Below are 144,179 nucleotides of genomic sequence, written 5' to 3'. Positions count from 1 at the left end.
TACCAGGTACTTTTTGGATTTGATTTTCCACTCCAGATAGTGTTCCCTCAATGTAGACAGGGTTCATAGCTGAACATCAAAGCGACACTGTAAAACTGTCATGACATCATCTTTAATGCAACACAAATGCACAAACACAGTGTATTCTCTCACTGGATCCTTTCATCGGTAACCAAACAGAGGAACGTCTGTACTTCCTTAATTGACCATGGCGTGGTTTTGCAGGCAGACGTTTTTTTAATCTGGATTGTGTAAATAAAAGAAAAAAAATGCTGCAGCCATTGATGGTTGCTTGGCTATTTAAAAATGGTGGGTTTGTGCAGTATGTCCTGTGTTACACATGAGACGTTTCTAGTCAGGATTCTGTCTGACCAGTTTGTGGTCTTAACTCTACCGTCTAGTATCAGATCAGTTTGCCTGGAACTTCAACCAAGGACATACCAAACAAAGTACCAGATACTATCCCCAAACTTTTGCCAATGGAAAACCAAACCAAAAGGTTCCAAGCAAGTCATTTTAAATTGAGCCATGCTGTACCATGCAATAGATATGCAGCAATACACTAAGTCAACAAAAAATTTGCTACCACTGAAAAGGCAATGAAGATTGTGTTTCCTTTATTTTAAGGTTATTGCATTAAGATCTCTGTCCACACGCTAATGCATTAACAAAAGGAACAATGTTTAGATCTCTTATAACATATCTTTTTTTGTTTTCTAGTGTATAAAAGTAGTTTTTAGGAAATGGGGTTGAGTTAATGACATTTGTGCATTTGGCTATAAACAGAACATAAAGTTGATATCTTGTCTCGACTGCCATGCAACACCTGACCAGGCTTATACGTCAGTTTATTTTAAAGTGCAGTTTTCCGTACTAAATGGCAAGGCTAACATTTTTAGATTTGTGCACTATGGGGATGATTTTTCCAGGTTTGGTAAGACACTTGCTTACTCAATTGTGTAATGATTATTACCTACTGTTGTAACAGTCAGCAGCACCAAAACCAAAACAATGACAGTCATGAATCTGTAACAACTGCAATCCAAAAAATAAAAAAAATAGAAAAACCTCAAAATACTTTCAAGCAAGTTAGAAAGGCAATGACTCATGCAGCTGTTGTCCCCACTTGACCAGTGTTATTAGGTGAAGACATGGAGTGAGGACTGGTTCAAAATAACACCTCACATAGTACTGCCTCATTCAAATGGCACACTCGTGTCACACGTCTCCTCCCACATTTAAGAACGCAATGCTTACTACAAAGGGTGAAAATTACCAAATGAACAGGCAAAGCTCAGGTTGATATAAGATACCAGAGAAAATTACAATAATTTAGAGTTATATTATAAGCTAAAATGCTGGAGTCTACATAACGCTTCAAGTGCTCACGTGGACAAAAATTGTCCTATTCCAATAACATACATATATACACTGTACATTTATTTGAGATTTTAGCCACAGCATATACTGTATATAGCAGCTGGTTTACTGACTGATATTTTCAGTGTGAGACATATGCTTTACTATGTTGAAGGTGATGATGGCCTCTGCATGTGTGTGTCTCTGTGTGTGTGTGTGTGTGTGTGTGTGTGTGTACACTCTATGGGTGTGTCTGAACTATATATTATTTCTTAGTCTGATAGGACTTGAAAAGACAGTTAATAGTATGTCTTTAATAAATGTCTTTCGTTTGATTAATCCAAGCATGGTATGTTCTTTGCTGCCCTTTTTGTCTTATGTGAGAGTTAACTGAAAATGTTTGGATTTTGGACTTTTACTTCAACAAAATAAGTTATTGAAAAACTTGTGAAATGGGTGTTATGGGTGTTTTCCTCTTTTCAAAGTTAATAGACTAGGTGACTAGCTGATTAATCGAGAAAAATAATATACAGGTAAAGTGACAATAAAAATATTCATAAGTTGCAGTTGCAGCCCCACTTCTAGGCACATTCTCATGTTTGCCTTTTGTTTTTTACTTTATATCTTTATGAGGACATTATTGCATAAATCTCAGGTAATCTATGAATATATGTGTAGAAAACAAATCTTGCATTTTGCTTTATGTATTTGTCATTTAGTACGACTATTTTATTTGAATAATACACTTAGCATAAAGCTGCAAGTATTTGTTTCAAAGGAATACTTCACCCCCCGATCATTTGTGTCATAAGTTACTCCTGTTAAGTTGAGTTCAGGAAGAAAACTATTTTTGCAACATGCTTCCACAGAGAAGACTCCAAAAAAGAAAAAAAAAATACTTTATGAATTGCAGTCATTATGTTTAACGACAGCAAAACTGTCACACAACTTGTGCAGTATAATCCAAGTCTCATTTATCCAGTCATATGCTCGGCACTTTCCAAATACATGCACCTTTGCTAAAACCGTAATGCGTAGTGTGTGAAACTGTTGATGCTTAAGTGTTTTAAATAGTAAAGTTAAATACCACTGATACTGGATAAATGAGACTTGAATATAGTACACAAGCTATGTGAGTGTTTGTAAAGACATGTTTTGATGTTGTTTTGCTGTTGTTAGATATGGAATGCTATAACTTCAAATGTAGACACCTATAATAATCTGTTCATGCAAGAAGTTTTCTTTATGAATGAAACGTAACATGGGGGGATTTACTGATATACAAATGACCATTTGAGGTATGATGCATTCTTTTTAAATAACTACAGCTATGCATGTGGTGAGATAAGTTGGTCACAAAGTGGAGGAGTATCTGTTAATGTGCCAGAAATAAAAGTATATGATCCATCCCTTAACATTTTTCCTGTATTTTTAGTTTTTATAACTTTACATGCTTATTCTTGTGCCAATGCATACAATAAATGACGATCTCAAATGTTCTGCTGCCCAGCACAATTGTAACACACACACCTACAGGTCTTTGACAACTTCAACTTTTTACCATTTGAACATATAGTTTATGAGCTGCCTTCAAAGCAAATAGAAATTTATTATTTAATAAACTGAGTAAACTGGATTGGAAGTAAAATCAGAATGAATTCATCAATATGCCTGTGAAAAAATTCTATATTTTTATTATCAGATTATTTCCGTCTCTTTCCTCCTAATTCGCCTCTCTTCGCCGCTATCTTCCTCTCCACACACAGGGAAAGTTACAGAGGAAGTTCGCACAACTCCTGTGGCTTGGGTGGCTTTTTAAGTGTTCTTTATTCATGTGTTATTTGTTTATGTGGATTAATTATTAAAAATTTGGTGCATTTTACAAAGGTTCAAGTCTGCAGATAATGATTCCTCTCCATTCTCTCCCAATGGGTTGTGTTTGTAATTTTCTTGAATATAAAAGTTGCATAATTCATGTGTATCGGCGGGCCACATCTATTAATTATGTCAGTCTTTTAGGTGCTTGCGTCTTTACCACGTCTTCTTTTCCTTTTATTCTTCCTCCCTCTTTTCCTCTCTTCCTCTCTCTCTATCGTCTTTACTGAATCACAACAGCAGTAAAGACATCCTCTGCAGTTATTTCCCCCTCTGTTCCTCTCTCTTATTAGTCAGTTCATGAGGGTCAAATGGACTGTGTCCAACTTTCAACTAGAAAAAGATGAAAGGAAACAGCGGAGAAAAGGAAAAAAGTTTGCAGTGGTGCTGTGATGTAAATGCCCTTATTTAGTAATTTATAGAAGAGGGAATTGAGCGCAACTCTGTGGAGATTCATAAACTATTGATGTGTCTAATCTTTCAGATCCTGCCAACATGATGATCATGATCTGTGTTAGCGTGAGATGCTTCCCCCCTCCACCCTCCCTCCTGCTCCTTCCTCTCCTCTCTCCCTCCCCCACAACTCTTGTTTCTGTCACTTTCCCCCCTGTTCTCCCTTCGCCTTCACTTTCTCCCAAAATTTTCAACATTTTGTTGCACATCACTAAAAGTCCTGATCAGGTCTGTAATGATGCATCACTCTTGTCTGAGTTGATAATACTGGCAATATTTGTCTGGAGTTATTATGAAATATGCAATATATAATGCCATATAAACACATTTTGGCTCTTTTTTAAGCCTATAAGATCAGGGTGTTCCTTGCACCGTTTGTTCATTTTCCTATGAAATATCCTAAACTTCGTACGTATCTCACGTAGGGTTTCAGTGGTATACCATAAAACCATACACAATGGAAACTGATGGATATTGTACAGTTTTGTAAATTTGCTTGTGTAAGTTATTGAAATTGGACCGAGAATCTCCCCTGTGTGCACATCTCCTATCCTCCTCGACTGCCTGTCAGATTTTTTACGAGTAATTCCCTCAATAAGAAAAATGTTTCAAGTTTAAATTATAACAGATTGTTTGTTTAGCCAAAAAAACAATCTGTTTTTACTCCGTTAAGGGCCACTGTATCTGATTCTAATAATAATGACTGTGTCATACTGTATGCTGATATTGTAAAAAAAAAAAAACAAAAAAAAACACATATTTTCTGAGATGGTTATCGTACTGTGAAAGTCTCATACCGTTGCAGCCCTTCGGACTTTCACCCAGGAGTCATGAGTTTGGAACCGTGCGAACTTTGAATGAATTTTGAGTTATTTTAAAGTACATCCTCACTATGTTTCCTTTCCTAAACATATCCAAAGTAACTCTTTACTTGATTAAATTGAACCTCTATAGCTTTATGGTATTTAAGTAACTTTACATTAAGGACATAACATTATTGCTGGGGTGCTAATTTGTAGGATCTCTGTCATGTGTGCATCATACAAACCATGAGGATATGTTGCTAAGTAATTGATGATTAAACTTCAGGGGCTTTTTGCACCACATTTTATTTATCTCATGTTCCAGGAGTGCAGCAAGGAAAGCAAATAGAACTCATCACCTAACCATACGATTTTTATTCCCTGGGCTCTGCTGACCTCTCCTCTCACAGAAAGTCTGGGAAAATGTGACCAGTACAACGCCCAACAACTGTCCTTTCTCTGTGTACAAAAGAAACAAAAAAGAAAGGCCCCTCCTCTCTGCAAATGTGTAAAAGATAGTGGTACTGTATGTCAGTTTTCTTCTTAAAAGAGCTTTCTGACCTCTGACATTTAGTGCATCACCTGCGGCCTTATGTCACCCTAAATTCAGCTTAAACCTACTCCTCCAGTTCTTGCAATCACAATAATTGCTGTAAGGAACAAATGAATACAACAAAGTCAAATGTCCAATGTATAATATAAAGAAGACCGTCCAAATTTACTTTAAAATTACTCCTGGTGATAAAGTACTATAACTTTGCAGAACAAAAATTTGTAATAACTAAACTCATGCAGCTCAAATAACAACAACAACAACAGCAAACGTGTGTGTGTGTGTGTGTGTGTGTGTGTGTGTGTGTCTCAGTATGCTTCCCTCTTCACATAATAGTCTCTCTTTCCTCTGTCAGTTGAAATAATGTGTGGTATAATCAGACACAGCTAACAAAAGCAACAGCAGGAATAGGGATCGAAATCTATGCACATCTAAATAATACAACCATCAGTATATGCCAAATCTCCCAGGCTACAATCTCCCCCCTAAGGGTGCATGCCTGGAGCTGATTTGTATACAAAACAAATCTAATGTATGCTTTCAACACATATTTAACATATGCCACTCACTGATAAATTATTCAAGACCAGGGGCTTAAATTTTTAATCGTCAATGTTTCGTCTTCCCAATAAGTAATGAGGAAATGGGCAGACAATGGGTCCGAAGAGAGGAATGAAAATATTTTGTTGATGTTAATTAAATGTAATAGTGATGTCACTGTAATGTCATGTGCACAGAGCGGTGTGCAGAAGAGAGTCACTGTTTCTTCTGTTTCTATATCTAATGAATCTCGACATCTTTACTTATTTCAACTCCTTTTACGTTTCTCTCTCTCTCACTCTCTGAAGCTTTTCTCCGTGTCACAGAAAATCAACACAGCACTGTAAACATGCAGATACAGTAGAGCAAACGCAACAGCAACTAATTTATCTCCACGCACCCACACACAAGCTAATGCAAAATAACTCCTCCTATATAAACACACATGTGGGCTTCAGTCTGAGTCAGTAACCCTTATCTCCACATTGACTAACACATGAGCTCACCCAGAAGTTGAACCATGAAGGTTAGATGTGTTCAGGAGGTGATTTGTAACACACAGATGATTCATAATGCGCCCATGCAAACTGTTGTTCAATGCAATAAGCGTTCAGATGCATGGCAAAAAATAAACACAGGCAAGCGGACTTGGAAGCAATAGGACCCACAGATGTAAACACATATGTAAATTTCTATGTTCATGTACATATATCTGTGCACACACACACACTATAGAGACACACCTGCCCCCTCGCAGGCAGTCACAGCGAAAATGTTCTGTCAGTCCATCTTTCTTCCAGATGTTAACTGTGTGTTTCTGTAATGCCTTTGTCTTTGCCACAGGCATGTTTACTCACACACTCAATAAAATGCTCAGACACAAATGTGCACATAAATGTCGCAGGCGCACTCATGCAGTCCCTGTGTGTCTTTGCCCTCAGCATGTTTTCATGCTATCGACAGGAGTGAGGAAAAATTGTAAACATGCCTGACATGATGACTGTCAAAAGTGCAAGGACAATCACTGATGACGAGAATTTGTCAAACAATCAGATCTTTCCTGAATAATAAGAAAAATATCAGGCACATGAGGTGTGTCTGTCATTGTTGGACTCAAGAGAGAATCCTTTTTTTTAAAAAAAAAAAAACCCAATGCCCTCATGGTAAATAAAACAGATTAAACACCACCTTGGGTGGCACTTGCAGACCACTACTCAAGAGCAACAAACAAAAATACCACGTTTTTTGTGTGTGTGTTTCCACCAGTGTTTGTGGCACCAAAACCTGGGTGTGTTTTGGTTTTGTTTTGTTTTGCAACTCAAGAGAAGAGTCATAACTCAGTTGCATGGCTTTACACTCGGTTTCAGAAACACTGAGGCAAAATTATCGAATTCTAGAATGTGAGCAAACGTGTTGTAAAATACGATATTTATAAACTGCCATATTCAATCATTGGCCATAACTGTTTATCCTCTTAAAGGTTGCTGGGAGGCTGGAGCGTATCCCAGCTGTCGTTGGGCGGGAGGCGGGGTACACCCTGGACATGTTGCCAGAATATCGCAGGACACATAAAGACAGACAACCGCTAACAATAACAGTCACGCCTATGCAGGCAGTTTAGAGTCAGCAATTAACCTAACCTGCATGTCTTTGGAATGTGGAAGCAATCTGAAGAACCCGGATAAGATCGCGTAGAAGGGCCCCCTCCCACCCACGGTCCGCACCTCGCCCCAACCAGGGTTCACACCTGGGACCCTCTTGCTGTGAGACAACAATGCTAACCATTAAACTACCATGCTGCCCACTTCCATATTATTACATTATAATTATGCAAGGTAGCCATAACTAAGCCTACAGGTTCCACTGTAATTAACAAAGAAAATACCGTGTTTGTGGCTGTAGTAACAGCACAAAGCCGTAATTCTAATGTTATTTACCTAACGCCGGATCGCACATCAGTTTTATTCCTTTTTATTCCTTGTCCTGTATCCCACATGTTGAGACTGTAATGCATGTTTTGATTGTCTCTAGTTTTTAGTGGCTGTGAAGAAACCATCACGGGGCTGTTTTTGATGTCAATCAAATTGCACACACTTGGGTTAAGTGCAGGTTAACCTGTCATCATCTTTGCTATACCACACCCAACAGGGAAAGTCGCGAATCACCACAATGTCACAAGCAGATTTAGGTGGAAAATGATGGAAACTACCACAAACAAAAGAAATGCAGCTACAACAAAGACTGGGAAACTACTTATAACTGGGTAAAATGGATGGAAGAAGATTCTTACTGAAGGTTTTTTTTTCAAAATTTGTGTTAATTTCCAAATTCATACAAGGGGAATTAAAACATGAAGCAACTACATGTGACATGCTGCGTGCCGATCCTTGGATGCATTCTGATTTACACCCAAAGATGAAAGTCACAGCAGCAGCAATAACAAGTGTCTACCACACTGTGCAGCCCAAGAGGTAGACTAGAAATGTTTTAATGTTCCTTTAAGTCAAACATTATGTCAAAATAATGTTCAACTTTTTTCTACCTCTCAGCATTGGTAGCATCGCCCACATTGTCCCACACAAACATGCACTTTGTCCCACACATGGTTTGTTGTAAATCTTGCTGGCCTCTGCAAGGATAACTTTGTAATGAAAATAAAACTATGTAGAGATGAAACTGAAACTAACTAACCAGCACCTTGTTCGTTGGCCATGGGCCACTGTTTAACATAACACAACAGCACAGGAGCTATTGGTCAGATGGTGCCTGGGGATAATGGCATTGTCCAATGGTAAAAGCATCTAGTCATAGGTTTGACTCTGCATTTTTTCAGCTGCCTGTCCAGTTTACTCAAGTTGCTAACACCATCAAAGAACCAACATGTTGAGCGAGATCAAACACTTAACCACCCACACACAAGCAATTACAGCAATCAGCGAGACGGTCAACTTGTACAATATCTTTGCCGTACCGAAGTAAAGTTACTTTAAGGCAATTATTTCACAACTTATATCATAAACAACTCAGAGAAAATACAGAGGGCCGTACCTGAGCGATTGCAATGGTGGATACAGCATGTTAAGTTAGTTTTCTCTGACTCACCTATTTCTGCAACAGCTGTGTCTTGCCCTGTTTCTCCACTGAGTGTATTTCAGTCACTGTCTGGGTCTGGATATGGTGTCATCTGCGTCTGGACCTGGAGGACGGAGAGGGATGGCAGGTGATCAAGAGGGACATATATTTTGGTATTTTTTGTCTCAAGAAGGATGGCATCCCCAGTCACATACCAACTGGGTATGCCCAAAACATAAAACACACAGTCCCCTAACAGATGTTGAGTGATGGTACTGAATTATGCTTTTGTTTTGCTCACAAATAATCTTTGATGAAAAACCATCTTACTTGTGACACTTTGACCTGAAAACAGTCCAAAGCTTGCTTTTAGTCGAGAAACAACTTTACTTAGCTACAGCTGATATAAATGAGACACTTGCTGTCTTAATAATGTTTTTGACAAACAAAAAAGAAGAGATGAAACATTTAATGGTCTGATTTGATGGTGAATGCTTAACAAATCAGAGATATTCAGCATAAGATTCAAAACAGGACCAGCTACATGAGCCAAACCCCACTGCATCCCATTTTCTACAAACAACCAGTGTTAGTTACTTTAAAAAAAAAAATAACCACTGTATGGAAGAGCAGAAGACGACTGCTGGAAGCTCTGAAAGAAGATAATAATTTGACCTTGAGTTTAGATTTTTTGTCAAAGTATTTTTATTTGCATAAACCTAACTAAACCTTAACTGCAGAGATTGCAGATAGAAAAAAGGGGTCAAATAAAAAGACAGAAAGATAATACACGAGGAGAGAAGGGCAGCATAACAACTAATAATGACCTTTTCTCCACTATGACCTTTCCTCCCACCTTTGTTCTTACTAGCCTTACTCCCTCCATCCCTTCATGATTTTCTCTTTCACTAAATGCTTGTCAAACCTAACCTTGCTTTTCTGTCCCTCTCTGTCACTCTGTCTGTCTCTCTGCCTCCTCTCTCCGGGTAAGAATAAGGAGCAGCAGTGCTATTCAGACTGGTAATTACATTTCTGTCTTTTGTTGGAGCCCCGTGTTATTTTCCATTAATGGCTGGACATATTATATAAGAGAGTCTTTATGGAAGTGATAATGGTTGGGGACAGAGGAGATGGCAAGCTGGCAAGTGTGTCAGTGTTGCTCTTTTTCACAGAAGGGGCATGGTGGAGCTTTCATTAATCCTTTAAGAGTGCACACCTAACCCTTCTGACACTAAACACACATCTTCAGCAAGATACAAGAGAAAATGTGACACACACATACAGGACACAGATACACTCACATGAACATATATGATCACCCCCCCAACACATGCCCGGTTCACACACATCAGCCCCACTCACCATTCAGAAAAGCAGAGAAATAGGCCATGGTGATATGCTGATGCAGAGGTTATGCCCACTTTCATGATATAATTTATTCATCTGTTGTTTGCAAAATGCTGTATGAAATATGGATGGTCTGAGTTTGGCTTTAATGTTTCATACGACCATGACTGTGGGAGCAGGAAGGCTAGGAAACATGGCCTCCGCTACACACTCAGTTAAATCGAACAGGATGGATGGAAAGAGGAAGCAGGAGATGACAAGAGGGTAAGTCACATGTTTATTTTAGCAAGATGCACTTATATGTATATGTTTACTAGATATGTATCTTTTACATGTTTTTACTTAGTGTTTGTGTGTGGAGGCGAATGGATTGTTAGAGATGGGGAATTACTTGTTTAAAGTAAATTTTGTTAGACTGTATGATCTACCACGCCTTTTACAGGCTAAGTGTTGTAATCCTTCCTCCTCTTCATATAAGTTATGACGAAGGTACTATGTGGATTTGTTGGCTCCCTATAAGCATTGATTTACACAAATGTTTCCTAGGATAGCAAAGACACTACCTGCCCTATTCTCCCTCTGTTTGTCTAATAGGCCTACTCATTGCCTTCATTGTTTGGGTTCGTTAGGTTTATGCATGAGGAGTAGGATTGGTTAGGGTTAGGGCAGTGATACTCAGCTTACAGCCAGCAGGCCAAATCTGCCCCCCGATAGGGTGCTGAGTGGCACCCCCAATCATTTTCTCATTCACAATAAAAATGAAGTGATTCACACTGGAAATTGCATTCGTACTTTTAATATACATAGGGTGCCAGAGTGTTTAAAAAAGCATCAATACAGAGCTTGCTTATCAAAAAAAACAGTGCCAGTGGTGGATCCCTCACATCCACCAACAGAGATCCTCGCTAAGCCCCTAATGTCCTAAAATCAATCTAGAAACATCCTAAAAACCTAGAAACATGTATGGAGCAAATTGAGTATCCTTGGGTTAGGAATGTCAGGGTAAGCCAGTCAGAGAAAGCGTATGATACTGCAGGTCACACCTTTGCAATCCCAGTATATGCAAATTTGCCAATGGATACAACAAAAAAAATGATTTTACAGCACAAAGGATGTGCATTAACCATTGCTCAACCAAAACAGGAAGAACATAACGTTTTAGTTATCTGCAAGCTTTTTGCAGTTACTATGTGAGGTTTAATATCACCAATTCAATATCTGACCAAACGTCTACCCTCTGTTCTTGAGTAATGATAGTGTGTAATGGCCAAGTGTTTTTGCTGAACATTATTCGTAATATTAGCTGAACATCTTAGTAATTTCAACCTTTTGGCTATAAAATGTCACCACTTTATCCAATAGGATATTTGTGTGAAATTTTGCCATAATTAGTGGATTAATTCTTAAATTATGGGCAAAAACATGTGTCATTGGGTATTAGTTACCTTAACCTTTCACCACCAAAATCAGTTCATTCTAAAGTCCAAGAGGATGTTTGTGCCAATGTTGAAGAAATTCCCTCAAGGTGTTCTTGAGAAATTGCGTTCACAAGACAAGACAGACAGGTAGATGGACGGACATTTGTTATAGTAACTGCTCAGGCAACCCACATGCAACTGCCAGGACACGGATGCACACTCACTTTGGCTAACTGAGATTGGTGAAGCTTAATAGGTTTCATGGCTTCAGCTTTACTTCTGAATGCATTTTTGAAGTGTGCACCACAATGTAACTGCTCCACAAGGATAACGTTTTACAGTCAGTAGGGAAAGGAGGGAAGGGGGAAGAGCAACCAATAACTCAACGCATATATTTTATGTGAGTATTGTATCATGATAGACTCGAGAATAATCTTAACCCAGCTTTTAGATTAAAAATGTTCACGCTTTAGCAGTAAATAAAAAAACAACAACTGTAAATGTATTTAGTTGGTATGGACAGTCATGTTTTAGGAGCCAGTAGGTGCGGTAATATATCTACACAGTTGCATAATAGCAAAGAAATGTTAGGTTTGTTTAAACACTGGTCACCCATAAATTTTAGCATATTCCTTCTCATATCGTACAAGTTGTGAAACACCAGCATATTAAAATCCATTTGAAATGCTATTAAACATTTACGAGAAATCCTTGTGTCCACAGTGTCCAAGTAAAACAGCATGTTACTACCAGAATTTGACACATTTCCTGTTTAAACAGGATATCACATAACACATAAAATGACATGATGATAATGATATAATGATGACACCAGGAGGGTGGAGGAGATGGACAATCCTTTGATGGGATGAACATAAATCTGTGATCTGTGATCATATTTTGTATTTAAATAGCACTATTTAGGCATGATTACATCCCTTATTCCAGCAGCCTTATTTTATTCATGCCTACATTGGCATATCTGAATAACACCCACGACCTGAGCAGTTACAATAACAATTGTGTCAGTGTTTTTCGCAGTATATCTGCTACACGGTATGGATGAACAGCTTGGATGTATGGTTGGCTTGTAAATTGACCATCATTGATTGTCTGCAGCTGTGGTTTTCCCATGAGGCCAGAACATGAAGGGATCAATGTGCTTTGGTAAAAGGTAAACCATAAAGCTGCCGTTGTATCCTGTAATGTGGATTATACACAGACGAGTTCACATGCAGCAGCAGTTTGCTTCCTATGATGTATATCATTGGAAAAACAAGCATGGAGAGAGGGCGTAATGTATAGTAAAATGACAATAATGCACTCTGCCACAGACAACTTTTTCACTTTCCCTTTACAGTATAGAATACAAATAAACTATGATAAAAAGAGATTCTGCAATGTTGTCCGGGAAGGAAAAACGTATATAGCAACCAACCACACAGCCATCACTTCTACGGCTAGAGCAAAGCATGATGGGAGGTGACAGTGGTGCCTGGGGCAACATGGGTGAAAGAGAGGAGACAGAGATAGAAATGGGGATGGGAAGCGTAGGATGGGGTGAGCTGTACTTTTACATCAGTCTATATAACGATGCACACACAGAGAAATTATCCTACAGCAGCAAATGAGGTTAAAAGGACAGATGATCAGCCCGCTGGATCTTCCCTTCTGATGTTTTGAGTTAGAGATGAGGACAGAGGGGTGATAAACCTTTAATAATTTCATAGGCTGCATGTGGTTTTATAGGTTTTCAGGCAAAACAGTTCAGATATAACATATTAATAGGGGCTAATAGAAATTTTGGTCTTCAAAATTAGCCATCTAGCTGTTTTCCCCTGCTTCCAGTGTTTGTGCTAAGCTAAGCTAAGCGGCTGTTGCCTCCAACTGCATATTTAACCGATAATCTTTAACAGATAAAAGTGGTATCAATCTCCTCATTTAACTCTTGGCAATAAAGTAAAAAAGCTAATTTCTCAAAATGACAAAAAATACCTTTAAATTGTCAGCAAGCAGTTTATGTACATTTAAATTCTATATTTCTATTCTACATCATACTCCATATCATATGTATTCAATGCAATAGTGCTCAGTATCGCTTCAGAAATTGATGATACAGTAGGCTAACTATACCAGCACCCTAACGTGATACAGATATCAATAGATCCTTTGATGTGAAAGGAGCGGTGTGTAGATATACTTTCCAACATTTTGGTAGCATCTCGGCATATTAACCAGCCAACTCCATCAATACAACACACTCAACTACAGACTGTATGGGTTGTAGCTGCTGCTGCAGGAGTGTGAGCTCTGCAACAAGGACAGCTATGTGAGTCCACCAAGCTGCACACACACACTGACATGGCTAACTGTTAGCATTGAGCTGAGCCATTTCGGTGGCAGTGTGAGTTTGTTGGGAGTATTTAACGGCTCAGTGGATTTAGCAGATTCTGATTTTTAGGCCGTGCTAGGATAAAGAAAAATCAAATGCAAGTATTGTTTGGTTGGAGAAAATTCAATTTTACTTTTTACTGGGTTATTTCAGTCAATACCAGTACTTTTGTCCAATTGTGTTGTAATGGCATTTTTCCCCAATGTTTCCTTGTTTGAATCTGACGCAATGAGACTTACCTCACTATCAGCAACATTTACAATGCAAGAAATGGCTAAATTCATCGTTTTCTTTTAGTTCGCTTTTTGTTTGTCATTTGTGTTTTATGTCCTAACACTGATTATAAAAGCAGTGTTGTTTGTCAAACAGATCTTAATTTTCAGATTTTCGAGTGCACCACTAAATGCACCACTGAAAATGACTTTTTACGGGCAACTGCAGGATGTCACCCTGATGACACAGTAATGTAGCGTGATTGATTACAATTTTTAAGTTTTTGGAACCTGATTTATGCTGGTATCAACTGAGAACAGTAGGAGTGCAGCAGCAAAGTGAAATATGACAGCAACTAACAAATATTTTTTATTCATCGATTAATCTGTTCAATCAATCATGTAGTCTATAAAATATGAGATAGAGTGAAAAATGCCCATCACAAGTCTCAGAGCCCGAGGGGACGTTTTCAAATTGCTTGAAAAAAAATGTAGAAAATCCTCATTATGTGAAGCTAGAACAAGCAAATATTCGACATTTTTGCTAAATGTCTGAAACTGTTTATTTTTCATCGAGACAACAAAATGGCTTTATGTAAAATACTCAATTTGAACTTAAATAAATGAGACATACAAAACATGGTCATAGTGTGGAGCTGTACAAACAGCATATACTAGTCAAAGGTCACCAGCCTTGCAACCTTGTCTCTTCATACACACATTAATACTTAATAACAAACAAAAAAATGATCCCATCTGAAAGTCAAGTTGTTTGTTCTTGTATTGAGAGGATGAGTGTGATTGATTACATTGTGCTGAGAAGGATCTAACATGGTGTCCTTCAGCTCCTCCATCATTACATGTGTCTGCAAAGGTAATACGTCAGAGTTATCGTAACAACATATCATCCTCATAATGCACTGTAATGAGATTTCCAGCCACACGTCCATTGACTTCAGTCTGTCTGCACCCTCTCAAACAGAGACTGAAATTGGTTCTGGCACTAAGAGGTACTGAAAAGCAGAGAAAAGAAAGAAAGAAAAGAAGCCTGACTGTTCTAAAAAACATTTTTTCTGGTGTTTGTTAGAATCGATGCGATGATGGATCACTGTGTGTTAATATAACAACGTCTGCACAGGAAAAAAAATGTTTGTGTGTTTGCTAAACCATATTTAACATTTGTATATGCATGGAGGGTAAATGCACAGCCATCCATGCACGTGTGTATGACTGCACATGCATGCATGTGTTTGCACTTTGTGACAGAATGTGTGTAGTCGAATGACTTCTGCTTCTTTGAGAGATGTTAGTCTACGTGATCTTAAGATCTGTAATTAGTTAATTTAACAAATCATTATCAACATGATACTCATGATTGAAATCAGTTTGTATGTGATCTTGTCATACATGACCATTTTTTTATTGTGTGTGTGTGCGTGTGTACCTGCATACAGGTGTGTCTCCCTGTATTTGTCATGTTATGTCAGAGGAGCCAGCAGGTTTTCTCATTAGTGAAAAAAGAAAGCTCTTTCATGCCTTTAACCCACGAGAGTCTAAAGATAAAGGGAGAAAGACGGGATGACAGACATGGGCTGGGAGGTAGATTACAGAGAAAAAGACCATGATTGACTTATTGAGTGACTTAATATGTTTTTAAATTAGAGGAAACAAAACTGGAGTGAAAGCAGAGGGAAAAAAATAAGAAACAAAACTGGTAGGGTCGAGGCAGAGGGAGTTAGACAGGGCAGACAGCAGACATAACATTATTTATGGGCTGGGAGTAAGGTAACATGAAGCTACATCACAGATCGGATTTGTCTTCTAAAAGCCATGTGAAGACTCTGAAGCACTCATACACGCTAAGAACACACACACACTCATAGTAGCGTACTAACACACCTCTAATCCAATTCATCTATCAATATTTCAGCGTGGCAGAGCGGGGATGCTGCTGTTACCAGGCAGATTAAGAAACAATGATTTACAAATCATAATCATGATCAACAATTGACAAAACTGTTGGATGGATGGATAGATTGATAGATAAGCCTGTTCTCCCTCCAAAGTCATCAATTACTGCTGCTTTTGCAGTGCTTTCAGCTTTAGATGCTAATATTAAAAGCCAACTTTCACGCCTGTTTGACACGCCACTTGACATCGGCAGCTGAGAACATGGCCGAACAGAACCGTTCGCGGTGTTATTATACACTGCCAGACAGCTGGACAGCACCTGACTTGGCAGCGTGACACATGAACAGTCAGCATCAGATAAGAAAGAACCTGGCACATCCACATGATGCATCAGATTGAAACGCTGCCAGTAACAATGTAATATAAGGAACACAAAGGTCCCTACAGGGCAAGTGGGAGGGGCAGTGAATGGCTCCAACAAACCCTGGACTTTCATGAGGGAGTCTGGTGTTTTGCTTCCTGTCTGAATGTGATGTTATTTTCTACACCTTACCATTTGCCTAATCCTAATCTTCCGTGCCAGCATGTGCGTTTGTTGACATCCCAACATTGGTTACCATGTGCTTTTGTTGCCTAAACATCACCACGTGCAGCAGCATCCAACTATGTGCTTGTGTTGGAATCATGGTAACGGTATCCATACATACATGCATACATGCATACCTACATACATAGACAGACAGACTGACAGATAGATGTAGTCATGGTAACATGGTTTTATGTCTTACACAGAGAGCTTTGACAATTTAGTTAAACACTACGTACACTAAACGCAGGTCTTTAATAGTTTGCAATATTTAGTGGCTTGTGATTATTAGAGGCTCTGTATGCCACATCAAACTAATGTGCACCCACTGCATGTTCCCCTCCTGCACCCATCACCTCATTGGTCTGGCTGCAAAGGGCTGGCAGGCTGGGTGGAGGGACTGATTCAGTATCCAGGGAGAAAGAGGGGGGATCACATCTGGACCACAGACTGAGCGAGAGGAAGAGCAGGAGGAGGAGGATGGGTGGAACACAGTACACTCAGTTGAATGAATCACTGCCCCTAACACACATGCACGCACGCGTTCTGTAGCTGCTCTGTCTGCAAAGATGCAAGACACAAACACACACACACACACACACACACACACACACACACACACACACACACACACACACACACACACACACACACAGTCACCCCATCTACCCTTCCCCACAGCATGTTGCACCCTGCAGCACCCACTGCCATACAGCTGCTGACCCCCCTTTTACAACACTATAACACAGACGTAGTTACAGTGCATTCAGCTCACACGGAAGCCCATACAGCCACACACATGCTGTATCCAATTTAATCCCCATTTGATATTTTTTCCCATCTATCCAACTCAACAAAGGAAACTTTATTGAATCGCACATTAACACTCCTTTCATCAGCACTGAATTTGCATTTATGCATGCTTGAAAATTTCAGATCAATTTTAAGGAGCGCCCCGTGGTCATGTTTGGCCTGTTATAAATATCAACTCACTACTAATGGCATTTACACTGACATTTCCACCACTCTGTTTTCCTCCACAGATGGCGTTAATGTTTTTGGTAATGCCCAGCGTGCTTCGAAGTCTCCTTACAAGAACTTTGCCCCTCAGCTTTTTTTCCTATGCGTGTGTGTTTTCCACAGACACGGACACACACATAGACACAGCCAGGCAGTCAATGGAGCTCCAGTGTGGTGCGGTGATTGTGCTGGTCAATGTGCTCCGCTGTGTGACTGCATGCCCCCAAGACTGAGGCTGAGTCTAGACACGAGTCAGCCAAGCCGCCCTGCTGACCTATATCCTACAGTTACACTAAGTGAGAGGCATAGAGAAACAGAGAAAGAGAGAGAGAGGGGAAGAGCAAGGGAATAGAGAGCGGGATGTGGGTGTGTGGGGGGGAGACACGAAGAGAGGATGCAGAAAGTGAAAGGCTGCCATAAAGTAAGAGAGCAAATTGAGAGAAGGGGGGAAGAGATAGGAATGAGAGACAGAGAGCGAGCTAACATGCAGACAGGAAAGAGGGGGATGGAGAGGGGGAAAGAGGGAAAGTGAGGGAGCGATGCGGCTATGGATAATTCAGAATGAGTTAAAAGGGGGAAGGGATAGGAGAAGAGGAGAGATTGGAAGTGGCAGCCACTAAAGCAAAGAGAGAGCGATGGCTAAGTACAGTATGTAAAGCAAAAGAAACAGAGGAGAGAGAGAGAGAGAGCACGGAAAAAAACCCCAGGAGGAGGACGTCGACAGACACATTAAATTACCAGCATAATATCATTGAAAAGCATCAAAAGTTAAGGACACGGCCTTCCAACCCTCTTTAATATGATCGGCATGATTGTGAGATATTTCTAGCATTTTCATCATGTAAATAAGAATTTTGTTTGGAATTTGTGACTCAATTGTCAGCTCATTTCTGTAGCTGGTATGGACGGCAGTCATCAATTAACCATTTATGAATTTTTAAACTAAGCCTCGTGTGTGTGTAACCTGCAAATCTGTTGTTATAGCAGTCATTAAATTGCGCATAAGTAATAACAGTTGGCTGGTAATGAATATTTGGTAACCAGTTAGGAGTATAAGCTTTGAATCGTATTCAATATGTGACACAAACTGCACTCAGTTGTTGGTAAATTTCTGTGTAATGAAGAATTTATGGTTGGTTTCTTGCCTTGAATTTTTTTTTAGGAAACGCACAGTTAATATAGTAATACCATACTAACAAAACAACCGTTATTTTTTGCAACTTGCATTATCAAAAATGTACATCATTGCTGAAGTCAGTGAGGTTTACAACCAAATTTCTTAACTTTGGCCATCTCCAGTATCATTCTATATGATGAATACATGATCAGTGATATTGTAAATACACAATACTATTATTTTAGGCACAGCAGCCATCCTTTTGTTAAGGTTTGTACACATCCACACTCACTAAGGCTGCTCTGAGGTAACTTAGTGTTTACCATCTCAACCATAAACCTCAAAGGACAAATCATCATCTATGTCTTTCCAATTTTTTCTTTCTCTTTTCCCCATTACTCTTCCTCCCATGTATGGGAGAATGAATAGGCCCAGACAGAAGAGGACAAAGACTTAACATGTTTTTTTCTCTTTTCTTCTGCACATTGAGAGGATGAGCTGGACTGTACTAATAGTCTTTGTGTGTGTGAATGGGACAGAGGGCTTTTTGTGTGTGTGTTCCAGACAGCGGCGCATAAGGCAGGACTTAAGTAGATGTTCGCCAAAGCGTACATAATGCCAGAGAAATATCAACTAATCCCTACACTCTTCTACCCTATACCCCTCCCTCAACATCCATTCTTCTCCTCCTCCTACTCATCATCACCATCACCATCACCACCACCACCACCATTATCATCATCATCATCATCATCATCATCATCATCATCATCATCATCATCATTTTACAGTCCTGTTACAATTCACCATTACAGTAATATTTTTCATCACTTTCTACATCTGACAAAAGTTTAAAGGAAAGAAAGAGTCAAAATCAAAATTCAGATGTACATACAGATCTGGAATCACACACTGCACTCTCTCTCACACACACACTCCATGGGGGATTGTTGTTGTTTCTTAATCCTGGTGGATTAACAGACTAACAGACTCATTTTACCTCAACCCAAACAAAGAGAGATGTCAAATCATCCACCCAACGCTAAAGGTGATGATCGTATTAACATGATGAAGCTGTACGTGTTGTTTTGTGTGAGTGTTTTTGTGGGGGGTGCAGGATGTGGTGTGGTGGTGGGGAGCTATCTCGCACCGACTGCAAGACATTTAAAAAAAAAAGGGTTGAAATTCATAACACCTGTTGGGAGATGCATAATCTTGGTCAGACATAAATTCTCTCAGTCACACGAAAACACACAGCATTTACACATTGGAACACAACATTAGAGCATGCGCCAGCACTTTGATTGCATAGGATGTCATTAGCCAATGTGCTAACTCCAATATTCTCACAGAGCTGTGAGTGTAAACTGCTTAAAGACGTAATCTTATATGCTCTGTAGGAAACGCAGCGTTCTGTCAAACAGTGGTGCTGCAGAGTGTCCACTAATCCACATGCTAGACTCCAGATTAACGAGAGGGGATGGGGATGGGGATGTGGGCGAGGGAGGGGTTAAAAACATGCCGCCCAGACCCACCCCCAACCGCACACGATCATCACCACACATACACACACACGATCACTCCCCCTCCCTTCAGATTATAGTGCTTAGTGCTGCCCCTGTGCGACAGACAGTAAGAGGATCTCTGGGTGGCGTCCCCCAAGGCTCCGTTATTGGTCTTCCTGAAAAGCCCCCCCAGACTGGACACCTATAGACAGGGTGCTAGTCAGAGGTCAAGAGTTTAGGGTAGGAAGAGTATGAGATGAGGTGGTTATAAAAGATACATCTGTTTGTTTGGAAGAGAGGGATTACTGTAAATACGGCCAGTGATGCCTCAAGAGAATAAAGAAGAAGAAAAGCTTTTAGAAAAAATCGTGACATTCTAGGAGAGTGGAGATTAAAATTTGATTATGACCATTCATTTCACAAAACCACAGTCCAGGATGTGAGATAAAACAACATCTAATTATTCTTGAAAAGCTACGAATGCACACACACTCAAATCAGAGTTCAGTTTCAGTGGTCCTCTTCAATAAAGCCTAATATCAGAAAGTGTCTCTCCTCAGGCCGACCCGTCTTTCATGAACCATCAGTGAATATTAAATGAAGATGCTGATTTGCAAAGCTGTTGCCGTATCCTCCGTTGGTTTATATCATTAAGAACCACTTCTGAAAATCAACATAACTATCAAATAGCCCTGAACATGAAAGCCTTGCACAGTCCCAGTTTGCAATTTCCTCCCCATGTCAACGTCAACGTTTATTAAGCTCTCCCAAAGAAATCAACGACGACTAAATTATTTTGAGAGAGCCTCAGGCTACAGAGGCATATTCGATATGCCTACCAAAAAATATATCTATCTATATAAATATATATATAAATTAAGAGGAACAGGGAGAGAGGAAATAAGGGGAAAATGAGTGACTCAAAGTAAAACTAGATTTAATATCTTAATGGCTTTGTGTGTAAAAAAAAAAAAAAAAAAAGAAGAAGACGAAGATAATAGAGAAATCCAATTAAAATCTGATGATTGGCACTGTGAGGTAGAGACATGAAACTGTTTGTCTGAACCACTGGCCCTATATAAAGCTTTGATTAGATGATGCTAGTAATAGTACCAGCCAGACTAATAGGTTGTATATTTTTAACTTTGATATACCACAGGCTCTAAGCACTTAACACAGATGTACAACACTGAAGCATCAAAAGGAGCTCTTTCAAAGTACAAACAATGATTCATTACAGGAAGACAAGAGGATGAAATTTTGACTTGCATGAACACATAAAATCATACTGAGACATACTCAGAGAGCATGTGTGTGTGTATGTGTGTGGTGGGTAAGCGTTTCCCCTAATGCTTCTCAAGGTGACTTGGCCTTCCTCCTTCAGGGCTTTCCTTTCAATTCTTTTTGGGATTGAAATTATGATGAAGTAATTTTTCTACAGAAATTGCCTATGTCACTTGTGGTATCTCTCGGCAAATTTCTCAAGTGTATTTTCAATCTCTCCCTCTCTCTCTGTCCTCCTCTCTCCATCTCTCATCTCTCCCTCTTTGGCTTTCTTTCTCTTTCTCTTAGCTCTCTCTTGACATGTCAATGCGTCAATGTCACATTACGCAGAGGCAATATATGTGAAACAATTTGGGAAAATATGAGCAACCTCTTCATTTCACACCAGCATAACAGCCTGTCTTTGAGGTATACAACCATGCTCGTATATAAATATTTATACAAAAGACACGTGCATACACACAAATGCACTCAAAAAGTGTGCTCATACCCCCCAACACACACACACACACACACACACACACACACACACACGTAGAATCTCACAGCAAAAAATCACCTGCTTGTTTCAGGGGAAAATAAGAGGCAGTGTGGAACATGTCGTCAGATTGGAGAGGGAGATTCCTCAGAGACCTGTGGCCTAATTTCTTATTTTCAAGAGGAAACTTATCTAATTATATATAAGTTAACTTCCTAGTGGTCGATTCAAGGGCAGCACTGACTGGTATGAATGAACAGCCTTAAAAGAAACAAGGCTACCACATACTGCTCACCTCAGGCCAGTTGTTTTCTCTCTATGGTCTTTCAACACACAGTCGTATCTCTCCACTGGTGTGCTGTTCCCACACAACAGCACCGTCACAATGTTGTTTTGTTGTTGAGTTAGTGGCATCTCCCAATAATCACGAAAATTAGTCTTTTTTATATTGTTTTGTTGTAGCATTTCATCTAAACAAAGATGAGCAAATTTATATTCTCTGCCATGCATTCATTCAAACTCAATCCACTTAGTTTATCGTGTTCAGTTTAAAAAATAGTCTTGTATGATGCAGATTAATCCAGCAAGGTGCTTTAAACTCTAATCAGATCTACTCTATAGGGGGTAACTGTAGTGAAAGTATGAAGTGTCTGACACTGGAATACCATTTCGCTGCAGGCAGTCTGATGGAAAACAACTCACATATTTGCAGCATACTGTCTGGCAACATTATACTTACAAATATTAATGAATATGGCTGCATCACATTTCCCAAACATCACCTCAGAGAAGGCTTTGCAATGGAAAAGGCAAGTATTCAATGTTATAACAATGAAGCTTAATTGAACAAAAGGGCAAAATGTTGATAAAAACAGAAAGTAACGGGTTGAAAACAAGACTCAGCTTCTCAGTTCTGCTTCTCAAACATGTCTGCTGGTACAGAACTGCTCTCTGTTACCACAGCAGGGCTCTACAGTGGGAGCATTTCGCTGCAGATTTGCGTGACAGTGAGAATTTGTAAATGTGAAAAATTATATGGCCGTACTGGCAAGTGACTGAGGTTGGCAACATGCACTGGATTGCTAATTTTTGATGCTAATTACCATTAGCAAAGAGCAGTGTACAAGGCATTAAAAGTAGTACTTTTAATTCAGCGCCTTTAGTGTTTGGATCATGTCGCTCATGAAAAAAAAAAAGAGTACAGATTTAGTGGGAAAGATTTAGTAGTCAACAGCTGTTATTTCAAGAGATCCGATACATATTCAGCATTTAACATTTAGGTTAATAAGTATTGGATCAGACTGGGTATCGACAAGTACACAAGATTTCTGGACTCAGATCAGGATCTGGCCCCAAGAGAATCTTGACCAGTGCAGTGATTGTGTGTTGGAATCTGAGGACTGCCAGAACACTGCTACTTTGGCGCAGCCTGTGTAGACAGTATGTAAGCACCTGCACACATGCCATGTTTTTTGTGCCCTCAGATCCATTGTTGGCAATGTAAACACGTAAAAGGTGTGCTCAAAAGTGAGTGACACGAATGCAGGGCACCAGCATCCTCAGGAGTTCCCACGTGCCTATTTTTCGGGTTACGATAGCTGCACTCGAAGTTCAACTTCTGAACGTAGCAACGCGCACCAGATGTCAAGTGACGAGGAACAACCAATCACAGCAGATATCTTTCCTTTTTTCCGTAAACATCCGTCTACCATAAATATGGAGACGTTGATCGTTTTAATAATGAACCCACAGCTTTACGATCCATCCCTAGGATGATATTTTAGGCCTAATACAAAGTTAAAAAAACAACGCTGGGAGAGTCAGCTCTGAACCCTGGATTTCTATCCATCCTAGTGTAGCATGACATAATGCAAACATTTGCCAACTGAAACTAAAGGTTGGAGGATTTGAGTATGAACTATGAGCATTGCCTTAAAAGAAAAAATGAATAAACTATAAACTAAAATAATAAACTATTTAGGCCTCATGGTGGCACCAGTGGAGAGTTTAATGGACGAACAAAGTCATTCTGTCCTCTGGGCACCATGAATGTCTGTACCAAATTCCATGGCAACCCATCCAATAATTGTTGATATATTTCAGAATGGACCAAAGTGGTGGACTAACCGACAGATCGACGTTGCCATCCCTGCAGCCACGCCGCCAGCAAGGCTAAAAAAAGGGAGTGGGAGCAAAAGAAAAATTAAAATAGAAAACAAAGCATGCAAGCATGAAATAATGACTGACGTGAAGGACACACAACAGATTCACAAACAATCAGATAGAATAAAATTGACAACCTTCAAGGCAGGAAGACTTGCAGTCAGACAGGTAGACAGATGGAAGGGGATAGATGTAGCAGGCGGTCAGGCAGCCAATAGAAACAGACAGTGAAACATAAAGGCAGAAGGACCTAAGATCCCATCTCGGCGCAGAGTGCTGCTTTCTCCTTCTCCAAGATCAGCCCTTAGGCATGGCCCAGTCTGCTTCTCCTGCTCCCTTCCTCCCTCTTACACCATATGGACGGAGCAGCCTACTCTCATCAAACACAACCTCTATGTTCTTTTTTTTTCCCATCCTCGCTCAACAGACGACGTACATACTTGCTCATGTTTAAAGTCATTTCTCTGCTATCTCTGTGGCTTTGGGGGAACAGTGAATAGTTGGCAATGAGGGGTAATCCTTCTTAATGGAGTCCCCAGCCCTCAGATGGATTGAAGTCCATGCAGCACACAGATCACATAAGGACACATTTTTATTGCTTTGACAAAAAGGGATGAAACCTTTATTGTATACTGAAGAGCTAACTACCCACCCTCTTTCATGTCAACCCCCTCCCTGTCCGTCTTTCACTATCTCCTCTTCTCTTTATCTCTTTCTTCTGTCTGCCTGTCTTCAAGAGTGTTTCATCCTGACCAGTCTGGGATTTTATCACGCCTGCTTTGGTCATTACATCACAATTATGGAGCTGTTGGTACAGGAGGAATAAGAGATGAAAAAAAAGGGGAAGAGTGGAAAAAAGCGACAGATGAAATGTAGGTCAGTGGAGATGTGCTCGGGGCAGTTTCTCTCTCTGTTTCTCTCTCTCCCTGGGCCACAGCTAAAGAGGCTAAAAGAGACCGGGGGTGAAAGTGCCTCTCACCCACACCTGCCTCTCTCCTACCTCACACAGAAGCTCCGGCACTGTTATCTCTTAGAAAACCGCTCTAATGACAGACGCTGAACGCCAGACATGATGCTGATCATGTGTGACAGGAGTGGCTCTTTTCAGCACCGACAGGACAGACACTCAATTCTGCACATTCATGACATGATCAGCTTTTACATTTTCTTAATATTTCTTTGAGCGGGGCACCAGGGGTCACCAGGAGTTGGCCTCAGGTCAGAGGAGACCTGCTGGGGTTTCCTTTTTGGCTCAGTCAATCAAGATCTACCACTGTCATCACTGCTGTGGTTATAAATCTGCTAGTGAAGTGTAATGATTAGACAAGAGCACTGTAAACTAGTCTGAGAGCTCAGCTGTCCCTGTTTAACCTTAAAAACAAGTAATTAAAAATACTGTCTTACATTTTGGTGACATATTATACCATCTTCTACTGTAATGAACCATCACAAGGGCATGATTTTTATTGCACTAAGACTGTACAAGTGTGATTATAAATACACACTCGATGATTTCCATGGGATCATTACAGTAGTCCATAAAACACACTGAAGTTCATGCACCGAAACCAAAAAAATAGAAGATGGAAAAAAGGAGATGAAATTAGAACGGACCATATTTTTTGTATTAGTGTTTGTTAGCGAAGTTGTTTATTTGTGCTGGTTTCTAATTAGCTTATGTTCTTTTGTGTATGTTTGTAATAAATACAATAAACATGAAAGACAATAATGTTTGGGGGTTTTTTTTGTTGTTTTTTGAGGGAGTTGGGAGGGGGGGTGGGGAGGGGCTAAGGAAAGCTTGCCCAGGGCACAGAATGTGCCAGGTCCACCACCACCTACAAGTATGCCAAATTACACCATACCAAACTAGACACTCTGCCAATTTGTTTTTGTCAGAATATAATAAAAATACACATGTCAAATATTGAGTGACCATCATCCATCCTCATAGTTTTAAGTAACACGGGTAGAAATTTGTACCAAACATACTTGTACCTGTGACTTGTACATACATGTTACAGACTGCAGCCTACACTGGGTCAGCTATTGTACTGTGCAGTTATCTTGACAGTATTTCAGTGTTTCTCAGAGGGAGGAGAAGACCCCACCCTGAAAAGCCATCCTGACGACACCTGAGACAACTCGTGTCATATGAGCTGCTCTTCTTTCTGTGACATAAGATCTGCTAATCTCTCCATAAGATATATAGGACAAATGTTAAGATTTTTTTTTAGTATTGTCTTATATAGCTACCTTTATATAATATTCATGGTGTCATTTATGGCAACGATTCAAGTAGAACATCAGCATGAGATAATGTGATAAAGTCTCCTGCAATAATTGCTGGACATACGCACTTATACGCAAAATGTTATCAATTAAATAAACAAAAAAAGTAACTAAGTTTACATTAAACACAACTTAAATATGTGCTATTAATGATATTGTTTAAGTCTTGTTTTTAACTTCAGTATTTCAGAGAATGAAGTGCTCAATAGTCCCCTTAAACCTTCCCAATCATACTTCTATCTGCAATGCTGTCATAACAATGTTTGTATCAATATAAAATCTTGGTCTTTTTATCAGTATTTTTTAACATTTTTGTGCATTTGTTTTAAATCGTGGCATTTTAACCATGAGCAATCATCCTCTGCACACTAAAAAAAGTGATGTCACCACACAAAATGACAAGTATGTGACCGTTTTAAAGCTGGTATTTGAGACTTTTTATGCCTTTCACTGGAAATACATTTGCTAAAGAATGCTTGGTCAGTTTTGTCTTTTTGAAATGACATGCCACATGCTTCTATGAAATTGTTCAAACAAATCAAACTGGAATAACAAATAATCACTTCCTACAATGCAGAATGTAAGGTTTCAGTAGCCGCCTGGACCGGAAGACTTTTTTTCTGCGCATATATGAAAATATTCTAAATTGCTTGGAACTGACTAAACGTGGAGGGTGACATTAAAACTTTGCTGTGACTGTGTCTGTGTACTGTAGCGGCAGAGTGCGCTCAGGCAGTGTGTTTGTGTGTGTGTGTGGTGTGTGTGTGTGTGTGTGAGAGAGAGAGCTCCGGGCTGGAGACTGAGCAGGAGAGAGTGGGAGGAGCGGAAAGTGCTCCAGTCCAATCAGGGCCGCCGGGTAAAGCCTCTCCTATACGCTCTTCCCTCCCTCAGCCCGCAGAAAACAGTGAAACCCTCCCATAGAGGTGAGAGCGTAGATGTCATGAGAAAAGCGACCGCACGACCAGAGCGCAACGACCGACGCACCGACCGACCTCAGCCCGACACCGTGTGCTCCGGTCTGGGATGCTTTTAGCGCAGAGACGCCTCCACTCAGGGCCGCCAGTGGACGTCGACGCAGATCATCTACACTCTTTTCGTTGTTGTTGTTATTTTTAACCGAGGATCCTTTCTCCCCGCATCCCCCACCCCCCTTTTTAAGTGTTTATGTTTGTTTCTTCATGACTGCTGCTTTGGGAAGCGAGCCTCAGCACCAGCTCCAGCAACGCCAACACCATGCGAGGTAAGACCATCCCACTGCTCCAAACACCGTCGCACTTTCCCCAAAGCTTCATCACACATGCACACGCACACAAATTGCACGGCAGGTTTTATCCCACCTTTGGCCTTGAAAGTTTATTTTGGGAGTTTCAGCTACGATGCTGTTTTTGACACTTTTTCACAGCCGAGCGGAGAGCGTGTAGCTGGATGTCTGAGCGCCCGATGCGTAAAAGTTTATCTGGATCTCTGCGTGCGTGTGTTTTGAGTCTGAATGTGTGTTTGATGTGTGGGGAAAAATGGCCTACAGTTTTGTAAATTCACGCGCAAAGCCAATGGAGTCTGTGACTGCAAATTAAAAGTGGCGCATGATGTTTGATTAAAGCTTTAATCATTTCAGCTCCACTCCACACCAGCGGAAACAGCGGATAGGCAGACACCAGATCAGATCGGATGTTGTGCAGAAAAAAAACTTTATTTTGTTATGTGCAGGCAATAAACTTTATTAGATACTTTTCAGGCGCTCCACTAACCTATTTCCATAACGCTCAGCAACGCGCCGGGGATGTTGAAATTCAACGTCAATGCCGTCCTGTGCGCACACAAACTCACACACACACGCTCTCTCTCTCTCTCTCTCTCTCTCTCACACACACACACACACACACACACACACACACACACACACACACGTTAACACAGCTCTTTCCACTCTCACTAAGCCTTTCCTTGCAGTTCGGTTTAAATTCCCTTTAAATCAGGAAATTTTCGTTTCTCCTTAATCAGCATTTGCAGTTTATCGCTCCTTCTAAGTCCAACACGAACGCTTTAATATTTAACCTTATTATTATCGGCTGAGTGTGTTTGGATTTGTTTTTATTTACTGTCCTTAGCGTTGTGCAATTATCGCTGACGCAAAGTTGCAACACTCGTTCAACTAGATGATAGTGACTTTAATGTGTAAGTCAGTCGGCTATTTTTGAACTTGGTAGAGCGTCCTCGTGTTTGACATACAAACTATTTAATTAACAAGAATGTTCCGACATCAGTTTGGATCTGCTTGAAATTAAAACACAGACTAGGCCTACTCTAGTGATGTGGCACTGAACTATCGTCTTATATCAGATGTCAAGTTTTATAGGAATAATAAATGATTCTTATCATAATGACATGATGATTAATTATAATGATAAACAGGGGGTTATTCAGCCAACAATATTATTTATGGTTTAAACTTAATTTTAATCAAGTTTTTAGTTGAAGTAAATGTTCAAACATGTAGCTCCAACTATCTATCTATCTATTTCCTGGTGCCTTTTGTGTTTGGATGTCATATAAAGCTTTTTGCTTCTTCAGCTTAAGGCCACCAAACCTGGGGCAAGAAAAACCATGAGAAGGCCGAACACCCCCGCCTCCCTCTCTCCCCCTCTCTCCCCCTCTCTCTCATCCCATGGCAAACTCCTCTGTCATGCACCTTGTATTTTATCCACATTTTAATGGGCCTCGCGACCACTCTCGTGCATGGGAGGCTTTGGGGGGTATACCGAAAGCTCCTGCTTTCACTTTATAGCCGTGGTTGGCAGAAGAGGCCCCTGAAGCGTCTCTCTCACCCCTCTTTCTCCATGTCTCTCTCTCTCTTTCTCCTTCTCTCTCTCCATCTTCCTCTCTCCCTCTGCACGCCCCAAAGGGTTTTGTCAGATAGAATTAAATCAGTGTGGGCCGTGCGGCCCCCACTCTCAACCTGTGTGTGTGTGTGTGTGTGTGTGCGTGTGTGGAGTCTCGGCTGCCCTTACACAGAAATGTGCTCACAACCACAAGGTTATAAAAAATAGAGGCCCCTCATGAGCCGTGGTAATTATCATTTAACAATGGCCACAACTCCTGAAGCCCTGACCGAAGATGATGTCACCCCATCGCCTGACCAGGAAAAAGCCAGAAAAAAAAACAAAAAACAGATGGAATAACATCATCAGGGCCTTTTCTGTATCTCAGAAAATGGAGCATTGTGGGTTTTTTTCTAATATGGCTCAGTGTTGTGTAGGATGTTATAAACAGGATAATTATTTCTGTATTTTCAACGGCAACGTGTTCTCCTAAAACCCGACAAAGAAGTTGTGAAATGTCAACAGGAACAGTAGCATTATATTTCTGAGTGGCGAAAGGTTTCTGTTATGGTAAAGTTTTATTTTCTAAAAAACGGCCCTATATAATAAACAACCTTAAATGGACACAAATTACACGCAATAACACAGAGCAAAAATGATTTCATTGTTGCCGTTTGTTTTGCTTTGACTGGATAATAATTTGAATTATTGCAATTAAATGCTAGATGAGTCTGAAAAAAGGCCATATTTTGAGAGCCAATCAACATCCTCCAACCAAATGTTTCATTTAGTTATAATTAATATAAACACAGCTCCTCTACTGAGCTAATCAAATAAGCATTTGAACATTTACATAAACTTACGAAGCCACACAATGATAAATTGACATTGGAGATGTGTATTCTGCCTACTTTCCTAGTTTGCGCGTATTAGTCCCTAATAGCCTGTGCCTCTTCATGCTTTGTATTAAAGCTTCTAGATGAACCCAGGTCAGACGGGTCAAAGAGTTCAGTGATGGAGGGAGCAACAGGGGAGGAGGAGTTTACAGCGCCACTTGATCTCCTCTGTTAGCGATATGTGTCAATCACAATCTCCCATTCTCCCTCGCCATGGGAAAAGATAGAATGACAGAAACTGGAAGAGTGTTAGAGAGCGAGAAAACAGCAAGGTGATGACAAGAAGTGTCAAAAGAAGAAGACAGAAACCATTAAAAAATTTTGGCTGGCAACGGGGCAAACATTAGCGGTAATTCCTACTTCATTTATATTACCTTACATACAAACACAGAAAGCACTAAAAATACACACACACACACACACACACACACACAGAGCGGCAATACTACGCATGACAGCCTCATGCCAATAGAATTAGTCCCATCCTGCTTTGCTTTGGACGCTTGTGTGAGCATTGATTTGTCCAATTCTAAAGCATCCCGAGATCAATTTTTAGTTGAAGCCAACGGAAGCAGCATGTTTAGATAAATCTATGACACATAACTTGCATGGCAAAAAGTCTGCACCTCTTCATTTACTTTCAGTATGGTTTTGCGGTGTACAGTTTGTTCCAATTATTTGTAATTACACGTATGAAGTTGGTCAATGGATTTAACCCCCTTATTTAGCATTTATAGGCAAACATTAAATAGCTTGTTGATAACATGCTGTTATGTAGTTGTAAGCAAATGTAAGTGTTAATTCATGTGTGTCAATAAGTTTAACGCCTCCTTTGGGCACAGACAAGTGGAGGCTGGTTTGTAAAAATATACGACAATATAATAAATCACAGTTGTAATAAATTCCAAATCCGTTTTCATATGAGAAGTTGTAATTGTTGACAAATACTGTACATAAATAAACACTAACAAAGGTCCTTAAATCTGCTTAAAATGACATTATGGTTCATTGAAAGCTGTTTACTGAAAGTTAATAGAATGCTTAAAAATGCCATATAGGGAGATTACAGTAAAGTGTCCACAAGGTATTAATGAAAAAATAAGTATTGATGAGAGAAGCATATAAAATGTCACAGTTGGTCCCAAAAGATGATTAAAAAGCATTTTCAGGGACCCTGCAAGTGCCTGTATCACCAACAGTAGCACCAACAATGAACAACTACCCAAAAATGAAAACTGGCAGACTGTGCGCTGATTGCTGAGGGAGCCTATTTTGAAACCAGCAGCACCATCCTCAGTCACAAACAGCAGGTCAGCGCGCAGCTTTTGCACCAAATCACTGTCTTCCATTGTTGCCATGAAATCACTCATTGCGCACAAAAGTAGGCACCTGGCCTGAGTGAATCTCTGCTTTACAGTGTTATCAGGGGTCCCTGTGGTCTGTTGTTGAGCTCTGTGTTGTTGATTGTGTTGTTTATTGTGCGTTTGTGCTGACTAATGGCCCAGTGTTATGTAAGAAGAGAGGAGAGATTACCCCAAGCCCATGCAGGCCACACTGTTAATCCCTCAACACAGCCCTACTGACTGACTGAGGTACCGCCAGAGCGCTGTTGCAACACACAGACACACAAACACACACACAAGCTTACATTCAAGACTCACTTCCCACTGTCTGTGCACCTGTCTTCAGACACCCACAGTCTACTCCTCACCTAGCGTGTCTGCCTGACCTTTTTTTTTTCAAGCTGTCTACAGAAAACATCCCACCATGCTGTGTGTGTGTGTGTGTGTGTGTGTGTGTGTGTGTGGCCTGGATGGCACTTCTATGGTCCCACTGAGCCGCTATCATAGCTCATGTTTGTTTAGCATGTGCTCAGCGTGCGCTCCATGTTGGTTTTATCCCTCTGTGGCTGTCTGGGGGAGACTAGGCGAACAGTTTTTCTCCTCAGTCAATTCTCTCTCTCTCTCTCTGTCTTCTTTTTTTTTTTTTTTTTTTTTAATCTTTACACACACAAAGCGTGGGCTATACGGCACGCTTCGGGTTTGTGTCTCCACTTTATCTTAGCCAGGAGGGATTTCAGCCTGAACCACTCCTAAACTCTAAATCTGCCTTGAAGTCATAGAGTCCTCTGACAGCTCCTTCTGTTTTGTCAGTTTTACTCATCCATGAAGCCAGCATGTCTCAATGGAGGCACAATGATATTCAATATTCACATTTTCCTTCGATTTGCATTGAAGTAAGAAACTGGGGGAAGAGGGTGACTGCGCTTGTTAAGAGCAGAAACCGAGTAATGTATGAACAGAGAAACCATAGATATTATTGGATGGGTAGCTTTTATAAAAACAGATGTGCTCATACTGAAATCTCTTAAACAGGAATTGAGTTTTGCTGTCTCAGAAACGGTCTCATTTTGTGGAGAGATACAGAATGCAATGTTTGATAGTCCAAAGTCAGAGATCACCTGCACTTCTAAACTCTGGTTTCAGGACTCATAGTCATGTAGAATATCTACTACTGAATTAATGTAGAAAATGGCAGTTTGGCAACAAAATCAGATGTGGGAAATTTGTAATGGGACATTTCTTTTGTTTCTCCTCCATTTCAGTCCCTTTGTGAGTGAAACAATCTCATTTTCTGGACTTGAACTAAAATATTGTGAATTACTTGAGAATCAATGAGATCAAAAAAGTTTAAAAAAGAGAGCTAAAATGCAGGATATGAAGAGAAAGGAGAGAAGGGAGAATGCAAGCGAGTGAATGAGTGAGATAAGAAACAAGAGAGCAAGTAAGAGAGAGACTCAAGAGTTATATAATAGTGCAATCGTGCATGTGTGTGTGTGTGTGTGCTTAAGCGTGAGTGTATGTGCAAAAAGTAAGGGATAACAGGGTAGAGAGTGGATAAAACAGTAGCTTGTGTTTACTTGCATGCACATTGACACATAAACACACACACACACACACACAATGATACAGAATATCCTGTCCTCACATTACACTCGCGCACTGTAGCTGCCCTTAGCAATGAATAACGCCAACAACCGTAATAGTAGTATCCAAAGTCCACACTTGCAAACAACCTAGTAGACTTTAGCTAACACTCAAAGTAGATTAGTCCATATACAGCTAGTCTGTGTCAGTGTAACATTCCTACCCCTACTTTATGCATATGCATAGAGAATAAATGCCCCCTTTTTTTTTTTAACCAAAAACACTCTAAAACTGTTTGATTTATCAAACAAATGCAGTGTCACAAAGCTTAAAACAAGGCAGGTTTTGTGTCCTCACAGTTACAACACAGATGCAAAACAGACTATGTATATCCACATTAGCTTTATATAATCTAAGACTATTTTGCTAAATGCCAAAGTGTGTGAAGGTGTTCAGAGTTGGCAGGTGCATAGCACGCACTAGCAACAATAAGCCCATAATATGACTTAGCCTACTGCGGCATCTTTTCTTAATGACAAAGATTAGCCTGTTTTAGTGCCTGTAATCTCATTGAAGAGACTCTTATTAGGTCTATCTTCTCTCCACATCCCTCTCTCTCTCTCTCTCTCTTTCTCTCTCACTGTGTCTAAATCCTGAGTTACCTCTCTTAACCTGTCTCAGTGTGTGTGTGTGTGTGTGTGTGTGTGTGTGTGTGTGTTGTTAGCAGTGGCTGTCTCCTGTCATTCACAAAGAGAATGCAATTATGAAACCGAGACTTCTGCTGTTTCTCGCTCTCTTGACTCTGATTTAATGTTCAAAACACATTCTGTTAAATCATCCCACTACACAGAGAGAGACAGAGAGAGCAGGTGAAGAGCAGAGCAGGCTGGGCCGTGCTGAGCCGAGCTGTGTGATAGTCTTTGTGATCAATTTGCCTCTGTTAGAGATGCCCCTGGGGCCACTTTGGGGAGAACCTTGTTAGGCTGAGTTAAATTGTTGCCCGAGGCGAGCTATTAGCGGCCATCCCTGGGAGAGGACACACACACATAGATTCACACATGCATGCTCACACAGTCACTTAAACAGTCACATCGAAATGCACATGGAACATTTAAATCTTTTTTTTTTTTTTAATGCACATAAATTCAAACAGGAACTCATGCTCGCGTTTCAGCAGACAATTTCACTCAAAGGAATACATAAACCCACAAGCAGCAGGACCAGAATATTTACTTTAGTTGTAGCAATAGCGTAAAAAATACTGTGCTGCAAGTAAAAGGCAACAAAACCCCCATACATCAAATTTGAAAAATTATGGAATTTGATTAAGTACTACAAATGCTAAAATGCACTTGCCAGATTTAGGATAGGACTAGGATATGGTACATAAATAGTCGTTAAGGTCCTTTAAAAGTACAGAATACATTTTAGAAAGTCACTTTCACTACAGCTTCGAAGTTTGCTTCTGAAATGTAAAATCATGAGAACATAAATAAATGTACTAAAAATATCAAAAGTAAAAGTATGCTTAACTGGTTGTTTATGGGGTATTTTAACACTGTAATTTGACAGTTATTTTTGATACTTTAATATATGTCAAGGTGGCGCAAAGCTTAACTGCTTTGTATGCTGTTGGGTATTTTAATCAGTAACAATACATCAAATTTTATTTATTGATTGTATGTTTTGCTGATAAAATGTTATAATATAAGCAACTAGTAAATACTAGTAACTGTGGCTTTCAGATAAATGTAGTGGGGTCAAAACTACATTTCTGCTTAAAATGTAGCAGTAATAGAATAAAGTAGCATAAAATGAAGTACTTTAAAAATTGTACTTAAGTATTTGAGTAATTGTACTTCATTACTTTCAACCACTGTCAACAGCCGCAGCTTTGCATGCAAACACAAGTCTATATGTGTATATTCTGACTCTACACATCCACATAAACAATTTCAACATCCAGTCGGATCTGGAAGGAAACAGTTTTGACAGAGTTTGAAACAAACATTCCCACAGACATAGTTTCCATCCTTCTCTCACTGATTTTATTGTGTCTATTCGCACTAAGTGCTGCTCTCTTCATTAAAGCTTTCAAGTCCATTCAACCTCACTCATGTTGATGTTCCTCTTTTATCTGACTGACCACCGACGATCAATCTAAGGGACGCGACACCCAGGGCACATTTCTCTACACCTTATGTAAGAAGTGAAAGCAATTTTCTGTCCGTCTCTGCATGGATGTCCCTCTCTTTCTATCTCTCTCTTCACTGGGATAGCCACCTTTCCTCTCCCTTCCCCCTCAAAGACACACACACACACACACACACACTGTCATCTACAATTAGGCTCAAGAGAAACACCATAGGAGGAGGAGCGTGAGGTTACGGGAGGATGAGGACACGGCCAAAGCCAACAAAACGTTATTTTTTCACCTCAGTGAAAAGAATGAAACAACGGGATCTTAGTCAGTGTATGTGTGTGAAAACATATTCTCTATCTGCGTCCGCGCAAAACATACAACACCACGACTCCCTCTGTGCTTTAACAGCTCGGTGTGCACACATGCATGTCTGCTGTCGTGAGGGTGAAGGCGTGAGAGAGGAAAAAAATATATAAGAAAGAGCTCAAAGCACTCTTTGTGTGTGTTTTTGTGCATGTGTGTGTGTGTGCATGTTTGCTTCAGCAAGTGCGCCTCAGTGTGTGTGCATTCTCATGGCTGATTTCAGGACCGTAATGACCAGATGCAGACCTCTCACACTTGGACTCGCTCCTTCCACTCTGATGCACTCGCTCAGTCCTTAAGGAAAGGTCAAAGGCCGTCAGGGTCCTACAGGTCACCCAGAGGGTTGGAGTGTGAGCGAACGCCTGTGTGTGTGTGTGTGTGTGTGTGTACAGTGACCATGAGAGGCAGATCTGAGAAGGCAGATGGGCAGACTGTGTGTGTGTATATATATGTGTTCAGGCAGGGGCTGGGTTTACCCTGTGGATTTTTTCCCACGCCTCCATCTCCTCTTATCCATCTGAGGACACATGCTACACTGGGTGGGAGCCTGTGTGTGTGTGTGTGTGTGTGTGTGTATGGGGGGGAGAGGGGGGGCAAGCATAGAAATCATACTGTAAAGTCTGCTTTTTCAAAAGCAGTTTGCAGTAATGTATGCATTCAAGCATGTTTGAATGTGCCTCTGTCTGTCTGAACGTGTCTCTGCGAGTGTGTGTGTGTGTGTGCCTGTGCATGTGAATCGATGCACTGGATGACAGCCAGTGGCCCCCTTCTGTTCCCTCTCCGTGGCGTCCAATCACGCCGCTGCACAATATTCTATGAGCAAACCGCAGCTGATCCCAGACCTGCTATCTGAGCAATTACCCAGAGTGCTCTGGGGCCGCATGGCAAGCTGGACAAGCTCATGCCCTCTGACATACAGCAAGGGGGGAGGGCGAGAGAGACTGTTTTTCGGACTGTTTGTACGAGTGTGTGTGTGTGTGTTGGCAAAGTGTGGGATTGGGGTGGGGGGGTCGATGACGATAGACTGATGGGAAAAGCGGAGGTTGGGGGTGGTAACATGTATGCTCATGCAGCAACAGTGTGACTGTCTATATTACAGAGTGGACAAAGACATGCTTGGCAGCGAGGGATGGTGATGGGGGAGGGGAGATGGGCCACTGCTTGGCATTATGATTATAACTATAACACACACAACAGCAGACAAAGACAGAACCGGTGCAGCACTGTGTCATTTTATATTAACGAGGGCGTTACATGTCAGTATGTCAGCGTTGCGTTTAACAATTAGATCTAGATGATTGAGTCAGGGATGATAATCGCTGGCACTGAGCTCCCTGCTGCTGTTTAAAACTACAATTAATGATTATTTTCAGTACTGATTCATCGTCCAACTATTTTTTTTTTTAATTAACTTAATAAACACTCCATACAGTGTCAGAAAATATTGACATTTTACTAAGGTCCAAGGTGATATCTTCAGTTGACTTTGTCAAGTCCAAATTTCAAAATAAATTAATATCTAATGATGCCAACCAAAGTACATGTTTAATAAAAGCATTCAAATGAAATGAAATAAAATAAAATGTTTATTCGTCCACAAAAGGAAATCCAACATAAATTACAAATGGGCTGGGTATTAACCACAATATGTTAGGTACTGACTAAAATTTGTCACCACTGAGTATTGAAAATTGTACAGTGCATGAAATGCCTATTCGGATTTGTAGTCCTTCAAATATTTAGTGATTTAAATAGTTTTATTGTCTATTTTTAGGCTGTATTTGATTTATGTTATGGCTGCTTTTGTTTAGTTGATGTTAAAAATTTGAGAAGTTTTGCCTCATGTTAAATGAAAGAAAAAGGGGTTTTGTAGGAGAAAATATTAGAATTTGTCTTTGGAAAAAAAGTGTTGTTTTGATTTCAGTACTAACACTCATGTATCATATTGGCACTATGTAGAAGAACTGCATAGTGGTCAATTGTAGTGATGATAATGGCACTTTTTTTTATACTGGGGCATTTAACGCCTTTGTTGGAGAGCAGACAGTAGAGACAGACAGGAAATGAGGGAAGGGAGAAAAGAGGAATGACATGCAACAAAGCCAAACTGTAACTGGGAACTTTGCAATTACATGGTCAGCGCCTTAAACCCTGAGGCCACCGGGGCTTCCAAACAATGACATTTATGGCTAACACTGTACGCTGGTGTCTGAGTCACACATAGAAGTAAAGAGGACATACAGTACAGAAGACAGATGAAAGCGAGTAAAACGTACTTTATTTTATTTATTTTTCTAAGGAGAGAGCAGATAGTCCACTACTCTTCAATCTATTTTTTTTAGATGTTTCAGACAGTAAAACAGACAGGAAAGAGAGAAAAGTATGACAGCACAGATAGCACAAGTCCGTTTGAAAGCATATGCAGTGGTAGTGTCATTGATTTTAATGGGACAGTATGATGTGAAAACATGACAGGAGACACAGGGGAGATAACCCAAGCAGCACTGCTATACGCTATTCCCAGCTGTGTGTGTTAATCCACTCAGCGATCACGCCACCAAAAGTTTTCTCAGTGTTTTTCATCATCGGTGGGGGGAGAGGAAAAAAAAAGAAGCTTGTTCCTCTCTAAGCTCTCTATGAGACAAGGAAGACAGAGTTACGCTGAGAGATGGAAATAGATCATGAAATACAGAAACTGAAATGATTTCCCAGTCACACAGCCACTTACAGCGAGGAGGAACACTCAGAGACAAATGAAAAAGTGGAATGGATGGTGAACAGTGATAGCATAATTCACAGTGTATAGACATCTAAGACCAGCGCCAGAGTTGTTCAGATTTAACAAGGAGTAGTGGGGGGTAAAGTGCTGATCTCCTTCATTTTCCCAGAAGATATCTAGTTAACCGGCAAGAAGCTATGCATATTTTTAATGAAGTGGAGATACCACCCACATTCATCCCCAACAAACCAACCCCTGGGACTACAGTAGAAGCCGTGTTTGCATTTCCTAAGTGCCTTACATTGGCAAAAGTTATGGTAGAGAGTGATTTCAGCTGCTCTATAAGCTGTAATACGACAGCACTATCCTCGAGTGTATAATGCCATGTTATGTGACTGCACTCATGTTTTGTGTGTGTGTGTGTGTGTGTGTGTGTGTGTGTGTGTGTGTGTGTGTGTGTTGCTCTGGGTATGTTTCTGTTGTAGAGCCACCCCGCAGGCTGAATGAATGAAACATGCATGTCCAGTCTGCCCCTCTTGAAACACACACACACACACACGCGCACACACACACACACACACAGAGAGGAATATGTACAGCAGCACCTAGTGGCCTTAATTTGTTGTTGCATTGTCAGTATGAAAGGGGTGAACTGCCCTTTAAAAAGACAATGTGAACGTAACCCTGAATGTGGGTGAGCTACTTGTGTGTTTTAGTATCGTTAACATATTGGTGCTAGGCTGCTGCTTTTTTTTTTTCTGCAGCGCAATGTAGATAATTAGGACTCTATTTAGAGAGAGGGCCAGCCCAGGAAATACACAGGAGATCCTCACTTCATTAAAAATCAATTATCATAACACACGTGCCAGCGCAATACAGCCCTCATGGCCACAATCAGCTACACACACACACACACACACGTGTGCAAACTTTCACTGTAGTGAAGTGCACACTACAACAATTATCTTTGTGAAATTCATCTTGAGTTGGTTCTCTCTGTCTTTTTCTCTCTCAAGAGATTGTGCGGGCCTGATCCTCCTCTTAGCTGAGGAATCGCCAGCGTTGCAGTCCCGCTCTTACATAATAACCTCAGGATAAAGCTCCTGCTCCCAGTGGGCGAGGACGCTGTCAGTCACTCAGTTTGGACTGGGTCAACTCAGGTTGGAGAGAAAGGCCCTCCCACCCGAGTGAAATACAGCTAAGAGCAACATAATCTCTGAAAAACAGAAGCAAGCAGTGTTTTTTTTTTTTTTTCAAAAAAGGTTCTGTTTGGAAACGCATGTCAAGAGAGGTTAGCTGCATTAGACACCTCTCTGAAGTTCCACTCTATTTTAGAAAGTCACTTTCACTACAGCTTCGAAGTTTGCTTCTGAAATGTAAAATCATGAGAACAAATACCCCAAATCCATTATCATACATGCAAACTCTGAAAGCAATAGGCCTCCTCAGAACACCCAACAAATAACACGTCTTAATTCTGCCGTAATCCACCACTGCAGCTGAAGTGTAACAAGGCAGCAAGCATGTATTGTTGACTGGATGAGGAAGTGGGAGTCCTTCGGTAAACAATCCACAAAGCCTCCGCTGCTGAGAGAGGGCGACAGGACGAACACTGATGATACACTAAATTGGCTCTGCGCACCGATGACATCACTTCCTTTAAGAGTGTGACAGCTTAGCACATCATCGCAGTGACAGCCAGACGAGTGCAGCGAGTGGGTGGTCACCCTGGCAACAGCAATGCTGTCATGACCGTCTCCCTATATCCTACCTGACAGTCCCCGCTGGCAATGAGCACAACATACACTCAACAATGCGCACACCCACACACACACACACACACACATTCACAAACACTTTGTCAAACACACGTAGACATGTACGCATACTTTATCTTTCTCTGTGTCTTTTTTACAAGTGAAACGCTCACTCAAACCCTCTCGGAAACACACACTGAAACAATGCACATGCCCACACGCCCATGCTCCTTTGGGCATAATTATGTTATACAAAGAGCAGTACAATCTCCCATGGGGTAAAAAGAAATACAGTGAAGATATAATGTAATCACTGGAGAGAAACAGTAAACACACACTCCTCTAAGGTGGAAAATATGTAAAGAGCTTTTTCTAAAAATCTACAAAAATAATATGCATATCCGCATCACAGCAGCAGCAGCAGGTGTGGGCTGAACACATTCAGTTTGTCTAAACCTAAAGAGATTCACTTGTTTCATGATAAACAATATAATTTAAGAGTTTGACTTAAAGTATGTGATAAGCAGTCGCAACCGCGAGCAGGACAGAAAAGGATGAAGTACGAAGGAAGGTGATAAGAAGCACGGCTGATCTTCTGTTTATTGCTCACATGTGGCCTGTTGATAACAGCCGTGTCCTGCGCGCAACTGACCTGTTTTACAGACTATAAATAGTGATTCAGGCCCCGTTCATTGACAGCTCTGTGCATGTGTCGTCTGTGTGTCGTCCCAGTCCAGTGCTCTGCTCTGACCCAGTTTGGAGCCAGTTGGCCGAGAATTGGTGGAAATGGGTCACGTCTTGAGCCGCATCAGAACTCGCAGCAGGAGCTACGCCACCTCAGGCACACAGTCAAACTGCGTGTCGTTCCGTCCATAGATCATTCACTTGCAGACTATCTACTACGAAGGGACACAATGATCTGTTGTTGAGGCACTACATGTGAATTATAATTTCACAAGAGACAAATAAAGGGGATAAAGGCCCATTCACATCCTGAATGACAACTATAAAGATAACTATAACAGCGCACAATGCAATAGGCATGAAGGACGGTACATAGTCCAGGGACATTGTCAGTCTGGAGGTCACTTTGTAGACATTATTACGCCTCCTGATGGCCACTAGGGGGCTGAGGCAAGTGGATGAATGAGTGAGAGAAAACACATTGGAATGACCACATGAGGAAGTTAATCTACCTCAGATTTTTTTAAAAAATGTTCTGCCGTTTGAACTATAATTAGCAAAGGTTTCTTTAACTGTCACTCAGGAGCAAAAATCAGCTTAAAACTTATAAGAAAAAATGCCTTGACTTTTTTAGTAGATAATCATCAATATCGTCCGATATGAACATTTTTATTGTGATACTTTTTTTTTTAGCCATATCGCCCAGCCCTAAGTCTGTATTTTCCTAATTCCTTCTTATTTCCTGTTCTCGGGATGTTTGTGGATGTGAACCCCCACAGCGTGCAGTTGAGGTCTAGACTTTATAGAAGTTAGCAACCAGGTGTCAAACTGTAAGCAGCAGACATCCAATACACACAGCAGAGACAAAACGCAAATATAGCTATAAGGCCATTATAAATAAGGCCAAACATCAAACGAAAGGGTTTCTGGGGTTGGCTTTTACTTTGACTTTTGCGCGTTTACAAACAGTAAGTGACAAACCTGCATTTTATACCTTGTAAGACAGGGACTTGCTGCCTTTGGCTGTGAAGAGGTCAAACCTGAGGTGAAGGTAGAGTGTATGGACAGCAGTGAAAGCCTTTTCCTGCACAGTCGCTTAGACAGACAGAACTGTCTCCATTGATCCTCATATGGGATTATCCAATTATATATACTGCACACTCATTCCTCCACAGACTGCCTACACATTATATGCACTCCTGCAAACAATTCATACCGCTAAACCAGAACATATACACTTGCTCAAATGCACAAAAATAACCAAGTGCATCTCCTACAAACACACCTCAGTGTGCACACGTACACTCAAGACACACTCAGACATGCTACAGGGACACAAACACACTTCTCAACAAATACACACCTCTAAAGCACCAGCTCTAGCTACCCATTGCAAGTTTTGTATTGTTCTTAAGGGGAATCAGTGAAGAAAGATTTATGCAAAAATGGAATATAAAACCACAAAACTTGCATTTTCAGTTCTGCTTGGTGACTATGTCTATTTTGAAACTTCTCAGAGCCTTCATAAAACTTTAGGACTATGCAAGGAGACATGTGAATGGCTATTTCAGCTGTGGCTAAGCCCATGCTCATCAGAGGAGTAAACCAGCTCGTCGGGAAATAATTTAGGATTAGATAGGCTGTCTAATCTCTTTATAGAGGGTGTGCTATCTCAGCAGACATACCTGCCTACCTCTACATCTATCTCATATCTCTTGAGGAACTGCTGCTCTCTGTCCATACACGATGGACACTAAGTCCAATAACACTAGTGGAAGGTAGCGCTGCGTGATACCTACAAATACTTTGTGTTGTTCATATTCTGTGCCTTTGGTTGTGACCGTACATGGAGCCGCCAATACACAGTGAGTAAAATGTTGATGATAACATAGTTAAATTAGTACATTTGTAGATTGGGAACAGCTGAACACTAAAAGTGTTACTAATAAGGCTGTAGAGCTCAACGTGTATGTTTGTGAGTGTGTGCGTGAGAGAGCGAGAGAGAGAGAGACAGAAAGAGACAGAGGCAGAGACACAGACACAGACAAGGACAGAATAATAGAGAGCTGAACAGCAAGTGTGGTCCTTCAGTGATGTAACCTGTTTTCTCATTATGGGCAACCTTTCTAACCTGCAGGGGTCTTCTCCTTCAAAAGTACTCACACACACAGTTAATGCTATCCTGTCATTCATGTGTGTGTGAATGTGCACATATGCACTCCTTAATGTCCCAGTCATTTGACAAAGTCCTACAAGGGACATACAGAATGTCCAGATGTCACTGCGCCTTTGTCAAGTTAAAGTCACACACACGCTGTACACAGAAATGCACTGCAACCTCAATAAGGTCCTACAGCAAACCAGGTTACGTGCTGTTTTTCAACCTTAATTAGATGGCCAGCTGAGGTCTAAAAATCTGTGAAGTGACTGAATCAAGTGTCGCTCTATGTCTTGTCCAAAATGTGTTTTGTAACGCGTGTCTTTTCTGTCCTCTGTCTTTGCTTGCAGCCCAAATCGAAGTCATACCTTGCAAAATCTGCGGAGACAAATCATCAGGTATCCACTATGGAGTCATTACGTGTGAGGGATGTAAGGTGAGACTTCATGCACGGTTTCAATCAAAGTTTGCTTTGTTTGTGCACTCAATCATGCACATTCTGTTCTCTATGGGTACCTGTGTCTTTACTCATGCTCTTTGTTGACGTGTGTGACCAGGGTTTCTTCAGACGGAGTCAGCAGAACAATGCATCTTACTCCTGCCCCCGCCAGAGGAACTGCCTCATCGACAGAACAAACCGCAACCGCTGCCAACACTGCCGCCTGCAGAAATGTCTCGCCCTAGGAATGTCCAGAGATGGTGAGGCCCAGTCCATCAGTGGCTATATCCAGAGTTCCCACACATTTTCATGGATACATTTTAAAAGTTTTTCATGATTTTTCAAGAGCCCATCGTAGTATTTTTCATTAGTAGTTTCATCAATAGTCAATTTTCAAACATATCAGTTTTAAACTCTACTCAAACATATTTTTAACTAGCAGGCATACGTGAAGGTAGAGACATAACGCAGGCAGAAAATTAAGAAACGTAGACGATGGTAAAAAAAAAATCCCACATTGATGCATATTAGAGCTACAGTGTGTCAACAGCTACAGCTATATACATTTGCTGTTATGTTGCATTTCATGGAATTTCATTACTTGCAGTATCATTCCATGACTTTTCCAAAACTTTTAAGAATAGTTACTAATGCCAAGACTTTTCCAGGTGTGGGAAACATGATTGTGAAATTCCATGAGTTTTCCAGGTTTTTTATGACCATGGAAACCCTATATATCAGTATATAGGGTATAGGTATATACGCAGAAATGACCATCACTGGATTACCATGTGTGGTGCATGAGTGTACACACAGATCCGCCTTGATCCTATGCAAACCTGACATGCCAGTTTTTATACTAAAGCTTTGTCAACTCTTCTGCAAAATAAGCTTTTACATTGTTTCTCTTTTGTTATTACTTCCCTCTCCTTCCCTTGTTTTTCCTCCCTGTGCAGCGGTAAAGTTTGGCCGCATGTCTAAGAAGCAGCGTGACAGCCTGTATGCAGAGGTCCAGAAGCACCAGGCGCGACTGCAGGAGCAGCGGCAGCAGCAGACAGGCGAAGCGGAAGCTCTGGCTCGCGTTTACTCATCCAGCCTAACCAACGGACTGTCCACCCTCAACCATGAGATTGGGGGCACCTATGCCAATGGTCATGTCATTGAGCTGCCAAAGGGTGTCCATGGTAACGGAGGCGGAGTCCCAGGGGGATACTATGGGATGGATTCCACCCAGCCATCTCCAGACCAGTCAGGCTTGGACATGTCGGGCATGAAGCACATTAAGCAGGAGCCGGTGTATGACCTGACGCCAGTGCCCAACCTGTTCAGCTACGGAGGCTACCAGGACAGTCAGCTGGGACCCAACAACGTCAGCATGGGAGAGCTGGGTAAATTCTGGCTTATATTTTTTCTCTGTTTGATGGACAGATGCATTAAAATGGGTCATCATTTAAAATCTAGTTGAATTATATCATCTGCACGTGGAAAAAAATCCACAGAGAAGTCCTGGTAGAGAGCCTGAGTCAGAGTGCTAATCTGAGAGCAGAACAGGAGATCAGACAGGCTTACACAGCTAGCTGACAACGTGTCACATTACTGTGTGTAGAATATGTTACGAATATGTTAAACTTAAGAATTTAACTCAAATCCAAGGCAATGATAAATTAAGCAGTAAAGTGGTAGCAATGAAAAAATCCCTTATTCCTCTTTCTCTAAATTTTCAATTTGCTGGGTCATAGTTCCTACAGTATAATGTGCAGAATACACATACAGTACACATGCCATTCATCCACTGTGTTAAACATATAAAGGAATGAAAGAAATGAATAACCATACTGTACAGAAAAGCACAAAAGAATAAACAAGCAATCCTCTCTTCCAGACCGCATTGCTCAGAATATCATCAAGTCGCACTTGGAGACATGTCAGTACACAACAGAGGAGCTGCAGCAGCTGGCCTGGCAGACACACTCCTACGAAGAGGTCAAGATGTATCAGAGCAAGGTGAGCTTTTGTGCCATCAGAGTCTTCATGTATAGAATGTGTGAAAGAGGTGTGAACTCAAGTCAGTTGAACTGCACTTGAGTCAGACTCGAGTCACAAATCGGATGATTTTAGACACGGCTTGACAAAATTAAAGACTTGCAACTCAAGCCTTTTGACTTAATTACCCTTCATTTCCTGACCAAAATAATGTTAATGTTGTTCATTTCCAGCAAGTTGACCCTTAATTGCATAGATCCACTTTTGTTTTGACCAATCAGACAGCAAGTTGCAGAGAACCATGAAGAACGAACATTACATTGCCGTTTGCGTACAAAAACTATGCAAAAGCAAACAAAAAGCAAATTGCAGTGTGCTGAATGTGAGGGTAGAAAATTATGTATGGAGATAAAATGTCCAAAAAAGTAATCATTTTTTAAAAAGCAATATTTGTCATTTTAATATCATATTACTCTGACGTTAAAATAATGTTTGGTGAAGAGTGCATTATGACTTATTTAGAACTTGAAACTCAAAGTTTAGGACTTGGGACTTGAGTCTAAAGACTTAAGACTTACTTGCAAAATAATTTTACAATGTCCAATGTTACGAAGTTAAGCTTTTTTTCTGTTCATCAAGTGAATAAAATGTTCTCCTTTTGACCGTTTTCACGGCAAGTCCTTCAGTTTTTCATCAGGAAGAAAACAAATCAAACAGGAAAAAGCTATTTCATCAGTGGAGATTCACATACAACTCAGCTTCCCCGTTTTAGCCTTTAAACATGACAATCACGGCAAGTTCATTCACTGTTATGAATATAACTACATGGGTAGAGGCCATTTGACTCTAAACTGTGTGTATGTGTGTGGTTACAGCCCCGGGACGTGCTGTGGCAGCAGTGTGCCATCCAGATCACCCATGCAATCCAGTACGTGGTGGAGTTTGCCAAGCGCATCTCAGGGTTCATGGAACTGTGCCAGAACGACCAGATCCTCCTGCTCAAGTCAGGTGTGTTTACTGGACTGACTGACTAATGTACATCAGTGTCCCTTTTGGTCAGTGTATCAGCTTCCAAATAATCACAATCTGTCTACGTGTTTTTTCCAGGTTGTTTGGAGGTAGTCTTGGTGCGGATGTGCAGGGCGTTCAACCCTTTAAACAACACTGTGCTCTTTGAGGGGAAGTACGGAGGCATGCAGATGTTCAAAGCTCTAGGTAAGACACCTAAAAGAGCCAAATGGAAAAGAAAAGGGGAGAATGCAAAAGAAAAAAAAATGCATGAAATGAAAAAAGAGGAATCCTCTGCCCTGTGAGGTATTTTTGCTCATTTGCGCATACATGACGAGAGTAAGTGTAATGAAAAACTCTTTTTTTCTCTGTCCTTCTCTGTCCTCTTCTCTGTGTTTCCCCCCAAGGTTGTGATGACTTAGTGAGTGCGGTGTTTGACTTTGCAAAGAGTTTGTGTTCACTGCAGCTGACAGAGGAGGAGATCGCTCTGTTCTCGGCAGCTGTACTAATTTCCACAGGTCAGTGAACATTCCCCAATATTATTATAATGCAAGAAGCGGCGTGCCTGAACCTCAGTGTCTGCACTAAAGCAAAGCAAAAACAAAGCACTGTCACTGTTTACATTTATCAGTCTAAAGCAGCATAATCACAGAGTAATAAAGCTTATGCAGTTTTAAAGTTAGCTCTGAGCTGTATCAGTTTCATAAATAGCTCTCCTTTCAACACATCTTTGCCTTTTTCAACTCAGATCGGCCGTGGCTGATGGAGCCTCGGAAAGTCCAGAAGCTCCAGGAGAAGATCTACTTTGCTCTGCAGCACATTATGCAGAAGAACCACATGGATGAAGATGCACTGGCGAAGGTAGGCCAAGTTTTTGAAGTGAGATGAATCATATCAAAGTAGCCCCAGAGGCACTGCTCTAAAGGAACGGACAAGTCAACCACAGACACCGCCTCCCACAAAAAAAAAAAAAAAAAATGGAGCAACGTGAATAAGACTAAACAAAAGAAACGTAATTCCTTGTCCCTGTTTGTAGTTAGCCAGTCTAAATTTCCTTGCTCTTGACCATTTCTATCTCTCGTCTGACAGCTGATCAGCCGAATCCCAACGTTGTCAGCCCTGTGCACGCTCCACACCGAGGAGCTCCAGGCCTTCCAGCAGCTCCACCCAGAAACAGTCAACGTCCTCTTTCCTCCGCTCTACAAAGAACTCTTCAACCCCGACCCCAACTCTGCCATGACCATGCCCAAGTGACTGCCCGTGGTCCCGATGCAACAAACGGCATCAGCAGAGGACCAAGAATATAAGAATACAGCCACATCTGACGAGACGACAGCAGCCGTGTCGACTATGTCATCATCGTGGCAACCACATATTCCTGAGCTCCCCGATCCTCATGTCAGGCTCGGGGGTGAGGAGTCATCTGCCAGAAACTTACAGTTACCGCCAACAATACTAGGAATGTCCAGCACTTATCCCATCCCGTTCACCGATACAGTCTGAAGAATGTATATATAAATGAAACGCGCCCCAGGCCACAACGTAAGCGGGGCTTCCTCCCGTCTCCTGAACTGAACTGACTGACCAGAAATGTACAGACTTTAAAACAACTAGGAACAATTTTAAGCTGTCAAACTTAAAAAAAAAATGGGTAAGTTAATTTGTTTTAACTTTGAAAAAAATGTTTTGGTTTGTTTGATTTTTTTTTTTTTTTTTCACGTGAAGAAATTGTGAAGTTGGAGAAGCTGGACGGGGGAGGGAACTGTGGATTTAGAGAAGCTATTGTAGATATTCTTCTAGTGCAGAGCGGATTCCAGTATTACTTCTTGTTCTGTTAAAATAAGTTAGTCCTAATTTAAATATACAGCAGTCCACTGTGGCTGACTATACCTTGTCTATGTGTTTTTATTTTATTTGATAGTTTCTTGTGTACAGAATTTGTAAAGTTGAGACTTGTAAAAGAATATTGGGTAAAACCGGGAGTCGATTCGGGTTTTGTTGATATATAGAAGCCTTGTCTGGATTTTGTTCATATGTAAAGAAGGTACTGCGTCCTTCTTAGAGAAATGTAAAGAGAGCATATGAAGGATTTAAAAAAAAAGAAAATAATGGCTACTACTTTTCAAGGTGAAGATATATACATAAATATTCTATTTTGCAAGAAAAAGAATCTGGCAGATTTGCCATCCTATCAATCTTTTTTTTTCTCGCTGCAATAATTACGTCCAATAAAAAGCTGGACTGCTTTCGAACAATCAACCAGAAACACCCAATCAGAAACTAGGACCTCACAATAAATCCCCACCTATTCCCAAAATTCCCCTCACCCTGCCCCTTATTTCTTATATTAGGGCCTTGACTTGAGATTTCAGCTGACAGAAGTGTGCAGAAATCACACTGAAGAAGTGGATGAAAACTGCACCAAAAAGAAACAAACTCACATTTAAGTACCCAACTTTCCAACCTTCAAAACTCTGCATGAGTGCTGAATGCCCTCATCCCTCCCATCACTATTTGCACAACTCAGTCCATGGATGTCAGTCACTCCGGGCTGTGAATATGAAGGATCCTTTTCTCTAAAGAGCAATAACTTTTACACTGCCTTTCTGATCTCTCCTTTCCTCCTCTTCCTCATTCCAGCTGTTCAGAACAGGGTAGCAGTTTTAACTAGAATGCACTATATTTGACTGTCAATCATTAATTATGTCTAACAATCATCTCGATGGATGGTACTCATTCCATCACAGACTCTGCAGTGTTTTTTAATGTGACACAGTATGATCTGGGGTAAGGGACAAAACACAGAGCACTGACTGAAAGATGTGAAGAAATGCAGATTAGCCGACAGTGATCTTTTTAAAGCTGCAATACTACACTGATGATTCACACAGAAAGCTGTGACAGACAATCACTTGTTTGCATTGTTGTTAGTCATTCCATAATTATTAGCACTTACAAGTTGTCGTTTTTGTTTCTTGTTCTAGATTAATGTGATGCTGACTAGCATTTGGCCACTGTGCAAAATCACACTGCTTTTACTGGATATTTTATGCCAGCCGTTGCTATCTCTATCTTTTTGCAATTCTGCAGTGAGCAACTCTTTTGTAAAGAGACCTAAAATGAGCTGTGACAGATCTCCAAGTGGGAATTAAAGAGCTTCCTTTAATAAGAGCTATTTACCAAAACAGGTGACCCACTGCTATGGGTAAGGCTCACCAGAGGCCCCACGACACAATATTATCACATTACTTTAGTCTGGATACAATATCATTGCCATTTTAAATGTTTTACAGTAACAGAAATTAAAAATATAAAAGGCAAATGATTTTATGATTTATTTTATTTTGTTTTAGTAGGATACCAAAAGTTTCATTTGTATTTGAATTATTAATAATTTATATGATTGAAAAAAATGGTGGCACTTGTGTGTCAATACAATGTTGCCTCATAACACAGCAATATTCTGATCTGCTGGTCTTAAATTTGGAGTTTGTTGTTTAAATACTAAAAACGTAAATAAGACAAAATTGAGTGGAACTATTTTTATCCGAAACTTTTAGCTCAACTTTAATTACTATGATTAGTGGACTTGGTTAGGTTGTCTGTTGTTTGCAAATGTTCATTGCACAGTGGCCAAATCTTCAAATTACTAGTAACGCATTCATTAAAATACACTTTTTAAAAAAATACTAACCTTACCATTTCCTCACGTTTTCTCCACGTGGTGAACACAGCATGGAGAAAGAGTGTCAAACATGTTAAACATTAGTGATCTGCTCACATCCACCTGATCCGCTGACAGGATCCTTCCTGTGACCCCTGACCCGACCCCAGATCAGAGGCCAGTGACTCTTAAGACAATCACTTGCTCATTAAGGCTCGATGCACTACACAGCATCTCTCAGGGAGCAGCTCTTTTTCTGACTTTGCATTAAAAGAGGGTTTAATATTTTTGCAAATTTACAAAAAAAAATTATAATAACTTTTTAGGATTAAAAATGGCATACGCCACCAAACGTATGCTGGCAATGGAATCTGCCCAGACAAGGCTTTGATAAGTGTGTGTCTGTGTGTATGTGTGTACAGAGCATGAATTCACTGTCCGAATCTCTTTAGAGCCCAAACTATATGGCAAACATTGTTAAGTAGCACATGAAGGAAAACAAAAATATATACATTGTATGTTGGTGTGCTTGTCACCACAGTACATTCATGTTTACGGCTTATTTTGCTGCTTTCGGGACAGTGAGGGAAGTCCACTGGTAAGCTGTGAATCAAGCGCCATTACAACACCCCCTGGGACAGTGAATTCCAACTCTGAATATGAAGTTTTTGTGTGTGATGTTATTATTTTCCCTTGTTAGACTGTGAATCAGAGGGGTGGGATGGGGTTATGAGAGGGGATGTGCTGGCAAGAACGAGTGGCAACGCAACACTGTAAGTAAGATACTGTAGCAATAAGAACTGGAGGCATTTACTACTGTCATGTTTGCATTGTAAGATTATTTTTTATTTTATTACTATTTACTATTATTATTGTTCTTATTATGACTACTATTCTTCTATTACTATTAGCCTATTGTTGTTCTGTTCTATTTGCATGACGTTTCATTGCAATGAAACATTTGGGGCTTATTTGTGTTTTCTCTTCTCATGATATTGTGAGTTTCGTGGGAGGGGTTTATCGGCGAGGTGGGAGATGGGTTCAGGGCAAATTCCAAGTCAATTCAGTCAGTTCAAAGCAAATTCCTTTCACAAGCTGGAAGATTTTTTTTTAAATAAAATGCTCTTATTTATACACAACCAATTTAAACTTTGTTGTTCGATTTGAAATTTTTTTTTTTTTTCTCAACCTCTGAATGTGTGAGTTGGTACAACCAGTCAGTGAATGGCCCTTTCTGAACTGGCCTTATTGAACCGGATCAGAGACCCTTAACCTGCGGCGGGGCGCTACACGACGGTCTTCGGGGGGTGGGGGGGGGGGGTAATCTATTCTGAATGTTATGGAGTAGCCTGTTCAGTGTGAGGGGCTGAACGCATCACGCGCCTTTACCACTCCATCAACACAGAATGACATCGCAGAGCGCACAATAAAACTAGTCGTCATTCTTCGTGATGGCTTGGACGAATTGCGCAGACATTTTTAATACACTTGGTTTGAAATGCATTTCCTACACTAAGTCAAATACACTCCACCCCAAACCTCCTCCTCCCTATCCCAAGAAAACCTGTGTGAGTGTGTGTGTTGTATAAGAGAGAGAGAGGAAAAAGAGAGAATGAGATGTTTGCTCTACCAATGCTTTGTAAACTTTCTTGATGCATTACATATGCGTGCAATTGGAGTAGTGTTGAAAATTGTTAATTTATTGTTTAGAATGTCTTTGCGTCCCAGCAAGAGCAAATAAAACAAAATGTAGCAATCTGTAACCCAAACCTAAAAGGTGCTTGGGTTACAGAACCTCTTTTACACAGAACTAACAAAACAAAAGAAACAAACAAAAAAAAACAGTAAAATGAGACTCTTTTTTTGTTTTGTTTTCAAAGTGCCATAGCTAGTGAGGAGAGGAAAGATTGGCAGAGTGGGGCGTAGATGCTTTACTGTGTGAGTTTACTTGAGAAACCAATCAAAAAAAGGGGAACTCCAAGGAAAATGTGTATTTGATTACACTGGCAAACAGTTTTTACATTTTATGCTTTTTGTTTATTTGGTGATAGGGGACTCTGCTGGACTCTGAACTCTGACTCTACTACAAATCCATCAGCTCTACTGTAGATTTTCTTTTTTAATTTTCACATGAGAATGAAAGAGTGTGTGCGTGAGTGCATTTGCGTTACGAAAAGCCACAAACACCCACATCAGATGGATCAGCATGGGTTGAAGTTCAGAGCTATGCAGGGCCCTTACTGAGTCCTCCTTTGAGATGTACATACAATGTGAAGGTCTGAAGTGATTTTTGTTAAATTCTATATTTTATCGCTTTTGTAGACATTTTGTTGTGGGAAGAAAAAAAATAAAAGAAATTTTATGGGTGCATCTCTGCCTCTTTTTTTCTGTCTCACACATGTACACTGTTAGATTTTACCTTTTTTTTTTTTTTTAAATTTCAGCCAAACATGGAACAATTTTATCCTTGGTTAATCGATTCATAGTATTAAATGTTAATTATAACAACAACTGTCATTGTCGCAATATCAAAATATTTATGGAAAAGTACAACATAATAGTAATTTTTGTGAAGCTTGTTATCACAGTGTTCCCTATAATGATACATAAGATAGAGCTTAATTATACCAACTTAATTTTTATAAGAATAATCTGCAACCCTGATTTCCTCCTGATGGTATTTACTTAATATATTAAAAAATATATATTTGCATCCTTTGTACAAATTACAGTAATTAAATCTCTGGTGTCCAGTCACAGTTTCCGTTTCAGTTTCAGTTGGTGTCGTGTTGGTGTCCTGTGTGCAAACACAATATATTGTGAGGAGATACGAGTGTGTGTGTGTGTGTGTGTGTGTGTGTGTGTTTAGGCAGACATGTCGCGGTACACGTGTTGGTAAAGGTGCATGTGTCTTTCTTTCCCTACTTCCTGGGTCAGAGGTTACATCCCGGTTTCATCGTCCTCTTGTTCTTCTTTCCCTGCTGTCTGCTCTCCCTCACTGCTGTTCTCGCAGCTGTCCGAACACTTCCTCAAATCTGAACAACAGAAACATCAGTTAGCGACATGTCGCTCCAATAACGCAGTCATTACCACAAGAAAGAGAATACTGACAGGCCTGGGAGGAAGTCCACGCATCCGGCATGAATAATTTGGTTTGATTTGTTGGGAGAAATCTTGGAGAGGACACAAGAAGAGGAAGAGGAAACACAACGCACCTTTGAAATATCAAAACAACTGTGTCTGAATGTTTGTGTTTGTGTGTTTGTTTGCCGGGCTTGTTTGTTTTTGAGCACAGTTTCTTCCCGAGCAGTTATCCTCTAGATGCCAGTATCGTGCCTACCCAGAGACGTTAATTAATAGCTAATCAAAGCTAATGTCTCAGCAGCACATCGCCAGCACAAAGACATGATTAATATGTAATCAAAGGCCGTGGAGCACAACGCACAAAGCAGGGCCCACCCCCATGCCTCAAACACTACTGTTGTTATAGAAATAAACGAACACTCGCGGCTTAATTAGCTGGCTGTTGGTGTGTGTTGTCTTCATTTGAAGTTGTTGGGGATTTATCTCAGAGCCAATGTTGGCCTCCTGAGTGACGACACAGAGGTGACATACAAATACATGCATATACACACGTGCACGAGGAAAAAAAGCACCATGACAACAAAAAAAAGCTTTGTATACACTAAGGAGTGCAAATCAGATATTGGTTTAGGATTTAACAGTATTCTTCAGTATTTTAACACTCTCTCTCTGTCTCTCTCTCTCACTCTCTCACACACACACACACACACACACACACACACACACACACACACACACACACACACACACACACAAAAAGCAATGCTCAACATCTCTAACCTGTTAGGCCAAGTCTTTGGCAGCAGGCACCGCAAGTGTGTTTCTGCAGGAAACCACTAATGGCAGCATCTCCGAGGTTATCTGGACCGAAAAGCATCTCACTCCTGGTGCCAGAAAAAGGTGTTGTTTTATCAATATATATTTGTAAATATTGAGAAATTCAGAATGGAAATATTTCTGAAACCAGGGGGCTTATTTATTCACAAAGCTTCCTTGTACAAAGAATAGCTCTTACTAGTGATGGAATTCTAAGAAAAGTCAAAGAATGTTGACATTTTCTAAAAATGTTCCCTTACAGTTCAGACTCCTTGTAAAGATAAAGTTAGAACATTTTAGCTATTAAGAGAGCTCCTAAGGTGAAAAACTTAGTAGCGGGTAGGGGTACTTTTAAGAGGCAAGAGAGTTTCTTAAGCAGAAAAGGAAATGATGGAAAGACAAAGAGGGAGGAGAGAGATTCACTAAACAATAAATGACGGTGAGTTAATGAAACGTTACAGAGCAGATCTTGCTGGGATGTATGTCTGATCTAACTCTTCTCCTTACAGAGGTATAAGTTTCTGTCCCTAAATTTTTAGTTTCTGAGAGTTTTCCTACACAAGGGCTCCTTGTGAGAATTTCTCTAGGCTTAGTTAGGAGTGCTTTGAAAGTATTGTCCAGATGTCATTAATAACCTTGATATGTTGGTGGTTACTGTACCTTTGATCGTCTGCCATGATGACTGTAGGATCAGTCAGCTCCTCTCCAACTCCTGTCAAAAAATACATATAAATAAATAAAAGACAGACAGATGAGCAAACTCAACAGCTCACATGTGTGCACATTTGAGGAGTCTACCTTGTATATCGAGCACTAGAAGCTCTCTGCACGAGTACTCATATGTCCAGTGGGAAAACGCTAGCAGCATTTCTTCCAGTGAACAGCAGGGGGTGATCTCCTCTCCTGTGTTGTTGTTGTACTTCCTAAAGTCGCCAGACATGTTCCTCTCAATAGTCAGCCACTGGCCATTCGAATGCCAAAGGACCAGCGCTACATCTAGAAACCTGATGGGAAGAAAAGACCATTAGAACACGCACAGACACATAAACACGCATATACTGGAGAACACACACACACCTTGGTGAGTGGTGCATATCATCCGGTTTGATCTGGTTGAACACTTGCATCATCTTCTGAGCTGCTCTCTGCTGCTGGATCTCCTTCAAGGGTGTCAAACAGAGGTTGATTATAAAATTAAAAGGAGCATTGTTATTATTATAATTTTTCAGGCACAAACATTTTTTGAAAGTGTTCCAATACTGAACAAACCGATGCAGACAGCAGTGGTGAAACAGGCTGCAATATGCTTGTTTTTGCTACTGAAATGCTCAGATTTTTCTTTTATGTGTCTGACAACATTATGGCAAAGATCCCTACAGAGATACACTGTAAGATACTTTTGTTCAGACAGAAACAGCCTTGAAATCTATTTGCAAAACCCACCAGACTCCCTTTAAATACACAGTAATTTTGTCATAATTTAAACACATTCGAAGTTAAAAAATAAATTAATTAATAAAACTCACAAAAAACATCTTGGTTTGTCTTTCTACTGTTCCAACAATAACCGACTCTGGTTTGGTTGAAATAAACCCTTAATTTATCCAGTTAGACGTGAAAATATGCTGGTCCTGTACAGGATAAAATTACTTTATTTAAATGGAGTCTGGTGGAAGTGGCGACAGCAATTCCAAGGTTTTTTTCTGGTTAAAAAAAAGGATCTTACTCTTTGACAACATCATGGAAAGGATCCCCACAAAGATAATCCTTTTTGTTAGACACTTTGAATAATAATCTGAGCATGTAAGTGGCAAAAACAAGCACATTTAAAGGATGTAAACTGTGTGAATTAGATCTGGATGGTATCACAGTATACCGAGGTATTTAGAAATACCGAAGGTATGTTTTTTTAACGCCATCATAAACACAGGTGCTCCCCTTTCTATAAAAACTCATTGTACGTAGCGTACAGCATGCACCACGAGAGCTCAGTCTCTGGTCTCTACTAGTGGAACAGACAGCTGAGCTGAAAGACACCACCACACGTAGTGGTGAAGGGAGAAGTTATGCAACTGTAAACAGCCGGCAGGCAGCAGTGGCAGTGAGAGACCATATTGGTCTATACATAGCTAAAGGTTCCGACTGTGTCCTGATGTAACTAAAGAGGAGCAGTTTTGCTAAATGGTGAATCCATCAGCTCCTAAAGAGTCCTCAACACCTTTTCAGTGTTTTCCTGACTATGTTTACTTTACTTTTTAAGTACACTTACTCTTAGACAAAGCTGTAGTGCCGTGCTGCCATGGAAGTACTTCTGCCAGGCACGAACAACCTCTGGCTTGAAGGCTTTGACCACATATACCAGACCAGGTCTGAGCACGTCACGTTCTGCCCAGGTGCACAGCACCCTGCAGCCCCGCCGAAGACCCCCATCTAGAGAGCCCTCTTCACTGGAGATGGGCTGCAGCATGGCAGACAGGCCCCGTGACGACCAGGAGGAGACTGTGCTGGATTCAGGGTCAGCATCAGACGGTACTTCGTCCAGGGAGTAGATGCTAACCTCTTCACCTCCTGCACAGATGAGGAAAACATGGGAAGAACTTCAACAGATGGATTTTTCAAAGTAAAACCACAGTAATAAACAAGAAACAAACAAAAAGTTACCCAGAATGGAAACAGGAGTGAAGGGAATGGTGTGAGCCAGTCTCATCAGATTGTTTCTCTCCACAGCTAAAAACCAAGCATATTTGCTCATGGAATCCCAGAAAAACAGATGCACAATTATAGTAGAAAAAGTTTTTTGTGATCTAGGACACTAAAAGTGTTGAAAGCAACAATTATTCAAACATAATTTTCTGCATGCTTAATACCTGAATAGTGCGGATACAAATTGTCAGTGGACTGGAATGAGGAGCTCTTTGCTGCAGAAAGCAAAACAAATGGAAATTAAAATACAGAAACAGTAAATCTCACAATAATTAATAAATGAACCATACAAATATTTTTCATTGAAAATTTTCAGAAATACCTTCAGGGGCAATCCCACTCTGTAAACTGCAACAGAGACAAAAAGAGAAACGTGATGTAATGATTACATCTTTTAAGCGGTGTTAAATTTATGGATATTATGGCAGGTCAACAAACAGCAAAGCAGACTTACGAAGATCTGTGGCTCATGGATCTGGCCCAGCTGGTCCATACTGAGTGAGTGGGGCTCCACACATCCTGAAGGCAAAAGCAAAGCCAATCAGATTAATCTCACTGACATATTACACACTCTGTTTATGTTCTGTTTGTTCAGTATTCTAATGTTTCCACAATTACTACCCTAATTTCCAAAAATTTCCACAGATTTACCTGCAGGGGAAACACTTGCTTCTGCAACAAATCCGTTGGTTCAAAATCTGAAACAATATTGATATTTTCAATATTCAAATCTTTAACAATTTCACACTGAAAGTAACTTATACATCCCATTTTTATTACTTCACAGTTCTTGGTGTCTTTATTTGCATGCTGGGTTGATTACATGATGAATTTAGAGAGGCCTTTGTTTGAAAAACCAAAAGGCTCTTTAACACCCCCGTCATTCTCCTTTTTGCGCCACTTTGCATTCTGGTTCTATGGGATAACATATGCATACAGTATTACAAATTACGAATAAGTGCATGGTTTTAACAAGACTGTGGGTCCTTACTGAGCTGACTGAGGCTTGTTGATGCCGACCAACATTTATGTTCTCCTCTCAGTCTCTGGCACCTTCTCCAGCCAACGTCAGACAAATGGGACTGCATGGTCAGCTGGATTAAAGTAACGAAAAAAGTCACAGAAAATAAAATACAACAATAAGTAGGATTTTATGATCCATGCAATTTTCAAAGAATTACTGAGCAATCATGACGCAATTCCAATTGCCATAAATAAATCTCAGGACTGCTGTGAAAATCTTACAGTATCTGGACTGCTTTCTTGTATCTTCACTGTCTTCCTGTTCTGGTTTTTGCCTCTGCTGTCTGATACTTGAGTGAAGTCAGAGGACTTGGACCACTCTGCAGAAACAAAAACACACATGAGTGGTTAAAAAAATGTGGCTGCATTGATAACACAAAAGCAAATTCAGTAAATAATGCATACCTTTAGAAATGGCCAGTTCTACTGCTTTTGCTAAATGACTGATATTTCCTGCATGCTTAACATCAAGATTATGAGCTCATGCTTATCATATTGTTTTGAACCATCTACTTGAAATGACTCCTGTTTTCTAACACATGTACCTTTGCTCCTGCTGCATTGTAGCGACGCGTCATCCCTTAAACTCCTCCCATCAGACAAACTCTCTTCGTTCACTGGTTCATTAAGACATGGAAAAGATCCCCTCGTTGGACTAACAGGTGCCCCTGAAAAAGTCATATTCTCCACACTGGATGATAGAGACCTACAGCAGCCGTAGGGACGGTCTCTGGACAGTTGCGCCCACCTGGGAGATTTCACAGGTCTTCCCAATTGGCTGGAGGATCTGGACCGAGAACTTGGTCGGCTATCGTCCTGAGAAAAGGCAGGATTTGTTACACCCTCAGGGATGTCTTGAGGGTCAGACAGCAGAACGGCATTACTAGAAGTTCTGGACACTTCTGTATCAGCAAGCTCTTCATGTGTCCTTTCCTCCTCTTGTGCAATTTCTTCTTCCTCCTCTTCTTCTCCCTCTTCCTCCTCTTCCATGGAATTTTCCTCCTGACTGGGATACAGGTATGGGTCACATGTCCAGAGTTTATGATGTGGAGACTCCAAGCCTCTCTGTGAAAGAGGAGATGTGCAACGGGACGGTCCACAGGAATCACAGGATGTGAGATGAATGAGGTGCAAGAAGGAAGCATGAGACGCAGGTCTGGAGACCCCCAACAAATTCTCACTGGGATGGTCAACAGTAGCAGACTGTAGATCCTCAGAGAAAAAAAATATATATTTAAAAAAAAATATTTTAAGTGCATAAGTTTTAAGTAAATTATCTGGTTGTTTTTTGTTATAATGCTGAGAAAACAGTTTTATGTGCTTATTCATTTTCTTTCACTTCCTGCAACAGCTATTAACAATAAACAGTGAGTACCTCTTTCTCTCCTTCCTCTCCTTCCTCAGTGTGTCCTTGTCTTCCTCCCCTGCTCCCCCTGGCTCCAACATGGCACTCCTGTGATGCCAGTCTACTGGCCGCCAGAGCGTGGCCCTTGAGTAAAGAAGGCGGGGTACTTTTGCACGACTTGGCCAACGATCTCCTCATATTTAGTAGATCCCAGTCCGCTCCACTTCTGTGCATAAGGGTCCAGCTGTGAGGGAGGATATGCCGGGACGCAGTGATGGGTCTACACTGAGCCAGGCGTGCCTCCTTCTGGTGAAGGCTGTCAGAAGCAGAGAACAGAGTGAGGGTGTCCACGGCCAGCGCCGAAAGGTCCTGGAGTTGACCCAGCTGAGAGTCCAGCTCCGACAAGCTGTCCTGAATGAAGTTGACCTTCTCTGAAACCTCCCCCACCATCATGCACATCTCCTCGGCTCTAGTGAGACAAAACATTTAAAATAAAGACATTCACACTGTTTAAATTATCTTATCTTTATATTTTTCGAGAATTAGAAAAAACGCTGTGTATTTATCCAATGGAGTCCAATGGAGATAGGTTGAGTCATAAACTTTAATAAATACATTTAATATGTTGAGAAATGGTAAAACCCGCTGATAGACGTAGAGGGGGACCAAAAGAATTAATTCATGAAAAAAAATGAAAATAGTGCAATATGGAGATATGAGGTTTGCGCCCACAACAAAAAATCACACTTATTTTAACCTTTTTGCACTGGCTTTGGAATAGCCTCCCAAAAAGCTTGAGGTCTTGTCGACTCTTTAAAAAACAGCTAAAAACCCATCTGTTCAGACAGGCATTTAGGTAGCATGTGGTATTTTATGATTTAGCTTGTGTCTTATGTCTTGTCCCGTTGCGTATTTTAAATGGTGTCTTAACTTTGTTTTATTTATTTCATGTTACTTGATTTCTTTGACTGTAAAGCACCTCGTGTAACATGTTGATTTTCAATCTCATGCCAATATCACAATGTAAGCAACTCTTTAAAGCCACAAACAAAACAAATGATGACATTTTGAGTTCAAATGTAAAGAAGAATTTCGATCTTCAAACTCAGAGGAGTTAAACATGGAATACATACTTGCTAGGATACATGATAATATAAATCAAATTTATAGTTACTTATCAAAATATTCTGTCAAAAGACAATTGTAAGTTCAGATCACTTTTTATGATTAAACTCTGACATGAATGACTACTCACATGCATTTCACTTAACTATAATTTATCCGTGTCAGGAAAAAAATGCCCTTTCTGATCAGTCATGAGTTCACTAAAAATGAGCTCAGTCATCTCAGGACTGCTACATCAACCTTAAATACCTGATTATCGATTACCTTCATTATCAAAATACAGTGATAATGAGTGTAAAATGTGATAACAGGGGGCACCACTGTAGATATTATAGTGGGAAAAATGTATTGGTTTTGGCTTTGGGCACAGATGTTTGAGCTTGCATGTATTTTAGAGACAATAATCACTTCACTGCACTAAGCCAAAACCAATTTGTGCAGGGCAGCAGAGCACATACATCTTTAGTTTTTAGGACATTCTTCTCTGCTACATCATATAGAGATCCCAGTATTTCATGTTTCTATTTAGGCCAGCTGTTTATGTAAGCATTAACTCTGAAATGTCCTCAACACACATCATCATGCGCAAGGACACAAGTAAAACAAATGTAAAAGGCAAGTCAGAAGCTTGCGGTTGTGATTTTGAAGGACACACAGAGCTACAGAGTCTTCCTCTCAGATGGCACAAATTAAGACGCATCCCTTTAATGGTTTGAACAAATCAATCAGAGTATCAATCCAACCTGTCAGCTGTGGCTCTGATCCTGTTAGTTTGACTGCTGTGGAGATCTTCGCTCTTCTCATGGAAGTAGGCCTCTACACATTTCTCCTCAAACTCATGGAGCTTCTTAAGATCTTCACGGCCCAAGTAGAGCTCTGGTGAGGAGAAGTGACTTTACACATGGACACATGCTGTGAAATGACTCATAAGATGTGTTTAGAAAACTGCTGAGTTAGCTTTACACAGTGCAGTACTCACTAAGTCCAGGGCATCTCTCCTCCCTCTCAGCATCTCCACTTAATCTCCTGTAGATGGCTTTCAATCCTAAAGTCATGTGACTGAGGAGGATAAGGGGCGGCGGCAACCATGGCCTTTCCTGATAGGTCATTATGTAGCGATAACGGTTGTACTTCCACAGCCTATTGGATGTTGATGCCATGTCAAAGTAGATGTTGCTATTTTGAAGAAGATAACATTTTTTAAATAAATACAGTTTTTAATTTATTTGCAGTCCTGAAGTGTAAAAATGTATTTTTTAAATTTTCTTAATAAACATTCTTACTTGAAAAATGCAATGAGAATGTTGACCATGATGATGTACTGGAAGAACATATAGACGGCCTGGAGGAAGGCCGTAAGAAAGGAAGCAGGAGGACACGGAGCGCCATCGTCACATGCTGTTTACACACACACGCACACACACACAGAAAGACCTTACACGAGTAACAAACAATACCATCATAACAGACAGGAGTGCCACAGTGAGAGCTAAGCAGCGTACTGCTGCACATTGACACTAGACCTCTTTCATAAAATCTGTTATTTAACGTTGCTAAACATACTGCTGTTTTGATAAGTTATTTGGTTTGTCTTATTGTGTGACTTTGGTGTTTTAAAAGGTTAGGTCAGATTTCTGTTGTCTCAGATTCAAGTCTTAATCACACAAACAAACTAACCAATAGAGGCAGCACTGGACCAGTAGCTCCCATGTTCTGCAAGGCTAATTATTGTTTTTCTTTACAGCGCACACTTAGACTGATGATGATTTTTTTTAAGTTTAAGAAAAATATGTTTTACTGCTGCCCCCGTCCACAGCAGTACACTGCTTAGCTTCTGTGGTGACACTCCAGCATGCTTCTCCAAACTGGGTGCGTGCCAACATCCATCTACTGTAGGTAGTACATTGACCATGGATTAGTTATTCACACAACCCCACTTTAAAAAATTTGAACTATCCCTTTAACAGTGGCAATACAATGTAAAATGTCAGGGGTATTTTAAACATTTTGTTTTTCTTAACATATCAGTCTGAATTTTGATCAAGGGTATGATATGGTAAAGTCATGAGACTGGTTAAACATTGCGTATAATAATCATATTGATCTTTAGCCTTCAATTAATAAAACACATTGGAATACAAATGTGAGTCAAGCAAGCCCCACACATTAAACATCTCAAGGCAACACCAACGTCGTCAAGGTTAAACTCAACTTCTTTAAATCAATACTGGTACTGAATAAATATCTTTGTGTTTTGTATATACTCCACCACCTACGATTTATCTCCATTGCGTAGACCTCTCCGTAGATCATCCAGTATGGCTGGAAGACTATGTCTCGAGCTAAGCTCCAGGACGGCTCCTCATCTGGTGACAAGATGGCCTTCCTGGACACCCCGAAGCTCAGCAGCACTATTGCCATCATCACCACTATGAAGAACATGTTACTTGTCTGAACAAACACAGAGAGAGAGAGAAGAGATGGGTGACTAGACAACGACAACAGCAACAAAACAACCACAAGCCTCCACTTTCTTTCTTGTGTTCAGTCTCTACCCACCATCTTAGTGATCATGGTGAGGTAAGGGCCAGCGTGCTGATTGACAGCCAGCAGATCCATCACCCTGACGAACCAGAAGATGACGTCTAGACAGTAACTGATGCGTCCTGCTGTCCGGTAGGGATCGGGATGCCAACGCAGTATCAGTCCGGCCAGGAAGAGTAGGATGGCAATGAAATCTGATATGTTCCAATACTCTGAGAACCAAATCTTCAGCTTCTGGCTCAGTTTCCTCGGCTCAGACATCAGTACCTGATTAAGAGGTGCATATATTTGAATTTTGTTTTGAACCATTAAGCCATATTGCTCTTTTTTAAAAAAGATTCTTATGGATTGTATTCAGGAATAATTACTTCTATTGTATTTATTGTAAAGTGTAAATCCTTCTATTAAAAAATGTTAACAAATTCATACAAAAATGCACATAAATCAAAAAATACAGAGTAAAGAAGACAAGTAAGGAATAACACATCTCTCTAATTTTTTATATGAGGATTTATAAATAAAATTGACTCAACTCACCTCTCTGGTTTTCTCCACTGCAGTAGACAAGATGTACGCTATGACCAGCCACTCCTGAACACTGGGTTTATCCCCCATCTCCACCAGGACGACGTAGCAGAGTAACATTAAAAAGGCCAAGTAGGACATCTTAAGTGGAAACAGCAAAAAGAAAAAAACTAACTCAGAATTCAATTCAGAAAGTAACAAGGACAAATAATTACAGAGATTCTGAATCAAATGCAAGGAGGTACTCTCTGCCAATTAAAATCACTTTTAAAAGCACACTTTTTTTTAGAATTGCTTTTTTTCTGGTTTTCCTAATGTTTTATGGCATTTTAATAAATCTTATCCTGTTTTTATTACGTGCCTAGTGTTTGGCCCTTATTTTGCTACATTCTCTATGTTTTAAATGTGTGTTGTTTTTATTGCAAAGCACTTGTAACTGTGTTTTAAAAGGTGCTAATTATTTTATTTGTTTTTAGAAAGAGAAATATTTGATATTTGACATATTTCTGCAGTAAAACAAAATGCACACCACCTACTGTGTGAAACCAGAACTTGACAACAGGAGCTGTGTAGAAATCATAGAGTCGTGTGATCCAGGACAGACACTGCACGGTGATAGAGGATACAGTCTCTGACACGGGACCAAAACATTTATCATCGAACGACGGGCCTCGCTCTGCATCCTGACTGCCCTGTGAGAGCAGAGTACAGTAGAGGAGGAGAAGAGAATGAAATACAAATCAAAACAAGTGCAACACTAAGGCTAGATAAGTGCACTACTGGCACTTAACTGTGTGATCAGTTCCCTCGTGGACTGGTGCTGACTTCACAGACTCGAGTCCAAACATCATTCCCTCATGGGACTGAGGTACATGACACATTTCAGCTTTGCTTTTAAACTCCAGTAGCAAGATGGCAGGGGGCAGGAGGAGGCTCAAGATTATCTGAAAGAGAAACATAACAAGTGTGTCATGTAAGCTTGAAGATCTATCCAGAAATATCAGGAAACAATACCTTTAAACATAAGCTTAGTGAGGGGATATTTATTTAACATAACATTGAATCATATGACTCATCGTAATGTCAAAGGGACGCTGAGGGTGCCGGACCTACTGACATTACTGTTGATTGTGTTTATATTTTTTCAGTCATTTCTTCTTTTTATAGCAATACAAATACATCCTAACACAAGAAAATCTGTGTTATTGAGTTTACAATCAGAGACTACAAACTTATTGAATTTTCTCTCATTTATCCAATATCTCTGCAATGGTTACAACATTCACCTTCACAAAGGAGTTTTTTCTCATGTTAAGCGGCCCAGTCCAAAGATCTGTGAGGAGGGTCTGAGTGCAGGAGTGTGAGACGAATGTACTGTGACATGAGGAGACAGCCATCTGCAGACAGGTGAAGTGGCTCCATGCCTCCATCTCTGAAGTCAAGAGCTTCATGGCCATCTGCTCGTTCTGACGAAATGCACAGTCTAACACGTCCACTGCCAGCTGACCAAACTCACTAAGACACAAAGACAGGAGAGACATACAATCATCTGCATGTTTTCATAGAACCAGCAGCATTAAGTTGATAAAGATTAAATAATGAATGTGAATATGAAATACAAAAATCCACCTGTACTAAGAAAAAAATGTAAATACAGGAACTTATCGTATCTTGTAATACATAGACTACACAGGGCAGCGCCATCATTTTACAGGTCAAAATTACTAATGGGGTATTTAATTGTGTGACTACATACCTTTATTCGGTTGGAATTGTCCCCATTGCTTAACTACTGACAACACACACGGAAACATATTAACACTTACAGCGAATGTGTCTTGAATCGCTCTGCAACGTTATCATCCATATTGCTCTGCCGTGCCTCAAAGGCCATGGAGCGGTAAAGCTTACAGGCCACTGTAGCACGTGCCAGCGCTTCCTCGCCGTGCTGCCACAGGAAAAGTGCCATCTGCTGACGCTGATGAAGCACGGCCCACACGAACAGGTCATTGAAGTTGAAGGGAACCAGGAGGGGAGCATCACTAAGGCCAGGGCTCACTGTGATCTCTCCACTGCTCGCGGGTGATACATCTTGCTCCTAGATGGGAAAGTAAAGGTATGCACAAAAGAATTCAAGAAGCGGATGGAGATAAAGAGAGGAAGGAGTCATAAAGAGAAAAACAAAAAGTGCAAAAGGAGATGAAGGAGGGCAAGATAGAACAAGTCGGCAAGAAACAAAACAGTTTATAATATAAAAATAGAATCCTTATTGATGGCTATTTTTAAACGTGTTAGTGCTGCCTTCAAGATCTTAACAGTGGCTGAGCTATACATGACATAATGAGATATTCTCAAAAACACATGAGGTGTTGCTTTGAATAGCTTAAGGGGACTTTCTGTTGTCTCAGTAAGCAACCTAAAAAAAAGGCCACAAACCTTTGGTTTGTAGGGCTGAGCAGTTCGAAAGAAATGCAGGTCTTGGAGACTCCTGCCCCTTGAGGAGTTTGGTGTTAATCCCCGTCTCTGTTTAGATAAGGAGGTGGAACTGTCCCGTCTACCCTGCTATACACACACCAAAACAACAATGGGGAGAGTGCAAACAGTGTAAAAAAGGTCAAGGGTAGTTACAATTAATAAACGCAAGAAAAGAACAAAGCCAAAACCTTTTTTTCTAGTTTTTTTCCCCCCTAATTTATTAAATTCATTGCTCACTTTGTCCCGCAGGCGGCTGTAGGCGGCTCTGAAGTGTTTACGTGTGTAAGTGCTGCGGTACGCTCCTCCTATGAGGTACTCTATTACCAGGCCCATGTCAATGAGAGACAGACGGTGACCCATGGGGAGAGAAGTCTACTCAAACACACACACAGACATAGATACAGTAAATACACACATTCAATATACATTTAGATATGGCTGTTACAAAAATTAAGAAAAATACACCTATGGTACACATAAATGCAGCTCAACTCAATATCCAGTGTAAAAGCTAATAATGTCTGAGAAAAATGTGCAATATGTAGTGTTATTTAAAATGAATATGGTTATAGGTATTCTCACTATTCACCTGTTTTGCATCCTCAACGAGGTGGCGCAGGAAACGGTCTGTCTGGCCCTGTGGCTGTGGAGAGAAACTTGTATTATTATTCACAGAGAACAGAGAAGTAAACAGAAAACCCAAACTACCAAATAAGAGCAAAAAAGATCTGCTGGTTACTTTTTAACACAACTGCACATTGCATAAACAGCAGCAGCCCGGGGATCCTTAGCTTGTTTCTTAGGGGGACTTATTATCCCAGAGTTATGAATAAATAAACAGGCTTTAATACACAAAAGATAAAGGCAGTGTGGAGAAAGCCAAGTGTGAGTGCATTGATGACAAAGAGTCTTGTGATCTCAAAAGGCATCCTAAAACAACAACTGGGAAAATGCAGGGAATGCAATTGACCAGGATTATTGGTGCAAAACACTTACAGTGCATTATTGTGATTTCAATCAAAGCCACAGTTTTGGAATTTGTGCTTCAAGAGTCACAAACAAAGGAACTGAATTTCTCCTGTTTGTACAACAAAGTGTGAGCCAAGGGGAAACTAGAGTAAAGAGTACAGCAAGACAAACAAAAGTACTGTGGGGTGAAAGTACTTTCTTTAAAAATATGTTTTAACAATAAGATTTGTTCAGTGTATTTGTATTTCTATACATGACCAATGACATAAGTTGTATAAAAGAAATTGTGAGGGAGATGGAAAGTTGCAAACATTAGAAAAATATAATTAAATATATTATAATAACCGTGTTATAGAGCTCCTCGAGGCGATCCACAGTGAGGAAGCGTCTCATAGTCATGCCGTTGTCAATCAGAAGTTTGACAAAACTGACCCGATCCATCACCAGAGCATCCAGCATGGCCTGCTCCAAGGAACCCACCTACATACAGCAATTACAACTATGAAGGTTTTTAGAATGACATTATGTGATATAATAGCATATTATTACACCACAGCTTGCAGCTGTGATACACTGATAGCCTGTTTACATCCGGTATTAACATACATCTTTGGTGGGGCGCCCTGTAGTTCACCTGGTAGAGGGGGCGCCCCTTGGACAAAGGCTATGTCCTTGCCACAGCAGCCGCAAGTTCGATTCCAAAAAAAAAAACCAACATATTGGGTGATCCAATCACAAGTGGACAACACTGGATACAAGTGTAAACAATAACGAAGACACACTGTGATCCGATCACTCAGACCACTTGCTCATGTGGTCTGGGATGCATTCGACTGAATATCTATTTCAGTTTAAACACCGACATCTCCTGATGCATTCCCGACAAGGACTACGTCATCGCTGCAGGACTTGGTGGTTGTTTTGTTATAAAGAGCTAACTCTCTATAACAAGATGAGCAAAGTTTTGCATTACCATTCATTGTTCCGCCCTATGGAAGGAGACAGGTTGATATCTACTGATAGTAATATCTACAGCTGTACAAACACAACTTCTACTGTGACTAGCGAGCATGCTCACAAGCAGCTGGCAAAAGTGTGAATGTAATAACTTCAGCGCAGGGATCATCAACTGGTGGCCCACGGGCTATATCCAGCCCACAGAAGGGGTCCATCCAGCTGGCAGAATTATTATAAATTCATAAAATCTGTGGAGGTAAAAAGAAAAAAATTTAAAAGAATCTTATTTTGTCTTCTTATATTCAAGCAACCGCCAAAACAATTGAGGTAAAAATTTTATTTGAAAGGATATACCAACCTCAAATATGTGCATTTGTCTCACAGGTACCTAAGAGGTTATAAATCCATTTGTCAGCCTATTAAAAGCTGTACTGATGCGGTGGGTTTTGTAAGCTTACCGGAAAAATATCAAAACATCAAATGTCAAAAACTGAGAAAAGCAGAATCCCGAGTAAGTTATTAATAACTCACAGAAACAGTGCATGCACTTGTTCACCTTCCATCTTCTCTTCCCCCTCTTTCTGTAGCTTTTCACCTCTCTCTATCTCTGAGACGCACACAAGCTGCAGCGCTCTGTCTGTGTCTCAGTCCTAAAAGTTGTGCCACTATAATGAACAAAGTTCACGGCTTGCAGGTCAGGTCATGTTCGGGTGGTTGATTAACCCATATTTTGCTGGTTGGGTGGTGCAGATTGGATTAGGGGAGGCTCCAGTGAATTCCTCTTTAATAAATGGGATGCTGCTTGTTCCACATCTTCATGCAAGAATAGGGCCAAACTCATAGCTCTTATTATGATATCATTTAACAATGATGATTAGTTCTCTCTCTTTCTCTCTCTCTCCATATATATATATGTATATATGTTTTCGTGTGTCTCGGCTGTCCACTTGTCTTCAGATCACTAGAACGTATGTTGATACCAGGTTTAAACAGGCTCTCTAAGTCAGTCTCACCTGCCAGTGCTGTCCGTACACCATGACTTTCTGTGCAATGTCAGCCCTGTCCCAGGCTAGTGCTGTACTCAGCTGATCTGCAGGACTGGCCTTGGTGCCTGTTCGTTATACAGAACAAAAAAACATACAACAAAACTTGTGGTACACCCTTCTCACAGCTGACACATTTACATAGCAAGAAAAGCCCAGGTCTAACATCATATTGAACTGTTCCATTCACATGCACCAGTGAGTCGGCCTGCGCAATAACAAACCTGCAACTACAAATGATGCGGCACTTGTTAATGTTATCAATTACACCTGTGGTTTTCCTGCTTTGACTTGTCAAAATGTCTGCAGCGAAAAATGTCTTTTGTCACAACAAAGAGGAGAAATATACGCACCCTTGAGACTAGCTGTCAAGATGGCTGCATCAGGTGCCGTTTGGTCCTCTGACTCTGAGTCAAAGATGGTTATCTGTTGTTCAAAGACACATAGAAGTAGAGTGAGTACTCAATGTGTTAAATCACAACATACACATTCCCATATGATGTTTGACTTACAGACTCTCTGTGATCCATACACTGCAGGAGCAGAGTGTAGAGCTGAGAGGCTTCTGCTATCTCTATGCTGAACACATTTCCAATCCTGGCAAGGAAGTCCTCTTTGATGTCAGCATCCAACTGTCTAGAAAAATGCAGAAAACGTGAAAGTTATTATTTGTGACATGTCTGATCATTAAACACTTGCTGCATATAATATAACATCATCTTTAAATTTAACATTTATTTTACACAGTTAGGTGGAGCCTTCAGACCTACTACTGTAGATTCAGTGAGGTGAGTATACATACCTGTCAACAGCAGTCTGCTTGTGTAAGAATGCAAGCAGGTCAGCAGCTCTGCCCGAGCCCTCGAACACAAACACGGGCACAGGGGGAACATTGCTAACATAGTCCAACACTGTGGACACAATGGCAGGGCCTCCCTCCACCACCACACACACCACAGGCACTCCTTGGTTCAGTCCTACAAAGAAGAGAGAAGAGGGTGATATTTCCTTGCCTTTTGCTTGAGTTGACTTTTTTCTGCTTTCCTAGGTTTTGTTAGAAGCTTCCGATGTTTTCTCTTTCTATTTATTAACAAACCTTTGCATGCATATACCTTCATATGTATGTTTTTTGTATATGTAACATTCTCTTTATGGCTGCAGCATGTGTGGAAAGCACAAGTAAAATTTCTTACTCTTTGGGACAATAACAATCTTGAATTATGAATCTGTGCTTTTTTCATTTGTGTATATATGGCAGGCATACACACACACACACACTGACTCACGAGGGTGTATCTTCTGTAGTTGGATGTGTTTCTCCAGTTTCCTCCTGAGGCCTTGCTGGCAGCCATGTTTTCCCATTGTTCCATCATCCACTAACAGAAAATGGGAGTGGAAACCGTTGAGACAGGCCCTCTTGCTCAAAGGGTTCCCCAGTGGCTGGTAGGGCCTGAACACCTGAGCCATGTAGAGTCACAACAAAAGCCAACCGAAAGTCAGTCATGATAAAACAATGCACTGGAATGTGTTAGAAATATTTACATTCAAAAACTCACATCTCTGCCTATAAGGTCCATGTTGTTGTCAATGACTCCCCAAGGCGTGATGCCGACTGTGTTTCTCTTCCTAAGGTTGGGGCTCCCAAATGTTTTCACTGCCTCACCAACATACTTTGACACACCTAGAGAGAATGCAAAGAGCAGCTGAAAGCACAGCAAATATACAATTCAACAGTATAAATAAAGATTTCAGCTCACTTAAGAAAGGCATAAAACACACCATTATGCTGCAAAACAATCAAATTCCTCTTTGTGCAACTGCAAACACATCAGTCAATCATCAATCAATCATTTGTTTGCATAAGGAATTATAAAAGGTACACGTCCAGTGAAATATGATCCCATAAACTCCTTTAATTTGTGCTCTGCATGTTAGTTTTTATTGCGTCCTCTTAAATGGTTTTTGGTTGAGGAATGATTTAATTGTCCACAGATCACGACCCCAACCAGACAGCCCCATGGTCGCTCCTCCCTAACACGGGCAGCGCTGCTCTGCAGCTGCCTCTGAACGGTGGGAACTGGACAGCACCTCTAATTCCTCACACACGGTGCTGAATAAAAGGATATTACAGGTTCTGATGTCCTGATGTGGCCTATTCTGCTGTGGCCAAGGAGGTCGTCCTGGTTTATTTTCCTGTGCAATGGCTACCACGATGCCAGTTCAGCTGGTGCCAATCGATTCCTCCATGTTTACTGATGTTTACATTTGAAAACCTCAACCTGGCTAGCTAGACATAACATGAAACCCATTAAATTCCTTGGCTTCCTTGGTACTTATTAAGAAAGCTCATGAAATTCAGCATGCCGACCAATATCCTCAGCAGTTTTTATAGATGTACAGTCGAGAGTGTCCTCATCAGTTCCATCACAGTCGAGGATGGAAACTGCGCTGCTCAGGACAGGAAGACCCTCAATTGTGTGATAAAAACTGAACAACTCATCTCAGGAGCGGCCTTCCCATCCACTCAGGACATTTCTAACACCAGGGTCATCAGGAGGGTCCACAACATTATCAAGGACAGTACACACCCCAAACACAGTCTCTTCACACTTCTGCCGTCAGGCAGACACCACAGGAGTGTGAAATCCAGGACAACGAGACAAACAGCTTCTACCCACAGGCCATCAAACTGCTGAAGCTTCAAACACCGTCCCCCTCTCATCCCATCACTCTCACTGACTGTCACAACTTAAACTGTGGAGAGGCTTTTAGCTGGCAGCAATTTTACATTAATTCGTAGTGCATTGATTTTGTTTGCAGCATCTGCATTAGGCATAATGCCCTTACTTTTAAATATTTGTTGTGTATTTGAGGCATAGGGCACCTTACTTTTTATTTTATTTTTTTAATAAATTTAATTTCTATTCATTTTAATTTCTTTAATTTCTATTCGGATTTTTATCATTGATTTTTGCATAAAGGGATAATTTTAATTGTATGGTGTAAACTGCTGTGTTTGCCTATGAAAATAAACTTGTTGAATCTTAAATCTTGAACATGCCTCTACCCTCCAAACAAAATCAAAACCCAGGGAAACTGGGAACGAATTCACTGAAATCCTTACAAATGAATAGTCCGTTTTCAGTTCATACAGCCAAAGAAAATGCTTAAAAAGTACTTTTACAACAGCATGGCAAACAGAAATTTACAGGCAATTGAAAATTGATCCTTCTGGTGAATGAAAATCATACAGGCCTGATGGTACAAGGGTGTTTTCTAATCGTTTCACACCAGAACCAACACTGATTGAACTGCCATGCTGGTAATGTGAGTCATATCAGACAGTTGCTCAAGGTCCAGTGTTGCTCAAGAGCAATAAGGAATATTAACCCCCGCAGACAGACAACAGTTTATAACACCTACCTGTATTAATGCCATCAGTGAGTATCCATGCCCCTGTGCTGACAGCAGCAGTGATCAGCCCTTTGCTGAAGGCCTGCTTGACTTTAACGGGCAGGGTGAAGTTTTCTGAGCCCCCCTGTACTGTCAGTAACAGCTTAGGTCTGTCCATCTGCCACTCCCTCAGCATCAATTGGAGCAGCACCTCTGGCTTGGAGTCCACAGCTAGACGAACATACTGGACAGGAAACACAAGGAACTTTTAGGAGCTGAAAGGCTCTTTGTGCTTTTCTTGTGTACTGCTAATGTGACTGTTTTCTGAAGTAGATACTATCTTAGATCATAGCATGCCCAGGCTTGTTTATACAACAATCAGAAGCCAGATCCCTCACTTATGCACTCTGGGACAAGCATTTCAAGCATTTCCCTTCATTTTTGGAGTAATCTCTTGTAGAAAATGGGAGTCGAGTTATCAAAATTTTGTAAGATAATTGAGCGAACATTTGTTCCTTAACCTTGAAGCACATATACTGTAGATTTATTTGACTCACAGACCTTGGCCCGGCAGACACGTGTGGCTGTGTCCTGAAAGTCTACTATCCCATAGGCATTGGTGGGACTGGCTTTGGTGTGGAGCTCTATAGACCAGTCCTCCTCCAGGTCCTGTCCAGGACCAGGATAGAGGGATATGGGGGGAACGGACTCTTGCCAAGAGTGCTCCCCGATCAGGCGGCCACAACAGCATCTGTTGAGTGAAAGATTTTGTAACTGATCATTGCAGGAGGAGGGAAGTGGCAGAAATGCAGACATTTCTAGCATTCACTTACATTTTATTACACTCTTTGGGCAAAAAATAAGCAGGTAGTTATTTGTAAAGTAGCCTAAAATCAAGGTTGGGTTGTTGGGTGTAATTCACAGGTAACTAACAGGCCTCCATTTGACCTATTTAAGTCAGGCTGCTACTATTACTCCCACTTTCCATCTCCCTCCCTTCCTCTTCACCTCCTGGTGTCCTTGGGTCTACATCTCTTTGTTTGGTCCTGTTTATCATTTTACAGCCTACACAAATCCCACACATCCCTCATTCGTTCACCAATCACTTATAATACGCACTCACATTAAAACTAGCAAGACATGAGAGAAAAAAAGAGCAAGAGGGGGAAATGATGAAATAAAGTGTCAAGGAAAGTGACGCATAAACCCACAGTCTCAAATACATATGTTTCCTTGGAATAGTGGGCGTAGGAGGGGAGTGTCCATGTAGTGAGTTTGTTGATGATATAAAGACACACATAAACACACAATTTATAACTCTACCTGATCAAGTTTTGGCATACTTGACATACAGGAATACATCTGTAAGAAACAGGAAATAACACATCATCAAATAATCCACATGGTCTCTATTCCTGGAAGTAAGGGCTGAATGCCAAATAGTTTTGCTCTCAGAAAAATGTTGTTTCTACCCACTGCTGATGATATCATACTATGCACAAACTAAACAACCTTCCTGTATGTCTTCTGAGAATCACAAAAACTCCCACACTTTAACACATTATTTGGATGCTCATTAGATTCCAGATCCAGGTTTACCTATGTAGGTCCCGAGATGAGGGGATAAACTTCACACACTCTCTCTTGGAAAGGGTTTCCTCAATCCAAGACCTTCGTGACTGGAATGAGAAGAGAAAATATTTACTTCCATCAGATCCTGAAGCAGATAAGCAGTCTCTTCTCAACTGCACTGACAAACTTATCCTGCAGCAAGAAAACACAATATTCCTGAAAAAATGTAATCAGTGACCTTCTCAGTGAAGCTCATTGCAGTGCCGGCAGCAGCCTACATGGGAACTAACTGAAGGTCCCTCCCCATCATAGAAACCTGAACTGCACTCTTAAAAACACTGACAGGATGTGAGCTATAACAGTCAGCCTCTCATTCAATTTCATTGCAGTCTTTTCTTCATGCTTCGCCTGGTCTTTCAAAGTTTCTCCTGCTCCTGTGGTCCATTTCCCAGACAAATTTAACAATGGCCTAACTGAGTAGAGAATTGTTGGTAGGAAACATACACACATCCCCTTCCTGAGATAAGTACACGTCTTGAAGATGTTGTGCTGCCTCTCTGGGTCGGACTGTGTAAACACTAAACAAGGCTCTGAAGCACACTGTGTTTTAACAAATGCATTTCTTTATGAACAATAAACTCCGCTAATTTGCCATGTGCTGCTGCCACATCACTAACAATGAAACATTAAGTACTACTTTAAAGATTATGTACTCTATATGGGAGGTGATATTCATGTATTGTCAGTTAGTTATGCAGATGAAAGGCAATCTAATGTACCTTTTTAAAATATGCTGTTTCTTCTTTAAGTATATTTCAATATTTTTTAGATAACTGTTAATTCACTTATTACCTAAGATAAATATATTTATAATTAAAGTAAAATGTGTTCAAACAAATTTTAAGTATAATTGATTTAAATCTGTTATGTGTTTCAACTACTTAAATTATAGTTTTAAAAAAGTTGGATTATAGTATTTTTTTAAAAAGTGCAGAATTAGTAATAAAAAGTGTACTTACGTATATTCCAATGCATATTTATGGTGTCTCAGAACAGTACAGTCAAGTACTCTTTGATATATTTCAATGTCTTTAGTAGCACTATAACATAGCATATATTAAGTATATCAAGTGCATTATTGGTACACTCGAAAACAGCACTTTTGTTGTATAAATAATGTGCTCGTGAAGTACATTAAGTGTACTTGCGAATACTTTCGTGCACTTTTTTATATGGGCAGATATCCCATAAATTTAGACAAAAGTATTGCATTGAATATGGCATCATATAGCTGCACTTTTATCACGATTCTTAATGGAAACATAGTGTATCTTTTCTTGAGGTGCTTGTCTGTATCCCTGTATTTGATGACTGACCTTATTTAGATGCCATGCAATATTTTTTCTGAGTTTATTATCATGTAGTAACAATCGCTATCAAACGAGATGAACATCTAAAACACGACGTATTTCCTCTGAAATGCTGTGGAGCTCACGCCTAACTCTCACAAAATGTAAACACTGACTCAAAGTCTCGTAATCACAGCGTCACTTAGCAAACGTTCACGCTACTAACATTATGTTTGCTACGTAACTTCAATAACTTAACGTTTCCTAACATAGCAAAAACTGAGGTCACCATAAATTCCGTAAGCTTTATAAATAATACATTATTTAAGTTGTTTAAGTTATGCTGGGGGCGAAATTGAAATGCAAAGCAGAATAAACTGGCTTCACTAACATGCCTTTTAGCTAACGTTTGTTTACAAGTTTACTTTAGCTAACATACATATCACATTGAAACTTTGCTAACATTAGCTGTATGCTAACGACAGCTAATAAGTATTGAAACAGCGAAAAGTTTTATGACCGTCATATTTACCTAAACTATTCAAACGCTGCAAACAGGTTAGCCTCTTCAGTAACGTTAGACAAAACTAGTAGTTACAACACAGCTTACCATGGCTGTAGAGTCCGGGTAAAAACGTCTATCATGTCTGAGGTTTCATGTATCTTGAGTGAAATCTCACAACTTAATTCATCATTCCCCTGACAAGGACCGACTGCTCTTTTATCAGCCGCGGGTCCAAAGGGCAGGAGGAGCTTTTCTGAGCAGCCCTGAGGAGCTCAGCACCTCCTCCTTCAAACACAGTCAGGACCGACACATGGTGGGAGCACTTCTGTGTCCCTACCCTCCTGATCCAGCTCTACAGACCTGGAGATGTGGTAATTAATGAAAGCAGACAAGAATGACAAAAACAAAAAATGATATTCAAATGTCTCCTCAGTTACACACTAAATGTCATTAGGGTCATTGCACCAGTGAATAAATGTAGTAAACTGGCACTCACCTGAGAACAGCAGGGCGTGGATGCCATACAGAGACCTCATCAAAGGCTGGATCACATCTAAACATACCATGGATGTATTACAGTAAAGGAAAACATACATGCTCTATTCTATCTACTCTGATCACAGGGTTCACTTCCTCCAGTTATATCTCCTTGGCTGTTGTTGATAACTATAAAATGTTGCTCTTTATTGTTCAAGTTTTTAAATCACGTCTGAAAACTTATTTTTATAGTAAGGCTTTTCCTAATTGTTAATGGACTTTAATAATCTTACTGTTCTCCTTCATTTATTATTATTAGTGTTTCCTCTTATTGAATTGTTGCATACATGCATATATGTCTTTGTGTGTACATGTGAATGTGTGTACGTTTATGCACATTTCATAATCCGTTTTTGTGTTTCTCTTTTGGATAGCACTTAATGTTTTTGCTTGAAAAGTGCTCTACAAATAAAGTTTATTATTATTGTTATATTATTTATTAGGGGTCGACAGATTATCGCCTGGCCGATTATCAGGGCTGATATTTGGCACTGCCGATTATCTGTATTGGTATTTTATTTTGATGATCGCCAATAAAATTGATTATTAGAAATAGCGAAGAACATGTCAGCATGGGAGGAACTGTTCCTTTGTAAAACCTCAGGGAGCTATTTTTATTTATTTTTTATTTAAATTTTCACTTGACTATAAAAAACTAAGTTGCTGGGATTCTGCTGTATATGATGTTGAAAGTTTCTGTTTTGATTAAACATTTGCTATAGGCATTTAAACAAAATTTTGTGTTAGAGTTTGTTATACTCCAAATTCTAAATATTTCCAGCAAGATTGATTTTTTTTATTGTAAATGCATATCTGTTCCACATTACCGTTACTGATCTCACTACTAATAATTGGTGTCAGCCCTGAAAAACCAATATCGGTCAGCCCCTACATATAACCCTCTGGTTCGCCTATTTTTTCTGTTGATCAAATGGCACTGCTCCTGACAAATGCACTCATTAAAACATGTAACTGAATCATAATTAATTAAACTAAAATTACACCAAAGTATAGAAAATTTTGCTCTCAGCAATGAAAACATGTGGCCAAGACAATCAGCTCTGTCTGGTAATGATGAGGTGCATCAGTAACATGGAATAAATGTGCAAATACTGCATAGAAGTTGTTTGTTTTTTTAAAAATGTATATTTTCAAAACCTACAACTCAGTCGTATAATCTATAAACAACAACTTTGGAATGAATTACATAAAACAGCAGGGTCAAAAAGATTGAGATATTACAGAGTGACTGCAATATGAACCGTAATGTGCAGACCCAGCTTTTCATACCCAATTTCTTTAACGTTATATATTTATAAAATACTAACTTTGTAACAAGGTAGGGATTCTGCACTAAGCAAAAAAAAAAACATTAGTCACGATTGCACACAGGACTGTCTGACATACTTTTAACACAAAGCTGTGAAAACTTCCATTAAAAAACTTAAATGTAAAACTATCTACAATTTGGGGATGGATGGGAAACTCTTTGCAGAAGTTTTAACAAATTTTCACTGCAGTTTTGGTCACCACTGTGAGAAAAGTATTGTTACAGTGCAATCTCATGTTACTTCCCCAAGGTCACTGAGATCTTACATCTGCATGGGGGCTCAGAGCTTAAATATCACCGACAGGGCTACTTTAGCAGTCTGCGACACCCAGTTTTTGTATTTCACTTGGATGCATTTTAAGCAACCTTAATGTGCTTTTGATGTCAATCCGCTGAAAAGCATCACATTTTCATCATGTTTGACTGCATGTTTGCAGGCTCGCATGCACCTGTCGTCTTCAGGTTTCCATGGCATCAGAAAAGGAGTCCTTAACTTTTGACTTGTCTTTTGTTTGGGAATGGTCAGTGGCGTCCTCTAGCAGTGAAAGGTTAACTTCAGGTAAGGGGACCCTCCAGTACTGGAAGGAGTTGTAAGTGCAATCTTCAGTGTCTGTGTCTTCAGCCTGAGAAAGAGAGGTGGAAAGCAGCTAACAGTAACACGTTGGAACAAAGTCAGAGCCGTATTTCACCCACTGAGAGAGAAGCTGACAGGTAGGTACACAGACATCATCCAGCACCAGTATTTCTTTTTTTATTTATTTACAGACATTTACAGACTAATATGAATAACAAATGAATCTTTTGTGAGATCATTATCAGTATGATATAAACATTTTAGAAACAGCGGTGTACACTTAATTTCTCAATGGGTACATGTGATAATCCTCTAAACATTTAAACTAAATAACTATAAATTCATACATATCTTATGGCTTAATTTTATAACTCATTAAGCAAACCCCCCTGTGTGTGTTCATACTGGTGTCTATTTAGAATCATTTTTGTCTGTATAGTTTGTGTCCTCGTTTAAACATGTATATTTTTGGACCGAAAACTTAATGTACTGTTTTCCAAACTTTTAATAAAAAGTGTTTAAAAATGTTGACAGGTAGCTGGGAAACGCCGAACTGTAGGTAGATCACAAGACCTGCTCCAGCCTCCCTGTAATCCCTGATCCAGGTCTACTCTCCTTCTCGCCCACTACGCTCTGCATGCGAAAGACGCCTGGTGCTTCCAGCCCAGCACGGCTCTAAATCTCTGGCCAGACTCTTCTCTTCTCTTCTGTTGTTCCCAAATGGTGGAACAAACTTCCAAACTCTGTGCGATCTGCTGAGTCCCTTTCTACTTTTAAGAGACAATTGAAAACTCAATTGTTCCGAGAACACCTAGGCACTTAACCTGACTCTTCTCCGCTTTGCCCTTTGGGGTAGAATTAAGTCAGATGGTCCAAAACCCAGCACCTAATGATTATCTAGCACTGACAAATTGTGTGATGTTGTATGTTTGAGAGGATTTGAGATTGCTGAATCTCAGATGCTCAGATCGCTACTGGTTATTACTTTGGTTAAAAAAAAAAAAAAAAAAAAAAAAAACAAAGGGGGGGGGGGGCTGTGCGGCACTTCTTCTGCCACTAGACGGCAATACCTGTGACCAATCACACCTAAAGCACTTTTTGCACTTACTAAGTCTAAATTCTTGCTTGTGTTGTACGTCGCTTTGGATAAAAGCGTCTGCTAAATGAAATTGTAGAATTGTAGGTAAAGGGCGACATCTGGTGGACAAGTCCTGCCATTAAACCGATTCACTTTGACCAGCCCCACTACAGCATCTGCACACACACTGTTAAACTTGTGCTATGGTGCGAACAACTTACTTTATCATCGGTAGCTTTGGGAATGACAGTCTCTGAACCCGTGCAGTCATCTCGAGGCCGTTTCTTGGAGCTCGTGAGCGTGCACTTCGAGCTGCGACAGTCCTGGAAACTTCCAGAAGTGTTCACCGCCAAAACATTAGCTGCAGGCTTCCTCGTGTCGCAGTGTCTGGGTTTGCGATAAAGAGCCGCTTCGTCCTGTTTCTCTGGCTCTTCGAAGTAGTACGGCCTCTTTCGGCAGCGGCTGCCCAGCAAAGCCAGCAGGGACGGCGGGTTCACACCCCCGGCGGGAGCCATGCTGTCCAGCTGCATGTCAACACTGCTCAGTAAGCGGTAACATCTTTTGGAGGGAGAGTCGTGCAGCAGAGTGTCCTCGGCACGTCTCTTCGCCATTACTGTCGGCTCTGTCAACCCAATATATAGCAGTAAAACAAAGGTACGCGGAGTTTTGCTTCACTCACTTGCTCCTTATCACAGATTGTGTTGGGCATGAAGTGCTCGGCTTCAGTTTGCACCGGAAGTACAATCACTTGTAACTTTACGTGGCAGACGGGATAACCAATCAGAGGAAAGATACGCTGTCTGTCCCCGCCCAGAGCCTCCTCTCTTCCTGTGGCGGTACTTTTATTTCAGTCAGACCAAATTATTATTATCCATGTTATTATCAGGGAATTAGCTATTATTAACCTTTTAAACTCTACTGGACCAATCACTGGCTCCTACGTTGCTCAAATCCATTTAACCTTTTTTTTTAATTATATTGGAGATCCCACATTTCCAATGCTGGAAAATTGGGAATTTCCACCAAATTGTAAGTGAAATGTTTATACTATCAAACATTTATTGTAAAAATCAATGGTTTCAGAGGATCCACACTATTTATTTTATTGGTAAAACTAGAGCCTTTCTTACTATGACAAGTCAAAATGTCTGCTGTGAATAGAGGCCTCTTATATTCACTCAGGTGGCCCCCTGGAGGAAAAGCACAGGTGCAACTAACATTCATAACTTTATTAGGTTTCATGACTCTACATTTGAACCACTACATTATTTAAATTATTGGTTACACCTGTTCTTTTCCTGCTGGTCAACACGTTTATACAGAAATATAACTAATATGGTTTAACACACAGTAAAGTGTACGTGTCCTCTTTATCACAGCTGTAACCTACCTCCTATGTAGTGAGTAAGGACATAGCTCACACAAAGCACCTTGACTTTTCGCTACTTGCACAGATGCTGAAATAAATTAAAACTTAAAGCTGGCTTTAAACTGCATTAGTGTTTTAAAATCATATTGAACTTAAAATAGTACACCTTTGGAGATTTTTTTTTTATGTTTGGCTTTATTACAAAGTGTGATGAGAAACCAGAAAAGGTGATAAAAGTCATCTCCAACTTAAAAACAACTTATTTCTGAAAAGTGGAAACATGGTTTGATTACATTTTCGGTGTTGACTGATGAGCAATGCAAATAAGTGGATAAAGTCATTGGCACCATATTTGAAAAAAATAAATAGATTTCAAATGCTAATATCATCATCAAGCACACACTCATTCACACACACACTCACACACTCTCTCACACACACACACACACTCTCACACACACGCTCGCTCACTCACTCACTCACTCACTCACTCACTCACTCACTCACTCAGGCAGGCAGTGAAAGTCAATAAAGATGGGAATTGATAAGACCGCAGGCAGTCAAGCAGGCAGGAGCACAGTTTTTCTTTTTAAAAACTCTTCATGGCTTGTAACTAAAACACAAACCACTTAAAGAAAATAGAAACCAAGAGTAATGGACTCATCTATTACTCCTGGCTCAGGGCCTTCAGAGTTGGGCACATTCCTCCATGAGATGCATCATAAAAAATACATATGACATAAAAGAAAATTGATGTCCACATTTTTTTTCCTGTTGTGTCCATATTCCTTTTGCTTAGTTAACAGTTGCACGCCTCTACGTTCAGTGTTGTTGTTAAAAATTTCCTGTCACGTCAGGCTGTCTGTACCTTCTCGCCGTGGTGACTTAGCAGCCGGCGAGGAACTCTGTTGTTGGTCATCTTCTTCTTCTTGACTGTTAAAGTACAGGTCTGCAGGTTTTCGTGCCACAAAGAAGACACAGTCGTAAATGTACCTCAACATCGAGCGGTCGTTCTCTGTGTAGGTGGTCTGAACTGACTCTCTCTCCACCTGAGGGAAAAAAAAACATAAATACTGCTTTACTACTGTAACAACATTTCTGAAGACAAACGTAATATAACCCCATGAAAAGTCCTTGGCTTTACCTCTATGTGGAAGCCAAAGTTAACAATCGCTGTCCGAATGTCTTCGTAGCTTAGTTCAACTGACAGCTCATTGGCCATATTCTCAAAGTGGTACAGCAGCGGACCTGAGGGAAAATGTATTTAAACTTCAACAGCAGTTTACTGAGACCTTTTTTCCGTACAACTATACTTCCTACTGAATGAGAAAAATGTACAACACAGCACTTAAAAACAAACAGCAACACTGATGCACATCCTATTTATGGAGCATTTTGTTGTTTTGTTAAAACATATAGGATTACTAAAGTGATAAAATTACACTCTGATAGCTGAACATATTGCACAGACTGAACTTAGAGTTAATTTCACAATTTTTGCCTGGCTTTTTGTCAGGCAAATTAACATTTTTTAAAAAGCCCATGTTCCCCCTGCAGTATACATACCTTCATTTGAGAAACACTGCTACAAGCCTATGTTGGTGTATTTGTATTTTAACTACCTTTTAACCTGCTCAAACAGTGCTTTATCTACTTATGAAAAGCATTTTATGTAAAGCTGACTCACCCAGGTTGATCCACACACCTCCAGGCTTAAGAATCTTCCAGATGGTCTCCATATACTCAATGACATTATGAGCTGTGTCAATAAAGAAGCAGGTAGCCACACAGTCCCAGGAATCTGACCGAAAAACACAATATATTAAAAAACGATCACCTTAAATTGATATTGCTAAGGTGTACAATTCACCAATGATCAGATATTCATAATTTAGAGCACATCAACATCAGCATGGTCCATCTTATTTTGTGTAATGTAAATATGTCCTTTTTTTTAATGTATGATGTACACTTTTTACCAGACTGAGATTAGCTTTCCATGATCTGTTACCCATCTTGAGGCCTGGTATAAGCACTCTTATTTGCATTTGTGTTGGGGAGCTAATAATTAATCAAAGTAAATGTAATCAGTCAAAGAAATTATGTAAAATGTGTATCCTCAGTAAACCACAAATGTAATGTCAGTGGTTTTCTGTTATTACTGCAGACAGATATCACCAAGGTGTTTTCTAGGGGATTGTATTACAGTTTCCTTCTTCTCTGTTTTCATTATTTTGTGATATTTCAATGTTTAAAAACTGCTAGGCCACTGGACGAAGTACAATTGTTTTGTCCTCACTGGCACATTACATTATGAAAAAATGGCTGGACAGCGATTCAGGAACACAACAAAAGTGAAAGATCCACGAAGCTCCTACTGACCTGAGTCACTGTAGACTTCCACAAAGTCCCCTGCTACCATGGAGAAGTCTGAATCTAGCGGTAAGCTCTGCGGGTTGACATCAGGGAATCTGATTGGTCGTGTTTGGTCCGAGGATTTCTTGTTGTTGCTAAACTGGTGGATCCAGGGGTACAGGGTCAGAGAGTTCACCTTCTCACACCTGATGGAGTAGTCCAAATTTATGAGGACAGGTGGATGGATGGAAGTGGTATTCAGCAGAGTATGAGGTCATAACTTAGAAAACAACTGAATATGAATTATGTGTTCTGGTTTTATTTGTGATCACTGGCGCTTACTTAAGAGTAGAATTAAAACATAAAATTGAGTGTGATTAATACAGTTACACCTTATGCAAGCAGAGATATCCTACATGAATGTATGCATAAAAAGATGACAGTCCTTAAAGAGTCCCCTATTATGCTCATTTTCAGGATCATATTTGTATTTTGGGTGTCTAGCAGAATAAGTTTACATACTTCAATGTTCAAAAACACATCATGTGTCATTTACTGCCCTTTACTGCAGCACCTCTGTCTGAAACAGGCTGTCTGAGCTTATGTCCCGCCTCCCGAGAAGCCCAGTCTGCTCTGATTGGTCAGCTGGCTCTCTCTATGCACATTATTTTTTTATTTGTTATATTGTGACATCACCGAGATACAGAAATAAACACTGAAACTCAAACAAGCTGTTTCAGGCAGCTTACGAGCAGTGCTTTCTGGGACTTTGAGCTTTATTACTTGGGAGTCTTTTTACAAGCACAAAAATTCTATACAAAACATTAATGAAAAGGGAAACCCCAAAAAAAAGCATAATAGGTCCACTTTAAGTGTTGCATAAAACAGTTGGACGAACAGTTAGTGTCAGTATGTGCTGTACCTATTGAGAACAAAGTTTGAAGAGAACAGCATGAAGAAGCTCCATTCATTGCCCTGGCAAATGTACCCCAGCCGTGCTATCTCCCAGGCTAGACGGCCAAGCCCAGCACCCGGAATCAGCACGCTCACCTTAGACACATCACTGACATAATAAAATGTACAAAATGCACATATCACATGGAAAACATGGAGTAAGTCACATCATCAGAATTACTAGAAAAAGAACTTATACCATAGCACAAGGAAAAAGTGTTTGCTTGTGTCATTATGTATCCACATGTCTTTATTTCTTAGCATGCAGGTGTTTGTGTTATGTGTGAGTGACGCTTCCTACTATTGGTCACTTGGGAATAGTCTTTGGATCTCTTGGATGATGGGCTGGTAGCAGGTTTCCCTCTCAGAACGGCCTGTCTCGCTCCAGTCTCTGACAAACTGCTTTATGGTGGACTTGAGCTTGTCCATGTCAAACGTGGTGGAAGGACGCACCTTCCGCGGATCTTCCTGGAAGTCAAATGAAGACACAAAATCTCTACCTGAATTTTTTGAGTAAATAACAACAAAAAAACTAAAATACAGCACTACAAAATGTATCTGTATGCAGTCTGTGTATATACTGTACACGATCAGCCAAAACTTTAAAACCACCGGCTGGTTAGGAGGATAACATTGATCTTTTTTTCGATACAGTTCAATGTTCTACAGGGAAATCCTCTCTCCAGCCGCCAAAACACTGCTGCAGGGGAGGCCAGAGCAATGTGAGAAAGAGCTCAAGGTGTCAATCTGGCCTCCAAATTCCTCAGTTCCCAATCTGATCGAGCATCCATTGCTATGCTGGTAATTCACCTATAAACCCACAGGACTCAAAGACTCCACCGCCAATGCCCTTGTGCCAGACACCACAGGACACCCACTGAGCAATTTAATGTTGAAAAGATATTCATTAAAATCTATTACACCGGTATTATTCTTTTGACGTTTAGATTTCAGTTATGCAAGGTTAAAAAATACAAGTTTAGTGGACGTCTAGTCTAAGCCTAGATGAAAGGGTAAACAGAATCTGTGTACATGACAAAAAACAAAAAATATTCACAATGTAAATTTGGGGATGCAGTTTTTTATGTATTTTTAATATACAGAATGTTTTTTTTAAATAAATAAATCTTGGTCTACAAAAAAAAAAGCTAAAGCTTGGAGACAATGTTTAAATGACGTCTATTGCTCAGTGGACACTATCCAGAGGTCGTCTGCCTCAACAGGTCAAAGGCAAGTCTGAGCCAAGGAGGCCCTAACCATGGATCGATGGGTACATCTGGGGTCCCGGCACGTCATGGACATTCTCAATCAGAATGGGATCTGAGGACTTTGGAGGCCAGATCAACCAGGTCTGTCACGTTTTTGAGCCATTCCTGAGCAGTTTTTTGAGGTGTGGCATGGTGCATTGTCCTGCTAGAGGTGCTATTGCCATTGGGGAAATGCTATCGCGATGGATGGGTGCCACGGTGCAGCACATTAAGTGGCATCTACATGAATGTCGGGACCAAAGATTTCCCAGCAGAGAATTGCATTGTAACAAGATGATCAATGTTATTCACCAGTCAGTGGTTGTAATGTTTTGGCTGATGGGTGTGTATGTACAGAAGATTACCTGGTGTGAATCAAGCCTTACCCTCTCGCCGTACTCAATGTTTTCAAACATGTGGAGGCTGTTGTGAATGATGGCCTGCAGAATCTCCTGGTTGTGGTCCGCACACTGGCTGATCCTGGCCAGGTTGGACATAACATCTGGCAGCAAATCCTGGTGGTGTTGCGGCAGGCTGAGAAACTGACGCTCGGCACGCTTGACCTGCTCTTGGACATGGACCCTGACAAGAAGACAAAGAGACAAGCAAGAGCAAGAGTTCACATGCTTGTTCATGTCAGGTGTCCCCTGATGGATGACACAAGCCTCACATCTAAGCAGCAAGGTGCAGGTGTAAGACTCTTCATTCATGCAGCGTGGGTCTAACACTCTGGACCAATTGGCTCCTTCATTGTTTATTTTTTTCATTTTCTTTAAATGCAATGACTAAAACATATTATTCCTATCTTGAGTTTGTTTGTGAGCATTGTCTGGAGAGAAAGGACGGATCATGCAGTAGAAGTGGTGCCATGATATGGATGCTGCTAAAGTCAGAAGACTGGCAAATAAATGCCACATGAAGCTGGTTAAATACACGTTAACTTAAGTGTGTGGGAAGCACAAACTAAGACTGATATAAATGTAAACTGTCTCTGTTATCAGCTTTCCCTCCAAACCGTTACTTATCTACCCTTTGCTATGGTAACTTGCTAACATCGTTTATTCATACAAACTGTCCCCAACCGGCTCGTACGTTATTTTAAGCATTGTCGTCATACCTGTAAAATCTAAAAGCGTCGATAATTCTCCAGAAATGCTGCCTCTCCAGCTTGGCCTCCTCCTCAGGGCTGTATTTAATTCTCTCTTTGTTAAAATATGGTCCTCCTGGCGGCCCCTCTCCTGCTGTTTCGGCCATGTCTGAAACAAACTTACAGCCGTCCAATCAAAATGCGGCAAAATTCTTCTTCGTGGGATTCGTTAATTCCAGCAGAGCAGAGTCCACGAGGCGTGTTGCTGCCACCTGCAGTCAGATGATCAGACTGCAGTTAGTGGCTCTGAACAATAGACTGTATGTAAAGATAAAATCTAAATATATAATAATAACAATAATAACAATAATAAATATATATATATATGATTTCTTCCCTTTCTTCTCATTAATTTAGTTCAGAAAGCTTAACAATTACTCAAGGCAACTAGAAAGGATAAATGTATATATTTTGTTTGTTTGTTTGTTTTATCAGTTTCCTTACAATTACTCTGTTTTGGTATGTCCCTTTTGGTGTCCCATGTGCTCGATCCATCTTGTTTTCAAATTATACTAAAAGCTGTTACACTGTGTAACTGTACAATAAAAAATGGAGCTTTTATTTATTTATTATTATGCAATTCTTATTCAACTACACATTTGATTGTGGTAAGTTGCTTTAGTTGTCTTTTTGATTTAGATAATACATTTACATCTGGTAAACATTATTTTGCATTATATTTGGGCTGCCATAGAATTTCATTTTCCTCATGAAAGCATCTGGAGATGTATAGCTAATGCTTTCCTGCAGTGGCAGGCTTTGTTTAAACAGTGGGAGAAACACTTATGAAACATGGGTTGTGGATCCTCCCTTCAGAAATTTTGAGCATCAAACATTTAATTTACTGCTGTCTGGTGGATTTTTATGCACCAATATGTTAAGTAAAAATACCAAATGCTAATATCTGTTGATCATATTGTATCCCTGTATTATCCCTGTGTTATTTTACCATCAAAAACTAATATAAAGCACTCACATATAAACATTAAAGCACATATAAACACTCAATCACAAAGAAAGAGACCACAGAATAAAGTTTTTTCAGAGTGTTTTATATGTGATGTATCTGTATGTAATGTGTCTTTAGAAAATAAAGAGAGATTATGCCATTAGATGTTTGGGTTGATAATCTTGCCCATAAACAGGATGTTCTCTGAGTTGCGTTCAATGATGACGGCCATAAATGGACGATTGAACTTCAGGACAGGGACGTGGCGGAAGGACAGAAGTGTGATGCCGATGCCTGTGGCGGCTGCGGCTGTAGCTCCAGCCTCATCAACATCCAGGGTAGCTTGGTGAACAACCTACGGTGTAGTGGAGGCAAGAATAAAATGAGACATGGATGGAATATAGGGAGGAAAATATGTGTAAAATAACATATTATGCTCTCTGTCCTTACATCTGAGACAGCCAGTTTTTGCCCCTCTGAAATGCCACTCAAATCTGCACGATCACCAAACATGTCTGTCATTCCCATTTCAGTCAACACATCATTCAGGGTGTAGGAAGACTTGATGGAGAACTTTGGGATATACACGTCATGTATGCTTAAAAAAAGGAGGGCGGGGGGGCAGAAAAACATACAATGATTGATCTGACGGAAGAAACTGATCTGACATGACAAAGCTGAGTTGTTGATACAGTTTCAAACATTCTGTATTAGAAACTAAAAATGTAGGGATGATTTTAAATTCTCCATACTTAGACTTCATCCACTTCAACCATTTGGTGATGTGGCCTGGGCAAATGGCATTCTCCAGTGTCGCCATGTCGTCAGGCAACATCAGCAGCATGGAGTAGGAGTTGTTGAAGGGGAGATGGAGGACAGATGTGTTAATCCCTGCGTCGTAATAGGCATCAACTGTCTTCTCCATGTTCATCATCTGAACTTTAACCTGGAAAATGACAATTCAAACATGGAAGAGATGTCCAGAATCAGTTATGCACAATGATGCATAAGTATTGCTCGTCTAATCATTTAGAATAAATGGTGCAACTTTGAACCTTTGTATTCTCGTCCACCGTGAAGCTATCCTCCTTCGTGTTGTCAGTCTCAAATGGAGTCGCCCACTTTCCTGTTTGATGATGAGCGCATATAAAGCGTGTGGTTGATAAAAAAAAGTGTGACCTCAAAATGAGCCGATAAACAAACCAGATGTCATCTCCCATAATCTTTTACCTTTGTAGTAGATGTAGCTGACGAGATACATGATTGTGCTTGCATCCAGGTCCTCGACCAGCTTGTCTATCTTCCCGTTGGTCTTCTCCGACACGTACTTATTGATGGTATCAGCACTTTGTTTGGTTTGGGTGAAGCTGACATTGAACCCGTCTGCAGAGTAGGACTGCTTCAAGGTGTCCAGGAAGTCATACTTTGGCTTGAAGCGGTTATCCACAAATACAGCGGTCCCCTCACTGATGTCCTCCTGGGATATGCTGTTCTCCCTTTCGAGAAGCATGCGGAAGGCTTGATCCACATCTCTCTGCGTCAGCTGCGAGCTGAAACCCAGACCACTGAAAAGCTGACTGTGGGTCTCACCTCGTGCTCCTACAGACAAGGCAGCCAAGGCGACAGAAACACTGGCTGGGGAGAAGAAGATGTTCTTGCCTGCGGAGTCAGCATGAGCTGCTAACTTCTTGTACAGACGGAAGGCAAACTCTTTGTTTGCGGCAGTCACTTGTGAGAGGCTGTCTGCGCTGTTGTCGACTGCAGTGTGTTGGTCTCCATGATTCATACCAAAATGGTGATCACTTCTCCCCACACAGATCAGTGCTGATAAGATCCAGATGCCCACGGCTGAATGCATCATTGTGAACTAAGACACAAGTTCAAAAGTGCAGCATAGCTCAGTTTGGTTACACAATGTTTGCGAGTTGAAATACTCATGTAGCAATACCCCTGGAAGCTAAAATAAACATGTGGTAGATTGAAAGGCCCTGAAACCCTTTTTGAAGCTTATTTTCTCAATCTGCTTCTTAGTATGAGTGACATTTTAGCTATTTTACATACAGTTTTTTTTTTCCTTTGTACTTTTCTCGCTGGTTTGAAGTAGGCAGGGTTCATGTAAAGGAGCCAATGTCTCATACATCCATGCAGTAATCAGAATTTTGCCAAATTTGCATCAGAGTAGGTGGGCTATTTGGTTACTGTCAGTCAAATCTGATTAAATCATGACTACACAGTCCTCATAAAGCACATTAGCTGAATTTTCAAGTATTGAACTTTAAATAAATAATAGCCAAAGACAGTGGTACACTGCATTTAGGTAATAATACTTGGTTACATTTGGTTTAATCCTTTAAGCTTTAAAAATAAAAGTGCAATGTGCAGAGAGCCCAAATTTTATTGTGGTGTATGTTACAAAGAAATAAACTTAATAATTCTCAAAATTCGAAGCACTTTCTTTTTTTATTAATGAGATTAACTAATACTTTTACATTTGATATCATGAATTTACTTTTGATACTTAAGTACAGTACGTATAAGATACTTTAAGGCTTTTACTCATGTATTATTATAATTCGTGACTTTAACTTTACCAAAGTTGGCTTTTTTTTCTGGTACAAATTCTGCACTTTTACTCAAGTATGGCTTTCAGGTACTTCATCACCGTTTCCTAAAGATTTTTTTTTTGAATGATTACTTTTTAATGTTATTGAGAAATCTGTTAATTTTACAAGGGCTTTCACTCAAAATTCAGGAAATGATAACGATATGTTCAAAGACCCTCTGAAAGGAGGATAAGCAGAATCTCGTCGTTTACATTTACGGTTGTAACGCTCCACACATGTTAAAGATTCCGATTTCTGTGTGCAAATTTACATCTCAAACTCAAGACGTCAAACATCGTTTTTAACTTTTAGCAGAGTACTAAATGTATATATAAACACATTAAAACAGCCCATCTGAGCTCTGTCAATCTTTTTAAACACTTACCGTCTCCTGGTTGCAGCACAGACAGTGACGCACAGGCTGGACGGAGGGAAATGTCCCTTTTTATAAGACTGATCAGAGCAACTGAACTTTGGCTTTGTTTATTCTCTATCTCATCCTGTTATTTGCTCTGCTTTCACATTTGTTCTTTGTATTGATTACTGTCCATGGAATCAAAGTGATACTAAGAAGAAGCCAAGCTGCCACTGTTTGCTTCAGCAACATGTACAAAAAAACATATTTGTTATGATTACTCATCAGCCTCCAGCCCGGACTCTGTATCATGCCACCTGCTTTACATTAGAAACCCATTTTGTGTTTTTGTGTGCATGTACTAATGTGTGGACAGACTGTCAGACATTCACCAAAAGCTGAATCCATTTTTTTAAATTAAAAAAACTCAATACATGTAACATGTACAAACTGACTGAATATCAATATATTATATCTTAAAGGGACAGTTCATCCCAAAAAATCTAAATTAGATATTGCTCTCTTTACTCGCTATTTATCGATCTAGATTATTTTGGGGTGAGTTGCCGAGTGTTGGAGATGTCTGCCTTCTCTTGAATATGATGAAATTAAATGGCACTCTGCTTGTGGTGCTCCAAAGCACCAAAAACACATTTTTAACACTTAACAGCAGAAATCATGACCCGGTTACTCAAGATAATCCACAGACCTTGTTGTGAGCAGTTTCATGTTGGAACTATTTTCTTTCTACCAAACCATACCTGCCAACCATATCATCGCATGGAAGGAAACATGCATCATGGACAGGAAGAGATGTACACATTTAGGGCGTCCTCCTCATCTGAGCTGTAATGTTAGCTTGCTCAGTGGTGATAGGTAGCAGTAGATGCACGCTTCCTTTTATGCTGCGATACGGTTGGCAGGTATAGTTTGATAGAAAGAAAATAGTTCCTTCATGAAACTGCTCACAACAAGGTCTGTGGATTACCTTGAGTAATTGGGTCATCATTTTTGGAAAGAGACATTGCTGTTATGTTTTTCAAAAGAATTTTCTTGCCACTTTGGGCACCACAAGCCAAGTGCCATCTAGTTTCATCATATTGGAGTGAAGGCAGACATCTCTATGGACGATATCTCCAACACTCAGCAACTCACATCAAAAAATTCTAGATTGATAAATAGCACGACAGGTTAGATGAACAATATTAATTTAAAACATGCTCCAAAAAATGATCAGATGTCTTCTTGAGAAACGATATCTGTAATACTAAAAGTACAACGAAATTGGTATATCTCACCTTTTTAGCATTATGTGACATACTTGTGCTAACTTTATTGTATTTTACATTATGGTCTGGACCCATGAAGTGTGATCAATAATGCCACCAGGCAGCATTCAGTGTGTGCCGAAAAGCTGGCCGTCCAGTTTGATGAGCTGTCTGAGGAAACCTCGATTTGGGATGACACCCCGGTTATCTTTTACAGCACAAATAGCCTCCACAAGGGTCAGGTTCTGCTTCAGCATAAGGTAAGCCAGGACCAGGGTAGCAGAGCGGCTCACTCCTACGTGACAGTGCACCAACACTTTGCCTGAGAATCAGAAAAACATACATTGCATCATTCATTTCCTGAACAGAAAGCCTTTAAATTTATTTTCTATAGCCCTCCTCTGACCTCCTCTGCTGAGAGCCCTGTGGATAAAGTCTGCTGCTGCCTGGAAGTTGACGCTCATGTCAAAGTCACAGGAGTCACGAGCCTCTATGCCCATGTAGGTGATCTGCATGGCCTCGTAGATGTCTGGCTGTCCTCTGCGTTTACTGTGAGCTGCATTCAGGATGTGGGTGACTCGATGCTTAAATAGATCATCTTGGTTTTCTGCACTGTCTCTGGAAAACACAACACTGTATTCACTGGCAGTTTCTGACATTATACAGTCAAATGTGCAGGTTGCAGGTGTTTTTGATGGATAATTTGCATGTTAGGGCTTTATGGGCTGGGAGTAAATACATAAAGGCATTCAAAAATATATAACTGTATAATCAAATGCTTACATAAGTAAATACATTAACGATTATGTAATTCACTGTTTCATTATGTATTATTATATAATAAAATCCCTAAAATAAATAAATACATTGAAATGTATGCATTTCTTGCTAAACTGTCAGCATAATTTTAAAAAAATCACAAATTAAATGAGAATTGATGAAGATGAGAGATGTATTTCCCTGCAACTTATATAATTAAGTTATATGTGTGTGTGTGTGTGTAATTTATAAGAGGATACATAAATTAGTAAGTTAATAAATACAGCAATAAATAAATATACAAATGAGAAAAGATTTCAATAAGTTAATACATAAATAAATAAATACAAAAATATTTAATTTGTGATCAATTTCTTTATGGTGACAATTAAGCAATAAATTACATAGTTGTTTATTCATTCAAGCATTTATTATATAATTAGACATATTTTAAGCATTAAATTATATAATTATTTATTCATTAAGTTAAGAATCTAGTTATATAATTATTTTTGCATTTGTACGTTTAGTTTCAGCCCTTAAAGCTTCTTCATGGTAATGTATTTTAGAGTGATTAATATTTAGAAGACAATTTCAGGCGTGTCAGTTGACCTCATCAAGAGACCTGAGACATGCTTTCATGCCTGTACGTTAGTGGAAACTCTTACATAGCAAAGCGGTAGTTTACGCAAGTCCCCAATGTGGAATGCATTTGAGGGATCTTAAGTTACTCATTCTGCATTTAAATCTGATTTATGTTCAGTCTCACTTTCTTTTATGTGGACGGAATCAAAGTCTAGACTTGTGCAATATTTGTAAAAAGGTCTTAGTCCACTCTTCAGTACCAAACACAGCAAACAGTTACAAGGACATGCTTCTTTCTAGTCAGGTGGTTTTTTGAATAGAAAATGTTAAGTTACTCACTGGTCACCAATGTAAAGCCTTGGCCACACTTCGTCTGCATGGCTGTTGATGGCTTTCCCAGTAAACAAGAGTCTTTCCAGTTCAAACACCGCTAAGCCAGGTGAACTCAGGTCAATTTCCACTTTGCGAGGTGGTGGTTTATCATTCCAGGAAGCGGGAAGTTTGGATGTATAGGACATAGCTTTTTCTGCACGATTCTCTGAGGCGATGCAGCAGTTTTCCCAACTTATGATGCAACTTCTAGTCCTTTAAAAGTAGACTGTGCAAAAAAAGGTGGCTGCAAATTTTAACCTTCCAGAGTACAGCTGTGAACAAATAATAACAATGAAAGAAAGAGAAAAGAAAAAAATGATTTCCCAACAAGTTGTCTGGAGCCACTGCGTCAAACTGTGCAGAATGAGTAGCACAGGTGATTCTAGTCTCAGGCTTCTCCGCTTCAGATATACTCCCCACAGGGTGTCCTGAGGTTTGTCAGGCCATTTGACCCTGGCATTAAACCCAGCCTGTGTGCCTCAAGCCCTCAGGGGCCTGTGTTATGCTTTTGAATTAAAATAGAAGTCTATTTAAAGATCTGTATGCTGCCAGGCAGATGTAGGCAGTGTGGACCCATGCAGCAAAAACATATTTAGAGTTTCTATTTCTTATTATTAATGAAATATAGTGTAATTTAGCTGCCCTCTATATCGTGGTAAGTATTTCTTAGATAAATTACCTGTGTTATCGGCATTTGTTTTTGAACACAATATAAAATGTAGAGGGGGAAAAAATAAAATTCATTTGATCACAGGTTAAAAAATATACTGACGTTTAATTTTTCTCTGCTATTTTCTCACTTGTAATAATTTCAAAACTTATCAGGCAAAGATTCCCATCTTGTGTTGGAAACATGCATTACATCTAAAACTGTACAGTTGTGCTCCATCTATAAACAGAAACTTAACAGCACAGGAAAATGAACACATATGAAAGGTGATTTTTTTTTTCATGCAAAGCTTGTGATCTTATTTTTATTTATCTTATTTCTTTTTTTCTAATATATAAAACCATCTCCTGAAATATGGCACTCTTTTTTTCTAAATCAACACAGCGATTATGATTGGAGAAAATATAGGACTTTCTCTACACATGAAAATGGATTATGGTGCATATCTGAATATGTATAACAAGGAATGTGACAGAAAACAAAAACAAGGTCCAAATTAAACACTTGATCCAAGTGCTGGGACCGACATTGTCCTTTAGCACAAAACATGTTAAAGTACATCCTTTTCTTTATCCTTTACAGCAACAGATTGAACACTTGACTGAAAATTCGATTTCCTTGCTTGGTGTTATAGATTTGTATTCCAAGTGTTCAAAAGGGGATAAAAAGAACATATTTTAACATCTTTTCAAGTAATTCTTAAACTTCCTCATGTCCTTTGTATCTGTGATAACAGCAGTTACTAAAGTGAAATACATGGCATTCATATGTAGGTCTGATTCTAGGTCCGCACTTAGAAGGAAATTTCATCCAAAAGATGGAATAAATGGGGACAGCAATCTTTAGGGGGTTTTGCTAATCTGCTACGCTCTAGGCCCAATTAAGAGCTCGGAGATGTCCTGACTGTATTAAGTGCTTGTCTGATATCACAGTGCATGCAGGGCTGGGAGCACAACTGAAAAAAGGGAAAGCATTGCGCTTATTTTCCTGCAGAGACATGGAGAAGGAAGTGACTATGGGCAACTAAGTGTATGGTCTCTAAGGACAACATCATGCAAACGGACCGTGAGATGAAGTGCACGTGATGTTAGATGTAGGATCAGACTAAAACCGACCCACAATCCTGAGGGACAGCGTGTATGATGATAATCTGTATCACAGGTTTGAGACCACCAGCAGTTGCAACGTGGCACTGAATAAATTCATCTTCCCGTGCCCTGCATTATGCTTGCAAAGGCATAACATTAAAGACGAGCTGAGCACAAGTGTCAGGTCGCGTAGCCCGTACGTTCACTCACTGAGGCTGAAAGTCACTTATGATATGTCCAACCATCAGTCTACACTTCTTACACCATCATATCATTTATACCAGCATAATTAGGCTTTAAAGGTTGATTCCATGTACCAGTATTTGCTCGGTCTTGGTCTTGGTCTTGGGTCTATGCCGCTTTTTTTCAGGCATTTCATATCACGGTGGTGGAAAAAACCTTATGATAACACAGCTCAGAGAGAGAGAGAGAGAAGACTAGACCCTCATTGTGTCCATGGAAGATCTGGAAGGAGAAAACAGCAAGACTTAGAGACCCACAAACCAGTAAATAAGTCCAGTTCAGAAGGCTTTCTTCTCCAGCCGGTCCAGGATGGCCTGGATCCTCTGTACGGCTTCCTTTCGGGCTTGCCGGACGGCCTCCTGTCCCTGAGTCTCCACAGAGTCCAGCTCCAGCAGCTCTTTGGTCAGCAGTTCCTCCAGATACAGATAACTCTTCTCTGTCTTTCTACCGACAAACTCGTCAACGTCTTCCTGAAGCAGCAGCACTCGGGCCATGACCTGTTGGACCTTAGCGAGGCCGGGGTTATCGCTCAGGGGAGGAGGTCCAGCCGGGCCTGAGGCTGGAGCTGGAGCTGGAGCTGGAGCTGGGGCTGGAGCTGGGGCTGGAGCTGGGGCTGGAGCTTGGGATGGGGCCGCGGGTGGGGGCTCACCTTGGGAAGGATTAGGTTCACCTCTGCCAGTTTTGTTGTACATTTGGGGAGGTGAACTTATTTCAGCAGGCTTTCCATTGGGGGGATTCAGGGATTGGGCTGGCCTGGGTTTAGGTCCCACTTGTGGGGCACGTTGGTGCTGTTGGTCCTACATTAACATAAAACAAAAAAGATTGTAAATATATTGGATGTGCCTAAATCTCAACTACATATGTAGAGCAGGGCGATGATGAATTTGTAATCGAGGGTATTTGCGCACAGAAATGTGAGAAATAAAGTACATGAACTGTCTGCTGATCTACACGAGCTTTGTTTGAATCCAGCTGCCTTTAGATACACACCTTAGTGTCTTGTTCCTTGGCAATAGTTGACATTTTTCTTCTCACAATCATGAGTTAAACAAGAAAAAAAATCTGCTTAAGGTATCAATAAGGAATTTCTAATTCCGCTTTTTGTTTTCTCCTGATTGGTCTGAGCTACTCACCTCTCAGGACAGAAACAGCAGTGAGACTAACAAGAGGGAAAATACTAATGACGACCAAATTAAATTTGTTGAAATGAAAAGTGTTTGAGCATTTAGCCTTAAAATCAATAACAGTTAGCTTTGATTATTTTTACTTTTACATCAGGGACCCCGGCCCAGATCAGAGTGCACATGCCCGCAAAGTCCAGTTCACTTGATTAGTCTGAACTGTATCTGGGTGTGATACGTCGACCTCTGCCCAAATCCACTTGAGAGGGTGGTCTCAAGTTCAGTCCACGTGTACTCTGGTACAGTATGCATAAGGTGTGAACATCAACTGTGCCAAAACACACACATGGATATGGAGACAATAATATAAAATGATATTTTTGACCACAAAACCTTGATAATTATAGTGCAATGATATTATAAGGTGGTGCTTTCACCGAATATTCACTTGGGAAGCCCAGTCTGATCTCAAAGATCAGTATCAGGGTGGATCAGGGGATTTTTTTTTTTTTTTTCACTGACCATGATTGGCTATATTGAGGTTTATAGAGCCTCATCCTATATTTTTAATGTTTTTTTTCTTTTTTACATCAGCTGTCACACAGGTATTCTTTCTTGCAAAGCTGTACATTACAGAGCTCTTCAACTGTCAAACATGAACATCAAAATTAGGGGTCGACAGATTATCGCCCTGGCCTTTTTTTTTTAATGATCGCCGATAAAATTAATTAATTAAAAAGTGCAAAGAAAGAGTCAGCATGGGAGGAGCTTTTACTTTGTAAAGTAAAATATCGGTTATTGTTCTCATCAACTACCAATAATCCGTATCAGTCCTAAAAAACAATATCGGTCGACCCCTAAAAATGATTTTAATAATTGTAATGTACTCAAAGAGGGAACTGTATCATCCAGGATAAAAGTTTCAGATCAGGACTCGGTATAATATGAAATGACTTGGATTAAGATTGGTGGGGGGCTTGTTTTCCTTTATATTAGTACAATGAAATTTTTTGATACTTCATCATCAGTATTGTGGATATAATGACTAAAAAAAAAACGATAGAACAGCGAGAACAGTCTGATATATCGATATCGATATAATATTTATATATTGCCCAGCCCTTCGTATAAGCACACCATTAGTAAACTGTTTTGGCTCACTCAAATAATCGGTGCCTTTACTGTGGCGAAACTTGACATTCTGGTTTTAAAGATTCAGTTCTGCAGTCGGGCTGCTACAGTATGAGATATGACATTCGTCTTGGAAAATATTGCAGTTTCACTGTATCACGGTATTACAGAATGATTATTGTTATTATCAGTCAGAACGACCTTTAAAGAAATGTTTTATCACTATATTTAAGACTTTAAACCATTTTAATGTAAGTATGTGTGAAAAGTGTACCTTTTGAAATTAACTGAAATAAATGTGCGATTCTCCACCAGGTTTTTTTTTTTTTTTCTTTTCAATAACGTAGATAAGCAAATGTACACAGTATGACAATTGTCAACTTTCATATGACCGTATACCTTAAAAATGCGATATCACTACAAACCAAATCTGGTTTCATTAAGCAACATTAATCTGTGTCCATATCTTAACAGAAAAGAGCTCTTGTGGGTTTTAATGTCTTCTATTGTTTACAATCATTACAACTTTTATACATTTGTATGAACATTCAGATTCCCCAAAATGATGTAGACGTTTTTCTTTTTCATATCTGTCAGACGTTTCCTAATTTCTTTGTCAAATAAATTTCAGATGAAGGCAAGTGTGAGTTTACTTTATCTTAACTTATCAGTGTGGTTTTCTTAACTTTTAGGATGAATCATCTCCTGGGCTTGTCATACTTTGCGTGTTTATTCTGGTGTTACATCAGCTTCTCTTTCCATTTACCTTACTTAATTAACAATACTCAAGAATCATGAACACCACATTGAAAAACAGCAACTGCAGATTCCTACCTTGGGTTGGTAAGGTGGTGGAGCCCCAGTTCCAGTCCCCGGCCATGCTGGAGGATGCGGTGGACGGACAGGATTCCCATAGTGGTTTTGAGGAGGCTGCTGGCCCGGCTGCCATTGCTGCTGTGGGGGAGCATACGCACTAGAGTGTGCCCAGCCATCGGCCTGGGGGTTTGGGTGGAGAGGCTGGCCAGTGGGGTATGGGGGGGTTGAAGGCATTGCATGACCACCTTCACTGTAATGAGGATATGCCCCGGGAGGATATCCGGGACCCTGGACGGAAAGGCAAGACAGATGTATGCAGTATTTCCAAAAAATACTTAGTTTCTTTTGGGTGTGAGGGTCAGGGTTCCCACACATTTTTTAAAAAACAATTGCGGCTAGCTGGCATGCATAAAGGTGGAAGGTGGGACGAAAATAAATAAATGTACGTGATGGTAAAGAAAATGTCATACATCCACACATAACAGTAATTTTACATGGACGGCTACAGAAAATACATTTGCTGTTATTTTACATAATGTGGAAGGTTATCCGCTAAAGGTTACTGCAGCAATTTCGTTAAACACAACTGAAATTCTGTGACTTTTTCAAAACTTTCAATAATTTTTTACTAATTCCATGATTTTTCTTAACCTGGAAAATGCGGATGTGAAATTCCATAACTTTTCCAGGTTTTCCAAAGACTGTGGGAAGAGATATTTGTTCAGAGAAAAATAAAAATAAATTAATTTTATGAGTAATATCACTCTGCATAGTATATCTTAGAGACAATATATCTATATATATCCTTTATTTAACCAGGTAAAAGAGTGACCTGGCCAAGACGGCAGTTAAAAAAAATTTTTACAACAATAAATACAGACAGACAAATACAACTATCACACAACACAAAGAGCGAGCACAATCTTCAGTTAAAATGCGAAAAGTGCAATCATCAAATTTCAGTTTTCGTTGGAGTAGCAGTCACAGTGACCAATAGTTACGTTACTTTTGGCAAATACCATTTCCAACATTTGATCATGGTGTGTGTAAAAGTGAACTCACTCCTTGACAGTGTGGACTGGGATAGTGATGATGTTGGTGTTGAGAGTGCGGCTGCCCAGACGGCCCACTGCTCTGCTCCGCTGGACAGCCCTGGTTAGGATAAGGACCTGGAGCCGGTCTCTGAGTGTCGGCACAGTAGAAAGGGTTGGACGGGTGGAAACCACTTGTTGAATATTGACTCTGTGCTGGGCTGTAGACGCCATGGCCATTTGGATACCCTCCAGGCATTACCTACATGGAAACCACAAGAGGGGAGATTAACTATAAGGAATGCCATTGCCTTTGTGTAAATGTATAGTGATGTAACTGTTCGGATATAGTCGCTGACTGGTAGAAAATGTGAGGGAGAGGTTAAAGCACTTAAGAGACTTAAAGATAATGAGTGGATTTACTGAGCCAGTGCCAGGTTATGTAGCATCATGAGCTGTACCTGTGGATTGTACTGTGGCTGTACATCTGATCCCGAGGGAAAGGTATTTGCATAGTGTCCTGTGGAATGAGACTGAGGATACCAGTAGTGTGAGGGGTAGCCTGGATACTGAGGAGCGTCCTGTGAACACACAATATCACATAGGAGAGTGTTATTTTCAGAGAATATCACTGTCCACATGTACCAGGAGTACTGGTTATAATCTATCCTGGATACAAGCTAACAGGAGACTGTAACCAGTGGTGGAATATAATTAAGGACATTTACTCAAGTACTGTTCTTAAGTACAAATTTGAGGTACTACTCCACAACATTTCAGAGGCATCTACTGTATTTTTACTTAACTACATTTATCTGAAAGCTTTAATTATTAGTTACTTCAGAATTTCAGATTTTTGCAAAAAAAGCAAAAGTTTATAAAACTCTGTGTTGTTAGAAATGTAACTATCCAACAGTCAATACAAGCACAGCTGAAACAATTAGTCCATCGATAAATTAGACAACTGACAGAAAATAGCTGTTGCTACCATTTCAGACGTTTTCTAATTCGTTTTTAAAGGAATTTGAATTAATTATTTATTATTTCTTCTTGGTTCGGTAAAGGTGCCTATAAGTACATACTCTTGATTATACTTACTTTCTTTTACCTAGGTAATATTTTCAGCGCGGGACTTTTACTTGTAACAAGAGTTTTTTTTAATTTTTTGTTTCCCAGTGTAGTATTAGTACTTTAAGCAAACGGTCTGAATACTTGCACATGCTTTCAGCATCGCCGTCTAGCCCAGACAAACACAGTACAATAACTGAGTAAACAGTGGCACTGACTCATTTATTGCTCACTGAACCAGTTTTGCACAGAGCAGGAAAATACTGTACAGCTAACCGAAAACAGGCCACGCTGCGTGCTTACAGGAAGACATTTATCACACGAGTACGTTTTGGCACAAGTGCTGCACTATTAACATTGTTGTCACGTCAAGATAAACGTGACAAAGTCGGGCGACAGCTGAACTAGCAGCGGAGCGGTAACTATTACATAATGCCAGCTAGCTCCGTTAGCCGTCCAACTAGCATTAACACTGCTTTACCATTACGCAAGCTAGCTGGGCAACGATGTTTTTCCGTAGAAACTCAGCTCGTTTGAAGGGAATTAAACACACCCAAATACTGCAGAGAAACCGCGAGCGGTTCTCCAAACTGTATCCACTCACTTACCATTGTGTTATTCCAGTTTCTGTTAGTATTTTCCGAGTTGTAAATCGAGGGCCAAATTTGACTGCATTTGATGATGGTGCATCAGCTAAGCGCGTTCCCCGGCTCCCGTCCTGTTTTCTGCCATTGTAAAAGACAAGCCTTTAACGAGCCTCACGTTACCGATCTGAGCCGCCAGTTGCTCCAAAGTGTTAACTACAACGCTGCCGTCTTTCTACAGAGGTAGAGATCGCCTGATTGGTATCAGGAAATGATTGAATGACGCCGAGGCTCCGGCGATCCTGCCCTGTCTCTTTAATGAAGAGCACGGATGAAAGTAAAGAGCTCTCACTCCGCCGCGTTTTTTCCGCCACACACGGTGGGAGAGACACTGAAATCTTCTGTCATTTTAATGCAGAAAGTTGTGAAATTATCCGGAAATTCTCATGCAGGGATATGCAACTTGCTTTGCTTTGGGGGCCACTTTTGCAAATGACAGTCGCAGCAGCCCCATACATGTTTCTGGGATTTTAATACATTTTTGAGATTTAAACACGTTTCCAGCAATTTAGGACATTTAGCACATTTCCGGGAATTTAGGACATTTCTTTTAGGAATTTGGCACATTTCTATAATTTGAGGACATAATATGGACTCTTGGACATTTCTAGGATTTTAGCGTAATTCTAGGAATTTGGGATATTTTTGAAATAGAATTTTAGGACATTTTAAGGACTTAAGGGACTTAAATACATTTCTAGGATTTTAGGACATCTGTACGATCTCAGGGTATATGTAGGATTTAATGACATTTCTAGGATTTTTTGGGACATTTCTATAGCTACGCTAAGTTTATGACATTTCAAGGACTTTCTAGGAGTGTAGGACATTTCTAGAATTTTAGGACATTTCAAGGACTTTAGGACATTTCTAGGATTTTAGGACATTATGGGCTTCACTAGGACCTCTGTTGGGGGGTGCTGGGGATCCTCCACAGGCACATTTTCTGACAAACAAGCTCTGCTTTGATGCTGCTTTGTGCACTCTGGCACTTCATGTATACTAAAAGTACAAAAAAACAATTCCCAGTGTGGATCACTTCACTTTCCCTTTTATTGTGAATTACAAAATGGTTGGGGGGCCCATCCAGCACCCTATCGGGGGCCACATTTAATTGATATTAATGGCAACGTTATGGCCTCACAAGCAAACGTGTCGAGTAGTTGCCTGTCTGTAACTGTCGAGAGGAAATACACGATCTTTGCTGTCGCGTGTGCGTCAGTTGATAAGCCCATAGGAAACACGTCACAAAAAAATCCTTTTAAAAAAAGAAATTAATCAACATTTTTAAAACATCATTTTTAATCGTACATATATTTGAAAATCTAATCTTACAGAAACTGTAAAAAAAAAAAAAAATAATAATAATAATAAACATAAATTTAATTTGATTGCAGCGCCGAAAGGGTTAAGCGTCTACAGGAAGTTTATCCCGGCCGTGTATAAAGACGCTTCCTGTACTCCTGTTGAAAGAAACATATTTTGAAACATTCATGGCTTGAGGTTACATAAAGATACACAGACGCAAATTAACAGCAGCCCAAGATGAATTACGTACCAGGCACGGCGAGCCTCATTGACGACATCGACAGTAAGTGTGAGAGGAGGATCCGCTCCCTCGTAGAGTGAGATGATCTGCCGATAAAATTGGTTTCAAGATGTGGCATCGTGTCCGACACAGACTGGATCTTTTGTAAATGTTTCATGTTGTAATTAAACGTGCTTGTGTTTGCTGTTCCCCACAGAGAAGCACCTGGTGCTGCTCCGAGATGGCAGGACGCTGATTGGTTACCTCAGAAGCATTGACCAGTTTGGTATAACTCATTTAATCATCTGACACTTGTTTTTACTCACACAGGCTGCAAACACACACGCCAGAGCATGCCAGCTATTTATTTATTCCATTTCTCTAATCTGTTTCTCTTGTCCCCCCCTCAGCAAATTTAGTTTTTCATCAGACAGTTGAGCGCATCCACGTGGGGAAAAAATTTGGTGACATCCCCAGAGGAATATTCATTGTGAGAGGAGAGAATGTGGTGCTGCTAGGAGAGATAGTAAGTGGCAATATATTCATATTGTGTGTGTGTGTGTGTGTGTGTGTGTGTGTGTGTGTGAGAAAGTGTGTTGGAGTGGTACAAACTGGGGTTCAACAACAGTGGCTGGTGTTTATTTAATTACAGCTGACAATATTAATTTTGTCTAAATTGTTCGAAATGATATATGTCACACATAAGATTAACTGAATTTTTTCAGTGAAAATGAAATGCCAAAATGACCTTTTTTCACCACTAAAATTGCGACTTACGTACTAAAATCACAATATCTGTCTGAATAATTGCAATATGATATTTTTTGGGCAGTCTTAATTTAAAGAAATGAGTCTTGGAGTGGAGGTTCACGTAACCATGTGGCCAGGACTAAAGACAACTTTAAAATAACATGAGATTGTGAATTCAACATTTTTTTGGATTATTCTAAGTATTTATTTTTAATCCTGCCAGGAGAACATAATGTTTATAAATATTATTTACTCAAGCTAATGCTTATATATATATATTTTTCTGGCTGTTAAGTCAGTTACAAACTAACTAAAAGAGAATACATCTCAGCTGCTTTCCTAATGATGTAAACTAAGCTTTTTTTTTTTCTTTTTTTTTTTGGCCGGAATAAGGCTTAATAATTATAACACTACATGTTTTGCAAACAAGGCTGCAGACTAAGTTGTGCCGACACATGGAAGATAGGATGGTGTGTGCCGCCTCTGATGCAAACAAACAAAACTTGTAAGATATCTGAAACCTACAGAAAAATGTGACTCCTGCTGTACCACTTCAACATGCTCTTATTCTGAACATTAAAGAAGCGTTTAAGTAAATTAAACCTTCTATAATATTTTATATTTGCATCTCTAATGTTTGTGAATTTTTGCAGTTACACATTAAAAACATCACAGGTAAGGGTGTAAATCACAAGTGTCATTGCAATGTGATATTAAATCAATTCTTTGGACAATGATACAGTATTTGCAGATATCACAAAGCCTGCTGTGATATAATATCCATTCGATACAATTCAGAGGCCTGTGATCGATATAAGATGATATTAGTAAATATCCTCATTTTGTTTGTCTCGGCTGCCTACTATTACCTGCCTGGCACTAGGCGGCTGGCACTGTTTGAATGTTTAGAAAGATGCTGTGCTTGGACAGAAATGGTGACACAGAGGTGCCATGGGAATTTCAAATTAAAGATGTAGATGATTATACGTATCTGTATTTTCACTCTGCATGGATGATATTGGATCGCTCGATGTATTGGTTCCAATCGAAGTATCCTTACACTCCCAATTACGGGCACATTGCAGTGACAGTATAGGATTCTGTGGATCTGTAAACATGACTCAAACCCTGAGACTGTATCCTTTGATTATAGACAGACACAAAGTATCGCTATACGCTATTGTCAAGTTTGGTGCTCCAGAAGATGTTAACATCTTTTGTGGTAGCCTGATAGTTGCTATTTCAGTTTCATTTCATTATTTATTTATTAGTCATTGTTCCTTTATTTCCCTTTTAATTGCTGGAAAAAAAGAGCTGTGGTTTGAGATTGAGTGTGCATGGAGGCTGGATTTGTGGTTGAATAGTGTCTTTTCAGCCTATATCCAAGAGTGAGATATTGGATGATCACTTTTGTCAGTATCAGCAGTAAAATATTCGCATACTGGATGTTGAAAAGGTTCTTGTCTCGTTTTGGTTAAGAGTGAACAGTTTACTGAATGTGTGATGAGTGTGTTAGAAGTCTGTGACAGATGAAATGTCCCTGTCTCTGCAGGATGTGGATAAACCCTGTGACACAGTCCTGCAGCAGGTCTCCATCGAAGAGATTCTGGAGGAGCAGCGGTTGCAGCAGCAAGCCAAACAGGAGACAGAAAAAGTCAAAATGCAAGCCCTGAAGGACCGAGGCCTTTCCATCCCCAAAGCCGATAACTTAGACGAATACTAACCTTGATTCCACGAGCCTCTTTCTCAGTTTGTATCGGACTTTAAAGTTTTAAGTTTGAGAGAGCATGAGTGTTTTCTTCTTTTTTTTAATGGGTTCAAGGCTGTCCCATGCGGAGCCTGTACACTGTAGTTTACTGTACGAATTTCATTTGAATTATTTGGAGAAAAAAAATGTGATGGCTTCACTCAGATCTGCATATCCTTACAGCAAAATGAAAGAATCATGTGTTTATGTAAAATCACTCTGATGGCAACTTAGCAATTATTTTACAGCAGCACTTTCTATTTTGTCAGTGACATGTTGAGCCTTTTTATTTGGAGATACTGTTGGCCTGCTATTGACAAAAAAAACAACTACATGCAATGCTCCATTAAAGAGTTTAGTTTTTCATTACGAAAGACGTGCTTGGACGAATTCATGTCATCAAACCACCTGACCATGTTGCCCATGCTGCACTTTCTTTGTTGTATTGAATGCATTATTAAGGCTGCAATATTTGAGGGAATTTGGCCCCATAGCATCCTTCCTGTGTGAGGGCGCCAAAATCCCAACATGCACACCACGTTGCACTCTGCAATGTGACATAAAACGTGAGGCGAGTGCATTTGTTATGCCTATCAGAGAGGAAAGGGCATTATTAATTTGAGTAACTCGATGTAGACTAATCACTGGTCAATGCACCAGACAGTGTCCTGTTTATAAAGATAAGAGCGCGCCCGGAGAATCGATCCTATCTGCCTTCATCAGTCAGTGACAATCGTTTTGACGGATACGATGAGTTCATTTCAAACAGGCAGCCTGTGACCGCTTCAGTGCGCCTTTTACACTGGAGGAAACAGCAGGCAGCTTGGTGGTTTTTTCTGTGAACCCTTAAATGAGTTGACATGGCACCACGTGACTCAGCCTTCCGCCGAGATTCAATGTATGTTGAGTTTTTGGATATTTTTTTTCCCCTCTGTAAAGCAGCCTGCATGCAGACAAAAAAAAAAACCCTTTCCAGAAAGATGTCAAGTTTTGTTTAGTTACAACAGTATGAATTCCGGAAAACTTCAAAATAAAAGTTCCTTAGCCTAGTCCATAAAATTAATTACAGAGTGAAATTTATAAGACAATTATGTGTACACATAATGTCATTACAATAATTTAATAACATAGAATAACATGAATAAAGACATAAAAGTGGAACAGTGAGTAAGCATGCTACACATAGAGGTGCCCTTACTCTCTGTGCCACAGGCTGATGTTTAGTGTTTAAATAGGAAATAAGATGTGTCACAACACTTTCATGTAAACTGTCCTTACTGTTCAAGATATTTTTATTAATTTCACAATTTTTATTCATTGACATTTTCACGCAGTATAATAGGCAAAGCAGTGGTTCCATCAGGTACATATGCTGCTTCTAAGTGGCCACCACCTCTAATAGACAATAGCCATATTTACAATATTTGCCATATTCCTACTGTCATAGGTTGCACATGGGAACTTTGGGAATCTCACAGTTTGCATACTGCTTTGTGTGCCACCAACAATGAAGACATGATCTTAGGGGCTGTACTTTATTTATACCATGTCCCTCCCTGGAGCTAGAAGATCTTTTTCCTTGAGCCTCCCTGACTGATTGGAGGAAAATGCATGACCCTCCCTCAACCATAAATAACCACACTTCATAGTCTCTAGCTATGATAAATGGTGTGATGTTGTGGGTTTAGCTAGGAGCCCTCATGGCTAACATATAGTTGTCATATTATCACATTTCTTTCATTCTATATAAATATACATGTTTTTTTATATATAGAGCACAAGTTTTTGTGTTTCAGTTGAATATATATGTATATATGGCAAATCTTGACAGTTGTTGCCTAGGTAATGCATCCAGAACATTATTCATACAAGGATATCATGTAGTTCATTATGTAGAAATTCTACCACCAGAGGGCGACTTTACCATTTCCCCCCCTTTACATTCTTTACCACAGTGTCATTGCAATATGTGCAGTTGAAGCGAACAAGCATGCATGTAGCTTTACAACAAGCTTTTTTTGGCAGACATGCATTTATGTCCAGCGATAAAATGTGTGACAAAAACTCACTTATATGCCTGATTAGACCTCAGCTGAGGTTGGCTGATGTCCTCAAATGATACAGGTGAGTTGTTGAGAGTGAGGGTTTGTACACATCCACACAGCCTGAGAGGAGGTCTAATCAGATAACTCTGACACCTGGGTAGGTGCACTACAGCTGATTTACATATGTCTAAAATTATGAATTTTGCTATTTAGGGTGACTGCGACTAAAGTGAGATAGTTAAATGTAATAATTTTGATGTTCACATGTATAAACTTCCACAGCTAAAAATCAACACTGATCTCACCATACACACTAATATATATATATATATATATAAAGGAAAGAAGGATAGTTTGTAATTGTTACATAGTTCATTATGGAATCAAATTTTTAAAAATCCCAGTCATATTTGTCTTATTTGTTTGTTTTTTAAGTGTAGTTTTGACACTGTCCCAGTTTGCCAATAACATATTGTCAGTCTGCTAATCACATCATTTCAAAGAGAGCTGACTTCTGTTTTTATGTCCTTCATAAATTTAGTTAGCTGGCTTATTCTATTAGACAAATGTGAAATATTGTCATAATTAGTGCATGAATTCTTGAGTTATGGCCAAAAACATATTTTTTGAGGTCACAGTGACCTTTGACGAACAAAATCTAATCAGTTCATTGTTGAGTCCAAGTGGGCGTTGACAAAATTTGAAGACATTCCATCAAGGTGCTCTTGAGATATTGTGTTCATGTGAATGAGACAGATGCATGGTCACAGTGACCTTGACCTTTGACCACCAAATTCTTATCAGTCCATTGTTGATAATGTGGATATTTGTGCCAAATTTGAAGATTCATTAATGGCAGTCTTGAGTAATCACATTCATAAGAAAAGGATGGACTGACAGCCAAAACAAATTTCCTCTGACCACAGGTATTGCTGGCACGGAGGCATAAAAAATAAAAATAAAAATAGTGTAAAGGGGTGGGAAGTGGGTGAATGTGCTATACCTACACCCCTTCTTTTAAGAAATGATTTGTATTATCATATTTTGGGCTTATGTTAGCCCACTATTGTGTATTTTATTCAATAGGCCCACATTTGAATAAAAATTGTCTGTGTTGCCAGTCACACCTGGAAAAATCTGGTTTTGAGGTGGTATTTGTGGGGTTTTTTTGTTGTTGTTGTTTTTAGTTTGAGGAAGAGTTATCCATTCTGTGTTTCATCTTTTTTCTTTTGTTATCTGTATGGTAAAGTAGAGCGCTTAAGCTACTTAAAATAGTATCATATGAAGGGTTAAAACATTTGGATTTTTAAAAAATGATGCAGATGGTGCATTTTCAGAAAGTTAGTCACTTTACCAGTATTCACCAGCTGTGGCTATGTACATTTTTTATTAATTCATTTGCATCCTTCAGCTTCTGTTTCTGGCTATAATGCACCACGGAGTATTGCCAGTGGAAAGAAATTAAGCTAGTATGCTTTTATTTCCTGACAAATAAGCTCCACATCCGGTGTGGTTGTTTCCCTCCCTTTGCTTGACGCAGAAGTGACAGAAAGGCCCAGCCCTTTTTGATTACGCACCAACAGAGGAGGGGGGCGCGCTGATGTCCTCTCTGGTGCGCTCAACCAACCCCTGCTGTTGTAATGTAAAGCTGGCAGTGTCCTGGTGTACCGCTGTAAAGAATCCGCTGTAAATGACCCGGTTCGCATAGATCGGCGCCTACAACGTGAACATTTTCTGCATCGGAGAGATTTCGCAGCCACATTACGCATGGAATGGTTTTGGGGGGATTGGAGTAGAAATGCAGCGCCGCACTTCCAGCCCACAACAAAAACCATGCCCAGCTTACATTGCAAGCAAATCTATCACATCCTGTTTTATCCATTACGACTTTGATATGAGTGAAATTTGCTTGGATACCGACGAGGAGTGAAGAAAATCCACGCAAGGCGAAAGACGTTGTTTTCGCTGCAGAAGCTTGCGAACCGAAACCCTCTGCATTTAGGATTTTTTTTTTTTTTTTTTTTTGATGGAGCTGGAGAACATAGTAGCCAACACTGTACTGCTAAAAGCGAGAGAGGGTAAGTTGACACATAAAAAGGAGCTGAGTGCAAACAGTAAGTACAGGCCTGGCTGTGTCACATTTGTGGGCTCAGTATGCAGGAAAGGTGGGAATACTGGTGATGGTGACGGCAGTAGGTAGCCTGCGGACTGTACGGCTCAGTACAGCAGGTAAATCCTACAGATGCAACAGAAAAAAACTCTTATGCAACAATACACACTAGCTGAGCACATGTCATTTAAAATGACACGTCCGGTGATCAATTCTGACTTTAAATCAATCTCGTGGATTATTGTATCCTCGCTGATTTTGACAGATCATATGCGTTTTCCCACATAGGCTATGTAGGGGGGGGGGTTACCTCCCACATCCGCTTTCGCTGTCTGTGCAAATGAATGCGCTCTTTCGCAACATTATACATGCTGAGGCACACACTGAGGCAGGGGATAACTCTTTACATAGAGTGAATAAATGAGTGTAGGCTGGCTGACATTTGAACGGTGATCTGATGGCGTGACTGATGTTGAAGTCTTTGTATGGGGCCTGCACAGAGAGAGAGAGAGACTGGTTATCACTGTAGAAACGCTCTGAGAAGGCCAGATGTAGCCCGTCTATATGGTGTGGAATATGAAAGTAATTAATAGCTCTTTTTGTAGGCATAAGGTCAGGGTCGTGCTGAGGGCAGGAGGAAGGCCTGCAGGTAAACATCACACAGTCTGACGCCATGATTGTTTCTCTAAAAGTCTTCAAAAGCAGTGGTTCCAAACTGATCCAAATTTCTTTTATTTTAATTATCAATAGCCATAAATTGTAAATTACCATGTATTCATGTTTTGTTATCCACAAAATGTAAATGGCATGTTGGTTTAGAGCATAAAGAAATAATAGATATTGCAAAAGTAAACACAAATGGCACTTAAAAAAGAAGAGCTTTGCGCCAGAAATTCACTGTACTTCCAGTGGCATGTCTAGACTTTTTTGTCTTCGGGGTGGCCCAAGTGGGGCACTGACTTATGCAGGAGTGGCATGAAATGTGGGTGCTGCTGCAGGGACACATGTCAGCATAGCTTTAATTTAAAATATATGTCTCCTCTACCCATATATACTTTAATGACTAACATTGTAGTGTCTTACATTCCTGTTTAAGTTTGAGTTTAAATGATAAATAGACCCACCAATCAGAATGACACCACACAAAAGTAAAATAAAGCTTCCATACTTCATGAAAGAAATTGTTCCTCCTAAAGTAAACAGTACAATAGCAAGTATAAAATGCCAACACAATTAAAGTACCAAAACATTAAAATGAATAAGCCCGTGTGAGCAAACCCTTTTTCTAGAGCTCTGTTTTGGGGACAAGTTGGTTTAAAAAATGCACCAGAATCACACTTCCTTGGACCTTTGAGTGTGTGCCATGTCTTCGCAGAATAAATAATCACCCTAAATTCTAAGTAGCTCTCTGAAAAGTGCACACACAAGTTTGGTTGCGCGTGGTTTCTTGTGGTAACAGTCTCTGTGGAGTTGCGGGGTGACGCAGGAGAGGACTGTGCAGCCTCTGGCAGCTCCTTCCATTTATCTCACATGATGACACACTTAGGAGCAGGAAAAGGGAGAGGGAGAGTTTCATGGGAATTGATAGAGTAATAAAGTGAAACAGGAAGCTGACACGCTGTCAAAATCCTTAACGAAGGATGCGCTCCCCTGCGGGTCAATCTGGACGTTTTGTTTTATGGGGGCAGCAGAGCACGACTGGGCTGGGTGAATTAAGCCTCATGAATTAATAAGAGCAGTTAATGACCCATGACAGATCTCCGCTTGTCCCAGCTGCTCCATTGGTGCTCATCCAGTCCCTGCCTGTGTGTGGGAGAGAAAGGGCCTTTTACAATTTCACATTAAGGATTGAGACGGTTCTTTGAGTTAATAGCCGAAGCACGACTTTCTCCGCTTCTTGATCAGTGGCCCTACAAATGCAGCCGCGTGAGAGTAGATCAGCAGTTCAAATTTGTTGAGCACACACACTGAAGCGTGTCACAGGTTGTTGTGAGTGTCCTTTAACTGTGTGAATCATTAGAGGTTTCATCTTACAGGGCCCGGTGCCAAAGTGATCCCTGCGTGCTGCTGCTGGTAACCCTCCTGCTTGTCGCTCACATGTATGGCAGAGGACAGTACACACAGCGGCTCACTTTGGGTCACATACCAGCACCAGTGAGAGGATGTGAATGCAGCGAATGAAAAGTGTTTATTCCTGTTTGTTTATGCGAGTGCGTCTCAAGCCAGAGCTGACACGAGAGAGGCATGCATCCTCTGTCTAAACGCTCGCAGGGACGCACAACAGGAAAGGCCCAGTTTCCACTGCAATCTGGTGCCAGCGAACTCACACTTCACAAATCCGTAAAACAGTGCGAGTGGCAGCGAACCGTAGAAAAAAAAAAACGATTGATATCCCCAGGCGAGGAGCTGCAACACAGGCCCTGTGCCAACCTTGCATTGCTCTTTGGTTCCTCTGTGTCAGACAGGTCTGACCGTGCCACCAAGACCTTGTGAACACCACTCATTGATTAGAGATGGGAGATTAAAACGGTTAAAACGTATGGATCAAAGAGGATTTACGATCAATATGCTGTTTCGTGTTAATCGCACAGTGGAAAATATAACTCATGGCTTTTCCAGAGTGAAAAACAGCAGCGGCTCAGATCATATTGAACCATCTCGTTAAGTGACCACTCTCTTACATAAAGCCAAATGGTATTATACACTATCAGTTAGATGCAGCCCATAAGCTATTTAATCAAATTGATCGTTACATAACAAACTGAGTGGGCTACTGCCATCCGAGCTCCATCTTCCTGTGGAGCTGCTCTCCGGTCTCTGCGGAAGATGCTTTATGGATGATGAGTATGCAGTGAAATGAAACACCCCGATCTCCTGCGCGGTCATCCGAGTATCATCTGACGGCTACAGCGCTGTTAACCATGTCAGAGCAGCGGGACGTGCCGCTGATGTTAAAAGCTCTGCTGTCACTGATGATCTGTGTCAGATGAGGAAACTGGGGGTCACGGCAGATCGAAAAGAAGTTCTGCAAAGTTGTTTGTGTCAGTGAGATCTGTTTGGATCTGCCTTTTTAACGTGAGCAGGTTTAATACCAGGGTACATTGTGGATTTATGTGTGTGTGTTAGCAGATGAGGGGTGTGGGGGTGAATTCCTTTGTTTCAGTGTAACCTGAACCCAGCTGCTCTGACGAGCGCAACATCAGCGCAGTAGACCCTGCGCTTATTGTGTGTGTGTGTGTGTGTGTGTGTGTGTGTGTGTGTGTGTGTGTGTGTGTGTGTTCCTGCCTCCCCATTCACAACTCTTGCTGGCAACGGTCGCAGATTCCAAGCCAAGCGAGCGAACGTCATCGGCTGTCGAAGTGAATGAGAGTAAGGGGGAAAAACTGCATTGCTGCATCCAGATGCCTTTCTTGAATTGCTGTAGCAGAGCCCGGGAATTTAGTTTGGGCTACTGGACTGAATTCCACTCTGATGCCTGCTGGCTTTCGCATTCAGGCTGTCGTGTTTTTTGGGAGGCTGTGGTTGCGCAAGTGAAGATCACTTCTGTCACATTTGGTGTAAAATTCAGTACAGGGAAGTGCTTCATACAGTACAGCCAGTAGTACGTTAGTGGATATCTCCGTGGTAAAATGACCTGAGCAGGGAGGGATTAAGTTTATTTCCAGGTAACTAAGGTGAGACATTATGATGATGGAAACTTGTCAGCGGTTCTCTCCTCCCTTTTCTTTTGCCTTTTAGTTCTCTTCTTAGTCACTTTTCTTAAACAGAAGATTTAGATAATGTCATCAGATTGAGAGCCACACTTGTAGAGAGAATGATTTTGGTTGATCTGTGATCCTGTACAACCAGTGATACCCTCTTTCAGTGATCAAATGTGTCCAGGTCAAATTGATCACCATAAGATGATTATTATAACTTTTTTTTTTCATTTTTCTTTATTTATCAACCAGATAAACATCTAATAGACATTTTGTGTATTTATAACGTGAATATAAAGTAGTGGTGGGCATTGTATGAGCGGCAATATCAATCCACTTCACAAGGACGACTTCAATCAGAGGTGCTTTCCTCGTTCACATTCATTTTGTGGCCTCAACACTAGCTTCCATGACTTTTTCTCATTGTTTTAGTAGACAAAAGGTAGCCTGAGGAAAACCAAGTTTCACTGCCTCATTCTTGGCTCATTTGTGCCAGTCACATGCTTTGAGGAGACTATGTTTTTCATGTAGAGAAAATGACTCTTTTTCCAGGCAAAATATCATGGAAGTTAGACGTCCAGTGTGTAGGATTTAGGGGCATATTTTGGAAAAAGTGTAATGTAAAATTCCTAACTATTTTTTCATTAGTTTCTAATCAGTGAAAATAAGAACCATTGCATTTTTGTTACCTTAGAATGAGCAGCTTTTATCTACATACGGAGTTGCTCCTCCTCCACGGAGTCCACCATGTTGTTTCTACAGTAGCCCAGAATGGACAAAAAGAGCGCTGGCTCTAGATGGGGCATTGGTGTTGGGCACTGTAGTTCTGCTACATGCCTGTTACATTTGAGAAGTTTCAGTTAGTGGCAATCTGCAACCTCACTGCTTCTTTTCACTAAATCCCACACTTAAAAAAAATAGAATTATGATACTTTTAACTGTTTTTTTAAAAAAATATGTTGTCATGTATGAACCAGAATCAAAATTGAAAATAGATGACTCACTGTAACTGTGATCACTATAGGCAGGGTCCACTTTTTTCTGTTTGTGTGCTTAAGATTAGAATTAAATAACAATTCAGAGCTGCAGTCAGTTGATTAATAATTCAATCAAAAGTGAGCTAACTGGCAACTATTTTGATAAGTGTTTAATCGTTTCCATCATTTTTCAAGTAATGCAAGATTCTTGCAAGTTTTGGGTTGTATCCATGTAGATGACTTCACTTATCGTAAGTTGCTTTGGAAATGGCATCGGCTAAATAAATGTAATTTATAAAGTGAAATGCAAAAAAAGGTGGGAAAAAAGCCAAAGCTTTGCAGTTTGCAACTGATTTTCTATTTTGTTAACTGTAAACTGATTTAATTTTGCTCTTGTATATTTAAATGTTCCAGGCAGTAGTAGCCATTTAATAGGTCTATTGGCTATCTATCTATCTCTCTCTCTCTCTCTCTCTCTCTCTCTTATATATATATATATATATATATATATATATATATATATATATATATATATATATAAAGTGGTAGTACCTTGCAGTTATCTGATATCGGTCCAGAATTATGTGACTCTTATTAAACATTAGACTCATTTGTGTGCTAAATACAAATGAGAGAATCCATAGAGCACCATTTGCATGAGAAATACCTAAATATGGTGGTATCCAGTCATTAGGGATCCTACAATGTGCAACAGGATTGTCAGAGTCCCAGATTCAGGCAGCAACAAGCCCTGATGGGAATCATTTGTGTGTGAAACCAATTATGTCATGTTTTTTTGTGGCCCCGTTGGACTCTCAATACGATGTCTTGAATAATACAAACATCAAGAGCCAGCTGATGAGTAACTACAAGAAGCTGTGCAAGATACAAGATAACATGAGATAACAGGAATGAGGTATTTGTCTGTACAAGCGATTTGTGTGGGCTCTGCACACGCACAGTGTGTTCGAGCTCCTGCTGCAGGGGGTTGGGGGTGGGTGGGAGTTGGGATGGTGTTGTTTTATCATGTGATGCCGCAGCAAGTCTCAGCAAGCCAGGGAAGCTGCTTTTGTTAGGACCGACAAAATTCTAGCGAAGTAAGCTGAGTAGCCTGTTTGAATGTGAAACCATGACTGTAAACCCATAACACGAGTCTTTGTTGTCCTAACGGATCCTCTACCTGTCGGCTTACGGTAATGTTAGCATGATTCATGTAAAGGAGACTTACATGCACAAACTTTGTCTTCCACTTCCACAGAAAACAAAAACACTTGCCTGGACTGCCCTCTGAAAAGACGGAGCCATGACATTATGCCGTCGACTTTTATTGGGTAGGAAGCTTTAATGGAGGGGAGAGTAAAATACACGAGGGGGGAGCCAGACTGTCGTTTACTCACTGGGCTCCTCTGGCGGGAAACAAGCAAAAGAAAACCTATGAATAAAGTCTGTTGCAAATAGCTGCAGGCCTGTTCGTGACCCAGTCTTACACATCTCATATTTATCTCTTCTCTCTGAGGTGATTCACTTTAAAGCAGTAATTGTGTTTATTTTATGTTTACACTTCCTGGCTTGTATGCTTTAGAAGTCTACAACATTAGACTCCACAAGATTTACTGGCAGTTAGGGTTACTGATTACTGGGAATACTGTTATATTAAGTTAGTGACCCAAAAGTAACAGTTGTTGGCCATGCAAGTGACGCCCGTCTTGTTGGTCCAGTGTGAAATATTTCAGTTTGGTACAGACATTTATAATATGATGAAGCCCTCTGACTTGGTACTGTCTAGCACCATAGGCAGGTTTACATTTATGGTTTAGCGTGAAAATTTTCAGCAGCTATTTGATGCATTGCCATAAAAATTTGATTCAGACAAGGTGGCCGTTTGAATTTCGATCTAGCGCCATCACTAACTCAACATTTTAATTTGTCTTTGGTTTATGACCAAATGCTTGAAAAAATAACACCACTCCCATCAACTTCAGCTATGCATTTTTCTAATTATCAAATGTCAGAATGCCAAACTAAGGTGGTAAGCATTATGGGCCTATCTGCTAAACGTTAGCATGCTAGATATGTAAGTTTGTGAACAGTTTGTGTTAGCATTAATTGAAATCATTGCCGTACCAAGGGCCTACAGCCTCACAAAGTTGCTAATATGACAGTAGACTTATTGTTTTATTATATTTTTAGTAAGCCTATTAGAAAGCCATCTGCACCTCATTCTCAAACTTCATAACATAGCCTTTATAAATACAGGCTTCCATATGACTGCTTCTCTGCCGAAATAGTTTGCACACAAGTTTAATGTAAGCAGAAGCTGTTTTCATTTTCAGTTCATCCACTTTTATTGAAAGTAGTGTGAAAATGTCAGCATGCCAACAATAGAAGCATGCTAACTATAGAAGATGCTAAACGCTGACATGTTAGCATTGTCATTGTGGGAATGTTAGCATGCTTAGTAAGTGTTTTGGGACACATTTCTACAACATATGAATAAGCATAGTTTTTAGATGGAAAATTCAAGAGGGAAGGTGTTTCTACTTTTTGTATTGTCGTGGTTACCTTTCAAATTCTTCTACATACAGGTATTCCACCAATTAAATGATGGCAAAGGAAAGAATATTTTTGGACTAATGTTGTTTGTTAATCATGCAGATAACTGTACACAGTAATTATTTCACACCAAGATATTTTCAGCACAGTTTCAGTTGAAATGGAAATGATTCTTGTGTAAATTGCAGGGTTTTTTTTTCTTGGCCCCCCATCTTCTACCAGCAGTAAAACATGGAGAAATAAACCAAAGAAGAAGCAGAGATACCCATTTCTCCATCGACAACAGGCCAAAAGGCTCGCTGTGTTTTGAGTAGGAGTGTGACTCATTTTTTCTTGAGTGGAAAAATTCAGCTCTCTGGCTCTTACTATCTCTATTGTTATTGCTGCCTCTACCCACACATACAGTATACATAACTCAGCTGGATGCAACAAGTTGTTGAGTGGAATTCTGGGAAATATAGGAGATAATTATCTGAAGTAGAAGTAGACAAGGTGGGCTAAGGGAAAGTGGATGCAGAAAAAAATGTGAATTTCAACAGCTCGCCACTAAAGTACTCCAGCAGTGTACTGAGCAGCCAGATTTATATCTTTTTTCCCCGTGTCAGACATACAGCTGATTACTTATGCAGCATTTTATCGTGTCTCAATACATATATGGCTTGCGGTGTGCTTCCTGTGCTCTGCATTGCTGCCACATCTCTTTAATGGAAAATCCAATGAATATTTGATGTGCATTTTTCGTGAAATAATCAATAGTCGTATGAAGCTTCCTTCCTAATGTCTCTAATTGCTGTATCAAAAGCTAAGTGCTAAACTGTGCACTTTTTCAACATATGCACAGTCACACACAACATGGTCAGACTTTATAGAGCTTAAATTACAAAAGGTCATATAATTTAAAGTCCGTCTTTCCTCAAAAATGTGTTTTTTCTTATGTTTTGTCCTTTCAAATGTCTTTAGATGACTTCACTATACTGACTTGCATCAGTGCAAAGTTTGTTAAAGCGGTGTTTTCACATTCCTCTACTAAAGGGGGCGATGTCTGAGCCTTACTCTTGTCAGTGCAGAGAGCAGAGTTAGTGTTAGCATAGTGAGAGTTTTGACAACAAACATGGTAGTGTTTTCAGTTTACCTACATTTACCATTCTGATACGTCTGCTTGTCGCTGATTTGGTTGCACAGCAGACTCCCGATCCTGAATGAAGCTCAAATATATATGGCTAAATCTCTCCAATATTTCCTCAAATTCTTATGTTAGCCAACCTAAAGTGCACTGTTCTCTCACCTGTCAACCCAGCAGCATGAGCAGTGCTGGAGAAAACGGAAAGCAAAAGCAAAACTTATTGCAAGGAAATTTCTCAATGAAGAAAAGAGTAGATCTTCTTTCAGCCCCCTTTTTTGAAAAATTGTATGCAAGAAAATCATGTTAAACAAAATACTAATAATAAGTATTATACCTAAAAATGTGTCTGGAGAGGGACTTAAACTGACCAAAAAGCTAAAAATTAGAAGGTATAAAGTTAAATAAAAGCTAAGGAATCCTTTCACCTTCGTTTGTCCTTTGTAGGAGAAGAAAATAGTAATGCATGTTTGAGACTATTTCCCCACATGGGCCACCATAGGTTATTTATGGAAAGCATATGACCTGGGGATTCTCTAAAAGTGCATTATGAGAGAAAATAAAGATAGTTTATGACATCTTATATTGTAAAATCAATTAAATCTCAGCACCTGCTCTTCCCTGAGGCTTGCTTTGAGTTTCCAGCATGATAACAGAAAAAAAGATGCAACTCCAGAATGCCCCAGAAAGCAGATAAAAACTTTAAGAGCAGCTTTTTGCTGTGCTAACCACAACACACTCTTCAATGCCTTTTTTAATTCTTTCAGGAGATGTTGCCATAACAGGAACAAAAGGACGTGGAATGTCAGTAGGAGCAAAATGTTCATGAAGAAAGTGTGTGTTCGAAGACAAAAAGAAAATGTAGAGAAGCTAGAAAGGTTCGAGATAGTTTTAAAAGTGCAATATAATCACTTCAACACTCTTTGCGGGATGGGTTTTTGCCACAAACACACACACACACTCACTCCCATGTTCAATAATATCTATCCACATACAGCGCACCATGTGTCCCATCAGTTTGATAAGTTGTTGCTCTTGTTTTCATTGGAAGCACTTTACTTGCTGCTTGCTCACTTGTGATGTAACTGCAGCGTTTCATGCCGAGCAAGATACAATCATCCCTCACAGAGATTTAGGATTACATTGCCGTAAAGTTTGGCCCTATCAAAACATTTATGGAGGTGAACAAACACACTAACACTGTGTCAGAGCGTAGGAGCGTCCCATTATGGCTAACTTCATGTGGACTATGCTCTGTCCTCCTGGATCTTTATGGATGAGCAAACAGCATGTATTACCCAGCGTGCCCTGGGCTGTGTTTGTGGTGCTTTGATCGGATGGCCCGGTGGGTTATATAATTTCAGTCTATTGAATGTTTTCGCCCCCCTCACATGCCATATTTGATATATATATATAGAACAGGAAACCTGTGGCACATGACAGCAAATGTACCAGACCCTCTGCTGCCTTTGTGAGATTTCTGTATTCACATGCAAGTTTTCACACAGATTATATTCCCGCACAAGCTTGTACACTCATGAACACACACAGACACAGTTACTCCAGTAATAACTGTCACAGCTCACTAGCTCTGAGGTCATGGACCGGTTTGACCACCTCAGTTTGCATGAATACATTGCTCCTGCCCTTGGGCTGGTTGCTATTTATAGCAGTAATGTTTACAATGACATAAAGACGGGGAAGCATTCTGTGTATTTTTCCTCAAAGGTTTGCAAAAGTAGAGCTCACACACTGGGCTTATGTCTAAATCAATCTTAAACACATGAGCATGTAGTTTTCATGCTAAATACAGCGACATTGTTATGGTCAAGTTGGATTCAGGTGTTATTGTCAACATGTTGAGACACAGCTGTGCGCCAGCATCGATACTGCCGATAAGATCTCTCTTTTATTGTCTATGACTGATTTTGAGTTTATGACCCCTCATGAAGTGGTTTAACATGTGACCCCTGCGGCAGCCAAAAGAATAGTCGAGTGTTGCCAGGTAAAAGGCGTACGTCACAGATGTTTGCTTTGAGAGCCTTAGCAGATGTCGCAGCCTGAATCACGCCGTTATTATTGCGTTAATGAGGGATACGTGGACAGAGAGGCTCGTTCAGGATGGTAATAAGGCGGCTGGACAGAGAGGGACCGACATGACATCATGGTGGAACAGGGCAACAAAGAGCTTCTTCCTGCTATAGTCCTCCCCTTCTGCTCAGGTCTGGGCAGTGTTTCCATCAGCTTCCTGTGGCACAAAGACCACACACACAAACACACACTTGCTGCAGTTAAACAAAACCTGAGGGCTCCTTTTAGTAACACGTTTTTCACACAAAGAGGCAAAAGGAGAGGGTAATGCCACAAAATGTGGTGTAGAGTTGAATCAGTAGCGGTAGGACCAAGTAATTGTTTTGTCCTAAACTTTTAACAAGTCCAAAACGAGTCATAATGCACCCTCAAAAAAATGTAATTCCATTTTAACAACAGAGTAATGATATGTTAAATTTACAAAAATCATGAATGCTTTTTAAGTTATTTGTTAACATGTTTGTTAAAGCAAGAGCGACTGAATTTAATCATTAAAAAAGAAGTGCTGACATTGCACCGTCATAGCACAAAGCAAATACCACAACAGAGTAAATGTTGTATGTTTCTGTCCTGTCTTGTCATATAATGTAAATGTAATTGTTGTAAAATATATAGCACTCTGATGTTGTATATAACATAACAGACCTCGGCATACTTATTATCTTAGGAATTGGGGAAAGTTTTCATGTAGACTGTAAAAATAATGGCCTTTGCAACCGTGACATCATCTACTCTTTTGTTGACTTCCAATTTGAGGTATCGAGTTTGGCATTTCGGCTGTCACCATCTTGTTGTTTTGGAGCTAAAAGTGACCTTATTTGGTGAAGGGGTTTGAGCTGTGAAGGAGCGAAGGGTGGATCTGGCTGAGAAACCAAAAAGACTATCAGCAGACAGCCTGCCACTTTAATTATGTGTAACTTTGGGCCTTAACAGGTGAGTTATATAAATTCACCCCCATACAGTTGTCCTGAACATTGAAATTAGCCAGAGAGAACAAAATAGTTTTTTTGTACCAGGCTGTGAAAATGTTCATTTCTGCTGTAAAATTCTACATTTTAACATGGGGGTCTTTAGGGATTGAATAGCTTCTGTAGTCAGCTTCAAGTGGCCGTTAGAGGAACTGTAGTTTTTGGCACTTTACTGTTGGCTTTAATTTTCAGCCAGGGAGGTTAGAGTCAAACCTACGCCTGCTGTGGCAAGGACATAGCCTCAATAAATGAGGCACCCGCTCCACCAGGTCAGCTACAGGGTGCCCCGTCACTTGGTATTTTTAAGTGAAAAGTGTTACATCCAAATTAAGTTTAAGTCCAAGTTGAATGCACGTCTTTTTTTGATTTGGTCAATTTTAGTCATAAATTTGTGACTCGAGTCCACGAATCAGCTGAAAATAACACCTTGCACAGGACTTTACGTTAGTGATATTGACTGTATTAATTTATGCAGGTATATCAAATAAACTGGTAAAACATAACATTTTAGTGTTTTTTTAAAAAAAATCTTCCATCTTTATTTATCTCTGCATCCCTGGTGGACAATATGCATAGTAATATGTAATCATTTGCATGCTTTGTGCTGTGCAACCCACAAAAAGCACAATATGGAAAGGTGTGGTTTATTTCCAAACAACACCTCTCTGTCCAGGTTTTGCAAGAGATGGATATCTAGTCCGTTTCTGTCTTACGATAAATCAACATGCTGTTAAGAATTGCTCTGCAGAGCCCTGAGAAGCACAAAGAGGATGTGCTAATGTGCTAATGCAAATTTCTCCTCTTTGCCTTATATTCAACGTGCTGTGTATTGACCACTCATGTTTTGAATACACAGAAGCACACACCCTTACCTGCAGCCCTGATGCAAATACTTTCCAAGTATTGAACAGTTGGTCATTGTGGGAAAGAAGAAGAGACTCTTTGAGAGAACAAAGACGTTTGTATCATCATCTGGTGCCAGCTGGCCTCACTATGTTGGTACCTCATGGACCACCACAGTGTGACTCAAACGTGAAGCCGACATTTAACAGATCAGGCAAAAGAGGTGATGTGAGAATGGGCGATAATCATAAGGTGATAATCGGTTGGTTGTGAACGACAATGAATTTTTAGTTTGGTGCAGGGAGGAGATGAGCACATGAAATCCTCCGAAATCTCACTTTTTACAGAGTGTAGGTGTAGAGAATAGCACGTATTCACAGTGCTCCTCTCTGCCAGCGCTCACACATCACACTCTGCTGCAGATGTTGTTGTTACATATATGCCAGATGCACAGCGTGAGCTTCAGGATGTGGTTTTGTCTGGTTGTCCACAGCAGATCTGACTGCACCCGTCTGGAGTGACAGCGCAAGTCAGGGTGTCTGAAACCTCAGGGACCGTGTGTGTGTTTGTGTGAGCTACACAGTAGTTAACGTCCTGGATTCCTTTGTGTGTCAACACTTTATGAATATAACCTCACAGCTAAGCAGGGACGTTTTTGAATGTGTGGATGGATGGGGGCCTGCAGAACTGCCCGAGTCGATTAATTGAGCGTGAGGACATTACTAGAGAGAGGTCACAGTAGAAACACCGTGCGCACACACATACACACACAGATGTTTGGGATGCCGGTAACCCCCTGGTGTCGCGCCAGACGGATGTCATTCCCTCTCTGACCTTATTTTTGCTTCACTTGACATGCCTTCATGATGTCAGAGCTGCTAAGCAGAAACATAAATAAAGGGCGGCGACCACACTGCCCTCATGGAACAAATTAGACTGACAAGTTCCTGTGTGAAGCGTACCCACAGCACAGTGCATATTTCTACTTATGTGTAAGTGACAGACCATGAGAGAGTGAGAACTGTCTAATAGAGAAAGACAGAAATAGGGGAGCGGGTGTGAGAAGGTTTATGGACGACATTAATGAGCATAATTATCGTTTTTAATAGTATTGTTTTATAAACATGAACCCAGAGTTACTGAACAGGACATAAAACACTTGTAAGGAGCTTTTTTACTTTTAAAAAATTAAAATCTTATTGCTGTTATGTTGATATTTATAATCCTTTCGGAAAACTTTTCCCCAGACCTAGTTTTTTTACATTCCGCCAGAATATTTCCCCTCCAGCGAGCAGAGACGAAGCAGCTGACGGGCCCACCAACACTGCAACACAGAATTTGAACTCATTTGAACTGATTAAGGGTTGTATTTGTTTCAGGCCGCAGCTATCAGAGATGTAAAAAGACACTGAGGCCAGACAGGAAATTGCTTGTTACATCCAGATGGATAAGTCTCTTATGTGGAGATGAATAATTTATGCATGATATTTGCATGTTTGTGGGAACGGCTGGGTGTGTTCTGGGATGAAAGGTCAGGTCTTTGCACCCAACAGGCTTTTGCTGTTTCTCATTCACTCCTGGAATAAAATAGTTTTTTTTAAAAGCTGGACAAATCAAACATGGTGACAGGGCAAACAAGTTTAGATGTGTTCAACTTCACTAACTTTCCCACGCCCTCACTCTCTTTTTTGGCACACAATCCAGACTGGCATTAAAGGTTTTATTCGTCATTGTGAATGCTATATTTGGCAAAATGAGGCCTCATAACTGAACACCATTTTCACTGACTTGTTGCTAGCGAAATCTGATGGGTTGTGAGATAAACAGAATAGAAAAAAATGTGTTCCTGCTACATTAACTTTTTTAAAAGTTATTTTGCTTTTATCACCACTAGATGTGCAACTTATGACAAGAGGCTATAAGTAGACTTCACTTTGTTTCAGTCTCAGTCAAAAAGCTAAAAAGGATGGGAACCACTGATCTGTGGTATTGTTCTGTTTATATGCCCATAAAGCTGTAAACTCGCGACCTTATCCGACCCTAAAACAAAGGGGGTTGATGGGCCCGAAGCACCAAATGAGGTCAGTCATTGGGTGGCAGCGCTGGGTGATGATGAAAACAAAAAATCCCCAACAGAGTCTGAAAACAAAAAAGAAGCCGGATTACACGAATCAGAGAGAGAACTGAAGGTGATGGCAGGAGAGACGACTAAGGGGGAGAAAATAAAAAATAAGTAGATTTGTGGAGAAGGAAAGAAAACGGGACACAGTAAGAAAAAAAAGAGGAACTGCATTATTTGTGGTTGTCTCAGCATTGTGTAGAAGTTGAATGCCTGGGTGGAGCACAGATGTTTGGTACAATTATTTGACATGTCGTTGACCCTTCACAGGAAATCTATGCCATTTTAAAGCGGTACAGTACTATTCACTTTGAGCATGGTGGCCCCCATAGGGAATGACTTTCTCTGCTCACTGTGCCATTGTGTTTTTCAGCAGATGTCATGTTTTTATTGAAAGAGATTAAAATGTTGGACCACACAGCAGCAGAGTGTGGTGAGGTTTTGCTGTGGAGCATTACTTTAGATATTAACTGTTTTCAGAGAACAACTGGTGCTTAAATAAGGAAGTGTGCCTGTTTATAGCTTGTTTGGTCTACAGTAATGTTGATGAGGAGCAGGTGCTGGGAGTTAATGATTCTCTTAGGGGATATTTTAACTTGAGTTATTAATACATTCATGCTTGGTGTTTGTCTGGGGTGATATGGCAAACACTCTGTGTGTGTCAGCTGTGGTGACGCAGGGTCTGTTATCTAAAAACACACTCAACCTGAAGTTATAAGCGGGTTCCCATAAGCCTTAAAAACACTTTTATAATGGATTTTGAGGATCAAATGTGTAAGTAATAGTTTAAAAAGCCTGTTTGTCTGCTCTGACATAAGCTGCAATCTTTAGCATGCCTGGCTAACTACCTAACTAACTGTCTATAGTAGTAAACGAATATTACTTCCAAAGCCACATATCACATAATTATCTGCATTAGTATTATGTATGTTTACTTAGGCTATATTAGAAAAAGCCCCATTGTGGACAGGCACACCCACTGAATGGGAGTAAAGCAGGTACTTGATGCTATTATGTTGGAGTTTATGGTAAATTCTGTTGTAAATAAATAAGCCGAAGCTGTACCTTCTCAAGTTCGTCGTCACATTTCTTCTCCAAACTTGTTATCTGACAGCCCATTTGCCAAGCTCATTGGTTCAATTCAAAATACGTGGGCTACAGTAAAGAAAAATATATTTTTATAGCGTTAGTCTCACATCACTATCACTAGCTGATAACCTCTGCCAGTGACAATTGCCATTTGAACAAACCAAATCTACCGTTAACACATGGTCAGGTGTCTCAGGTGTTTGCAATTTGGCTTCTCTTTTGTTTGGTTGTTGCAGTGATGGATGTTTAAAGAGAACAGGATATAGCGTTGGAGGCAATGTGCTGCTCATACCTGTGTAAGTTGCTGAGTGGCGCAAGAAAGCTGAAGTAGTTCAACTGGCGCTTATAAAACTACATGGATGATTGGCACTGTGTGGCCCATAAAGCAGGTGCACTAGAGACTTCCACCAGTCCATACTTCAAGATAAGTGCTCCTTCAACTTGAATGGGGATAAAATAATTTAAAGTGTGCAGCTACTCTGTATAGCCACTACATTGCCTTCAGAGCCTGATGTACTTCCTGGGGGCTAGGTTACAGGCTGTGTAATATTAGAATATTTGACACCTGAGGAAGGTGCATAACCACAACATATGTAGAATCAATGCTAATAATTTTGCAGGCATTCAACTTTTTCTTTTGTATTAACAGTATTAAAAATGCTGTATTATGATGTGCATCTACCCGTGCATATATCAATTTAAAAATACAAGAAACAGTTGCAAAAAATGTACATTTGAGAAAAAACACCTTCAAATATGTTTGAAAACACATAAAAACACATAAATAGCCTTGAAAGTATGCTTATGTAGGCTATTTACATTCAGGTCCATGAGACTGTTGTGGCGCAGTCATCATAAGCTATTAACAATTCTCTCACAAGAAATAGCTGACTCTGCAGAAAAAAGTCTTTAAAAAATGGCAGCAGCTTCACCATAATGATTTGATTTGATATCATAATGAGTAATAAATAAGGCCTGCGTGTGTTTACTATCACACCAAAGCATGCTAAATCCAGTCTTTAATCTTCACATTGTTTGTTTTAACTTAAATGAATTTAAGTCCAAGTGAGTGTATCATATAAAATTACCAAGGCAATGCAGTGTATTTGAGATAAACAGATTTCAAACAGCAGCGGAGGGATGGATGAGGCAGTAATGCAGGGGGATTGATGGGAAAACTGTGAAAGCTTTCACTCAGGGGCTCCAGCATGACGTAGTGCTTCTCACATTCCTGGGTTATTACTTAAAGATGTCTGCTCGTCATTGCATCTCCTGCTCTCATGCTCTCAATGCTGCCTCTCACAGCTGCTTGCAGCCAATTTCCACTGTAGAGAGTGGTTAAAGGAAATCCCTGTCAGTTCATTAGAGCAGTCTTCACATATAAAGAAAGAAATAAAAACTGAGACAAACATGATGTAAGGCACAGCAAGCAAGAATGAATGGAGAACAGTCAAATAAGTTTTCACAGTTGTGTTTAAGAAAGAGAGATGTGCTTTTAACATGATTTATATGAGAAATATGGAGGGAGATTCATTTAAAGATCTAAGGATGTGGACGTGAGTGATTTTTGTTCAAGATGGTGTTACGTTGCTGCAGGAAGCTGATGCACAATTATTCAGAGCAGTGGAATCCAAAGTCTGGCAAAGTCCCGGGTTCTGATGGGAACTGAGCCGGGCAGAATAGGCTTTCTGTCTGTGTGGACACACACACACACACACACACACACACACACACACACACACACACACACACACTGCTCCACTTTCAGAAAAGCTACTGAGTGAGGAAGAAAGTCAGCAGAGAGAGAAGAGATTTACGGAGGAAGTGCGACGTAATCTATGAATTATATATACATGCTGAGACTATGATTTCATTCAGGGGAGAGCCCACACACACACACACACACACACACACACACACACACACACACACACACACACACACACACACACCCATCTTTCGCCCGCTCCTTTTAGCCCTCAGGCTTTCATTTGCTCCTCGGTGATGAAAACAAACTATGACAACTTTATGAAGTTTTTTCATTATAACATTTCACCTCTTGATTTTCTGTGTCACCACAGGTGGAGGAGGAAAGCGGAAAGGCAGGAGCAAAAAATGGAAGGAGATCCTTCGCTTCCCCCATATAAGCCAGTGCACTGAGCAGGGAAATAGCATTGGTAAGTGTTTTGTTATGCTCACCTTTGTCTGAGGAGAACATGTTTGTCTACTGGTGTTTTAAAGTGTGTGTGCTTTTTGTTTTTATTTCTGCAGAGAGGGACTATGCCAGCATCTGTGACAAACAGCCAATCGGACGGCTTCTGTTCCGTCTTTACTGTGAGACCAGACCTAAACTGCAACGATGCATCCAGTTACTGGACGCGATGGTGCGAGCACACACACTCACACACACATATACACACATAAACACTGCTGGGTGGGTGTTTTTTAACCAAATGTTTGCCATTACAAATTCAGGAATATCCCCTGGAAAATGTGGGGAAAGTCAACAATGAACTCTATTATCTTTTTAATAGTTACCATCAAAGTCTGTGAACAATGCATTTAACCCCAAATTACCCATTCACTAACGCTTAGTAACTTCATTCTAATGACCATCAGCACTGTGGTGGCTCTGCCCTGCTGCTCTTTATTTGGTAAGGAGAAATTTAGATTTAAACTCTTTATATAGTGCAGCATTCTGTTTGAAAATCCAAACATTAAATCTAAATCTAAATCTAAATCTAAATCTAATCACCTACATGGATCACCAACTGGCGATGTTGACTCTTTGCCTTGGACGTGCAGTTTTACCTAATATTATCTCATCCCTACTTTTCGTATTTTGCTGCTTGAGCAGAAGCCCCAGGTGTCACTAGAATAAAGCTGGGGCACCCTTTTGCGTTGTGTCTTGATGCAGAAGTGGTCAGCGGTTAGGTTTAGACAACAAAAGTACTTGGTAATGGCTTTGAAAAGATCGTAGACGTCGCTACAAAACACCCCGCTCTAAGTGGCAAAAACACCCCAACTGATGTTGTTGTTTGTTGGCCTTAAACTCTGGTGTCCCGGGTCAAAGTTCTGTGTTTGTTAGTAAATTAAATCAAATCAATTATTGTAAACTGTGTATGTACAATTGTATAATGGACAGCCTGACAGGCTTTGCGGCAGTAACAAGGAGGGACTTTGAGAATGGTCAATTCCTTCAATTCCTAGGTGTGACTATATATTTAGAGTGGCGGGAAAAGCAGCACTCTTTTCTAGATGAATGCAGGTCTGGAAAATGCCCTCATCCCCTTTTTCAGTGCACTCACTTTCATTTCAGCGTAGCCTGAAAGCACCTCAATGCTGGGTCATACAGCCAGAGGAGACAATTTAACTAAGTAGTGATTACTCAAACAGCCAGATCCCCTCCTCCTCCCGGCTTGTTGTCCCCCCCTCCAATCTCTCTCCGTGCGTCTAGACGGAATAGCTCCCACATGACACATTTAAGTCTTTATCAATGCCCAGAATATCTTTGCAGGGCATGTGACAGGACAGAAAGGACAGCATTGTTTCCCACACCACCCCCACCCTTTTCTGCCCCCTTCAACCACCGAGCCCTAAAAATGACCGTCACCCTCTGCGAGGAGGAAACCACTCACAGACACCCTTCCCAAACACATGCTGGCGCTAACTCTACAGTCCATGTGACCAACTCTTGAGGCCACGCTCGGTGTTGAGTCGTATACTTTACTGTCGATAAAGCAGGCCCGAGGGCGATTACAGCCAAGCAGGTGCTTATATTTCAAGTGATTAAATGACGTGATTCCTTTGCCATTACGAGGTTTACTAGAAACTGTTTTATTATGTAATCTAGTCATCATGCATTTCCAGAAACTATTAAAAAACCTAGAATATGTTAGTTTGTTTATAGTGCGATTTACAAGGAAATGATTTATATGTGTGTGTGTGTGTGTGTGCTGAGCAATAAGAAGTGAGAAAGCATGAACATGACCGTTTCGGAGGAAGGGGGATTGTGTGTGTGTGTGTGTGTGTGTGTTTCGGTGTGTATAACAGAGGAAGGAATGTGCTTTGGGGTTCCAGTGGTTCCTCTTACATCATGAGAAGGTGTGTGTGTGTACAATTGTATGCATACGTTTGTGTGTGTTGGATCCCCTCTGCTTCCAAAAGGCTAAAGGGGCGTCTTCTTTTCCCTTTGGCTGACCCCCCACCGGCAAAGGGTGGGAGTCAGACAGCTCATTTACGGTGTGTGTGTGCGCGCGTGTGTGTGTGTGTGTGTGTGTGTGTGTAATTTCTCTGGAGCCTCTGATAACAAAGCCTCAGTTAATCAACACTTGGCAGCAATCACAATTTGCTCTTTCCTCCTCTTTCACTCCCTCTCTTCCTTTCTCTCATCACGTCTTTCAGTATATTTTTACGTTTGTATATGCAGTGTGTATTTACTTCTGGACTTCTTTTGGCTTTGTTCTGAAGTGTCAGTGACGCTGCAGCTTTTTAAAGCCTGTTTTTTCTTAAGCTCCTGGCTTATGTGTGTATGTACTGAATATATACGTGTGTGTGTGTGTGTGTGTGTGTGTGTGTGTTTTGTAGTGGAAAGCTGGTGACGCTGGTGTGACACACTGTGACACTCCAGGACCTCAAGGAATCCCGTTGTGTTTACTGTGTGGTTGCCAGGCAACACAGAACCATGTTGGAAAAAAGCCACTGATAGAAAGAGTCGGGCCAGCGTGCAGCACAGGCGCCATGTTGCTTCCCCACCTCCTCTTTTTTTTTTTGAGAAGTTAAAAGTGCTGGCTGAAATGCGTCAGAGCGCTCATCATGTCAGTGCCTCTGTGAGATGTCCAATATGTCCCGCGTGTAACGGCCAACGGCTTTCGTATGTTGAAACGCTGATCCAAGAGCAGCATATGTTTATGTGAGAGTGACAGCGACACGCAGAGATGCAGAAAGTGAGTGGTGTGTGTCCTCGTCAACACTAAACAGCAGCTACTGCATCATAAAAATTAAAAAAAACAAACTATACTTTTTTTTATCTTATTAAAGGCAGAGGGAGAATTTGACAGAAATTTGGCATTTTGTTTTGAGAAAGAAAGGATCATCAATCATCATCAATACATTTCAAGAAGATATACTTTTAAATAACACGTTCCTCATCTCTGGAGACTTAAACACTTGAGTTGTGCTTAGGTTGTTTTTTTTTTTTTGTCAATTTTCTTTTTCTTTTTACAAATCAAGAGTCTCAGGATAGAGGGTGTTTTAAAGCCCTTTGAGGCAAATTAGTGATTTTGGGCACTACAGACAAAATTAACTTAATGGTAGGCTAAACAACACAGCAAAGTGAGAAGAAAATAAGAAAAAGATTTAAACACCTTCACACACTTCTGGTCATTAAGTGATGATTGAGAGGGATTACTGTATGAATCTATCCATTGTTTTTTGCTTTTTAGGAAAATCGCGCATTTTATACCTGTTTTTGTGGTAGACTATTTTTAGAATGGAGAGAGGAAAAAGAGCTATTCATGTCTTTCACCAGATATAAAATCATTTATTTATTTATTAACCATTATCTTTAAGAAAGGTGACTTATTATGAAGTGGCATTCATAAATAATTAACTACATCTACGATAGGAGTGGGTCTTGGTGCACACAAGATGAAGTAAATGAGTACTTTCATTTTATCTTTTGATATCGATGATGCTCAATTTAAAAATTGTAGAGCATATTATTAATGATGTGTCTCATTTTGATTTTTAGGAAGATTATGAGGTAACACCTGATGAAAAAAGAAAAAGCAGAGGGGACCAGATCATCAAGACTTTTCTCTCAAAACAAGTATGTTTCATTATCTGATACAGTTTTCAACGTTTTTTTTTTTTTTTTACATTTTAATGTAAAAGTAAATTTAGTAACCTTTTAAAGTGATTGATGTCAGAATCCTGTGGATAATGCAGACAATAATGTTGAGTTACAGCCGAATGAAAGCCTCCCTAACACTCACAAGGCTACTTACAAGGGTGCAGTAATTCAAAGTACACTTTAAATGTGCAAAAATAACAATGTGATGTTTGCACAGTGCGAATGTGCATAATGTACTGATACTCTACCAGGAGTTATGTGTGTTTCTCTTTAGTCTGATGTAGTGTGAGCAATAAAAAGTAATGTATTTGTTATGTGTGTGCGCATATGTCACTGTGTGTGTTTACATGTGTTGATGTAGTCACCTCAGCGTGTCGACATAGCAGAGGTTTTTGCAGACCAGTGCAGAGAGAACCTCGAACTCAGTCCATGTAAGGAGATCTTCAGCAACTGCCGCAAGTGAGTTGCCACTCTGTTTTTTACTCTTTTGTTATGTATGTACCAAACAGAGCGGATATTGCTAACTGGATCTGAGCTTAAATCGCACCTCATGCTCAGCTGTAACTGTTGTGTTTTGGATCAGGGCCGTCCATGACTACCTGAGCGGAGCTCCGTTCTCGGACTACCAGAACAGCATGTACTTTGACAGATTCCTGCAGTGGAAGATGCTGGAGAGGTATGCAAATAAGTTCATATAAGTTGTTTACAGTGGAAAGCCATATAGGTGAAGTCAACAAGTTTATATAGGTTAGAGTATACACTCAGTGACAACTTTATTAGGTACACTTGTGTCATCTCATGCAGTTCACTTGAACAGCTCTGCCACTGATTCTACCTTCACAAAGTTTCTGTGGATGTGTAAAGAGGAAGACAGAGGTAGTGAGAGGCATGATAAAACAGAGCTTCTGAAGAAGCATTGACAGGATGGGATGTATTTGTTTTGAGTGTTGAGTTCAAAAATCAACATCATCTTTGTCTAGAATTACTGACTCCACCCTTAAAGGAGCCTTTGCACAGGACTACATCATATCAAGAAATGTTCTCTTTTTTGTCCTCTCTATGTACATACCTGTGACCGAATATTAGACACACCTCAAAAATAATGCAACATCACCACTAACTTTGACCTCGATGGTAAATCATATAATTGAATTAACACCTCTATGAAAATAGAACATTATGGGCCTCAGTCGACTCAGTAGCAGAACTGTTGTAGTAGATATCGTTATATTGAACAGGTGTACCTAATAAAATTGTCACTGAGCGTTATTGCCTTTAGCAATGCTTACAGCAATTATTATCTCGGCCTTTGAGAGTGGCTTTTAAGTTGAAATAGTTTTTAAAAAAAAACAAAAGTGTTGGTTATTTCCTAATACCAACACTTTATTGCCCTAAAAAGTGCATACAGAGTGTCCCTGGTTAAATGTCTTGTAATATTTTAACAGGTGAGGAAAAAGTACTACTTTAAAAGTAAAAGTAGCGCTCGACTTGGACTCACGCTTCACTTCAGAGACTCTATGATGACCCTAGATAGGAGAATATTTCATGCTGAGTGTATATCAAAGGCAGTTAGAAGTAAACAGCAGGCTTTTAGAGCAGCCCTGATTATATCCGTGTCTGGAAAGTGAAATTGCGTTCAAGAGACCCCACCCTCTGTACAGGAAACAGACTCAGGATGGTATTGAGTTCCGCTGATAGCATCTCAGTCCTAATCAATACTATATGAGCGTCTATTAATGGATTTTGCTGTGTCTGTGTTCTGTCAGGCAACCAATCACTAAAGACACGTTCAGACAGTACCGAGTGCTGGGGAAGGGGGGATTTGGAGAGGTAAGAGAAGATGATGATAGTGATAAATGTTGATGACAAGTGTTGCGATTTGAATGACTGCAATGTGCGTGTTTGTTTTTTCCGCTCAGGTGTGTGCCTGCCAGGTTCGAGCTACAGGGAAGATGTACGCCTGCAAGAAGCTGGAGAAGAAGAGGATAAAGAAGAGGAAAGGGGAGTCCATGGCGCTCAACGAGAAGCAGATTTTAGAGAAAGTCAACAGTCGCTTTGTTGTGAGTTAATGTGAAAGAGGAGCATTGCAGCACAATATGCTTGGTGTCATCTGCAGTCTCTTATGCACAATTTAACATGTGCTTCCTTTCTCCTAGGTGAGCTTGGCGTATGCATATGAGACCAAAGACGCTCTGTGTCTGGTGCTGACCATCATGAATGGAGGAGACCTGAAGTTTCACATCTACAACATGGGCACCCCGGGCTTTGAGAAAGACAGGGTCCAGTTTTACGCTGCTCAAATCTGCTGCGGACTGGAGCATTTGCACAGGGAATCCATCGTCTACAGGTAACATTGTGAACATTGCACACTTTTAAATGTATTTAGAGATGTAATTTGGCCCAGTTAAATTCTCAAAATATATTAATTTTATTATGGTTTAAAGCTGTAGTTGGTAACTTTTATAAAAAGTCACTTTTTTCATATTTGCTGAAACTGTCACTGTATTCACACAAAATGAAATAGATAATCTGTGAAAAAAGTCATATAGTCTCCTGTATTGCCTTATAGCACTTCTGTGAACAAAATCAACCAGTCAGGGCTGAGGAGTCTTTAACGCAGCTGTCAATCATGTCAATCACGACTTATGAACTATGATAAGATTCTGTTTCTGCATGGTCTATTTTTCGCCTTAAATGTTTTTAGAAACATATATTAGTGTACTGTTTGGCTGGAAAATGAGACAGTTTGTGCTGCCGGTGGGCTGTGATTTCCAACATGGCAGCCAACTTTCTCATTTTACAGCTAAACAGTACACAGAAATATCTCACTAAAAACTAGGGCAGCCAAACAATAATTTGTTTTGATTGCAATTTATCACAGAATTTCAATAGTTAATCACAATTAATCACATTTTTTCATCACATCAGTTATTTTGCATTACAAAACCGCTTTGAAGTCCATGACAAAGTGATGACGCAATTCTTACCACTTTGTCTGATTAGAAATCAAATGACAGCAAAAAAAACTGCATGGGACTAGCATAAAGTGGGCACGTCTGTAAGGGGGAGACTCAAGGGTACCCACAGAACCTATTTTCACTCACATATATTTAGGTCAGAGGTCAAAGGACCCCTGTGAAAGGGACATGCTGTTTTTCCATCAACAAAATTTAGCCTAACTTTGGAGAAATATCGAGCCCTAGTTTCAAATGATACTGTTATCATCACTATACCATTATCTGTCTCTTGTACTGCCATGTGGATGTAGTGACAGTTTCAGCAGATATGACAAAAAGATTTTTTTTTAGAAAAGTTACCAACTACAGCTTTAATGTTTAACATGTGAATCAATACTTTTGTTGAATGTTCACAACACACTCGTGTTCTGTGTTATTTGTAGGGATTTGAAACCAGAGAATATCCTATTAGATGACAATGGTGAGGCTCAGCTTTGATTTCTTGTTATTGCATTGCACAACATTTTAGTTTTTTTGCTGATACACCATTTCAAATTACATTAACACTTCATAATCCACCGAACTTTGAGTAAATGAAATACATCATGCTCATGTTATCATGCTCATCACTGTCATGCTGCAGGACACATCCGCATTTCTGACCTGGGGCTGGCCATCAAAGTGCCTGACGGAGAACTCATCAGAGGCAGGGTGGGGACTGTGGGCTACATGGGTAAGAAACACTGTAATTGCATTACATTTCCATAAGTAAATTTAACTGATTAAGTACCAATGTTCAACCATTAAAAACCCGTTCTCCTTTTTCTTTCAGCTCCAGAGGTGATAAACAATGAAAAATACAGCATGAGTCCTGACTGGTGGGGGCTGGGCTGTCTCATTTACGAGATGACCGCCGGGCGATCGCCATTCCGCGCCCGCAAAGAGCGAGTGAAAAGGGAGGAGGTGGAGAGGAGGGTGCAGGAGGAAGAGGAGGAGTACAACGACAAGTTTACAGAGGACACCAAGGCCATCTGTAGAATGGTAAGCATCAATGGCACAATGTTTTGTACGTAGAGATGACTGAATGATGATTAATTTAATGACTCATCTCTGCTTCTGCTCACCCAGCTGCTGACCAAAGACCCTAAGCAGAGGCTGGGGTGCCTGGCAGACAGAGGAGCGGGCGTGAAGGCCCACTCATTCTTCAAAAAGATCAACTTCAAGAGGCTGGAGGCTGGAATAGTAGAGCCTCCGTTTGTGCCTGATGTGAGTGTATTACTGTACACGATGCATGTTTAAATCAATCTCTCTGCACACAAAATGAATTCTTAAACTTTTTCTGAGTTTAGTAATGACCTGAAATCAGGGTTCCCATAGTCATGGAAAACCTGGAAAAGTCATGGAATTTCACTATCACATTTTCCAGGCCTGGAAGAGTCATGGCGTTACTGTGCATTAACAACCAGACGCGAAAAAAAATTGCATTGCGTTACTAGCTCGTACATGGTCGCTTGTATATTTTTGGAGCATTTTGAAACTCATGAAAATTCGCCCTTAGCAGCTGTGGTTGTGCTTATGTTAGCTATGAGCTGCAGTTAACAGCTAACGTGGTTTGCAGTTAAATACAACAGAAAGCTGGATGTAAACACGAAGGCTCTGTGCCCTAAAGCAGAGTCAGCCAAGACGCTAACACTCTTTATTATTTATCAGACTGTCACGGCACATTACATGCACTCTGTTGTTTAATTCCCACAATAAAAGACAAAAAATAGCTTACACAAGACACAGGTGTATTTTCAGAGCTTACCATGTAACTTTATAGCTTTGCTCGCTGATCTCCGAGTCCTTCAGGTCCTTATTTGTTCTGTCTCTGTACAGTCCTGATGTTGAGTAAAGCTCTGTGTCTCGGAAACGTCTAGAAAATCTCAACTGACAGACTATCGCAACACAGCCTCACGTGAAATTCTCACTCAAGTTGAAAAATTTCAATTTGCACGAATACGAGTTTTGGCGTCCATCGCGCTGCCCGGCATGAATTTGCGCCTCTGCGCATCTTTGCATTGACTTTGAATGTAAACATGCCGCGCGAAGCACTTGCGCCTCTGGTGTGAACGCACGGTTAGTCAAAATCATTGAAAGTTTTGAAAAAGTCATCTCATTATTTTCACCCTTCTATCTGTCTGTCCCTTCATGTATGCCAGCTAGCTGAAACTCAAAATGCTGGGCAAGTGGAGCAAAATAATTCCATGAAAAGTCATGGAAAAGTTGTGAAATTTTGTCCATGAAAATGTGTGGGAACCCTTTTAAATGGTCCAAAATGGCCACTGCAGCACTACACGATTATAAATGATGTGTTTAGATGAACTTTCTCCTATTTTTCCTCTCAACCCCGCGTCTTTTGTTGCGGTCATTGCCCTCTCCAGCCTCGGGCAGTGTACTGTAAGGACGTTTTGGACATAGAGCAGTTCTCCACAGTCAAGGGAGTAAATTTGGACCAAACTGACAATGACTTCTACTCCAAATTTGCTACAGGCAGTGTTTCCATCCCATGGCAGAATGAGGTAAGTGTGTGCACTTTATATGACATCTTTAAATGGAGTTTGTATAACTGCTGGAAGACCTCACTCAGCAAAGGTCACCAATTCTCTTCTCTCTCCTCTCATTCAGATGATAGAAACTGAGTGTTTCAGAGATTTGAATGTCTTTGGGCCTCAAGGGACGAGACCTCCGGATCTGGACTGGAATCAGCCGCCAGAGCCGCCCAGACGCAGCCTGCTGGACAGGATCTTCAGGAGGCATGTAAGTCGACAAACTCTCACACACACACACACACACACACACACACACACACAGATAAACACACACAAACAAACTCATACAAATCTCTGTCTTTCTCTGCAGCACCCTGAGGTGTCTATTTCCCACAGCCGCGTGCAGTCTTCCAGTGTAAACTCTGTGGACTCCATGTCCAACTCTGCCCCCTAGTGGCACAGTGACAGTGTGGGAGCCACACACACACAAAGGGAAGGAGCTCGAGGGGCTTCCCCGCTGCTGATTGGTCCACAGCCGGGGCCTGAGCAGCAGCCGGAGACAGCCTGTCTAAAAGCCTAAATGGTCAGCCCATGGGGGGTGGGAGGGGGGTGACCAGGCCCTGAGACCCCGGGCATTTGTAGTGGGATGGTCAATGTTGCAGAGACGTTTGGAAATATTTGGACAAACCCTCAGGATTGTCGGACTATAGAACAGAGCCACTGACGACAACGAAAACAGGAAAAGGATAGCTAATATTCAGGGGATCCACTGTATAATAAAGACCACCACAGGAAATAGAAGATGGGGTCTTGGTGAATTTTCTTTTGTTGTTTTTTCAGAAAAGGAATTTCTTTTTCACTCATTTTCAGTCCTTTGCTTTATGGCCTGTATTTCCTCATCTATCTCTGAGCGTTACCGTCTGTACAACTTTCTTTCTCGACATTTCCACCTCCCATACCTCAGATCACTCCGAAACATTCAGAACACATCACCTCAACAACCTCAACACATAATGTACATTGCCTTGCGTACACTCAGGCCAAAGATTAAAGTTTAGTTTTGTGATACCGTTGTCATGTTGATTTTTTTTTTTTTTTTTTGAAAGGTTTTCTGCTGTCGTTTAGAACCGCACGAGGATCCGATCCGTTTTATACACTTTTCTCTAAATATGAGCCTGGCAGACATATCATACTGCTTAAAGCACACATACATACACAATCAGATAGACATACAGAATTGTGAGAGTCGTGTTGTGTTTTCATTGCATGGACAAGTGTAAGTATGGACAGCTGTATCCCTTTTTCGCTTCTGCATACCTCATTCCACTGATGTTACCGTCGTATACCATACAACACGCAGACGTCTCCTTCGGTTTACAGTGTCACTTTATATTTGACATTATGTGGAAACAAATTAATATGCTGTACAGAAACAGAAATCTCTTCTTCTTTTTTTTTTTGCTCAATTTTTCTGCACAGTCCCCTGCAGGGTGGAGAGGAACACATGCACTCAGCCTGACTTGCACAATTTAAAATGTCATGCTGTTTCTTCACCAAATGAAAATGTTTTTACCTCTGACCATTAAGGCACATTGTTGTATTGATACTGTCACATGCCGCTTGTTTTCTACATCCGAATCTAAAGTGTTCTTGCTCTCCCTATGCCTTTTCCATTTAAAGATGTTGCTGCATAGCCATTGTCATATGTATAGGTTTTATATTTTTGCCCCTTTACACTTAATGCTCTTCAAAATGCCTCACTAACTTAAAGGGTCTTCCTCTTGATTTGTAGCCCGAACGTAATCGAAAACACAGGGTATCAACAGCTAAGTAAAAGGTTTTTCTCATCTGAGTTTTGTTGTAATCAGTCCAGTTCATTCATGTCAGAGCAGAGGAGGAGAGGAAGACGGCACACAAAGAAGTGGCCTTCTCGCAGCACAGCCAATTAAAAAGAGAGGTAGAGCTCGCTCTCTTCTGCTTGTTTTTAAGAATGTGGTATTTTCCCTATGTGATATATGAAAGCTGGTCCATGCAGTAATTTCAGTCGTCCTTGCCGGTGTCGCCCAAACCAGTTTTTTTCTCATTTTTTCGCTGCATACTTGATATGAAAAAAAAGAATCAGACTGAAGTGCCTCCTTGTTAGCATGGTCTCCCAGACAATACCCACACAGACATCAGCACTTTGTTTATTCTCTGATTGTCATGCTCTGTTTGTTTCAACACATACACACAGACTCACAGTTTTGTTGGAAGCGGAGGGAAGGAGGAGTGAGGGGGAGAGAGTGGATGAGGAAGTTCTCCTTCTTAATGTGATGTACAGCAAAGTGCTGAGTGCATGTGAAAGCCAAACCCACTGTGTCCTTCAAGTCCCAATAAACTCTGTGCTATAGTTTGAGTACTCAGCAGTTTGCATGACTCTTTATTTCCCTGTCTCCTCCGTCCACGTGTCCACGCAACATTATCTTTTTTTTCATAATCAAATACATTTGGATGTGTTTGACTATGATTGGAGATCTTATTTTCCTACTCACCATTTTTAAATGTGCTTTAAGGCTAAAACTGGGATTTGTTATAAAGGATTGGTTCACATTTTTTCAAGTGTTTCTTAAAAACAATGCTCTTATTCCTATACATATATTGAAACCATTTGCGATTGCTGTAATTATGAGCGATATTATGTGGAACAAAATCCATACAGCAAAATATAATCCCAAATTCAGCCCAAGCTAATGCGAGTCTTTTGCCATTTCAGTTCAACTTATCAAGAGGGTGTTTTCCAAAGTTACAGTGTTTAGCAGAAAACTCCCACTTTGTGTGACTATTCCTCCACCACAGCTCAGCATGAAAGCAGTCTGTTGAAGCACAAAGAGAATTTCACCTTAAAAAAAACTGTGACTAACACAGCAATGAAAAAGTGTTTCATTGTACATATTTTGTTTTAAGACAAATCTTTCCCTTAAAGGCCTTGTGTGTAGGGTTTAAGAGCATCAGGTGGTAAGGATGCAGAACTAGAATGCGTCCCGTAGGTCAAGTATGTAGGTGAACTACAGTGGCTGACACACCAACACGATTGGCCCTTTCTAGAGCCAGTGGTTTGTACTGCCTGGGCTACTGTAGAACAACATGGTGGGTTTGATGGGGGAGGACCTGCTCCATATTTAGATATACAATGATTCTTATTTTCAGGTGATTATAAATTAATGAAAAAAAACATAAACACACAATGGACCTTTTAGAGCTCATACATTTATTAGCTGAATAACTGGACATCTCTGGAAAGAAGATTAATCCATGGTGCGTTAATTCATGCACCATGCACTGCATTGCATGCATTATGAAGTTTAAAATATGAGATATGGGTATCCATCTCAGGCCAGAAATTGGGATTTATGGACAGGAAGACAAAATTAATAAATACAAAATAAAATAAAACTAAAGTGCCTACTTCAAGTACTTTGAATGCTTTAGTTTAAACAACAGTCTGACAACAGAGAGCCAGCTCTGGGTGACATTTGCAAAGGACCTATGGACACAAACATCTTTTCCTCATGCTCAAAAAACACTCTTAAAAACTATTTTATGCAATTTAAGGCAAAGAAGAACAATTCAAAACATGTCAATGTCTTCAAACCCAACAGACCTCTTAGGATGGTGAGACTGTAACACACATCATTTTTTTAGTAATGATTTTTTTGTCTGCACATCAGAAGCTAAAGAGGCACGTACTTTCCAGAGACACTTTTTCATAGGAAAGACTCTTTAACCTTCCCCAGGTTCTTCAGCAGTCTAGGATCCACATTAGAGAAGTGCAGTTTGCCCCGGGACTGAGGCTCATTAAAACATAATGCTGCTCTTGTCAAATGGGAGCCATTAGAAACAAGACTATGACCCACTTTGGCTCCTGAGCTTTACAGTACAAGAGACATGAATGTCCAATCTGTCCATAGTGGCTGAGTAATGGGTCAGATAGTACTAGGCCTGTGCGTTCTCATATTAAATGACAGAACTCACCCTGTAGAAGGCCAGAGCAACTGATGGATAATTCCTGCCATCCCAGCAGAGGGACGCGAGGTTGCAGGTTAAGGTGACTTCAGTTTTTCTTTGAGATTTATTTGTTTTCTTGTTTTGTCTGTCCACTAATCAGATGGCCTCCTACTCTCCTGACAGGTCTCCATTCCTGTGGTCATGTGTTGACTCAGTGCATGTTTGACGTGCATCTCGCTGAGACAATATTGCTTTTAGATAGTTTGGATTGTGCTCGGACAGAGTACACAAGGTTGTCAAAACATATGAGCAGCTTGATAAAAACATGTTATTAGCAGTGCGCCATCTGACAATTAAGCGAACCTTTTGGAAAAAGTTCCTGCATAATTCAATCTCACTGACAGAGAGGCTGAAGCCGAATGATGAGGCAGATTTTAGGATGTCAGTATTAAATGTGATGTGTTTGACAGGTCTTACTGCCATGGAACAACAGACATGGCCACTTTGAACAATATTAAACTCTCACTGAGTAGTTTTGGTCAACTTCAGCTTTTACAGTCAGGTTGATTGAGTGTACTGTACATGATTTTTTGCTGCAATACCCTCTTTTCTGTATCAGATGTGTCTGTTGTCTATTTGCAAATAAAAAAAACAGAGCTGATATCAAAACATGAAAACACACAGACACAAAAACAATCTAAAAAATAATGCTTGGGGTACGCTTCTCAGCTAAAAGATTACAGGCTCAATTTTGCAGTGTCATGTCTCCAGTCAAATTGTCCTTGAGCAAAAAAAATGTTACCCCCATCTGCTCCTTCACAATAATCTACTTAAAATATCAGTCTGCTGACCTTGTTAAAACCCAAGATAAAGAAAATTATAACCTGGTAATGACTCTCTTTGACACAAACTGGACATGCACATTTGCTGCAGGCGATGAATTGTGAAAATGGCATTGTTAAATCAACAAAAAAGAAAATATTTTACGTTATACATTTGTACGATGTGTAATGCAGGAAGTGATATACATTGATTTTGTCAAAGACAAGTATGTTTGCCTACATAGTGATGTGACTTACACTTGGGGCCAGCTAGATGCCCTAATAGACCTTTAATGAACGAACTGTTGTAAAACTCTTGTAACAGAATTCTGAATTGACTGAAAGTACTGTCAACAAAAATCACTGGTATATACAGTATAAAGTAATACATTCATTTCCACAACAAGCTTCTTAAACATGTCATCAGTTCAAAATCATGTTTATATGCAGTTCTCATAAAAAATAAGAGAGTCAATCAAATTGATAAAACAGGGTTAAGAATATTTTCTAATTTGTAAAAGACAGTGACGCCCCAAAGGGGTGTCCAGGAGGGGGCAACAGCCGCTCTGAGATGCCAGTGAGAGTCAACATCACTGAACGCAGAGCTATGGTCTACCATCGCCTCAGTCATTTAGATTGTTTGTGTTATTGTGTGACTTGAGTGTTTAAAACAGTGTCAGTTCAGTTTCATCAAAGTCACACGATAACGAACACAAAGTAATTGAAGCAGCGGAAGACCAGCAGCTCCCTTGTTCTGCATGTTAAAATCATCTTTTTTCCAAATAGAGTCTGGTCACTTTAACATGAGCATAAATAGGATATCAAAGGCGTTGAGGGTTTCCCAATCAACTGACTGTAAAGAGAAAATACTCTCAATATAGCACACATTTAAAATAACATTATTTTTTTAGGTTAGACTTTTTTTGGTGGCTAAAATGTATCTTGTTGCTGGACCCCATCCACAGCTGTACATTGCCTAGCTTCCGTGTCAGACTCCAGCCTGCTTCTCCAAACTGGGGGCGTGCCGGCTGACATCTACAGTATGTAATACACTGACTATGTAAAGTAACCCAAACAACCCCACCTCAAAAAATCTGAACTATCACTTAAAAATCAATGTGCTCCTTCAAATCAAAAGTCATTTGTCTTTTTAATGAAAAGCACATCCAGTCTATCTGAAGAACAATGAATTACCTAACACATGTATATGCAGCTATAATACACATTAAAACAGGAGTGTAATTAAACTCAAAATGTTAGCTATTCCAGTATTAGTCTATGCCAACAGATAATCCATAATATTAACTGTAAAATAAGAAACCAAAGTATATCAGTTTAAAATTCCGTAACTCTCATATTGTCACAATTTTCAACTAGCCTATATATTTATTTATTTATTAAATCTATTTTATTTATTGAGTTAGAACAGTGCACATTAATTACCTAATCAGCAGTAAGCATCAATGTAAATGTGTCAGAATTAGTGCAATTATTAAATTTTATCCATAGTCCTAAGGCACATACCATAAGAAACTAGTTATACAGACATTTCATAGTACATCACATAAATAGTTGACAGACAATACATTACAATGAACACATTACATTAAAATAACAGAACTACCTACAATGAACAGTAACAATGCACAATAAGCCAAAAAAGCTCCCGGGACTGGGCATCAGAGGAGAAAGTCGTTTGTATGTATGTATGTGTTCATGCCTGGTTTGTTTTCGACCAATATTTGAGGGTTTTTTTTTAAGGTCAAGTAGTTGTCACAGTCCCTAATATGTACCGGTAGTTTATTCCATCAGACACCACCATTTGATTATATTTAGTCCCACGCCTCTGTATATTACAGTCTCCCCTAGTTTGTGTTTATTTCATTATTGTTTTGTTTTCTGTATGGAATCATTTAATGGTAGGGCGGTAAGTCCATTCAAAACCTTAAAAACAAAGCAAACACCAAAGAACATATGGTAACTATCTATGTCTAATCATATATTTCAATATTTTCAATATATATTTCAACAACATGATCAAATGCATGAAATTCAGTTATGGCTTTTGGTTTTTGCGTGACACCTTAAGATTTTCAATGGCTCCATCTGGCCACCTCAAAGAAAAAATTCAGTTGACACCAAAGTCTCAATGACCCTAAATAAACATGACACTAGTGTAAATGGCTAGTCATTTACAATTAGTAATAGTGACATTATGCATGTACTGACATATCGATCCTAACAAGAAAGAAACAAGCAAAAGTCAATTCCATTTTTTCACTCTCAAATTCCAGCAAATGTTCAGGCTGTAATGGATCATGAAAGGATGGATGAGTCACTCAGGGTCTCTCCCGCTGACCTCTGTCTATCACCCACTGGTATGAGAATGTTTGTGAATGTGTTAGCATTTGTGTGTGTGTGTGTGTGTGTGTGTGTGTGTGCAGTGGGCCCCGAGCACTGGACGTTATCTGACACAATGTTTGTGAGAGCCTGAGACATGCTCGTCGTGTCCGCAAGGCAACCTTGGCGACATGGCCGTTGGAACAGTGAGGTGATGTGTGAGTGTTTATCTACGTGGTGATAGCCCGACGGCCTTGTGGGCAGTTCTCTTATATATACAGTCACTTTCAAACCTCCGCAGATAGAAATCCAAGTCCTCTCTGCAGCACTCGCAGCCGTTGATTTGCTTCTTTCAAGAAGTATTACAACTCAGCCAGATATTGGATCTTTGTGATCTACTTACTTTTACACGTTTCTACTTTGCTTAAAGCTGCAAGAAACTCCTGTAACGGAAAATGCTGCCTGCAACCTTCAAACTGTGTGCTGGCATCTCCTATCGGCACATGAGGAACATGACAGGTGAGTTTAGACTGGCATTGAGCGCTCTTACCTTTTCACATTTTCTCAGTGAAGCTCTGCACGGAGCGCAGGATGGGAATAAAGCAAAAAGTTATATTGTTATTTTCTTGTGATTCTTGTTTCCTCTCTTTTAATATACTGCATGTGTGATCAATTGAATTAAAATTGTAATAACTGCATTTTTGTCCCCATGTCTCCCAGGTTTGAGGAAGAATGCCTTGGTGGCCATTCACCACGAGCTGAACAGACTGGCAGGTCCAGGCCCCAGTAACTGGATCAGCCAGGTCCGCCGACGAAGCTCCCTCCTCAGTGAGTAGTTACATGTGATCATTTGAGATGGATAGACATAATGCTGCAAAGGAGTACCAGACTGATCAGCTGATACTGCATATTATAAGAGCTTTTGGTAAAGAAGTGAACAGATTCATCAGTGTTTCCCCTGTGTGGTATTTATCCTAAAAATACAGAAACATAATAGTGGAAGTTGACTGACATGTTTTACTTTATAGGTTCTCGGATTGAAGAGGAAAGGTACAGTGAGGAGGAGATGTCTTATGTGAAGCAAGGTGAAGATGCGCTGCAGAAGGCCATAAGCATCCTCGGCGAACAGGACGGCTGGACCATTGAAACTGTAGCCGTGAGTACTGAGACATGACACACAGAATGGAAAATAACTGATGTATGAATTAAAAAGTTGCAACTGCTGCCACCTTGTGATCAAAGGTGTGGGTCTCTTGATTTACAGGTTTGATAAAAATAGATACTGTGACATTATCCACTGGATATGTTAGCAAACGTGATAGGTAACATGTGAACACTTTCAGTACTTGTTTTGCACCCCTCCTCAGGCAAATGGAGACAAAGTCCTGAGTAAGG

General features: G+C 40.2%; 10 protein-coding genes across 10 annotated transcripts in view; 4 read left to right on the top strand and 6 right to left on the bottom strand.

Moving 5' to 3' along the window:
* Nucleotides 1-27,295: 27,295 nt before the first annotated feature.
* Nucleotides 27,296-48,468, top strand: rorb (RAR-related orphan receptor B). Its single transcript, XM_042488973.1, has 10 exons — nt 27,296-27,617; nt 43,194-43,279; nt 43,401-43,542; nt 44,239-44,670; nt 45,165-45,286; nt 46,141-46,273; nt 46,373-46,480; nt 46,681-46,791; nt 47,022-47,134; nt 47,363-48,468. The coding sequence occupies exons 1-10, from the start codon at nt 27,611-27,613 to the stop codon at nt 47,525-47,527; spliced, it is 1,419 nt and encodes a 472-aa protein (XP_042344907.1). The 5' UTR covers nt 27,296-27,610; the 3' UTR covers nt 47,528-48,468.
* A 4,422-nt stretch (nt 48,469-52,890) lies between these two features.
* On the bottom strand, nt 52,891-75,558 carry trpm6 (transient receptor potential cation channel, subfamily M, member 6). The gene is given in 42 exon segments (XM_042488975.1): nt 52,891-52,972; nt 53,049-53,101; nt 53,103-53,110; nt 53,802-53,905; nt 54,498-54,549; nt 54,636-54,841; nt 54,915-54,997; nt 56,107-56,405; nt 56,499-56,564; nt 56,705-56,755; nt 56,863-56,888; nt 56,995-57,059; nt 57,192-57,238; nt 57,532-57,634; nt 57,786-57,883; nt 58,109-58,775; nt 58,939-59,377; nt 60,777-60,909; nt 61,013-61,209; nt 61,317-61,431; nt 62,310-62,484; nt 62,593-62,844; nt 63,115-63,243; nt 63,639-63,794; nt 63,894-64,046; nt 64,389-64,617; nt 64,929-65,200; nt 65,539-65,664; nt 65,815-65,949; nt 66,167-66,220; nt 66,892-67,026; nt 68,517-68,614; nt 68,900-68,972; nt 69,059-69,182; nt 69,349-69,523; nt 69,833-70,004; nt 70,103-70,227; nt 71,970-72,183; nt 72,501-72,690; nt 73,263-73,301; nt 73,539-73,618; nt 75,471-75,558. Coding segments are annotated over 42 exon segments (6,003 nt in total). The 5' UTR covers nt 75,474-75,558.
* Nucleotides 75,559-77,046: 1,488 nt separating this feature from the next.
* Nucleotides 77,047-79,619, bottom strand: wu:fa19b12 (uncharacterized protein LOC560551 homolog). Its single transcript, XM_042488852.1, has 2 exons — nt 79,106-79,619; nt 77,047-77,855 (listed from the first exon to the last, which is right to left on the bottom strand). The coding sequence occupies exons 1-2, from the start codon at nt 79,493-79,495 to the stop codon at nt 77,691-77,693; spliced, it is 555 nt and encodes a 184-aa protein (XP_042344786.1). The 5' UTR covers nt 79,496-79,619; the 3' UTR covers nt 77,047-77,690.
* Nucleotides 79,620-80,446: 827 nt separating this feature from the next.
* On the bottom strand, nt 80,447-86,063 carry carnmt1 (carnosine N-methyltransferase 1). Its single transcript, XM_042488290.1, has 8 exons — nt 85,927-86,063; nt 85,196-85,391; nt 83,864-84,030; nt 83,531-83,671; nt 82,636-82,814; nt 81,941-82,054; nt 81,398-81,501; nt 80,447-81,302 (listed from the first exon to the last, which is right to left on the bottom strand). Exons 1-8 carry the CDS (start codon nt 86,061-86,063, stop codon nt 81,102-81,104), a joined length of 1,239 nt encoding a protein of 412 aa, XP_042344224.1. The 3' UTR covers nt 80,447-81,101.
* Nucleotides 86,064-87,014: 951 nt separating this feature from the next.
* LOC121944444 (serine protease inhibitor 2.1-like) lies at nt 87,015-89,948 on the bottom strand. The gene is made up of 6 exons (XM_042488230.1): nt 89,894-89,948; nt 88,136-88,772; nt 87,961-88,031; nt 87,658-87,851; nt 87,356-87,503; nt 87,015-87,260 (listed from the first exon to the last, which is right to left on the bottom strand). The coding sequence occupies exons 2-6, from the start codon at nt 88,764-88,766 to the stop codon at nt 87,066-87,068; spliced, it is 1,239 nt and encodes a 412-aa protein (XP_042344164.1). The 5' UTR covers nt 88,767-88,772; nt 89,894-89,948; the 3' UTR covers nt 87,015-87,065.
* A 1,143-nt stretch (nt 89,949-91,091) lies between these two features.
* On the bottom strand, nt 91,092-93,498 carry LOC121944067 (dual specificity protein phosphatase 26-like). The gene is made up of 3 exons (XM_042487738.1): nt 92,815-93,498; nt 91,538-91,749; nt 91,092-91,453 (listed from the first exon to the last, which is right to left on the bottom strand). The coding sequence occupies exons 1-3, from the start codon at nt 92,991-92,993 to the stop codon at nt 91,260-91,262; spliced, it is 585 nt and encodes a 194-aa protein (XP_042343672.1). The 5' UTR covers nt 92,994-93,498; the 3' UTR covers nt 91,092-91,259.
* A 100-nt stretch (nt 93,499-93,598) lies between these two features.
* On the bottom strand, nt 93,599-100,871 carry bag4 (BCL2 associated athanogene 4). The gene is given in 6 exon segments (XM_042487737.1): nt 93,599-95,645; nt 97,935-98,204; nt 98,979-99,209; nt 99,409-99,528; nt 100,624-100,665; nt 100,667-100,871. Coding segments are annotated over 6 exon segments (1,221 nt in total). The 5' UTR covers nt 100,706-100,871; the 3' UTR covers nt 93,599-95,126.
* A 1,206-nt stretch (nt 100,872-102,077) lies between these two features.
* On the top strand, nt 102,078-105,053 carry lsm1 (LSM1, U6 small nuclear RNA associated). The gene is made up of 4 exons (XM_042487739.1): nt 102,078-102,250; nt 102,405-102,473; nt 102,598-102,713; nt 104,490-105,053. The coding sequence occupies exons 1-4, from the start codon at nt 102,205-102,207 to the stop codon at nt 104,658-104,660; spliced, it is 402 nt and encodes a 133-aa protein (XP_042343673.1). The 5' UTR covers nt 102,078-102,204; the 3' UTR covers nt 104,661-105,053.
* Nucleotides 105,054-108,330: 3,277 nt separating this feature from the next.
* On the top strand, nt 108,331-138,037 carry grk5l (G protein-coupled receptor kinase 5 like). Its single transcript, XM_042488043.1, has 16 exons — nt 108,331-108,807; nt 126,379-126,474; nt 126,569-126,681; nt 130,050-130,127; nt 130,513-130,610; nt 130,735-130,827; nt 131,918-131,981; nt 132,071-132,211; nt 132,308-132,498; nt 133,552-133,589; nt 133,752-133,841; nt 133,941-134,149; nt 134,237-134,374; nt 135,532-135,669; nt 135,776-135,907; nt 136,010-138,037. The coding sequence occupies exons 1-16, from the start codon at nt 108,756-108,758 to the stop codon at nt 136,091-136,093; spliced, it is 1,755 nt and encodes a 584-aa protein (XP_042343977.1). The 5' UTR covers nt 108,331-108,755; the 3' UTR covers nt 136,094-138,037.
* A 5,202-nt stretch (nt 138,038-143,239) lies between these two features.
* star (steroidogenic acute regulatory protein) overlaps nt 143,240-144,179 on the top strand; it is a 2,795-nt gene continuing 1,855 nt past the window's right edge. Inside the window, exons 1-4 of the mRNA XM_042488423.1 lie at nt 143,240-143,303; nt 143,505-143,612; nt 143,813-143,940; nt 144,152-144,179. The exon at nt 144,152-144,179 is cut by the window's right edge and continues 131 nt beyond it. Coding sequence (XP_042344357.1) covers nt 143,240-143,303; nt 143,505-143,612; nt 143,813-143,940; nt 144,152-144,179 — 328 coding nt within the window. The remainder of the gene's footprint in view (nt 143,304-143,504; nt 143,613-143,812; nt 143,941-144,151) is intronic.

Source organism: Plectropomus leopardus, chromosome 6, assembly GCF_008729295.1.
Source record: "Plectropomus leopardus isolate mb chromosome 6, YSFRI_Pleo_2.0, whole genome shotgun sequence".
Lineage (NCBI taxonomy): Eukaryota > Metazoa > Chordata > Actinopteri > Perciformes > Serranidae > Plectropomus > Plectropomus leopardus.
Note: the sequence above shows the minus strand (reverse complement) of the source record. Positions and strands in the feature narration are given on the sequence as shown.

Excerpts from the sequence above, each read along its gene's own strand:
- rorb (XM_042488973.1), top strand. Across the intron at positions 44,671-45,164 it reads CGTCAGCATGGGAGAGCTGG|ACCGCATTGCTCAGAATATC; the intron begins GTAAATTCTGGC and ends CCTCTCTTCCAG. Across the intron at positions 47,135-47,362 it reads ATGAAGATGCACTGGCGAAG|CTGATCAGCCGAATCCCAAC; the intron begins GTAGGCCAAGTT and ends CTCGTCTGACAG.
- grk5l (XM_042488043.1), top strand. The coding sequence starts at position 108,756 with ATGGAGCTGGAGAACATAGTAGCCAACACTGTACTGCTAAAAGCGAGA. Across the intron at positions 126,475-126,568 it reads TGAGCAGGGAAATAGCATTG|AGAGGGACTATGCCAGCATC; the intron begins GTAAGTGTTTTG and ends TTATTTCTGCAG. Across the intron at positions 131,982-132,070 it reads GGAAGGGGGGATTTGGAGAG|GTGTGTGCCTGCCAGGTTCG; the intron begins GTAAGAGAAGAT and ends TTTTCCGCTCAG.
- LOC121944067 (XM_042487738.1), bottom strand. The coding sequence starts at position 92,993 with ATGTCCTATACATCCAAACTTCCCGCTTCCTGGAATGATAAACCACCA. Across the intron at positions 91,750-92,814 it reads AGGCTTTACATTGGTGACCA|AGACAGTGCAGAAAACCAAG; the intron begins GTGAGTAACTTA and ends TGTGTTTTCCAG. Across the intron at positions 91,454-91,537 it reads CAGGGCTCTCAGCAGAGGAG|GCAAAGTGTTGGTGCACTGT; the intron begins GTCAGAGGAGGG and ends TCTGATTCTCAG.
- carnmt1 (XM_042488290.1), bottom strand. The coding sequence starts at position 86,063 with ATGGCCGAAACAGCAGGAGAGGGGCCGCCAGGAGGACCATATTTTAAC. Across the intron at positions 83,672-83,863 it reads CTATTCCCAAGTGACCAATA|TGATGTGTCTAAGGTGAGCG; the intron begins GTAGGAAGCGTC and ends TTATTATGTCAG. Across the intron at positions 82,055-82,635 it reads GGAAGTCTACAGTGACTCAG|ATTCCTGGGACTGTGTGGCT; the intron begins GTCAGTAGGAGC and ends TTTTTCGGTCAG.
- lsm1 (XM_042487739.1), top strand. The coding sequence starts at position 102,205 with ATGAATTACGTACCAGGCACGGCGAGCCTCATTGACGACATCGACA. Across the intron at positions 102,474-102,597 it reads CAGAAGCATTGACCAGTTTG|CAAATTTAGTTTTTCATCAG; the intron begins GTATAACTCATT and ends TCCCCCCCTCAG. Across the intron at positions 102,714-104,489 it reads TGGTGCTGCTAGGAGAGATA|GATGTGGATAAACCCTGTGA; the intron begins GTAAGTGGCAAT and ends CTGTCTCTGCAG.
- LOC121944444 (XM_042488230.1), bottom strand. The coding sequence starts at position 88,766 with ATGATGCATTCAGCCGTGGGCATCTGGATCTTATCAGCACTGATCTGT. Across the intron at positions 88,032-88,135 it reads CAGCTACATCTACTACAAAG|GAAAGTGGGCGACTCCATTT; the intron begins GTAAAAGATTAT and ends ATCATCAAACAG. Across the intron at positions 87,852-87,960 it reads CGGTGGACGAGAATACAAAG|GTTAAAGTTCAGATGATGAA; the intron begins GTTCAAAGTTGC and ends GTCATTTTCCAG.
- wu:fa19b12 (XM_042488852.1), bottom strand. The coding sequence starts at position 79,495 with ATGGCGAAGAGACGTGCCGAGGACACTCTGCTGCACGACTCTCCCTCC. Across the intron at positions 77,856-79,105 it reads CCAAAGCTACCGATGATAAA|GCTGAAGACACAGACACTGA; the intron begins GTAAGTTGTTCG and ends TCTCTTTCTCAG.